The 121,265-nt window shown below is 33.5% G+C and overlaps 3 protein-coding genes across 3 annotated transcripts; 2 read left to right on the top strand and 1 right to left on the bottom strand.

Annotated features, from left to right (window-relative positions):
- Positions 1–10,143: 10,143 nt before the first annotated feature.
- On the bottom strand, positions 10,144–43,987 carry LOC100366590 (transmembrane protein 114-like). The gene is made up of 4 exons (XM_085502537.1): positions 43,755–43,987; positions 17,889–17,963; positions 16,553–16,690; positions 10,144–10,557 (listed from the first exon to the last, which is right to left on the bottom strand). The coding sequence occupies exons 1-4, from the start codon at positions 43,957–43,959 to the stop codon at positions 10,259–10,261; spliced, it is 717 nt and encodes a 238-aa protein (XP_085358663.1). The 5' UTR covers positions 43,960–43,987; the 3' UTR covers positions 10,144–10,258.
- Positions 43,988–48,000: 4,013 nt separating this feature from the next.
- Positions 48,001–63,491, top strand: LOC144346239 (uncharacterized). The gene is made up of 18 exons (XM_085502852.1): positions 48,001–48,106; positions 51,134–51,308; positions 51,688–51,883; positions 52,907–53,088; positions 53,590–53,882; positions 54,318–54,494; positions 55,094–55,191; positions 55,591–55,810; positions 56,018–56,278; positions 57,421–57,599; positions 58,448–59,268; positions 59,847–60,010; positions 61,062–61,349; positions 61,663–61,749; positions 62,012–62,201; positions 62,651–62,802; positions 62,986–63,227; positions 63,350–63,491. Exons 2-18 carry the CDS (start codon positions 51,160–51,162, stop codon positions 63,461–63,463), a joined length of 3,813 nt encoding a protein of 1,270 aa, XP_085358978.1. The 5' UTR covers positions 48,001–48,106; positions 51,134–51,159; the 3' UTR covers positions 63,464–63,491.
- A 15,834-nt stretch (positions 63,492–79,325) lies between these two features.
- Positions 79,326–103,319, top strand: LOC102802762 (uncharacterized). The gene is made up of 17 exons (XM_085502851.1): positions 79,326–79,516; positions 79,699–79,879; positions 79,974–80,149; positions 81,713–81,978; positions 82,450–82,623; positions 82,714–82,811; positions 96,805–97,024; positions 98,421–98,681; positions 98,788–98,966; positions 99,222–100,027; positions 100,345–100,508; positions 100,615–100,881; positions 101,481–101,574; positions 101,935–102,123; positions 102,225–102,376; positions 102,811–103,040; positions 103,206–103,319. Exons 1-17 carry the CDS (start codon positions 79,326–79,328, stop codon positions 103,317–103,319), a joined length of 3,762 nt encoding a protein of 1,253 aa, XP_085358977.1.
- Positions 103,320–121,265: the final 17,946 nt, after the last annotated feature.

Here is a 121,265-nt window from a genome sequence, read left to right as displayed (position 1 = left end):
CTATCCGAACATTTCAAATGGAATTGTTTGTAGTGACAACACATGTCTCGGTAAGATACGACTACAGTAAATACAATGCATAATATCAAATGCAGAATTTTGACAGAAACATTAAATGTTCCTTATAAACAACTAAGTGAATATGTACAAATTAATAAAAAATAACGTAATTAAATTGTTCGTATATTATTATCAACCTAACTGCAGTATCTAATACAAGATTGTACCAAAATTATGCCCACAATTAAATATTATAATAATTATGTCATCGCGTAAAGTCCAGATAATTAACAGTTAATTAACAAATAATGGTTTTAGTAATCATAATAGAAATCACGTGATTTTAGAATTAATTGACTCACAATAAGCGCCTGGCTATAATTCTTTACGTCTTGCAATAAAGATGTATACAGCTCGTACTTAAGATAGCGCCCTCATTGTCAGTTTTAGCCAATATAAGTGAAATAGCTTTGAGCATAATAACATATTTATTTACCAATGTGGTTGGATGATTCTATCTCCGATTTCATCCGTATTATCTGTATATGGTAATTACAGCAATTCATGACGTAACGTACGGACACATTTGGTTCTTTGAGAAGACAAACCAACACATAAGGCATATTTTCAGACTAATAATTCTAAAGATACAAATCAAGATGAAAAGATGTGATCACTAAACGCATACATTTTCTCCCGATTTTACTGGTACCCCAGTTGCCCCTAAGTCTGTTTTTTTTATTTTTCGTCAACGCAGCGGCAGATGGATACAGCTGGGGTAACAATTCTAAGAATTTTATTTGTATTTGCTTTTATTTCCTAAATGTGTATTCAAATTGACATGCTGGTAACCACTGGTAACCACTGGTAACCAGCACAAATGCCAAGCATTTCATCTTTTCACCACCAGACTTTCTCGACCAAATTTTTCTTTTTTCTCATATTCTTCAATATTTCTGGAAATAAACCCTAATTTGGAGCCAATAGACAACATTTGAGTCAATTTTCCACTCAAAAAATTTGTCTATTTTGTCCCAATTTTATAACTATTTTGTGAATTTGTGATGAAAAAAGAGAACTTGTGTTGAAAAGGTTTAATGAATTACACATACTTGATATTTTGGCCAAAGCAAAAAGTCAGTCACATGCAACAATATCACTAAGACTACAAGTTTGTAGATGTTACGTGAAGGTATTTCCTTAGATATGTCAATGAATAAACACCATGTGATATGAATGGAAATCAAATTCTGTGGTCAATGCTGCTATTATTTCGGTTTACTGGAGCAATAAACCTCCGACGAAGTCGCTTATACAACGAGATTTTGCACAATCCACGAGATATACTAGTAACTACGGGCGTCAACGACTGTGTTGTATATACCTGACATCCGTGACGGTTTATTGCCATTTTATTATATCAACATCATTTTGTTTGCAATTCTGAGACTTAACTTTAATGCACCCTCAAACCACAAAGAAACGTGACAAGGCACGGTAAAAGCACAGGCGCTCGGTATGTTTCTGTGATAATAAAAGAAATATACAATAACCATTACAGGGCCGGGCGATCTCTCTAAGACCCTTAGCTTAGTTAGAGCAGATCTGTGCGATTGGGTTTTCACATCTTCCACATACTTTTCAAAATCAAAATTTAGGTATGAATATTTAGGGACATTTTCTAATTCTTGTCAATGCAAAATTTATTAAATATCATGATTTTGGATTTTGCTGTATTGATTTCTAATTTCCATTTTGTTGCAGTAGGTTGTTAGAGAGGGGAGGGGGTCATTATTGAACTGCTCAATTTCATTTTTAATATCATTTTTAATAATAAATTTATTCATAATACTGTAGGCCTCCGGCCTCAAGGTATACTCATTGTAATTACATAACATGTTACAGAGGACAATGTAATTTTACAGTGACTGAAAAAGAACAAGAAAATATGAAAAGAACATGAACTGTCAGACCAAAATAATTGTAGTACGTTTATTTGTGGCGGGAAAAATAAATTTAGAAATATTACGCAAGATTACTGCATTTTGTAATTGTAATAGCGATATACATTTTTCGGGTGAGGGAAGTGTATAATAATAACTTGGGATGTATTTAGATCTCAACTCTTGGTAAAACGGACAGATAATGCAAAAATGGTACTCGTCCTCTACACAATTGGTATTACATAAAATACAAACTCTTTCTGTGCGTGTATTATGGAATTTTCTATCAGTTATTTCAATACGTAGACAATGGGCAGAAATTCTTAGGCGACACAATGCTTCCCTGTAACAGTCTTTTTGGACTGTTTTAAAATAATTCTCTTGACCAAATATATATTTAAATTCTCTATAAAAGCACAGCTTCGGAAATAGCTTGAGTCCACTTTTGAATATCATTGTCCAAGCATCGCTGTTTGAAAATCTTAACAAAGTATTCAGAGTTCCCCACCCCTTGGTTGTACCATGCCTCACCCAGACCATAAGAAAGAAGCAACATTTTTAAATTCAGGGCCCAACACTTTTTACCCCTTTCTGCTTCATGGTACTGAAACATGTAACATAAATATACCAGTCTGTGTCGGGGTAATGATAAAATGCGAAGCCAGTACTTAATAATCCTAATAAGTCTAAACGTTTTAATAGTAAACCTACCTAACTCCCCCCTTATAGCCAAATTTGGTGCATTATGATAGACTTTCAATATAAATCGACAGAATTTGTTTTGTATAATTTCAACTTGATTGCCATTGTGAAAGCCCCAGACTTCGCTAGCGTACATTAAAATTGGTAGGATTTTACCATCAAAGATTTTAAATGCAATATTTACATCAATACCGTCAAATTGCGTAATACTTTTCTTAATCGCAAACAACGATCCTGACCCTTTTTTTGGCCAAACTAGAAATGTTGAACAGAAGAGGGCTTAGTTCATCGCCCTGTCTGATACCTCTTTTTATTGGAAATTCATATTTCTTTTATTATCACAGAAACACACCGAGCGCCTGTGCCGGGTCCCACAGGCGCTCGGAACGTTTCTTGGATAATAAAAAATGGCCTAAAGTGGGATCGGCATAGTAAGTTAGCCAGTCGCCGGTAAAAGTTCTACATATGCAGCTGCGGTAAAAAGAAAAAAAAATGCACTGGAACTAGCATACAACGATTATAGATAATTGTATTTCGGGATTGTAAATAAAAAAACAAACAGACGCCGTTTATCACGTGCTCCCTAGAATCCAATACTTTACCCTGTGATGTGTGTGTGACCCTTAGAAACCCCATACCCCAGTGTATACAATTTCAGCTAAAAAACACACCATATACCAAATTAGGATTTAGTATACCCGTTATAAACTTCAGAACTGTGCCCGAACTGTGCTTGAATACTTTGTCAGCCGACCCAGTACCACATATCCACGACACTCGCATATTTGCAAGAAACCGTCACCTTCCTAAACCAACAAACATAAATAGATGATACATGTACATTGAACCAATTGGAAATCCATACCCACAAGTATCTAGACCAAAATTCAAAAACACCCCTACCCTCCATAAAAGGGCGGCACGTCCTGCATATTGTAATCGAAGAAACAAAACGAAACGGGGTAACATACAATATTCCCCTTTCAGTGGTGTGTATAACGACATAAAACATTTGCCGAAAATAACAATATTTAATCAGTAAATGGTTCGTTTTGCTAATTACAGATAATCAAACATCTATAATCAGCAAAACAAGTATCATACACGTACAATAGTCACAACTGTTGGACGAAACTTGACCAGTATATTCACCTTTTCGTGGTTTTCGTGGCTATTATATATTTTAGATTTTAGTTGCATGCAAAACGAGAACGTTGTTTTTTAAGAACTTCACCATGCCAGAAAAGAATACTCAACGGCGAAACAAGCCGACGACATTTAATTAAATTAAAGGTCGGTGGTCGTCGAATTTCATGTAAAAAATGTATTTTACACGCGTTGTATACGTCGCTATGAGTCCCATGTCGAACAGCACACAGCGCGACGACCACTGCCCTTTAATTATTGCATTCGATATGGAATTGATACTAATAATGTATTCAACATGATGGCACATGCTGGTACTAAAACATAACAAAATACACAAGGAACACAAAAAAATAATTTCTTAATCAATTTTAAAATATGTAACGTATTTACGTCACAGAATTTTCCAGTCGTCAGTATTGCATTTGACATTGCATCCCCGCTTTGTGTTCAACTGATGATGTTTTATCTTTAAAAAAATATATACGATGTATTAAAAGTGGATATCTTGCTCTAATTTTTCTGTCCATTTCATTTTGAGAGTAAGAGAGTCTTATCCCTTAGATAAACATATCTACCGTACAATGTTTTTGACTTTCACTCAGTGAGTGTATATTGTATACATACCCGCTCATATTCTGCAGTTGATTCCCCTTTAACTCACCCACAATCTCAATGTTTTATACAACATGTATGTTAGTCAGGAAGATATATCTCACAAATTTGTAAATTGAAGATGCAACTCTTAAGAGGTTCAGTTTTAGTGGAGAAAGAAGAGAGAGACTGACTAAGAGCGACGAATGATCGATAAGAGAAAGAATTGGTTCGAACTCTGGTCGTCTTCCAAGGTGACAGTTCACATTATCGAGTTAGCTGACATGTGTACGAGTTCACAAGCTATTCCACTGTTACATTGCCATGTATGCAAATACGTTATAAATAAACGTCCACAAAATATCTGAACACAGGAGGTAGCCATAAGGGTGTGATGAATTATCATTGTCTCGTATACTGTTAAATTTTCTTGCAAGAATTTTCCAAAATTGACATGGAAATTTTAAAAACACTAATAATAAGAACAAATACAAATTGGGGGAACCTGAACTTGATTCAATGAAAACAATAGATCATAATTCAAAACAAACAAACACAAATTAGTCAAATAGGTCACAACAATAACTTATTAATTCCAAAACAGGTATTTTAAACTAAAGTACTGAATTTCCAGCAGGCAAGTTTCTGCAACCAGTCTGTCAGGAAAGAAGGTCATTCAATAGATAAAGAAACGAGTGAAGAAACACAACCACACATTCGATTCAATTAAGGACGATTTATTTATAATTCACTGATATTTTAATTTTTATAATACAAGTCAGCAAAAAAATGGTTTTGTTATGTACATTAATGGATTTCTACATTTTTGCTATCAATCACATGGTTTGTTAACCATCAATAGCCAAAAATCTAAAAATCCATAGAGAAGTCAGGATATAGTAAATATACTGTGTTAACCAGACAGCACCTGGACACAGCATTCCATTGGTTAAATATCTACTTTACGCTATAAGGAATAACATACTTAAACTATGACAAATAATGTTGATGTACCAGTGATGTGCATTTAACCCACTGCGTAGTTATAATAACATACAATACACATTTATGTAAATTAGATCAGAATATTTCTGTAAATCTTATGGCCAACAGTATCCCCATATTTGATTGGCTACAAGTTTATTGTTAATCACACACCTGATTGGATCTCAAATCCAACAGTATTCACACTTGTGCATTATAGGAATGCCCATATATGGTAATGTTTGGAACTACAAGTACATAATAGGAATGCCCATACATGGTATTACAGAACTACACGTGCATAATAAGAATGCCCATATATGGTAATATTATGGAACTACATGTGCATTATATGAATGCCCATATATGGTAATGTTTGGACTACAAGTACACAATAGGAATGCCCATATATGGTAATATTATGGAACTACATGTGCATTATAGGAATGCCCATGTATGGTAATGTTTGGGACTACAAGTACATAATAGGAATGCCCATAAATGATAATATAGAACTACATGTGCATAATAAGAATGTCCATATATGGTAATATTATGAAACTACATGTGCATAATAGGAATGCCCATATTAGGGGATATTTGGATCTATATGTGCATAATAGGAATGCCCATATTAGGGGATATTTGGATCTACATGTGCATAATAGGAATGCCCATATTAGGGGATATTTGGAACTACATGTGCATAATAGGAATGCCCATATTAGGGGATATTTGGAACTACATGTGCATAATAGGAATGCCCATATTAGGGGATATTTGGAACTACATGTGCATAATAGGAATGCCCATATAAGGGGATATTTTGAACTACATGTGTATAATAGGAATGCCCATATTAGGGGATATTTGGAACTACATGTGCATAATAGGAATGCCCATATTAGGGGATATTTGGAACTACATGTGCATAATAGGAATGCCCATATTAGGGGATATTTTGAACTACATGTGCATAATAGGAATGCCCATATAAGGGGATACTTGGAACTACACGTGCATAATAGGAATGCCCATATTAGGGGATATTTGGAACTACATGTGCATAATAGGAATGCCCATATAAGGGGATATTTGGAACTACATGTGTATATTTCTAGTGGTAAACAGCAAATATTTGTACATACTTGGTAATAGAAATCGTGATTGCTGAGATTCTTATTTGAGTGACTAGTGACAGCAATACTTTTCAGCTGACTAAAAAAAGATATTCACTGAAGATGTGATAGCATTCTTTTCAATTCTATTCAGTCGAAAATATGCTGCAATGAGGATACTGCCAAGTAAGTGCATAGATACCAAACACAAAGATATGCATGAATCTGCATACAAATATTAATATAAGCATGAATTTGCATACAAATATTGATATATGCACATATTTGCATACAACCTTAATATATGCCCATATTTGCATACAAATAATAATATATGCCCATATTTGCATTTGGATACTAATATATGCCCATATTTGCATACAGATATTAATATATGCCCATATTTGCATATGGACACTAATATATGCACAAGTTTACATACAGATACTAATATATGCCCATATTTGCATATGGATACTAATATATGCACATACTTGTATACAGATACTAATATATGCCCATATTTGCATATAGATACTAATATATGCATAAGTTTGCATACAAACACTAATATATGCACATACTTGTGTACAAACACTAATATATGCCCATATTTGCATATGAATACTAATATATGCATATACTTGTGTACAAATACTAATATATGCCCATATTTGCATATGGCCACTAATATATGCACATACTTGTATACAGATACTAATATATGCCCATATTTGCATATGGATACTAATATATGCATAAGTTTGCATGCAAACACTAATATATACATATACTTGTGTACAAATACTAATATATGCCCACATTTGCATATGAATACTAATATATGCACATACTTGTATACAGATACTAATATATGCCCATATTTGCATACGAATACTAATATATATTCATAAGTTTGCATAAAAACACTAATATATGCACATACTTGTGTACAAATACTAATATATGCCCATATTTGCATATGAATATTAATATATGCATATACTTGTGTACAAATACTAATATATGCCCATATTTGCATATAGACACTAATATATGCATACTTGTATACAGATACTAATATATGCCCATATTTGCATATGGATACTAATATATGCATAAGTTTGCATACAAACACTAATATATACATATACTTGTGTACAAATACTAATATATGCCCATATTTGCATATGAATACTAATATATGCACATACTTGTATACAGATACTAATATATGCCCATATTTGCATATGGATACTAATATATGCATAAGTTTGCATACAAACACTAATATATACATATACTTGTGCACAAATACTAATATATGCCTATATTTGCATATGAATACTAATATATGCACATACTTGTATACAGATACTAATATATGCCCATATTTGCATATGGATACTAATATATGCATAAGATTGCATACAAACACTATTATATGCATATACTTGCGCACAAATACTAATATATGAACAAGTATACATACAGACACTGTATTATGCACATGTTCTTCACAATATTCACATATATTTTACATTGTCAATGAATATTTCAAAACATCTGAGTCAAAGAACATAATAATTTTGCTACTACTAATTATTTTCTCCCACCACTTCAAGTCTGGTATCGTCCTATCATTTTTAAATATGTTCTATTTATCACATATAAATAAAGCTGAAAAACCAACAGTTGAAATCTCACTTACATACCAAGTAAATTTCAATAAAAAAATTCTCGAAATGATATGATTAGATGACTTACGTATTCTGAAAAATTAAATACATAACATTTTAAAATTTGGCATTTTCTTTTAAACAGTTTTACACCTATTCACTTAACTATATTGAAAACATCATAACTGATGTGTTAAGTGTAATATAAAAATCAGTTCTGCCAGTTAAAGTGTGATATGCAGCAGTATAATTAAAAGCAAATACAATTCTAAATACTTGTTATATTCTACATTATAACGTTGATGTCATACATCAACTTCTGCATACATTATGAGCAACATCTATATCCATAGAAAACGTATTTACACGAAAAATATTACTGTAACAAGAGTGAAAACAAAATGTTGGTAAATTTGAATCAAGTATGATAATAGAAAACATGAAAAATTCTTCATATGAAAGCACCTTACATCAAATAAAAAAACCAAATATGCATAATTCAGTAAAATGTCACACGAGCCTGAGAACCAATATGTCGATGTGTCCGGCACACAACAATAAACTCATTATCGGTTTTAGTTTAGAATTTCACTCAGTTTAGAATTTAGGAGCTTATTTAAATCAGTTTAACTAATAGCAGGAATGAATGGAATAATGGATGGAAAAACATTTGGTTATCGGTCGGTCGGACAGGCATTAAATGTTAGCGGGCGCATCTTTGGAAATCAGGTGAATACTGATCAAATATCACATGACTAATAGTTACATATCACCTGACAAATGTTTGGAAATCAGGTGACTACTGATCAAATATCACATGACCAATAGTTACATATCACTTGACAAACATTTGGAAATCAGGTGACTTATGATCCATGTAAAACGTTACATTAAAATATCCATTGCAGAAAAACAAATATATTTGATACATATATATTTCATAAAATAAATATTAATAAGAAAAATATAAATACATTTTTATAAATAAAAGTATGATATGCAGAGCAAACACGCATAACTGTATTACAATCAATCATTGCATAGACAAGACTGTTACATAATATTGCAATGGGAAATGCAAACATAATTGTACAAAAGTGACAAAAATGAGATCAGATCAGAATATAAGACCATCAAAATAAGAAAAATATCAAAATCATAATATAAACATATCAAAAATATAAGTTACAATTTTAGCTGAAAACCAGAAGTAAAACAATATTACTAAATTTGTAGTGGTGTAGTACCCCCTCACAGTTTGAAAACAGAATTAAATTAATATTACAGATTTTTTAGCAGTGTACTGCCCTCTCATGTCATTGCTTTGGAAACCTGCATCCATCTTTTTGCAAAACAATGATTTTATATTATTACCGGTATAATTGTTTGTTTGTCAAGACGTAGATAGAACTAATCTAAATAGATTGCATGATTGGATACAAGTCCATGTTATCAGCTCTGTTATTGAAGTGAATAAAACTCATAAAAGTGATAAATATCAATGATAAATAACAAACGGTAATGAACTTGATATGACCATTTTTCAATTTGTCTTTTTTAGACATACAGCAGAAAAAAAAACTATTTGCAGATACACAGCATATATATATAGACAAATTATTTACATTGCTTTTAGGGGGTAAAATTAACCCTTTGAGTTCCAATTTCTTTTTTCACTTAAATTTGAATAAATTTGTTCACATTACTGTAATTTTCACTGATTTCAATCTTAATTTTTGAACAAAGAAACAAAATGTGACATTATTTCTAGATTTTGATCAAAAAATGTGGAAAAATGCAGACTAAATAACACTATTTTGGATTGTAAGAATTTGTATGGTAAAACATCTCAACTCTTCAAGACTGAGAGTGTGTTTATCACCCAAAACATGTGAAAGAGATAGTAAGTATTCACTCATTAATATTAACGCATAATTTCACGAGTCCATCATCATTATTCAATGAGTGCATTGTCCAAACTTTTCACCATTTATAGTGAGTGCGCCCTCATTGTCCAAAGCAATATATGCAAAATTCACTACCATATATTTGCAATCACATTTGTTTTAAAACAGAAAATCTTTGACAGTCTTTATAACTTAGGAATGCTAATAATACTTTTCCTGTATGACACTGAAACTTTCTTTTCTCTAGCTATGTCATCCGGTGGATGGTAAATCTCTTGTTTTCTCCAATATCTGGCAATCAGCAAATAAACGGTACCACTGAACGAGCAGCAAACAAATCCAAGAAAACAACAGTAAAATGACCAAGAGAAATTGACCGTCTTCTCAAAACCATCAGGGAACTTGACAAGAGAAGTTGGTCTTTCATTTACAAAATATAGTTTACTTACAAGGTACAAACTCACTGTTAGAGTATCACAGATAGCTGAAAGAGAAAATAAAATAAAATATTACTATATAAAGCAGTTAAAGTATGCAGCCAGCCCTGCAAACAGATATGAAGTGATATATGAACAAGAAATATAAATTTAGATTAGCCACATACATGTGTGACATGATAGATGCAGTCAAACTAGTGTAAAGTGACTTCATTGATTTATAGACAGGTAGTCTTTATATGGAGGTTGGATCACCATGGGTCACCAGCTTGTATATTTGACATAGAATTTGTTCAGAATATACTGAGATGTTACTGAGGCAAAAACACATTTATTGCAGTTGATCAAAATAAAAAAAAAAATGACTTGGGGAAAGTGAAAATTGTTTTATAAACAGAATGACAATTATTATTTTGGTCTCTGAGAAAAAATATTGCTGAATGAGTGGTCACTATAGACAGGTGATCTTTATACACAGGTTGCTCATACATTATGCCTTGTTACTACCTAAAAGTGGTCACTATAGGCAGGTGATGGTCTTTATATACAGGTTGCTCGTACAATATGCTTTGGGACTGCCTAAAAGTGGTCACTATAGGCAGGTGGTCTTTATACACAGGTTGCTCATACATTATGCCTTGTTACCTATTCGTGGTCAATATAGGCAGGTGATGGTCTTCATACACAGGTTGCTCGTACAATATGCTTTGGGACTGCCCAAAATTGGTCACTATAAGCAAGTGGTCTTTATACACAAGTTACTCATACTTTATGCCTTGTTACTACCTAAAAGTGGTCACTATAGGCAGGTGGTCTTTATACACAGGTTGCTCATACATTATGCCTTGTTACTACCTAAAAGTGGTCACTATAGGTAGGTGGTCTTTATTATACACAGGTTGCTCATACATTATGCCTTGTTGCTACCTAAAAGTGGTCACTATAGGCAGGTGGTCTTTATACACAGGTTGCTCATACATTATGCCTTGTTACTACCTAAAAGTGGTCACTATAGGCAGGTGTTCTTTATACACAGGTTGCTCATACATTATGCCTTGTTACTACCTAAAAGTGGTCACTATAGGCAGGTGGTCTTTATACACAGGTTGCTCATACATTATGCCTTGTTACTACCTAAAAGTGGTCACTATAGGCAGGTGGTCTTTATACACAGGTTGCTCATACATTATGCCTTGTTACTATCTAAAAGTGGTCACTATAGGCAGGTGGTCCTTATACACAGGTTGCTCATACATTATGCCTTGTTACTATCTAAAAGTGGTCACTATAGGCAGGTGGTCTTTATACACAGGTTGCTCATACATTATGCCTTGTTACTACCTAAAAGTGGTCACTATAGGCAGGTGGTCTTTATACATAGGTTGCTCATACATTATGCCTTGTTACTATCTAAAAGTGGTCACTATAGGCAGGTGGTCCTTATACACAGGTTGCTCATACATTATGCCTTGTTACTATCTAAAAGTGGTCACTATAGGCAGGTGGTCTTTATACACAGGTTGCTCATACATTATGCCTTGTTACTACCTAAAAGTGGTCACTATAGGCAGGTGGTCTTATACACAGGTTGCTCATACATTATGCCTTGTTACTACCTAAAAGTGGTCACTATAAGCAGGTGGTCTTTATACACAAGTTGCTCATACATTATGCCTCGTTACTACCTACAAGTGGTCACTATAAGCAGGTGTTCACAGACACAGGTTTGACTGTATACGTAGCGTAATATAATGTGATATAATGTAATGTACCAACATGGACAAATAGTACAGCTATGACAGCTATGTACTAATTCTGGCATATTTGAATGTAATTTATCAACCTCAATTGATCAATATTACTTTATTTATACTTCCAGAAATACTGGGTTATCTGAGGTTCAAGTGCAATTCAACTCATTTGCATAAACAACATTTGCATACAAGATGAATTTGATAAATATTTAATCCCACGATATTTCCTTTTTGTCTGATGAAATCAGGCATGCATGACTACAGCCAGAGTTGCATCAATCCTTGCCTATGGCTTGGATTAATATAAAACTCTTAATCCCTTGTGTCTGCTGATGTTAAACTAAGAGAAAATATCATGGGATTATATATAAATATTAAACTAGTTTTATCTACAGATAATACAAAGTGCAATTCTACAGATTCTTCATAGTTGATGCAATGGCGTTTTCATTACAGAATATAAATACATTTTGTACTGTCTTTATTAAAATAGAGCAAAATATTTAAATTAAAATAATTTAAAACAAAAATAGACTGGTGAATCTTTTTTCTTTTTTTGCTCACCCTACAATTTTTTTTATAATATATAATATGTAAACTAATTTTTTCTCATTAACTTTAAATGTTGTATTAATCATATGAATAAATGAGGTCGGTGACCATTTATTAATTTTTTGCACAAGTCTTGATGTTATTGTGAAATTATTGATCCACTCTGTATATTCACTGACTATCTTTCTACTGTACATTGTGGTGTGATTATTCCATCAATATTATTTCATTTACCCGTATATGTGCTAACAAAGACCCTCTTACTCCTTATTATGCAAATATAAAGAAATCAATATTATAAGGTCAAATCTGATTCATTGATTGCAGACACTATTGACATTACAGTAATGCAATCTTTTGATGACAATTATGAAATGTAGGCAATGATTTGTTTAAATTTGAATCATTGATTGGTTACACTAAATGGAATAGCATATAATTAATTCATGCAGCATCTAATGACAATTATGAAATGAGCCATTGATTTGTTTAAATTTGAATCATTGATTGGTGACATAATGCTCATGCAAGCATGTAGTGAAAATCATGAAATGCAGTCATTGATTTTATATCGGACTCATTGATTGGTGACACTAAATGAAACATAATAGTAATTCATGCAGCATTTAGTAACAATTATAAAATGCAGTCATTGATTTGTTTAAATCGGGCTCATTGATTGGTGACACTAAATGACATAGCATAATATTAGCTCATGCAGCATGTACTGACAATCATAAAATGCAGTCATTGATTGCCAAAAAGACAAAGAAAATTGGGCACAAGGACTTTCATTGCCTACTGACTTTAAACAATTATTAAGTCTTGATAGACGTAAACATCCTAATAATAATGCTCACTACTATAAAATTGCACAGCTTATCCTAACTCACAAAATTAATCTCTTGCAAAAACAGAAAGGTTTACAGCAAATTATGACATTCAATTATGAATCATTAGGAAGTCTGGCTTATGATATGTGATCATTTCTTGTTTGTATTTTTTATATCTTTCATCATTAATACATTTTAAAATGTTTCTAAATTTTATTTTGACTAGATATTTAATTTGTCGGTATTTTTTTTTTAATAACACGTTATTTTCTTGTATCTATATTTGATCTTAAATTTCTATGAAAGACGACAGACAGGTAAATTAGCATTCAGCGCTTGCTCCTGATAACAGGTCTAGACAATTACTTTTCTGTCTGCATGAGAACAAAAATACAATTTCACAGCCTTGTATTTCTATTTCAGCTTTATTGAGATAAAGAAAATTCCTATATGTTACATTAAATATATTTTGCATATATTGCCGTAATATTATTTAATGTCAAAACTGATTTACAACATTAGACAAAAGTAATTTTAGACAAAAGTAAGCGGCAAAGGCAAACTGAATGTACAATTAGATGCCTATACAAAGAACCCCATTAAAATGTCAACAACAAATCCCTCTTCAGACAGGCTATATATTATTGTTACAATGTACCATATCATCTTGCAAATCAATATGACCAACAGGAAGCAATAATAACGCTCAATACTACACAATTCTTCTACTTTTTATATGAATAATACAAAGTCGTGTTACTTTGCATATTTGAATTCAGTTTTATCATCATTGTGAAAACTATAAAGTATTTTATTTTTAGTTGGGATTAATTTTCACTGAGATTTTCATGGTCAGTTTTGTATTAAGTTTATTTTCACTTGATATTTGATGACTTAAATGTAAAATATTGAAAAATAAAAACTATTTTCTCTGATTCATTTTTTGTCAGTGAAATTAGCAAAAATAAATTTCAAGTGAAAACAGTATGCAGAATTACTCATGTAAGAAAATATGAATTGAATTTTAGTATACTTAAATTTAGACCAAGTAATTGACGTCATTTTATGAATTCTGTATTTTTATCACCAGGCTTTGTACGGAAGATATAGCATTTATTGCCTGAGATGATATATGAAGCATAATAATAAGGGGCACAAATTTGAAAAAAAAAAAAATCTTGAGGCTTAGCTGATTTACCATTTTTAAGATATAGGCGTTTCATGTCTTTGCTCAATTTGTGAGGACACTCACCGTTGATGACAGATTGGTGTTTTAGAAAACACAAGCCATGCATGGCACAGTCCCTGTTAGTTATCAAATTTAAGATATATATGCGAGAAAGGCTTAATTTTTGATGATTTTTTAGCACAAAAATGGCTGCCATTTGGCCATTCTGAATCAGATAGTCAAACCAATATATCTATGTCATGATGTATAATGAATATCTAAAATTTGATCATGATCAGTCAAAGCATGGCAGAGATATGGCACTAGAACTGCATTCATTAAAACAAAATGGCCGCCAGTCGGCCATTTTAAATTGGATCTGAAAAATAAAATGATGAGCATCAAGGTCTCACAATGTCCAACGTATGTATCAAGTTTAAACAAATTGCATCCATAACTGGTTGATTTTGATGATTTTTAAGCACAAAAATGGCCGCTATTCGGCCATCGTGGAACAAATTGATGTGCATATGTATAATATTAAGTATGATGTATGTGTGAAGTTTGATTGTGATTGGTCAAGACATGTCTAAGATACAGGTCTGGACACATGCACGGACGCACAAAGGTCAAAAAATAAGTCCCTGTTTTCTGACTAAGCAACTCTATGATGATGGTTGTGACTAAATTTGGAAAATGATATCACTTGGATAAGAGTTGTTACTTTGTGCACCTTATGCTGTTCTTAACTTTGACCCCTGAAATATTCAGATTTATGATCCTTTTATATTGTATGTATGTATCGTACAACTACCGGTAGTTGTCATTGTCTTTTGAAATACTGTAAAACCATTTATTTTCACTATTTTGAAAATATTCATAAGTTCACAAATTTGTCAAAGAAACAACAAGTTTTATTATTATTTTACATGTTTTAATTTAGCGGATTTTACTTTTCAGCAAAAATAGTGAAATTAAAACCCAGTGAATAATTAATACATTTACAGTATATAAAAGTCTTTTATTTCCCAAATGTCAATTTTTCTCAGCAGTCATAATTCTCAGGCATATTTGTTTAAAATTTAATATTTTATATTATATCAGAGTCATCGCTCCATGTCATGTTGAATTTGAGAAAACACAGTGAGATTGTGGCATTGTAATAGAGGAAATATGGTAGTTGAATATTGATGTGAATATTGTGCAGACAGGGTGACTAGATATACCAAGATATGTAGTAAATTGCACAAGAAGAGTAATCATAATCTATTAGTCAAACAGCTGTTACTAGCAGCTTCAGACAGAAAAGGAGTTCATCCAAACTCAGACAATTGAATCAATAAACTAACAACAGGGAATATTCTATTGGTCAGACATACATGAAATATTTATTAAATTTTGTAAATCTGAGAAGACAGACCTTGGTTCAGAATAAAAAAAAATAATCTTCATCTTTACTGCGTAGTAACAGATGTACCTCAGTACACAAAGTTTGAATCTTACACAGACATGATATCAAGATCCTACCTTATCAGATAATGCAAATGATATGGGTAGACAGAGATAACATTTATCAGATCAGAATGTCAAGATATTTTTAGTGATAGAATTACTCTTTTGTATTTCATGTACTGTATGTGTACTTAGTATGGGATATTTGGGATGACCCACCAACCTACCTATCCATGGATTTAATTGCTATATGGGGAAATAAAGACTGACATTTTCAACTCACCGGCAAATAGAAACATGAGTCCGCAATCGGTAAAAAGTGATGATTTGATCTGCCATGCAGCTTGTACTCCTGATAAAGCACCAAATACTTGTAATATCAAACACAGACATGCACATGTTGCTGCTGCCAGCGCTGTATCTGTGATAAAAATACAACAAACTATGGTGATGACCACTGTTACAAATTTTACATATATTGTGAATATGACACACAGTGCTCTTTAGATAAGGAGAACACCATATGCACTGATCTTATATGGATTTAACCTTTTCACCACCAGTTCCCTCTTTTCATAACAAAATAGTACCGTTTATAGTCTGCACTAAATCAGAAACTGGGACAAAAATAGTCAAATTGTTGAGTAAAATCTGAAAATTTATTCAAATTTTGTCTATTGGCTCTAAAATTAGGGTTCATTTCAAGAAATATTGAAAAATATATAAAACAAGCAGCCTGTGGGCTGAGATAGCTCCGCTGTTAGCAATGCACATTACAATTAAAGAACTGAAGATATCATTAGAAAATGAGTAATATGTACAGTATCAAAGCAATCGGACTTGCTGTTTTCAACAAGAATTCGAAAATATCACTTTTTACCAAAAATGATAAAAATCTGAGAGAGGTCCACATGTAGTACCTATATATGTAATATCAAAGCAATTGGACTAGCAGTTTTTAGCATGAAGTCGAAAATATCACTTTTTTACCAAAATTAGAGATTATTTATACTTATTTTGTGGAAAAACATAGAGATTTTACTAAATTACAAATTCCATAGTCATAGTAAGATTACTATAACTAGCGTATATGCAGGAACTACACTCAACAGAGGGAAAATTTCTATAAGGGTCAGTGTATGATTTTCTGTCGTGTCACTCTGTGTACCAGGGTATGATCGAGCATGACTAGTTACGAGCGTAAGCACTGACGTCAAGTAAGCAAGGGAAATAGAACAAAAATCGAGAACGTGATGAACCAATCAGAATACTAGAACCATTACTTGGGCAGGAACCAGCCAATAGATCATGTGATCTACATGACTAGATACTACTTTCCCGGAAGTCGAAGATATAGCAATTCGCATACTGTTTTGGGGTGTAATGTAAACTTACATGCATGATATTGTACTGCAGGGTGTACCAATCAACGTCACAAGATAAAATTCCCTTCCATCGACTATCAGCTAACTGTCATGTTTTTAATCTCTGACATGAAAAATGTCTGCACCCCAGTCTTGCTACTTCCGGGAAAGTACTGTAGTCTTATAGAGGACAGTTAATCGCATGACCTACTTGACTATAGAGGGCAGTCTTTGGATCATGTGACCTATACTTACAATATACCACTTGGTCATAACCAGTCTCACCAGCTACAGTAAAATTATTATTACGACAGATAAAGTGGATCGAATCTGCAAAAAAACAACAAAAGAAAACATATATAAGCATTGTAAGTAAAATGACTGTCAAGAAGAACAACCCTGATGAAATGTTCTACTGTAGAATACTTTATTTTCGCTTGGAATTTATTTTCACTATTTTCGCTGGAGGGATGATTCCGTGAAAATAAAATCCAGCGAATATACTTTTTTTCCTATATTTCGCATTAAACTCATCAAAAATCAGTGAAAATGAATTCCATACAAAACGCCCAAAACGGCTTTTCAGCGAAAATTAATTCCAGCGAAAATAAAGTATTCCACAGTATTACTGATAACATAACACATTGTGTGGCAAAATCCCATCATAAAAATATCAAAACAAGCATTTTCTTTGATTCCTTTATTTTGTGAACCAAGGTTAACCAGGATAAGATGGTTATCAAAGTTGTTAATTTCAGATAAATATATAATCCATATATTCTGTTTAGATCTGTAATAAGATTTGATTTCAAGAATGTTTGCAAATGCTTTCATACTAAAATGTTATCAGAAACAAAATCTGACTGTGAAAGTGTTAATCGCAGAAATGGTTAAAAGGTAAGCAATATCTTATCATATAATACTGTGTGTACATAAACAGTGTGAAATTAAGGTTGAATCACTCCTGGCAAATTAAGACAGCTTGCAATTGCTACATGTACCGTAGTAAAATCTATTTACACATCATAGTCCTGGGTAATCTCTTATTACATTTAATAGCATGAAATACGAATAACCCTCAAAACTGCATTACATGATTTTTCTGACAAAATCAAAATTTTTATGTATTTTTTTTATAATTACTCTGTAAATGAATATAATTCCTTACTGGCTTCAAGACTTAATTAAAATTTATGGAAAAAAATTAGCCATGTAAACATTGCGGTATATTACGTTTTAAGGATATTGGGAGGGATATCATGGTGATCAATAAATCAACTGGCTCTGTTGCCTTTGCTTTCAAATTCTTAGCATATATTGCAGTCAACAGAATAAGCGGATTTTCAACTCAGTGTGTAAGTACGATTTTTTCATTAGGACACATAAGTACATTATAACAAAGAAGCTCACAGCGTTCTACAGTGTCAGAGAGCAGACCGTGATTCCATTATCATCAGATATATTATAAGAAATTAGGTGATGTTTCTTTTTTCTTTGATGTTAAAGTACATTGATAGAGACAGACATGTGTATGCAATTCTATGCAATAATCTATTTTAAAACCATGTAATAAAGCTGCAATGTATTACACATATCATGATAATTGGTCATGTATTATTAAATCCTTTTACCGATAGTTTCCAATTATTATCACCAGACTTTCTCACCCAAATGTTTTTTTCTTATATTCTTCAATAATTCTGGAAATGAACACTAATTTTGGAGCCAACAGATAAAATTTGAGTAAATTTTTAGTTTTTACTCCAAAAATTTGGCTAATTTTGTCCCAATCTTCTGAAGAAAAGTGCAGAATATAAATGGGATTATTTTGTGAATTTTTAAAGAAAATAAGGAACTGGTGGTGAAAAGGTTAACTCTGGAAATCATACTTCTTCTTCAATTTGTTTTCCATAAATCCATTCATGTATGTTATTTTCTTTTTTTCTTTTAAATTCCATGAACATTGACTTTTCTTTTCATAAAATTCAGACAAATATCTTAAGAAAAAAAGAACTGTAACCACAAATATTATTTTTAGGACCCAAAGATATCACCTTCTGCCAGCAAAGATGGGACTTGTTGAAAATTACAGGAATGTGTGTGCAGCAACATTTCAGAGTAAAGTGAATCTCAGTGTCAAATGGGAAAGGTTAGACATAATTTAATTGCTATAGAAGAGCGGAATCTAACTCAAGATGACATTCCAAAATTTGTAAACAATGTTTCTCTATAAGTGTTCATTTTGTTACTGCTCACAAAATAACTTGTTTTGATGGCTGCACACTGTCGACAGACTGACATGCACATCTGGGGAATTCACACAAAAAAATGGTGATGAAATAAAGACAACCATCAATCATGGCAACACTAAAAAATTAATTGTAAACAATCGCTGATTATGAATGAGGTATTTTTGACATTAAATACAATATTTTTACTCAAGCACAAGTGATCCCAAATTTCGCAAAAATTAAATACATAAGAGGTCATTTTGTTATTTGATACTTTCAAATTCCAGACAGTTCACACTTTCCCTACCTGCAATTATTAAATATACATATGACCATTTCTATTTATGGACAACACACATAGTCAAATATGCAAATTAGATAAATATTAACCAGACTAGGGGGTTCTAGTGTTATGAATATTACAGGGCTGCTTAGCATACAACTTGCTTAGAATACTAATGATAGTTAATGATAATCATGAATATTTTATTTAACCCGACTATTAAAGATAACAATAATGATGCGATCACAATATGAAAGGATGACATGTAAACATGATTTGATACTAAGACCAAAATTCCGAGAATAAGCCCATTAGTTTTAGGATGGGTGTGAAATGTCATTTGTATACCTTGTGATATTATACAATGCATATGTTTGAATGACAAATTATATATAAACGACATACTGTACAAATATTCACTATTGCTGTAAGTATAGTCACATTGTATAACTTACTACGTTGTCGGATTTGCACTGTTTCACTGAGAGCGATCATACATGGTCGTGTACGAACCAGTGAGTGGCCGTGTTAGAAAAAACTGTATTTCAGCTCAGTTAAACCGAGTCATTTGATGGGGCATGCCAATGTGCTGGAGTCATCAATTGGGGTTTCTGTAACAATTACTCACTGCCAGTGTGACATACAACTCACTGCCAGAGTGACATATGACTCACTGCCAGAGTGACATATGACTCACTGCCAGAGTGACATATGACTCAATGCCAGAGTGACATATGACTCAATGCCAGAGTGACATATGACTCAATGCCAAGGTGACATATGACTCACTGCCAGGGTGACATATGACTCAATGCCAGGGTGACATATGACTCAATGCCAGGGTGACATATGACTCACTGTCAGGGTGACATATGACTCACTGTCAGGGTGACATATAACTCACTGCCAGGGTGACATATGACTCAATGCCAAGGTGACATATGACTCACTGTCAGGGTGACATATGACTCACTGTCAGGGTGACATATGACTCACTGTCAGGGTGACATATAACTCACTGCCAGAGTGACATATGACTCAATGCCAGAGTGACATATGACTCAATGCCAGGGTGACATATAATTCACTGCCAGGGTGACATATAATTCACTGCCAGGGTGACATACAACTCACTGCCAGAGTGACATATGACTCAATGCCAGGGTGACATAAGACTCACTGCCAGAGTGACATATGACTCACTGCCAGAGTGACATATGACTCACTGCCAGAGTGACATATGACTCACTGCCAGGGTGACATATGACTCACTGCCAGGGTGACATATGACTCACTGCCAGGGTGACATATGACTCAATGCCAGGGTGACATATGACTCAATGCCAGGGTGACATATGACTCAATGCCAGGGTGACATATGACTCAATGCCAGGGTGACATATGACTCAATGCCAGGGTGACATATGAATCACTGCCAGAGTGACATATGAATCACTGCCAGAGTGACATATGAATCACTGCCAGAGTGACATATGACTCACTGCCAGAGTGACATATGACTCACTGCCAGAGTGACATATGACTCACTGCCAGGGTGACATATGACTCAATGCCAGGGTGACATATGACTCAATGCCAGGGTGACATATGACTCAATGCCAGGGTGACATATGACTCAATGCCAGGGTGACATATGACTCAATGCCAGGGTGACATATGAATCACTGCCAGAGTGACATATGAATCACTGCCAGAGTGACATATGAATCACTGCCAGAGTGACATATGACTCACTGCCAGAGTGACGTACAACTCACTGCCAGAGTGACATACAACTCACTGCCAGAGTGACATATGACTCACTGCCAGAGTGACATACAACTCACTGCCAGAGTGACATATGACTCATTGCCAGGGTGACATACGACTCACTGCCAGAGTGACATATGACTCATTGCCAGGGTGACATATGACTCACTGCCAGAGTGACATATGACTCACTGCCAGAGTGACATATGACTCACTGCCAGGGTGACATATAACTCAATGCCAGGGTGACATATAACTCACTGCCAGAGTGACATATAACTCATTGCCAGGGTGACATATGACTCAATGCCAAGGTGACATATGACTCACTGCCAGAGTGACATATGACTCACTGCCAGGGTGACATATAATTCACTGCCAGGGTGACATACAACTCACTGCCAGAGTGACATATGACTCACTGCCAGAGTGACATATGACTCACTGCCAGAGTGACATACAACTCACTGCCAGAGTGACATACAACTCACTGCCAGAGTGACATATGACTCACTGCCAGAGTGACATACAACTCACTGCCAGAGTGACATATGACTCATTGCCAGGGTGACATACGACTCACTGCCAGAGTGACATATGACTCATTGCCAGTGTGACATATGACTCACTGCCAGAGTGACATATGACTCACTGCCAGGGTGACATATAACTCAATGCCAGGGTGACATATAACTCACTGCCAGAGTGACATATAACTCATTGCCAGGGTGACATATGACTCAATGCCAAGGTGACATATGACTCACTGCCAGAGTGACATATGACTCACTGCCAGGGTGACATATAATTCACTGCCAGGGTGACATACAACTCACTGCCAGAGTGACATATGACTCATTGCCAGGGTGACATATGACTCACTGCCAGGGTGACATATGACTCACTGCCAGGGTGACATATGACTCACTGCCAGGGTGACATATAACTCACTGCCAGAGTGACATATGACTCACTGCCAGAGTGACATATGACTCACTGCCAGGGTGACATATGACTCACTGTCAGGGTGACATATGACTCACTGTCAGGGTGACATATAACTCACTGTCAGGGTGACATATAACTCACTGTCAGGGTGACATATAACTCACTGCCAGGGTGACATATAACTCGCTGCCAGGGTGACATATAACTCGCTGTCAGGGTGACATATAACTCGCTGTCAGAGTGACATATGACTCACTGCCAGGGTGACATATAACTCACTGTCAGGGTGACATATAACTCACTGCCAGGGTGACATATAACTCACTGCCAGGGTGACATATAACTCACTGCCAGAGTGACATATAACTCACTGCCAGGGTGACATATGACTCACTGCCAGGGTGACATATAACTCACTGCCAGGGTGACATATAACTCACTGCCAGGGTGACATATAACTCACTGCCAGGGTGACATATAACTCACTGCCAGGGTGACATATAACTCACTGTCAGGGTGACATATAACTCACTGTCAGGGTGACATATAACTCACTGCCAGGGGGACATATAACTCACTGTCAGGGTGACATATAACTCACTGTCAGGGTGACATATAACTCACTGCTAGAGTGACATATGACTCACTGCCAGAGTGACATATGACTCACTGCCAGAGTGACATATGACTCACTGCCAGAGTGACATATGACTCACTGCCAGAGTGACATACAACTCACTGCCAGAGTGACATATGACTCACTGCCAGAGTGACATATGACTCAATGCCAGAGTGACATATGACTTACTGCCAGGGTGACATATAACTCATTGCCAGGGTGACATATGACTCATTGCCCCGGTGACATGACTCAATGCCAGTGTGACATATGAATCACTGCCAGAGTGACATATGACTCAATGCCAGTGTGTCAGGAAACGTATGACTCAGTGCCATAACTCACCCAACATAATTATAGACAAATGATCAACAGAGGAAGAAATACAGTTTTAGCCTCAGTTGACAATGAGCTCTTCGGGTCTCTGTTGATGTGAACATTTGTACTATTATACCGAATAAATCTTAAAACGGAAATTGTGGCACTTAATGGCAATCTTCCAGGTCATCCTCGTAGAGCTGAAGGCATATGAACACAAATATACAAGTTGAAAGAGTTCAAGAACAGTGATTGAATTCTACTGCTATTTTACTTTGAAATTCATGGTTGTATTGATAAACCTAATTTCAACAGCTTCAGCCTGACGAAAAATTGATTTTTACAAACACACCCGGCACCATCCTGTGCGCAGCTATACACTACATTGCATTCCGGTTAGCAATATAACAATGAAACGAGCTTCACACGGAGCTGCACACTGCTTGAGTATAGGTTATGCCAACACCATTCTCTTTTAACAAATATACTGTACATAATATGTGATATACAGTCAAAACCTGCAAAATACATAACAAAATCCTAGTTTTCACTCCAATAAGATAGTCATATAGTGAACGCAGATCCTGGCAACCTAATCCGTTCATGAATATTGTTGTGTATCATGTTCACTTGACAAGTTATTGGCGTAAATGTAATAAATATAGGAGAAAGGTAGCCAGATGGAGGTAGACATACGAATATGTCTACCTGTAATGCACAAATCTGATTGGCTGTCATGGTTATGGTTATAATAATAGATAATATTGTACACAATATATAAAAGTAACACAAACAAATGTCAAAGAAATCAAGTCTTAAATATTGATCTAACCAGGCGACTAGGCAGCACAAGGTACATTTTGTAAATGCATTGATGGATAGTGTATTCCCAGGGTGCAGTCATGTACATCTACAAAATTCCCTCATCTAATTGTCCTCCAAATATTCCACTTGCTAGGTTTAAAGGAATATTAAATTTATTTCCAACGTATGTTTCTGTTCAATGGATAATAAATATTGTACCTTTGAAGAGATGCTTACGCTTAATATCCTCACAAAACAAAATGTTCCTGAAAATTGCTATTTGCAATTTGACAGCAACTGTAATTATGGCGCAGGATTAGTCAGGCATTCAGTCATTACAGCTGCCTTCAGATGGGTATTAATAAATATTCTCATGAATAATACAGTAGTTTGGTTAATTTACTTCTAGTAATGAGATCCATTGTCATCAAGACTAAAAATAACTCCCAGCTTTCCCATATTTAACGACCCCTATGAATTGTTAATAATTTTAAACATCAAACTAGGGAAACCTAGATGATTTTAAACATCAAACTAGGGAAGCCTAGTTGACAATTTTATCTTAACCATTCTGATATTTATAATACATGTGATATATCAAGTATTTATCACATGCATAACATGCGCATATCCGCAGTGTGATATAATGCAGGACTGATCAAAAATGCATATCACATAGTTTGACGTCATATACTGCAGAACTTTTTTTTTTATTGTACATGCACTGACTGAAGATTGTGGTGACAATTCTGGGTTTATATATGGCCTGATAACACAAGATTGTGGTGACAATTCTGGGTGTATATATGGCCTGATAACACAAGATTGTGGTGACAATTCTGGGTGTATATATATGGCCTGATAACACAAGATTGTGGTGACAATTCTGGGTTTATATATGGCCTGATAACACAAGATTGTGGTGACAATTCTGGGTTTATATATGGCCTGATAACACAAGATTGTGGTGACAATTCTGGGTTTATATATGGCCTGATAACACAAGATTGTGGTGACAATTCTGGGTGTATATATGGCCTGATAACACAAGATTGTGGTGACAATTCTGGGTGTATATATGGCCTGATAACACAAGATTGTGGTGACAATTCTGGGTTTATATATGGCCTGATAACACAAGATTGTGGTGACAATTCTGGGTCTATATATGGCCTGATAACACAAGATTGTGGTGACAATTCTGGGTGTATATATGGCCTGATAACACAAGATTGTGGTGACAATCCTGGGTTTATATATGGCCTGATAACACAAGATTGTGGTGACAATTCTGGGTGTATATATGGCCTGATACCACAAGATTGTGGTAACAATTCTGGGTTTATATATGGCCTGATACCACAAGATTGTGGTGACAATTCTGGGTGTATATATGGCCTGATAACACAAGATTGTGGTGACAATTCTGGGTGTATATATGGCCTGATAACACAAGATTGTGGTGACAATTCTGGGTTTATATATGGCCTGATAACACAAGATTGTGGTGACAATTCTGGGTGTATATATGGCCTGATAACACAAGATTGTGGTGACAATTCTGGGTGTATATATGGCCTGATAACACAAGATTGTGGTGACAATTCGGGGTTTATATATGGCCTGATAACACAAGATTGTGGTGACAATTCTGGGTGTATATATGGCCTGATACCACAAGATTGTGGTAACAATTCTGGGTTTATATATGGCCTGATACCACAAGATTGTGGTGACAATTCTGGGTGTATATATGGCCCGATAACACAAGATTGTGGTGACAATTCTGGGTGTATATATGGCCTGATAACACAAGATTGTGGTGACAATTCTGGGTTTATATATGGCCTGATAACACAAGATTGTGGTGACAATTCTGGGTGTATATATGGCCTGATAACACAAGATTGTGGTGACAATTCTGGGTGTATATATGGCCTGATAACACAAGATTGTGGTGACAATTCTGGGTGTATATATGGCCTGATACCACAAGATTGTGGTAACAATTCTGGGTTTATATATGGCCTGATAACACAAGATTGTGGTGACAATTCTGGGTTTATATATGGCCTGATAACACAAGATTGTGGTGACAATTCTGGGTTTATATATGGCCTGATAACACAAGATTGTGGTGACAATTCTGGGTTTATATATGGCCTGATAACACAAGATTGTGGTGACAATTCTGGGTTTATATATGGCCTGATAACACAAGATTGTGGTGACAATTCTGGGTGTATATATGGCCTGATAACACAAGATTGTGGTGACAATTCTGGGTTTATATATGGCCTGATAACACAAGATTGTGGTGACAATTCTGGGTTTATATATGGCCTGATACCACAAGATTGTGGTAACAATTCTGGGTTTATATATGGCCTGATAACACAAGATTGTGGTAACAATTCTGGGTGTATATATGGCCTGATAACACAAGATTGTGGTGACAATTCTGGGTGTATATATGGCCTGATACCACAAGATTGTGGTAACAATTCTGGGTTTATATATGGCCTGATAACACAAGATTGTGGTGACAATCCTGGGTTTATATAAGGCCTGATAACACAAGATTGTGGTGACAATTCTGGGTGTATATATGGCCTGATAACACAAGATTGTGGTGACAATTCTGGGTGTATATATGGCCTGATAACACAAGATTGTGGTGACAATTCTGGGTGTATATATGGCCTGATACCACAAGATTGTGGTAACAATTCTGGGTTTATATATGGCCTGATAACACAAGATTGTGGTGACAATCCTGGGTTTATATAAGGCCTGATAACACAAGATTGTGGTGACAATTCTGGGTTTATATATGGCCTGATAACACAAGATTGTGGTGACAATCCTGGGTTTATATAAGGCCTGATAACACAAGATTGTGGTGACAATCCTGGGTTTATATATGGCCTGATAACACAAGATTGTGGTGACAATTCTGGGTTTATATATGGCCTGATAACACAAGATTGTGGTAACAATTCTGGGTGTATATATGGCCTGATAACACAAGATTGTGGTGACAATTCTGGGTTTATATAAGGCCTGATAACACAAGATTGTGGTGACAATTCTGGGTTTATATATGGCCTGATAACACAAGATTGTGGTTACATTTCTGGGTTTATATATGGCCTGATAACACAAGATTGTTGTGACAATTCAGGGTTTATATATGATGTATAATGAATATTAAAAATTTGAACATAATCAGTCAAAACAAGTCAGACACATGGGTCTGGAAAGCCATTCATTAAAACAAAATGGCCGCCAGATAGCCAGATTTTGAATCTGATCTCAAAAATAAATGATGTTCATCAGAAACCTGTAATGTCTAATATATGTACGAAGTTTGAACAAAATCCATCTGTAAGCAGCCGAGAAACGCCATTTGGCCATCTTGAATCAGATCGTGAAACAAATTGACATGCATATGTATAATATCATGTATGATGTATGTGTGAAGTTTGATTGTGATTGATCCAGGCATTTTTTAAGATACAGGTACGGACACGCACGGACACACGGAGGTCAAAACATTAGTCCCCGTTTTCGGACTGCGTCCGAACGGGGACTAAAAATTCAAGTTCAAAATCAAATCATTTGATTTTTGTCGCAGACATTCGGTCCATGCTTTCCTCGCAATACGCGAGATCTCGCAGTAAACGGGAAAATCACCTAATCGTGGGACTTCAAAATGGAATCATGGAAACTTCTTCATCGCATATCACATTAGCTGCATACACTGTAAAACCACTTTTATTTTGCAACAGACAATTTGAGGGGAATTTTGCAAGTCAATGAAAATTGTTCTTGTGTCCTAGGAGTGTCAGCGACTTCCAAGAAATATTGTTTCTTTAATGCAATAAATTATAAAATCTAAAAATGATACCCTACTGGTTAGTTTAGGCAACTGTGCGATAACACCCTGAGGTAATCCCAACATTGTTATAAGGGTGCTGTTTCAATAAAACAAATACAGTATTTAATTTGACTATGTGTAAACCTATGCCTGGTAAAGGGGTCAAAAATTGGATTTGGGGCATGATAGAAGACCAAAAAAAAAATAGTAAAAGAAATGTTGCTTGTCATGTTGACATACTGACAGGTAGCTGGGTAATACACCACCTGGCAAAGGTCAAACTTTATAATAACTATCGTTTTAACTGTTGAAAAATAGTTAACGATTAATGTACATGCACAGGGTAGTTTTATGAGGCACAACTAACAGGATTCAGGTTAATGAGGTGAATCAGGTAGACATGAATTAAACACAGTGGACACCAATCAAATGTATTACAGTATGTTTGCGAAGGTCAGGAAAAGGTGATTTTCGGCTCATCGTCAGATCTTGCGTAATGTGTGAAATGTGTGTGTGCTTGCCAAAATCGAATGATTGATTTTGAACTTGACTTAATCTTTTAGAGGTGACATGATGTAGAGATATCCTTACTTCATCCAAATTGACCATCATCAAATGAGTACAACACATTAGGTATAAATAATAAATTCCACACTATGCTTTGATGCCACTAAAATGCATTTATTTGTCACGTTGTCATGTCATGTTGATTTCACGCATAAAAAGAGAACAAAAAATGGTCTATTTAAATGTCATTCTGGATTCCTGAGAGCAAAATAAAAGCATTTTGTGATAACATGAGAAAATGATCACATGATTTAAATTTTTATTATAGGAATAACTACAGATAAATGTACAAACTATATAGTACAGTATTATAAATGTAAAATATGAAAATATCATCGTTTTCGTTTATCAAAGGCACAATAAATTACATCCATTTTTCAATAATTTACACAGACATTAAACAAAATTTTACAACTTGTCTCCTAGATATTATATTATAACCATGGAAACACATTAATTTATCTATATTTTGCCTGACCATTTGAATTGCACTCATAACAGTGCTTTTTTGTTATTTGGTGTATTACAGTGTCCTATAAGAATTTGAAGATATATATATTGGTGAGAATGAATACTAACAGAATTAGATGTATAGTTTAATTTGTCTTCTGGGCATTCTACTTCATGTTCTAGCTAACTGTTTACTGCAAACACTATAAATAATTTATTTACAACTGTTTAATAATAACACAGTTTACTGTCTCCTTGAAAAGCAAATTCCCAATAACAAATACCAAACAGTAAATTGATAAATTCTCTCTTCTGGAATTTATTGACATCTGACTGACTAAATTTAACAAAATTGCCCTGAATCAATTGGTCAAAACAACCTCAAAGATCTGTCATAATCCGTCCATGTTAAAATACCAAGCATGCTTACAACCTGTACAAAGTATTACTTATTTCAATTATTTCAATTTCACAATAGTTCTATAAATATGCTATTCTAGTTTTTAACGATTGAATCATTTGTTGAAGGTGATATTGAGGCAGCTCAAATGAAAGATGTTTTGATGATTTCTACTTTAATTCTAATTTTGAAAAATGAGAATATATTGTTACTAACTATTTGTAATTCTGATCCATCAGAATATTGTACACTGATGTTGACATAGAGTAAAACAATTCATGTAAATTTAATCTAACACATTCTCATACAAATCAATAGCTATTTCATATTTAATCCAAAAAACACATGAAAATATGAAAGGAACAAATAAAAATCTACAGTCGTCACTACAAAAGAATTAATAACTTTTTCAAAAGATGATTCACACCGGAATGAATTTACGATCACTCAATTCACTGTTTGATGCCAAATCAACTTTTATCACTAGATTTTGCAAATTAAACCTGCTTTATTACTATTTTTTTAAAACTGTTGACCTGTATTGCCAATGAGAAATGTGACCAAAATTATAGAAAAACACAAAAATGTAGCTCAACAATTTGGAGGGAAAAAAATAGTGTTTAAACATGAGCCAATGATCGATACAAAAGAAACAAGTCATTAAGGTAATGACAATTATATAAAATCCATATTTTCTTTTATTGACGTTGTATGCTATAGATTAATAAACAGTACGTTTGTTGCATTCAAATGTTATCTCTTAATTTAATATTCCAGTGGCATGTAAATCCATGATAATCTTTTTTTTAGGGTTTATGAGACAATCAAAGTAATCTATTTTAGCTACATACACTGCACTTGTGTGAGAGTTTTAACAAAATGTACTTGAGTTGCACAAACATCAGTCTCAGCTATATCAGGGATTGACTTAAACCAGAGAATGTCCTGTCCTATCACCTAAACAGGTGATAATATGATACAACATTATGTTTTGAGCTTATCTTGTGTACTGCTTAATAGCTGCAATTCAGTTTATTTATACTCAACTTAGGGGGTCTTTCATTCTGAGATAGACATACACTGTAGGTTTATTTTGATGTTCAAGTATCACTCCAGGCGCTTTGATCTTATATTGTTCTGTCTGATCAAACCAATAAAGTATTTTTAAGCTGTTTAAATCAGGGATTTAAGGTAGCTTAAAAAAATTAACTGAACATCTACTGCATATATAGTTAACAAATAAATAAATAAATAATTGTAAATAAATTAGACCAAACATTTTGACATATATTGCAAAATTGAACACATATGCCTAAGTATAGGTTTTCCAATTCACCTTCTTGAAAATAAGTAAAAACCAATTTTCAATTTGGCTGTCAACAAGATTATCAGTTGCTAGGCAACAGGCTATGCTTCATCAGCGCACGTCTTAAAGTGAAGCAATTTAGCGCAGAGTTTTTGGCATTCAAATAATCCTCAGCGCAGATGATTACATCCATTGCGATCAAGAGCACACAATGTACAATCTCGTTATTGCATAGTCGTATTCAAAATACAAATGTGTATGTAGATGGGAGTATTTCACTTCAACTAAACAGTTTATATAGTACAACAAAGAAGAGAGGTACTGTCAACCATAAAATCTTCATCACCATTGATGGGTTTGATAAATGGTGGATATTTATAACACTGGATTTCAAGAAATTTTAGTCACTACGTCTTCACAACAATAGAACACTGGTGAGATAATCCCTAAATTTTGTGACAATTTTTCCATCAACAAATTCAACCAGTTTACAATATATGGTGCATAATGTGAAACATTTGAACATTTTTGATAAGTTCATATCAGGATAGATATATTTTCTAATAGTTTAATTCCTATATTAATTATTATAGTACAAGCAAATTTTAAGATCACTTGTAAACTAGCATTAATATTGAATGCATTTCAAAAAGTAGACGAGAGAATTATTCATAGAAATGATAGACAGTTATTCTAATTAAACACAGGTATCATGTACACCTAAATAAAAAAGTTGAATACATGAAAAGCTGTGAAAGTCACACTATAGAAATTGGATCACATTTTATTTTAAATATGTGCTCTATTTATGACTGAATAATGGGAATTATATTGCATCAAGAAGAGGGACGCTTCCAAGGCTACAATAAATAGAATATACTTTACAATAGACAAACAATGCGGTAATTCAATATGTATACAGTGTATACTGATGAGAAAATATAATCTCTCCAGAAAATTGCTACAGTTTATATTGTTACGAATTTATGCATTTATTGTTATGTTAAATTTTTAATTATTTTATAAGTTCTATTATTCTTCCAATCAACAGGAAATGGCAAATTTCCTTTAAAGATGATAATCAATTCCATTTTATTCTATGTTGTTCTATTCTATAATAGGCATATATGTCATTATTGATGGTGCAATTATATTGTGTATGGTGTCTTCTTGCATTACTTGCATCTCTTCTGTGATTTTTTTGGCTGGGCATATTTCGTTCAAACTTGGCAGGCAGGTCACACCTTCACTCTAGTTAGGTGGTTAAATCTGAAAAAAATTCCTGGACCACTGTTGCTATGGCAACAGACAAAAAAAAAACTGATTTTTGATCTACTACAAATCTTGGAGAAAAAACCTTGTACATATCTCATTCTACAAAGCTTGAGTGTGGGCCGAAAGTTACTATTTGTTTTTTTATATGATCCTTGTTTATTGTTTCAAAATTTGAAATCAAAGTTGGGGTAACTATTGGTTAAACTTGACATGCAGATCACATCTGAGAAAAATTAAGAAAATAAATTCTGTCCTACTGTTGCCATGACAACAATTGGAAACATTTTGATCGTAGCCTTGCCTTGTAAAAATTTTTGACTTAAAATTCTGGACTTATCTCATTCTAATTTGCTTGAGTGTGTGCCTAAAGTCTGTCCTACCATTACCATGGGAACAGCTAAAAAAAAATTATTTCTTTTTTTAAGGGAATGGATTGTTATTCAGACTACCGACTTATATTATTTAACAATCATTATATTTCTCATTATTTTGTAATCTCACTTCAGCAAAACAATATGCATTTCAAAACTGTAGGACACCAAATGAGCTGACCACCGGAAGTGTGAAAGTCAAGTGATCACCACTATTAAAATCAAACAGACTCCTGATTTGATTCCTGTATTTGAGACACTCAATATTTTGACTATGTGTAGCAAAAATAAAATGTTGACGAGCCTATAATATGCGCTATTTATTATAGAATGTCTAGATTACAGACTTTACAGAGCCTTGAGCAACAAGTAAATCCTCTATGTATACAATATGCAACAAAAAATGTACTTTCTAATAGTACGTCAAAGAGCATATCATAAAATAGCAGTGTATATAATGCAATAGCTTTCCAAATATTTATGTGATAAAGGCACATATAAGATGAAGATTTCAATTGTTGTTTGAATTGCCAGATGACAAAATTGCAAAACAAATGTAGAATTGGTCAGTGTTCATCTTGTTTTAGAGTGTCCTTGCTGTGGATCGGAATATACACTACTGCAATTGTCCATATTTAAGCTTTCAAGCAATATATAATTTGTTATACATGCAGTAGCAAGAATATGACGAATTAATTACAAATTTATGAATAGATAATTTTGTATATATAATTAATTCTATATATGAAAACATGAAAATCTAATTATTTTCACTAGCATTTATTTTTATTATTTTTCTGTTTTATGCATATTCACTGGGTTTTATGTCCCCAGCTTTGCCAGTGAAACAATAAATTCTGTAATAAATTCTGTTGTTATCACATGGATTTAATTCAGCAAATTTTACTAATTAGCAAATAAAACCCCCATGAATAATAAATGCATTGACAGCATGTGAAAGCAAACAAAATACATTATGCAAAGTAGATTTAAATATGCAAATTAGCCACCATGCTTAGGCATTTACAAATAATGTAAAATATTTTATTTTCACTATTTTCTCTGAAGGAATAATTCAGTGAAAATAAAATTCAGCGAATATACCTTTTTCCCTTTATTTTACATTCAACTCGTTAAAAATCAGTGGAAATTAAATTCCATACAAAACACTTAAAAAGTCTTTTCAGCGAAAATTAATTCCAGCTAAAATAAAGTATTTTATAGTACCTGGGAAGAACACTGTACGTGTAGTATTTTTTGCTGAGAACATGTCTACAGACACACGCAACACATAAATAGAAAAATTTGGACTCCTATGATATTAATTAATTAATTAAATGTGTTAACCCTGACATTCATTTGGCAAAAGGTCACTTAACACCATGGATTGAATATTAGCATTTACGTGGTCAAGTATTTAAATACATTCAAATGATAGAAAACCACATGTATAGGGATATGCGAAACCTGTCAATCAGAACATAACAAATATAAAACACATTTATTGGCTTCAGCTTTCTTACTTAAATGAAAAAAAAGATTTTAAAAAAGAGCAAATATTGACATTTCACTTTAAAGCTACAGATGAAAACAATAATTTAGAGGTGATTATAATTCTTTTCCCAAAATGTTCTTATTATGAGTCTTTTTAATGTCTTTCCATAAATTTACAAACATATGAATATAAATTATTTATAGATCTTCAGCATTTAATAAATTTATGAATTGATAATTTTGCATATATAATTCTATATATGAAAGCACAAAACTGTAAAATCTGCAAAATTATTTGTTTTCGTCATCTAGTTTTAAGCTATTTTTTTTTTCACAATAATGTTGCCTTTTTTACATAAATTGTTTTTTGCTCTATACATTTTCTTGTAAATTTGTTTTTTCAAAATCTGTTTCTGTGTAGATTTTTTAATTGCAATGAAATTCTAATGGTTAACTCTTTATTATTTTGGGATGAAAGGGTTAATAAGCACACCATGTAGGACTACACGACTACAATTACACGGTCTTTATCGCTAGTTAATACATTACTTGTACATACCTTAGAGTAGATGTATGTTTACAATATTGTACTAAGGGCTTTTTCGTCACATCGATATATGCAGCAGATTGGGCCGTATTTGCTTTTACTTTCACTAGATAGAGTAAATATAACTACAAACATCTGATCACATAACTTCCAATCATGGTCTTTTCTCGTTAGGCTAGTAACCAATCAGAATGGTACAAAAAGCTTCCTTGTACAGATTACGTCAGGAACAGGCCAAATGCAATTTACTCAGTAGCGAATAATAGCCATTTGGTCAGATCTAGTTAGAGGCGATGTCACTGACAACCAAAATTACAAGAAAAGGGAGCTTCTACCTACATCAAATTTAATTTGTTTTCATTTCACATCTATGAATAATTCATACCAAGCCAGATAATTCACCTTCAATCATCAGTCACTATCTCATATTTTAGGGACGACGTCAAAAGATCGATGTCGGATAAAAAACTTATTTCCTTTAGTTTGGGGGTGGGGCGTTTTGATCTCAAAAAGTTTCCATCCTACAAAAACGATTTTATTTTTTAATGAAGTCAAAAAAATCTTGGAGTATTTGTAGTTCTATCCAATCATGGACAGAAATAACCGAAAAGGGAAAAAAAACACAGATAAATGATTTTGGTTCGAGTGTAAATCTGTGCGTCAAATGAGGTGCATTTGTAAACTCTTTTTACACCCACCCGACAACTGACTGCTATGCAATACTACTGTCCGATTATCAATTTGTATTTAATGGTGAATGTAGTCTGATGCCATGACCAATATTTATCAATTAAGTTTCAGTGGGGGGTAGGGGGGTTTGGAAAAAAACTAAAGGAATTAAGTTTTTTATCCGACATCGATCTTTTGACGTCGTCCCTTAATTATGTTAAAGTCATAGGCAATTATTATTCTAGGAAAAATTCATGAATCTCTGTTAGTTTTCCCCCAAAAAATATAGAAGGTATTGAATTATATGCCAATTAAGTGGATTGCAATGTAATCACATTATATGCAAATTAATCATCATTCTATGCAAATTAGCCACAATATATGCAAATTAGCCATCATTATATGCAGATTGATCATCATTATATGCTAATTAGCTATAATATATGCAAATTAGCCAACATTATATGCTAATTAGCCATCATTATATGCTAATTAGCCATCATTATATGCAAATTAGCCAACAGTATATGCAAATTAGCCATCATTATATGCAAATTAGTCACCATTATATGCAAATTAGCCATCATGTGAGAATAATGATCTAGATTTGCAGAAAAGTTAAAACTACAAATTCTTGTCATTTTGCTGAACGAAAGATGCCATTAAAATTGAAAACTTGTTTCCATAGAAACGATGACTTTGTGATTTCCCCATGGCATTATGAGCCCTACTCTGGTGACCATTTTGATTTGAAAATGTTAGCAGACTTGTATCCGTAGTAACAGATATCACGATGGAAGAAGCATTTTAAAAAACTAATTTGTCAACAATCGTAAATGAGATTCCAATCTGAAACATGATTGATGATAAAGCCTGACAAATCCGATTGCATCGATGAAGACAAATAAAATAAAATAGACATACTCTGAGCTATAAATTAGTCTGTAATTTAAATATACAAAAATAAAAATCTTAATTGGTGGTAGTTTTCTCCCCTGGGAATAGCTCTTGCATCTCAGCAAATTTGAAACCAAAAAAAAAGATGTTAATTGATCTGCTTGCATTATTAATTCATCAAAGCATTGTAGCCATGATGCTTACAACAAGTCTCAGAAACTCGCAAACTCGCTAGCAAATTGGCTAACTGCTTGGGTTTTGACTAAACAGTTGGCTTTCGAATCTCACTGGCGTCGACTCGTGTTCGTGTCCACCCTGGGCGAGTCTAAGTTGCATTAGGGGACATAGAATGCTTTTACGTAGCCTGGTAGGAGCATGTCTAGAATCCCCTGAATGATTTACTTTGTTACAAGGTGTGATAATGTAAAAGTAGTTTCCCTGGTAAGCCTGAAAATGGCCATAGTCAGCTGGCGTAAAGCGATAATATGATAAATGCAATTAATCCGCTGATATTTACTATATGCGGGTAGCCATCTTGAACACTGCTTGAAACTAAATAAAGAGACACGTTGATGAACAGTTTCCTACAAATCAGGAATAAAATGACAAACTTTCACATCTAAATGATCTGTCAGGGTAACATTAGCCAACCGCTTGACGACCGTCCCCTGCTGTTATATAGATTCGCCCAAAGTGGACGTGACCACAAGACGAAAGCCAACTGTTTAGTCAAAACCCAAGCAGTTAGCTAATTTGCTAGCAAGTTTGCAAATTGACTGCTCCAATACTTCAGAGACTTGCTGTAAAAGGTTCTAGGGAGAATGCAGTAAATACCGTGACTGCTGTTATGTCCATTATTAGCAAATAGATATTATTTACCAGTATTCATTTCTTCAAATTTAGAAATTTTTGTTTGTGATGTAATTTTGAAATAGGTTGACATTTGAGATAAGATTCAACAGCATCATATTTATCATCAAATAATTAAATTACTAAATCAATATGATGCATGTAGTTCTCCCTTAACAAGGCAACAGGTGCATGTATTTTGGAGAGTTCACTTATGGTAACAAATAATATTTTTTTTAAATAGTTGTTTTCTAATTAATTTCTGATTACATCTAAGCATAATTAATTAACTGAAATAGGGCAATTGATGCTCTTCCTATAATGCTATGCATACATTACATCGCATAACATACATGTAACTTTCATTTTGTTCTCATGGTAACAAATTCATAGATTCCTAGGAGAAAACTATGTTATGGTCATAAATAAATTTCCAAACATTGACCTCACATGTTTTGTATTTGAGCCATTATATTAATGACATGAAAATACTGGTTATTTTGTTTATGTACATGTATTAAAAATATAAAATGACAAAAAAAATTATTACAATTATTCTGACCACTAAATGGTCATTATAACCATCAGTTGAAAATACTGGCCAAAGTTTTTGGCAATTAAAAAACCAAACAAGGTCAATATCCTTTCTTTAAAAAAATAATGACAATTATACTAGCCAGAAGTGACTTATTGCAAGGGTGTGACCAATGAAAAAAAAGGGTAAAAGTAGACTCTAAGTGTATTGTACAAATTTCTAGAAACGTGATACAATATTTGAAAGTATTCCGGAAATTGTTTAATGTGTTTGATGAAAGAATAAACTAAAAATAACTCGCATAACAAAGATTCGTTTGGTATAGCAACTGTACTGGTACCTATGCGTTAAAATAGCATATGTATTATGTATGAATAATATAACAATGATACAAATGATATACAAATGAACATACACCCACTAAGACTATTACTCTGGGTATAGAATGGGGTAGTGTCAATTGTGTATATTTTTGCTTTAACCAGTATTTGAATATTTAATATGTATAAAAATATCATGCATAAAACAAGCATGATTAGGTTATGATCTGCTGAGAAAAATTGTATGTGTTTTTTTTATTTAAACTGGGACACATAAATGTATATTTCAGAATAGTAGCAGCGAACATCGCCATTCTTTATACTCGAATGCAAACATTTTTTTTTTTGCCAACCAAACACTGTGCACATGAAGGCACATATGCCCAAAACATAAATTGTGTGCCCTCCTATATACCTAACCTAGAACTAGCAAAGATCGTAATGTGACCCTCTTCATCTCTCATTCATTTATTTCACAATATCTCAGGTTTAATATTCTCACAAAATCCATTTACCAGTACATTAGAAAAAGTCGAGTACCCCGGTAATTCCATATGAACATGAACATAGACTCTTAGTAGTGTTCAATTTAGTCAAAGAATTTCTGTGTCTGCATTATTTTTAAATTGAGATTTCAACAGAAAAAAAACGTGTTAATTAAACATGACAATTTCAATACATGTAGGAATAGTCGAAATATTTTTATATTATGTATTATATAATAGTTTTTAATTATAATAACTAAGTAAATATAATTATAACACCCATTGAATTAGCCAGGCTAGATATGATGGAATGTACTCTGAATTACAGAACTGTATGACACACATGTAGATTACCGTTTCCTGTCTGACGTTTTGACATTTTGACAAAACAATTCAGCAATTCTAGGCTTATAAACATGTACTCCCTGTTGCCACGGCATTATATTCATAAAACATACATGCAGTGAACTTGAATTAGATGCTTCATTAAACCTGGCAATGTAAATATTTAACCCATAACCGCAACAGTCTCTATAAATAAGCGTATAAATGAGGACTTAAATGTAACATTTGTGCCATGTTTTGTTACAATCCGGCAATAATCTGTCTGTAATACACTATAATTGCGCTGAATATAAAGTCCATTAAGTATTCCATGGTTGATCCAATAATACATACCTTACAATATTACAGCACAATAGCATTTACACATTATAAGTACAGTGGATTAACTCGTCGCTATGGTTACATAGTTGAATTGTTGATGATTTTATCGTCACATGTGTTCAAGATAACAAGCTATTAACCTAGTGCGAACACAACTGTGAATTTTCGTAAATGATAATAAGCATTATAATAAAACACACGATGTGAAGTCAATTGAGAGAGTGTCAATATTAAAATCCATTACATTAAAACCAATCTTTTTTTTCTTCTTTCCCACTAATACGTGCTTATAATGGAAATTTTACGCCAAGGTTCCGAGCAGTGGCACGACAAAATGATTGTGATAAAACAGCATATGAGTGTATGAATGGGAATATACTGATGTGGATTCAATACAAAATATAATAATATGCAAAGGTGGTTTTATTAAAAGTGACAATGACATCAAAATGACGCAGTTATACAAATATTACATCATGACATTAAATTCACAGATGCATCAAAAGCAAATGTCTTGATGGCCAACCAGAAAATTTGAAGATATTTCCTGTTATTCCTATATGCTAACACAATTTTAGCAAATAGGGTCATAAAACTGAGTGCACTTCAACCTAGCCTGGCAAGATCACGAGAGTTGCGCCCTCCACCATGCTCCAAACCCAACACATCCCTGACAGAACACAATATAGTTTTTCACATCTCCCGATAATTTGTTGTCGGTACCAATCAAATTGCAGGAACGTCAGAGAGTGACAGCCATCAAAGAGTAACCACTCACGGCTAAGTTTATTTCAGCCCAATGTTTATAATTTTGTTGAAAACAGTCTGATTTTTGTCGACAATGCAGACATGGCTTTGTGTTACAATGACCACCAAAATGAATATTCATTGAAACTCATTGTAAGTAGGAGTGAACTGTGCGAATTTGCAGTCTTTGAATCTTGCCAATCGGCTGGCGAGGGCGCCACTCACACCCACATGTCAGGCTACCATGAACCCTGAAGTTCAAGCCTTTTTGTATCACTTTTACATCACTGACAATTCATAGATACGTAGAATTGTTCGGCATCGCAAAAAGTGTATCTCTAAACGAAGCACACACAAACTGCATAGACGAACATCTGTCTTTAACACAAGTTCCAGTGCTACTAATCGAGTAAATATGTTAGATTGCATGCATCATTATGCACCACTTGATGAAGGCCATTCTACTATATCAACTATATCATGACACAAGTTATCACCATGTATTTTATACTAGAATTTCCATCGAAACAAAATTATTTGATGTTTGGGCCACTGAGTGTTAAATGCTATAAAACAAGTGAATTTCGCCGCTACATCTGTTTGCGGTATATTAATCAGGGATTCAATTGTCTCAAAATTAGAACAGGACAAAATGGCAACTAGCGTCATGCAACATTTTGATTATTTGATTATTTATTTATTTTATTTAACAGTAATTTTAACAGAAAATACTTAAGTCCTTTGATCGAATTTAGAACATATTACAAAAATATCAGCAAATTACTGATGTCCAGTGAGCATCTAATTCACAGCTAATATATGAGTCTATTTGTGAGGAAGAAAGTTGTCTCACAGAATTAAAGATTCCTAAATTTAAGAATGTTTGTGAAATTGAAGCAGTTTCTTTTACATTTTATGGTTTGTTGCCAACCCTAGCTGACCACATCAACTATAACTGGATTCTACTGTGACTATATAACTAGTGATTATAATTGACATATTACTGCACTCAAGACGTACAAAAAGGTAGATGTGATAAGATTACTGAGTAAACATGTTAGTCGTTCAGTCGCTACACCTTGTTGTGTTCCAAAATACATAGCTCGATCAAATTGTGAGTGTATACAGCACAACGATTATTATGCATTAAAGTCAATACTCTTGGGCAAGATCAGTACTAGTATATCATTTGTATCTGTCAGTACAAACTTTGAACTAGAAACTCTACGACTTATTTGTGAACAACATTGAAGTGATTCTGATTAAATAAATAAGGCCTATAAATACGTAATTTGTCAAGATCCCATATTAATTTAATAAGTATATGACTATGACTTCTTCAGATTTTATTTTACCCCAAAAATTAAACAGAGATCTCTAGATTGGAATGTGGTAGCTCAAATCAACTTAATATGTAGAAAGGAACAATTTTAAACTTACAAAACTGTTGCTAGTGACGATATATTCCAATGATACATAAATTAAATGTTGACAGATGATTTATGATTTGTGGGGCCGGAACACTAGCAGGTGTTACTAGATATGCACAATGTTTTATGTAACAAGCTCAGGTGGTTTGTACAGTACTGACTGTTGTTAAACTGCAATAAAGAGGTGTATATATATATATAGATATATAAACGACAAAAAACAGCATGTTATTTTGTGCAGTGTGGGCGTGGCAGGCAGTCAACTAAAGTAATTAGTAAAATGGAAGATTTGATCTCTATTTCATTGTTGAAAACACATCAAATCAAATTTATAGCTGCGTTTTGAGTAAATTATAATCATGGTGTATCAATGTATTTAGCTGCATTACCTTGGACGTTCCTTTATGCACGGTCACGTGCAAGGATTTTCTCTATTGTTAACGCATTCACTGCATCACTGATGAGGAAACGTGAGGCCTGTTTGATATTAGGACTGGATGTGCACCGAATAATAAGCAGACTGTAAGCTACATACTGTAGAGTTGAAATTTATAGATGTCTTACAAATTATATACTTATATACCATATCTGATCTACTGTAAACACATTAATTATTCACTGGGTTTTAATTTCGCTATTTTTGCTGAAAAGTAAAATCTACTAAATTAAATCTACGTGAATATGTAAAATAACAAGAAAACTTATTGTTTCCTTGACAAATTTATGAAATTAAATGGCTGACTCTTGCCGTACATTTGACCAAAGGTGCACATAATGAAAGTATTGCAAGCACATTTTCTGACTAAATATTCACTGGTAACAGCAACATGTTGCTTGACTGAGTTTTGAAAATCAGATGCTGTCTCATTATTGGTCAGGATGGTGTTTGAAAATCAGATGCTGTCACGCTATTGGTCAGGATGGTATTTGAAAATCGGATGCTGTCGCGCTATTGGTATTGCTACACTATTGGTCAGAATACAGTTTAAATGATACGTATGAAACTGAGAATAAAAAGCTCACACAAACTGTATATATTATATACACAGGATCATTAACATACAAGTTATTTTGATCATAGACATACCTATGTTGGTGATGTTGCTCATCGTCGCAAACCACGCCCTCTTTCGGCAACCGATGGTTTGAGTGGGGCAGAAAAAATACTCTGGTGGGCGAGAATGATGTTACTACACGTAGTACTAATAAAACAAATATTATTGTACACTGTAACATTAAAATATGACTCATTTTGACAATTATTTTTTCAAAGCCTTACAAATATTATCACATCAAAGTAGGATCTAAATTATATCTACAATAGTAGCAAATGTTTATTATTATATGCATAAACTGTCAAGTGCTCAATAAATTAACGATTAGTAATAATCAAATAAAAATATTTAATTCAATTTAATTAAATGATTTAAATTGCAAAATAATAATAATGAAAGATACCTGAATGAAGAAAGTGAAATTTATGCTAATAAATATGGTCTAGAATTGACAATTGTCATGAAACACCTGCACGTTAATGTTATGAAAATATATTACAATCTATTAAAGTCATGTGGGACCCATATCAAACATACAGTGACCACACCTCCACACATTCTATTACTTCTATATCAGAAATATTGAAATAGATATTATTTTCAATGATTTTTGACAAGAGAAAAAAACTGCATTAGGATTTGTCAACAAGAGATGAGAAGCCTTACCTCATTTAAAAATAATTAGTCACCTCTGGTTAATTAAATATCCATTACTCGAAAATGGCCGTCAACTTGATTAATTATGAATGCTTGGATATTATACCGCAGGACATATTCGTACAAGTATATTTCACCTACTACTTCGTAAGTGCGTATTTGGTTAATTGCAAATAAAAGTCACATTCGGACTGTGTGCATATATTCAACCACCTTGCACGTAGGCGATTATTTTATGTGTGAATAATTGCTACGATCGTACAATTTACGGTCTGACAGGACTATCGACAAATAATAACAGGGCAATTTTTTTATCATAGAAAATATTGAAATTTGCTTGTTTTTAGGATCATTTTATATCATGGTAGTGGCTTAATATTGTACGCGTCCTTAAACTTGAATACAGATCAATGCCAATGTTTGTCCAATATTACTTTTAGCGGTTTTGAATATATCATTTCAGTACATTCAAGACATCAGTGCTATTATGGGTGTGTCGGATGACTGTTAATGACACCTCGGTGAAATCATGCGTGCATAGTACCTACCATCAAAAGTTAAATTTGTTTGGCTAATGCATTCCCTCCATAGCCCTGCATTTTGAAGAACCTCTGCTATGTCGCCAACTTCCGTAGTGTTGAACTCATCGCGATTTTTCGACAAACTGTAAGTTGACGAAACCCAGAAATCGGTTCCCATTGCTATGCTGTGTAATATTAAAGAAAGAACTCCAGTAATGAAGGCAGCGGCCATCGTGCTGCTCTTGCCGAGACACGCCGCCATCTTGAGAATTTCACTTTCTGTTGACAGGACTCCCTAAGCTCACCCGCATCAAATACTATTATAATGCAAATATATATGGTCTGTTTCACAGTTTTAAACACAAACGGTTCCGTCTTTCAGCGAAGTAGCGAAATTTAATTTTAAATCAACATTTTATTCAGTATGACCTTCATAAAAAACAAACAAATTATGTATAGACATCTTCGTCGACGACTATGTAGTATACATGTATTAAGATTTTTTAAAAACCTTGACTTATTTTCTTTGCTGCTCATTTAAATAATGGATAGTGGTAAAATATCTAGAGGAAAAAAATAATGAAATTTAAATAAAAAAATAGTACTAATCGATATATTTTGACTTCAGCTCTCAACTGACTGTAGATGCAGAACAGATCGTGAGATAATTTCTGTTTGACACACAACTCCATACGGATGTCTGTCGGGGTTGAGGGCGACATGTATTTTTAATACTTCGTGGTCGGTAAAATAATTATTTTCGGTTTGTATGACAACATGTTAAATGCCTTTAAAGTTTGAGCTCAAAACTTGACGCACCGCAAAACATCAGGAAAATAGTATCACTGGCAACTTGGTGACACATCACTGTAATCGTCTGCATTTGATTACCCACCATAATGGCTTTTATATCATATTATGGGGCGTTTATTGATTCATTTTCGTCAGCTGTCAATAATTGCAACGAACGCGACATGTCATTCACTCTCGCTGAAAACAATAAAATATCCGAAACATCGGGCGGCTGTGCTGTACATAAAACCCGGAATGGCGTAACCGGAATTTAGAAATATTTAATGCCGGGAAAATATTATTAATTATAACAACATCTCTGGAACTTCTAATCAGTACACTACAGAATTGTTTGCGGAATGACTAAATTAAAACGACGACGACAACAACAACAACAACAACAGCAACTACACCACGTCCACATGAATCATAACAATAAATAGGTGTTTAGAAATGACGAGGAGCCGGGATAAATTCCAGCATACGTAATCGTTAAGAAGCAGTCTCGATAACCACATAGTGTTATTGATCATGAATATAATTATTTTATTTTGGCATTAACCATATTAGTATTATTTCGATGAAATACTGAATAACACTGACGCGCATGCGCCAAAGTTTACCTATACGAACAGGTAATACAAACTCGTGCTTTCAGTACTGCATCAAACTGAACAAATGCAGCTATGTTTGCGCCCAAAACTTTTATTTTTTAATTTACGGCGACTAACACAGAATTGTTTTTTTAGCAAGATGCAGTACAATAAAATTATAATCATTAACAAAAATATTTTACCGAGAATTTAAATGGTTCATCTAGCTCATAATAAATCATAATCGAATGTATTTACAGACATACATCATTCAACGGCATTATTAAAAATTAAATGACTTTTTTTATCCATATTGCATCTTTAACCCCCGGTACCACCTGCTGAACTACGTTCGGCAGATATTGCCGTATTTCAGCGAATGAGTTTATTATCGGAGATGTTGATTATTAAATCCTAACTGGACTGTCGGTCAACTGTTAATTAAAATTCGAATTACTAAATGTGACGTTAATCAAGTAAAACATTTTTTGTTGCCCATGACTCAAATTTTGGTTAACTATTGAACATCGAGTTATTAATTCTGATGTGGTTATGTAAAAGTTGGCATTGTTCCTAAAATATAGGCGTGGTCATTTCCGTAATTCGGCATTCGTAACACGATGTTCATAAATCCAACATTTCAGCATAGCATATTACGTCACGGTGAGTTAAGTATTGCGCCCTCGGACGAAAAAGTGGATGGTATTCCGGGGGGGGGGTACTTGCAAATATTACTGACAGGGGCGTGTAGCTACCCCTACCCCTTATCAGACAGAAATAAGCTCAAATTGCCTACTCCGTTTCAGACAAACTGTGGATATATTTCCAGACAGTGAGCAAAAAAGCAAGTGGACTCCCGGGATGGACTTTGACGGTCGAAACGAAGTTACAGTAAGAAAAAATGAGCCCCTTTTCAGACAGAAATAATGAATTTGGGACCCCTTTTGGCGGCACAAATACATATAGCACTTCAATGTGAGTACCCCGGGATGGTATTGCAACTATTAATCCCTGGGATTTAATTACACTATTTCCGTTGTTAAGTGAAACCCACGTGGACATGTACGATTTCAGTTCAGTACTGTACTAGTAAAAATACACGAATTTATAAACCATTGTGCACAATCAAACATCAAAAATATGAAATTAAACACCGCCCAGTGGATATTAATAAAACAAATACAACAAAATGACATATAAAATGCATTAGATGGCGCTGTCGGCGTTTGACGACTAAATTTTATTAAAGAAATACACTAACGACTAAATTTTATCAAGGCAACACATTAAGAGTAAATCCGTGTTTAACAGAAAATAAATAAACGACAGGCCCAGAATACATAGGCTATAACATTACATTTTGGAGACCATATGCGTGCGGGCCGTGATTTGGTAGGAGAACCTTGAGGAAAACGAAAGTGTGAAAAACTTGAACGCGGATGGCATCTCGCAGTTAGCTGAAAACAATTGATGTATGCGCAGAAAATGGCACACATGAACGAGAGGAACGGATGTGAGAGCGCCGCCAGTATTTGGAGTGTGTAACGTGTCATTGTAACACCTAAGTAATTATAGGAGTTAACACAGTTGATATGATTTCCTATATCTTGGAAATCATATCAACTGTGTTAACTCCTATAATTACTTAGGTGTTACAATGCAGTCCAATGGGAAATTTACTGAAGCCAGACAAAACATGGCAGATAAAGCCAACAGAGCCTTATATGCAATGTTAAGACACATTCCACCTGAATGCAACTGTAAAACATTTAATTATCTGTTCAGAACATGTATTCTTCCAGTACTCATTTATGGTTCAGAAATTTGGGGAATTGAAGTTTTGGATGAAAACAAATGGGACAAAACTACAAGTGAAAAACTACATTTGAAATTCTGAAGAAATATTCTAGGCCTAAATAAATTTGGTGCAAATTTAGCTTGTAGGGCAGAGTTGGGCTGTTTCCCATTACTAATAGACACCAAGAAAAACCTTATCAAGTATTGGTTACGCATACAAGGGCTTCCAGATAAATGTCTTACAAAACAAGCATAATATGAACAAATGAAATTCAATTTATCATGGTGTTCATCGGTTCAGAATTTAGTTATGGACTCAAGAATCCAAACTAGTAAAACAGATTTGAATATGAAGAACATTGATAAGACTTTAAAAGAAAACTATATTACATTTTGGAAACAGAATGTCAATCAAGAAAACACAAAACTAAGAACATATGCAAAATTCAAAAACACTTATAATTTTGAGTCATACTTAAATTGTCTTGTATTTACGGGTAGTATTGTACTTCTATGCAAGTAGCCCCCCCTGGGACAAAGAGACCCGTTGAATGTCCCAATCTGGTCACCTGACGTCTATGCAATATCATTTATTAAGGCTCAAGGTCAAAGTGACCTTAAAATCCCTGGAAAATGGGAGATTACACAGAAACACTTCAATGAATTACAAGAAACAATGACTCGCCTCGACCAGGTGTACGAACGATGATTGGTTCGCATGAAACCACGCTTATGTCACGAATTATCGGAATTGAAATATATAAATCAAACTGTCTGTGGGACAGCATCGCCAAAACAGAAGTGACAGGCACCGTTGCTGGTTAATCGTCTTGACTATGTTTTTACCTAACCACGATATCTTCTATCTATACATATCAATGTACGATTTCACTGCGTTGTTATAAAGGTGAGGAACACATTTACTTTGTGCTCTGACAAGTTCAAATACCTACTAGTCAAATAATTACGATTGTAATTTTCTATGCATATCTTAATGTTGTACTACACGGTAGTATGTTTAGAAAAGCTACATATAGCGGCTACATTTAATAGTCTATTTCTTACACTAGATACCAGCCGATACCCCCCCCCCCCGCTCATAGAGACTGCGTATTACAGTTGATTATAGTTCCTGGGCTCCCTGTGATTTGATTTCAAGAACTTCAAGAAGGCGGCATAAGAGACGTGTTTGCAAAGGTAAGTTCTCCAGTTTCTACAAAATTGAATGTATTTTGGGGTACGATTGGTGTACATTCCGTGACGTACGTACGGACGTGAATATTATGATGATTGCCAGCTTTATATTCTTGTGAAAAGCCAAAAAAGCAGATTAATTCATGGGGACATAGTTTCAAGTAAATCGTTATCCGGCCTTTTGCTTGTGTCGCGATTTCCGAAATATCCACAACTCGGGGGGGGGGGGATGTCCCTGTGTCGATCAACTTATTCATTATATAATAGTAGGTTGCCTATGATTATATTCGTATTTTTATGTTGTGAGCATTAAACTGTTAGTTGTAATGAAGATTTTGCCGATCTCGTGCGATTCAACATGGCCGATGTGCAGTGACAACACGTGTATATGGACGGTCGGTCGAGTAGTCTGCAACGGACCATGAAATCGCCCGGCGTTTTTTCGGCCTTTTTTTTTATAGTTTTTTTAAAAATATTTTAGATATTTCATTCACTCCTGGCGCCTAAAAGAGTTTAATTTATATTTTACCGTTGTCATTGACACCTATTGTGAATACCCCGAATGGGTAAGCTTCGTTTCGACAATGAGCTGTTATTTCTGCGAACAATGTTAAATTATTTTTTGAATGCTCAGTTTATATTTTGAGAACAACTAATTTTTTGATTAAAAAAAAATCATGCCGTTTTCCCCGTCAAAATCAAAGCATAAGGATCTTGCCAGAACATCGGTAAATCTACTACCGCGTTGCGTTCACCACGAGGTCACTGAACCGTCATTAACATATTTAAATGAACCACGTGTAAATGAGAACATGGCGGATATCGTATCTCTTCGAGCATTTACATTCGACCGAAATCATTCGTTTACGATGAAACTAAGTTGAATATTACTTACAATTTATAAAAATTCAATGAATTAAATTTTTGTACCATATTATAATCATTACTGAATAATAATCAACAATTGCAACACTTCGAAAACAAGTAAGTTATTCACTTGCGAAACACAGAATGACCAGATTGTGCTACCGTGATCATTCGCTACCGGTACTAACCACTGAGCAATGTATTCGTGTTTGTATTTATTCGAAACTTCTTTTAGAACATACTTTACTTTTCGTTATCAACAAGATTATAAAAAAATAATGCATGTTACAGTATGTGAATTTTTTGGGGGGATTCAATTCCAACATTTCGCGATGCCTATGAACCAAAATCCTTTCACTCTTCTCTGAGTGTGACACCTAAACCAGAGGTTTTATGGTGTATAAACTGGCACTAAATGAAAAGGCTGTTGAACCTTATTCAAATTTATAAGTACATGTTATTATGTATTTCATTATGAAAACTGACTAAATTAAATGTGATCTTATTTTTAATTATGGTTATGATTTATATCGGTAATGACGTTTTCATCTAATATTAATTGTGCAATTGTTAAAATGCCTACCTACACATTTATTGTTTTTGTTTCTGTTGCCCTGAAATAGACATTTGTAAAAAAAAAAAAAAAAAAAAATTAAAAAAATCATGCTTGATTAAAATTCGAAAAAAAAGATGTAGTCATGTAGCCCCTTCCTGTTACCTGTTTTCAACTTCTTCCAAAGTAAAACTGCCGAAGCCTTGTAATTGCCATACAATCATCAACTGTGGGAAAACTAGTATGTTATTGAAAATCAAGGGTCAAGTGATTGAGCAATAACAAATGTGATTTTATGTATTAGGTCATTGAATGTATCCAAAAACATGGTACCAATGATCTGAAATTTCAGGAGAGCTCGCTGAAGGTTTATCAATCCTGCGTATTGTCTTGTTCTTTTTCAATCCTGCATTTCAGTTACTAGAATTCATACTTAACAAATAGTTTGTTTTTCTTCTAATAATTCGACCACTTTCAAAAACAAATATTTTTCCATGGTCGAAATGCAAGAAGAATACAAAACTACTGTGATTTCATAGCGATGCCTGTAGGGCCATTGTCAATTAGTTCGCCTGATCAACACAGCGTTATTCATAGGACTGATATTGAATCAGGGAGAGTAAAATCTTGTGATACTAATATCTAGAACCAACTCAGATTGGTACATTTGTCTTATGAACCCACATGTGTATATCTTGGACTATACTCATTTTAAACTTTTTTTTTACAGTGGTGCTGTGAACTGAATTTTATCTGGGTTCCTACAACATGGAGTGTCAGGGACTTTATTGAAATGGTGTACACAAATTTCATAAAATCCTGAATATATCTAGAAGTCAAAATTAAATGGTTTACAGTATTTTATACCCATTAATAATAATTGAAATGCAATAATATCACTGCACTAAAAAGACTTCAAACAATTATTGTTACTTCTCCATTGAAGGCTATGAGCAGACCAACCTTTACTTGCTCTGAAAACATAGCTTTTACAATTGTTTAAATTAACAGATGTTGTTCTATGTACAATGAATACATTTTGAATAATAAACCTTACTGTGTTAATAACAAATTGTATTTGACAACATGAGAATGATTCTGATGCCCAGTGATGATGTTGAAACAAACCCAGGTCCTGGTAATATACTAAGACCTGATTAACAATTTGAAAGAAGTCATGTACATCAAGGTTCACTCAGATTTATGAATGCAGTTTCTTGAGCAAGTATACATGTATGACAAATAGTTTTGTTGCACTTGTGTACTCTGAGATTCTGAACATGGGTCAGTGGAAGTTTTTAGTTGTCAGTACAAAACTAGATCATCGGAAATCACTTTATGATGAGTTGTAACCACAAAGAGTACATATTTATTGACCTGTTTGCAGATGCTCCTTGTACAACTTTATAATCAAATAACGGGGACTGTGACATTTCATGTCTTGTTGAACTTACAAATTACTAGTACTATATATTGAATTTATTACTTATTACATGTAAAATTGTCAGAATAAATACAGCGCTGATTGTTGGTAAATTATTATTATTATTACTATTACTTAAATAATATTAAACACACACTTGAACACCCAGTACTTGTTTATTTGACAGAATATTTGAGGTTCAGAACGGAGAATATGTTACCAATAGAGCAATGTAAGGATAAGATATTGCAGCATATACGAAACCATCAAGTTACATGTATCCAGGGTGAGACTGGATGCGGTAAATCTACGAAAATACCACAGTTTATCATTGAAGAAGCGCAAACACCAGTGGGAGCCAGGTAAAACAGTCATAATTTGTTATTAAATTTTTCATATTTTTTCTCGAAAAGATTAGTTCCATTCCTATAAACAGTTAACTGATACAAATACGATTGTGTAAGACATAAAAGTTACCCTTCACATGGTCCTGTGGTCTTAGATGAAATATATACTCTATAAATATATAACAAATTCATTGTCGTTATTTTACATAATATTAAACACAATATAACATTGCTTCATATAGAACGTTAATAATACAAAAACAATAAACACCTAATTACCTATAAATGGTTACAGACGATAAGTTTGTCAGGACCGCCAGTTCTTATGCGTAATCACAATAATGATATTTATTCAAATGATAATTATACGCCTATCCTACTGCATATTTTGCAGAAATGCGAGAAGAAACAATAATGTTAAGGTGATAGTGACCCAACCACGACGAATGGCTGCAATGTCATTGGCTAAGAGAGTAGCTTATGAGATGAACGAGAACGTGGGTGATACAGTGGGTTATCAGATAGGAAGAGAGTCTTGCACATCAGAACATACACAAATTATATTCGCCACGATTGGATTCCTATTACAGGTACGTAAATATATTACAAATAAACAAAGTTCTCTCCAGCAATGTCAATGCCAGTATGCTGATTAATGCATGTGCGACTGGAGCAGTAAAACATATGTTTACAAACGCATGACCCTATTCACTATATGTACACCGTAATATATTTAGCTGCATTCAGATCTTTTGTCAAGTACTTGGGGTAATTGTAATATATGTTGCTAAAAATGTGGTCCACATTATGGAATATTAATAATGCTCGAAGTTAGAACATCGTTGGCAGAATGTGTGATCTTCTGCTGGTCATTTATTATATTCATGTTGATATGACTGCATGTATGTAATTTTTGATTTATAGTTTATCATAATAATAATAATGTTGACATGGATTTATGTTATCGCATTAACTGTTTCCCCCCACTGTCAGATACACTGGTATGTTTGTTCAAGAAATGTAAGAATAGTTCTGCTTTCATGAATGTCATTAAAAAAACGTATCGGAACTCTCCAAGCTTCGGCGCAACGGTAATAGGGGTAAATGACTTTAGAGAAATCGATTCACCTAGTAATATATGTTTAGAACATGTTAACAGATAATATCACATTTTAAAAGTCTTTAGTGCGTAAAATGTGTAGAAATGGTTAATTAACAAATTTAGCCAATTTGTGACCCAAATTTCAAAAGCTTCCTACTCAATATACACATGTCTCAATAAAAATGATTTGCATGTGTAATCCCTTGAATTTCACTTTTATGCCAAGTGTGAATGACATTGGTGGGTGAAATGAGCAGAAACATTATTGTCATTATTTTTAGAAAATAAAAACGGATTTTTCCATAATATATTTTCTATATATAATATGTCACTAAATCTTTAGCATTATCTGTGTAACTAAACAAGTGGTCACAATAACCGGCTGTCTCCTGAACTATAAATACGCTACTACAATATTCATTGCGCAAAGTACACATATTGCTTGACATGTCAACGGCTTCAAACCAAATTTTTCTGAATCTAACTTTAAGGTATAACTTGTTTTTCACAGAAACTTATGCATACTCCATTATTACTTGATCGTGAAAAGTATACTCATATAATCTTAGATGAAACACATGAAAGAAAGATTGAGGGCGATATATTGAGTTTAATTCTCAAACTCCTAATGGGTAATCATGATATAAAGATTGTTATAATGTCAGCTACACTTCAAAGTGATCTTTTTGCGAGGTGAGTTAACTGCTTTCTAAATTCATAACAAAACTTTCCAAGTGTTGGCTCACTTCCTGATGTTATTGAACTTTGGAATACATTAGAAAATTTAGTTGGCAAATTTTACGTTGATTGCACCCATTAAAAGTATGAACCTTTGATGAAGCACTTATTATTCATAGTGGCACATATGCTAGTATTTTTAATAACATTTGAGAACAATTAGAAAATATTGAAGTTTATTTTAAATGGTCATTAACGAACACACTATTTGAAAAAGTTGCTGTAATCGACCCATTTTGTATTTATATTGTTGCCACGTATAACTGTGTGTAAAATAAGTTTGATGACATTGGTCAAAAGGGAAATAGAAGGTAGATAAAACAAAAGCCTTTCTTACATTATGAGTGTCTGTCTCGTTATTTCTAACCAGTATTGTGCAGTCGTATATATGACACCTTTTCAGCCTAAATAGTCGCTATGCCCCTCACACATATAATGCATTCATTTGGTTTACAGCTATTTTATTGGAGAAGCCGGTGAAGCTGTTAGGCCTATACAGACCCAAGGAAGGCAATATAAGATTGAGGAAATTTATATTGATAATATACTATCTGAATACGGCGATGATGTTGAACTTGATTTTGACGACGTCTGTGCTTTAGCAAATGCTTGGATTACATTCAATCTTTGCTGGGCTGAAGTAGATCGTGTAAAAAGATGCAATTTAACCGAAGAATCTGACTCGAAGTCCATGCCTTATATCACACCAGATAATTTGGCTCGTCAGTTTCAACTTCTTTTCACGAAATGTAAGCGTGAAACATGAGATTGCGTAATGTATGTATGGATGTGTTCATTGAGGGCGTGTGCAAAATGATATGATGCGAGACGTATGACACTGACGTAATGTAATAAAATTGAAATTCAGTTGACAATTGTAGTTGATTTCACTCCAGATTTAAGCGAATGGAATTTCTTATCAGTTATTTCACAGGCACATTTTCACCAAATGTCAACCTATTTGTGCCAGATTGAATAGTTTTATTTCAACCATCACGAGAAAGTTCATATAAACGAAAAGTGTCAATAAGATGCACATAGTTATTACTTCCGATATTAGTGAGGCTTATTTAGTGTCCCAACAGTTACAAATGAAATTCAACAGTCAAATTTTACAGCCGTCAGAACCACGACGATTGACTGAATGATAACTCTACAGTAACACTTTTTTTTATTTTTATCAGGGTTTACTGGCAAGGGTGGAAGGGACGTAATGGAAAGTTACATGCATGATATCATGATACATAGTGGGTCAAATGAATTTGTCAAAGCAGAGCTACAAGAAGGATTTTATGAGCTTTGTGTAGCTTTAGTTAAAGGTTTTGCAGTCCCTGGAGAAACTATTCTTATTTTCCTTCCAGGTAACGCACGAACAAGAAATTATAGTATAATATTTAATATTACTTATAAGAAAGCATGTTATATACTTACTTATAATATTTTATTGTATAATTTGCTTTATGTTACAGCAGACATGTATCCTTGTCATGTGCCTTAGCATGGACGAGTTTATGTCAGTAAATCTACAAATGTATCTGGTTATTGTAATATCCTTGTCATGTGCCTTAGCATTGACGAGTTTATGTCAGTAAATCCACAAATGTATCTGGTTATTGTAGTATCCTTGTCATGTGCCTTAGCATTGACGAGTTTATGTCAGTAAATCCACAAATGTATCTGGTTATTGTAGTATCCTTGTCATGTGCCTTAGCATGGACGAGTTTATGTCAGTAAATCCACAAATGTATCTGGTTATTGTAGTATGCCTTAATATATACTTATGAGACGTTTTTGGTAGCAGTAGACGCATGATAAACTAACGTCATATTGTCTGAGCAAAGAGGGGTCATTTGCAAGAATTGCATACACTATCACCGAGAGACTTTAAGGGCATTTTTTGACGTTGAGTCAACTTTGTGTGAATGATTCGTGTCCTTATTTGTTGATTAATTCTTTTCAGGTATTACTGAAATATACCTGATGTGGGACGTCCTGTCATTTTTGGAAAGTACCAGATCGTCTCGTATCTGTATCAAATTGTTTATTTTACATTCGCAAGTGAGTATAAATGGACATGTACTAGCGCTGATTGTCCTGAGAGGCCTCATTCTATTTTGATCAATTCAACCTAAAGGCGTGTAGATTTGTTTCAATTATAGTAATATATTATAATAATAACATAAATTGTTACTTTCTATATCAGTATTCGCATTCAGAGAACAATCCAGAACAATCTTATATAGCCGTGGAAATCGATGTTTTAGAAATTCAAAAAAAAAAACATAAAAAAAGCAAATGTATCAGAAACGATTAAAATAACATAAAATAAAGACAGAGACGAGAAGCGCAATGAACTCACAGTTCCCCAAAAATACAACATTTCACATCATGCATGGAACATTGACTTCAATTCCAGTTATGACGTCATTGTTAATATTGCTGTATATTTTCTCTAAGATTCCACGAGATGAACAAGAAGAGTGTTTCAACGAACCTGATCCATCAGCTGCTCACGTCATCTTGGCAACAAACATGGCTGAAAGTTCACTGACCTTACCCAAAGTAAGCGTTGTGATCGACTTTGGATTGCATCGAGACATACATTACGATGATAAATCTTGTAGAACGCAGTTAGTTACCAAATGGTGTTCCAAGGCTAGTGCTAAACACAGAGCAGGTATGATACAGAGTGACATGATAAATTCAGATGGTGATAGCACCTTGGAAGTATAACCTGGTATTATTAAAAAAACAAACAACGATGATTATAATTAGTTTATACTATATAATTAGTTTATAGTTTATATTATGTGACGTGATTATATATTATATTTGAATACACTTATCTAATATTTTATTTTTAAAATGTGTTTGATATCAATAGGGCGTACTGGTAGAGTGGTTGAAGGAAAAGTCATCAGACTGATGACACGTGGTTTTTTTGACACGTGCTTAGATGAATTTGATCCACCAGAGATGGAAACGCGCCCTCTTGATAAAATTGTTTTACACGTCAAGCAAGTCACCAATATATTGTTTCGTAAGCATGCAACCAGTGATCTATTAGGACGAACCATAGAACCACCAACTATCAGAAGATTCAAATCTGCTGTTAAAAACCTTGCACATATGGGTGCACTACGGGGTGAGTTGATAACTTGATGCAGTCTGAATGGAATAGTATGTATGATTCTTTTTGTTTTCGTCCATATTTTAACTCAGTTCCCGAGCGTTCAACAACATTCCATTCGATAACCAGTCAATGATTACAAATGCATGTCACCGTATGTGTGTGCTTTTTTACGGATCTGGACAGTTGACAGTGTATTCTTTCGATCAGCCTATCATGGGCCACACGCACACGATTTGAAAAATATACTGATACGTGTTTGGCTTGATGTTCCAGTTTATACTGTAACACTGCTATGTGTAGAATATTTTAATCCAGTCTGAAATTTATGAAACATTAAAAGAATAAATAAATGTATATACACACTTTACAAGGGAAATAATTATGTCAAGATGGCAGCCAAAATTAATATGCTAATCCGATCCAAGTCAGTTGCATCATGGGATGTTCCTGGAGATCTACTATTTACGATATTTTGAGACTATTCTGTGACTTACAAAGGACTATGAATATGTGCGCTACTGATCCCAGTTTTCAGTTTGATGTTCATATGTAGTTATTTCGGTCGAACAAGAAGAATGAATGCTCACATTGAATGTTCATATTTTCAGCATCCGATAGACTATTGTGTTAGTGCTCAGGCTAATAATAAAATCTGAGATTAGTAGTGGTCTTCATCAACTTCATTTGTTAACACAAAGATCAATAATGTGTTCATTCTACTCTTTTGCGTGTTAACATATAAACAATTTGAATATTGCAATTGCATAATCTCTGGGATGTTTAAATTGTTTGTAACTGTAACTGAAAACGTTTGGAGCAAATGACCGAGCAAAGTTTGCAATTCGTTTCTTTATCGATTGTATTTAAATAAGCATCTTTTGTAAATGTAAGCATTTCAAAGGACGTTTATATCAGTTGTATTTGGAGATTAATGCGTTGGGGTGGGGGTGGGGGGATGGGTGGGGCTAAGCCTTAGTTTATTGCATTTAAGGTCTTCTTAGTGGGTGAAGGCAGAGGTTTGGAATTTAAGGAACCAATGAGTACGTATAACAAACTCTGGGATTTAGTGGCTGGGATTTTTTAACTATACTACTATACTACATTTTTTTATTTTTAGCACACACTTGATATTTATGTTTTCACTATTCACTCAGGTAATTCACAGTACAGTGATATGACAGTATTCGGACATATTGCAGTCAAGTTACCACTGGACATGCCTCTGTGTCGTCTTGTGTATTACGGAGTCATTTTCAATTGCACCTGCGATGCAGTTGTCATGGCAGCATCTTTATCAATACAAGTGTGTCCATTTAAACTTCCAACTATTTTGGTACGTTCTGTTCCGTTTATTCATTGACTTATGTGAAATGTGCTGTAAACCCACGATAGCCCACTTACACTTATGTTTACATATTTGACTTATGTGAAATGTTCTGTAAACCCACGATAGCCCACTTACACATCTGTTTATACATTTGACTTATGTGAAATGTTCTGTAAACCCACGATAGCCCACTTAAACATCTGTTCATATATTTGACTTATGTGAAATGTGCTGTAAACCCACGACAGCCCACCTACGCGTCTGTTCATATATTTGACTTATGTGAAATGTTCTGTAAACCCACGATAGCCCACTTACACATCTGTTTATATATTTGACTTATGTGAAACGTTCTGTAAACCAACGATAGCCCACTTACACACATGTTTATACATTTGACTTATGTGAAATGTTCTGTAAACCCACGACAGCCCACTTACACATCTGTTCATATATTTGACTTATGTGAAATGTGCTGTAAACCCACGATAGCCAACTTACACTTCCATTGTAAATCTTTCCGCTAGAAATTATTAGAATTCCATAAGTTGCGTAATGAAAAGATATCAATGTAATTATTCTAGCAGTATGTTGCATTGTATCGTTTTAGGTTGTATCTCATACTTTTCTTGTGTGTTTCTTTTGTATCAATTGGGATCCTTTTCTTGAGTGGTTGTTAACTAAAAGTTTAGACCAACTATGAATGTCGTATACAAATTACTCAGATGACTAGTATTCAAGTGATCCACACCAAGTCTCAATTTTATTGTATTGTACTTAATGAGCGTGACCTATCATTATCAATAATATTATAAACTGTTCGTTCTAGCCGATGATCTGTTTTAATTTTTTAGATAATTAAAGATCCAATAAAGCTGATGGCAGCTCTTCAGCGTAGTTCGGAGTCACGTGCTATGTTCGATAGAGGTGAGTACAGCGAACCCATCATGTATACAAACATGTTCCACGCCTGGCTTAGAAAAAGAGTGAAAGCAAAGGACAGACGATCTACTCGAGCACAGATGAGTAGTTTCTGTAAAGAAAACTCGCTGATACCTAAGAGACTAATTGAAATGGAGAGTGCAGTCTCAGAAATAGCATCCAGAATTCATCCATATTTACCAAGCGACAGCAAGGCACGAGACGATGTTGCAAAGATGCTGCAAATACTGAATGCTGAAGCTGCTGACGAGGATGATGAACAAGGTGCTGATGGTGGTGCGAGTGATGGCGACGACGTTGATTCCATCGACGATGACGAGGACTCTGACGGTGATAATCCTGATATTGACGATGACCGAAAGCATGGTGCTTATGGTGATGGAAACGATGATAAAGATGACGATGATGATGATGATGGTGGTGGTGCTTGGGCGACTGTCAAAGAAACAAGACACAAATATCCCGATGTTTTGGAAATATCCAAGACCAAAACCATACACAAAAAGATCAGCAAGGGACCTCAAGGCGATGTATTTCCTGATCAAAATAGATTCAGATGGCCCAATAGCAGACTTCACAGACGAGCCAATGTGACGAAAGCTCCAGCAGTATTAACACCACGCCACGTCGATGCCATTTTCTGCTCTGACACTGTTTTACTGAAAGCACTACAGGTGGCTGCATTCAGTCCAAACTACTTTATTGGAACACGTTCTAATAAACAATCTGAAAAGTAAGTCTTGCACAATTTTTAAAATTATGTCAGTTTTAACTTGATATTACTTAATAAAGTCATATTGTAGAAATGTAGTGTAAATGTTCATAGTCAGGTAGAAATTGGTTGATTCGTTGTTTTAAATGGAGATGTATATTTCTCACAAATTGGCAATTGGCAAATCACGACAAGTAAACGTAGTTTTTGTGATTATTAATTACCTTCATATTGAAACATTGATATTATGTTGTTTACTCAATGTTGAAGTCATTGGTTAGGTTTAAGCCAGTTACTAATCAAGATGCACACTGGTCTTTGATGTTAGAATTGTTTAAAACACATATAAGTCTCACTATTTATCTAGGATTTGGTGAGTTTTAGGTGAATTGTGGTTTAAGTTTCCCTCTTAAGTGAGACGCTATTCAATGTTCAGTCGTGTATTACTCTTATGACAAAAGTTAATAAATCCTAAAGTATAGTTTTAATGCTTATGGCGATACAGCCCATCTCACCTTCCCAACCGTGTATCACTCTTTCGATTTACGTGATGAAAAGGGTATTTTCTACTAAACCTAAACATAAACTTTATTTTTTAGAACTAAAAACAACATACACAAAGTCGGGTTTGATTTGACAAAGACAATTGTTCTCCATGATTGTGGTGAAATCAATGACGTCATGACGACTGGCAGGCAAGATATTTGTGATAAGTATATTCATAAGATGTACAAACCAGAGAGATATCAATGTGGCTCAGGAGGTAAATAATCACATGAACGATAAGCTACTCCGGGAAACAACGTGCAAGTCACATATTTATCTGTTGATGCAATAATTTTAGATTTTGTTCAGATGATAAAATTGCATGTGCCAATATATTATCCTTGCAGTGACCAATACAATGCACACATCCCTTGATCTGAAAAAAACAGTGATTTGAATCCAAGATGTTGTTATTTAAAAAAAATGTACCATTTTTAAATAGTGAGACGAACGTTATGCTCTTCACTCGAGTCATGTGAAAACAACCTAGTTTTGAAACAAGCCTGCTCCCAGTAAATAGGTATTGTTGAGCACAAAGAAACCAGTAAATGGGTAATGGAACTATGAAAAAGTACTTTCTTAGTAAATACTGAACACAAACCGTCCGCTATCGAAGGTTAGCAGACTGTTAGTGACGAGCCAATAAGTGGTATTACACTAGAAAAGTCTATTGATCAATAATTAATTAAACTACGACAACGAACTTCATTCCAGTCTGTGTAATCATACCTCTGCATATTAGGTAGCTAATTTGCATATTAAATATCTGTTATCAGCCTGTGTAATAAAAATATCAAAAACTTCAGAACGGACTTGCTATATAGCGGATCTGACTGATGATCCTAACCTCCAATGTAACCTTCCCGGACTGTTGGAAATTTTCATTTCATAGATATATATTTAACAACAATGACTGCATAGATACTGTATTTACATGGCAGCTTAGCAAGAGTTAAACTTTAATATCAACTTGATGCAAAGGCCTAAAATATTAAATTTCTAAGTCAATACTGTTAGAATAAAAGACTATAGAAATGTTTTTCTGTAGTTTAGATGGAAAAATTGTCCGTAATTTATTGTCATCTTTGTTTCAATATATGTTTGGAAATTGACTCATAAAAGTGCTTTCTACCTTGTTATCCATTACGGAATAATTATTTCATTTATTCGGTATATTTTTCATGATATTATTCAAAATATTCTGAATTAAAATTTATTATTGAACAAAAGTTAATAATAATACGTACATTGTTTGTTTATTTGGACAGCGTCAAAGAAGCTGATGTTTCTAGAATTCGCAACAAAGGAGAAGCCAACTAATTCAACACTACACAGTATCCCATCACAAGGGAATCTGATAAACCAATTTGCAACAGAGAAAATGAAACTAAATAGTCGTGACAAGAAGATCAAAAAAACGAAGGAAAAAGAGAAAAAGCTTGATTCGAGCAACCTGGAAGAAGACATTAAGAATGTTGTTACTAATATATACAAACCCCCCAGTCAACCATTTCAGCTTTGTTGGCAATTATTGAGCCAAAGGAAGCTATCGAAGTGTAAGAATTAATATTTATTTGATCTAAGTTAAGTTTAACATTAATTTCTTTTGTGTCATTTTACATCACGTATTCAAAACCTGGTAACTTTTTCACTAAATATCAGTTTGACTGTTACGCTGGATTATGCAATTTTAGTTCCACATTTCTTTCGTAATCACTATGATCCTTTAAATCAACAGTGGTAATATCTCACAAAAGCTTTTTCAATTGTATTTCCACTGCACGCCATTCTCAAAACAAGTCTTTGTACTATAGTTAGTAAATTTTGTGTGCGTTGAATTACATGGCACTATATTTATGTACACTTTAGGTAAACTCGGCGATATCCGCAACCCTATTGGCTTTGCATGTGAATTACGAGAGATACGTCACTTTGCAGTAGCAGCAAACATAAAAGGTAAGTCAATAGATCAATAACATGTTTTACTATCACGTGACCGTGTGCGAAGGAGCCTACAAGGTAATAACATACTCGGAGAAAATGTCACATGACTAGACGCTCACAAGTCGTAACGCTGTTTATTGTTGGTGCAAATACAATCATTTTGTATTCATTGTTACATTCAGTCTTAGTAGTAAACCTAATTAACAACTGTAATTAAACAATCTCGACTCCAAAGTTATTAAACACTAACGACTATGACTATGACTACTCTTAGGGGGTGGCAGATTTGTTCTTGCTGATGGGGCTACAGTGTTTCCGCCAGACTGTGATGGAATATTAGCTGTGATTCTGATGATGGTATTTCTACCGAGTCGGTTTGATATTCAAATCAGATTTGCTAAGAGAATAACTGATGTTAAACTTCTAAATACAAAAATTAAAGTAAAGAAAAACAGCCAAATCACGTAAGTATTTTATGAGTAAATGTAGACTAGTTTGTATGAGTTTCGTCAGCGTTTCAACGTATCAGTTAGCTTTTCAGCTCCTTTTATTCACTTTTATTTCTGATCTAGCTATTAATCAATGTACTTTTGCAGTTGTAAAGGTAGCAGCATTATTTTTTTTTGTAATTATACTTGTATCTGCGCAACTCCATTAAACGCATAGAAGGGAAATCCCCCGCCCTCTACAAGTGCATTTGAGTATGTGGCGGGTGCAGATTGCATGTTTTGTTGTACCGTCGTTATTCAGGTTTTTATTTTTGTTTGGCTGGACGGCCTGTGCACCGCCCATGAGAACGGGATTACACTCCGATTACAAGTGTGTGCGTAGTTTTATATTGTGCCGGTGTGGTGAAGTGTAAACTTCTTTTTTTCTCAGGGATAACGTCTGTTGTTTTTATTTTGTATTACAGGTTTAATATGTTATACATCGTAAACACAATTCGCATGTTGGTATCTGACATACTTGTGATGAAATCCAACAGATTACGTGAAATTCCTAGTAGTGATATAGGATTATGGATACAGTATTTAGTGAATGTTGTACAATCTGTCAAAGAAACAGGTATTTTATCGGAATTTTAAGCTTTTTGTTTTTAGTGTGATTATGCAAATTGATTCTTTCTTATCATTAGACTCATTCATCTATTATTGTGCAAAATCAATCTGTTAAAACTTTTTATACCATTTTCATTACTCAAAATCTTCATTTATTTTGCTACAAATAATTGTTTTAATTTTGTTAAAGATGCCCAATCGTCGAGAATACAACAGTTTGATCGGAGACGCTGGTCTCGGCGCTGGTGGTCTATTTATAAAGATATCGACGAAAGTGAAAACCCGTCGTCTGGCGATGAAACTGGAAATGAAGATGAAGACGACGACAACGATGACGATGATGATGATGATGATGATGATGATGATGATGATGATGATATAAAAAAGCGCTATAACTATAAAGGGCGTTTTCACTGTCCCTTCTTCCTTGAGGTAAAGACATTTTTTTACAACATAACTCCTGAAAAGTTAAGTCTATTTTGTCAGGGACAATGTTGTTTATTAAGAATATTGTTGTTATCACATACATTCATATTGCTTCTATTTTCTTATAGCCGTTCAACTTGCTACCCAGTCTGAGCAAGATTTGGAGGATTGACCCTGACAAACTGAGAAAAACAACGGTGAAAGCCTTCCAAGCATTTGTAGCAAAACAGAAAAAGCAATAACACAAAACAAATGCATGAATATGTAAAATATATTATTAATTTGATTCACGCCAAATACACGACGAATAAACGGCAATATTAAGGGGTTGACCAATATCAAATCTGTGGTAAATATGAAAGACAAACACATCTACATAGAGAAAATTGAAAAATAAAAAATATATATATTTCTTGGAAAAAGACCTAAATTTTTCATAGTTATCATCCTGAGAAAAAAACTACTCAAAACTAAATGAATGAAATAAATTGTGCAATGTTTCTACTATTTATTATTTCGATTGACCAAGACTTATGTGTATTTTTAAAACTATCCAGAGTTTGTATTTTATATCACGTGTAATATGTAAATAGTAAAACGCATAAAAGATTCATTTAAACTTTTCACCACCGTCCAATTTTTGCTAGAGTGTTGTATTCTTGTATTCTTCAATATTGCTTGAAATGGACCCTAATTTTGGAACCAACAGACGGAATTTGAGTCAATATTCAATTTACTCAAAACAGTCTTCTGAAGGAAAGTGCTGACTATAAGTGGGTCTATTTCGTGAATTCGTGATAAAAAGAGGGAACTGGTGGTGGAAAGGTTAATTTTATTATGTCCCTTATTATTCGACTAGTATTCAGTTTGGGCAAATTATTGTCATATTGGAAAATTGTTAGATTGTTAGCTTATTTCAACACTGTTAGAAGTCAAATATATATATGAGGTTGCAGTCCAGTGAAATTGCTGGATATGAATACTCCTTCATGATCAGAAAAATCACTGAGTCGTTATCGTTTTCTGTATTCTGATGGGGTGGAATAATTAATTCGGTCTACGAATTTAACAACTAATAATATACTCTGGTTTGGTATAGATGTCGTCAATTAATGAAAACTGTGGGAATTTGTACAGCACATTCCGAAGTAAAAGGTGTAGTTCATTAAGAATTATGTATCATTTATAAAATTTTACTCGCTGACCTTATCGGAAATATTATACTTTATAGTTTAATTTTAAAGTTTTTAACTACAACAGCGATTGCTCTGTAATATGTATTGTATTTCATTTTAATTACTGTCTTATCAATGTTAACTAGCTACCTAACAATCGATTCGACATTGATAGAATTATGATGATTGAGGTAATTAAAACATAAGCAATTACAAAATATATTAAGTAAGTAATTACATACATTAAAGTGGTTACATATTATACATCTGTGTCTCAGAAATGCATGCTGCACAACAGTTAATAAATTACGCAAAATAAACACAGTCAAAAACATTTCAGAAGTTCACAGCATTTTAGGGGATAGGGAACTTTAACATAGTATTCAGGAATATATTTGTCTCTTAAGTTTTTGAAAGCGGGACAGGTTAAAAAGAAGTGACATTTGTCTTCTGATACAAAAAACACACGTTCCCTCTATAGATATTAAACTGTCTTTCTGTCAGTTTTGATTTTCAGTGAATGCGTAGATACACGAACCTGTGCAGTGTAACCCTGAAAGCTGTATTACTGGCGCAGTTTAGGCAAAGTTAGGAATTTAGGGTTGTTTAATATTTTACATCGACCAAGTTTTGGGTAATTGTCTATTTCAACTTTGAAGAACTGAAAGTCAATATCCATACATTGTAATTGAAATTAATAGCAATGTGCAACGTAACGATAAGAATTCATGTTTGCGATGCGGATCCAATATTTAACAATTGTAATATCGCCTTGGGATTTTATTGCGTACTAACCAAGTTCCCCACTAACTGCTAGGTTAAATACATCACTAAATAGTCTAAAGTACATATTTGCATAACTTGTGAAGTACATGTTAATTGCCTTCGAATATGCACATAAGCGTTTCTATGTCTTTATAACTGCGAACATGGATTTACATACCTGGTCGACTAAATGTTTTGTTGCGCTTTGTACCACACTTCTGTACTCACAACAATACATTCCAAGATAAATATACTGGGATAATATAGGTAAGGCATCACATTGATAAAACCACTTTTCCGTTTCACTGAGTCTATTACCTTTCTTGTAAACGTCCACTTAGGCCTTGCCAGAGTTAACTCTTAATTTCCATTCTGAACAGTATTTAATGCTACTAAACAGATTCAAGTCGTCGGCATACAAAATGTATGTATACGCCTGAATATTGTACAAATCTCATTGATAAAAAGTAAAATAATAGAGAGAGAATAGAACGTTGCTGGACGTCACATAAATGTATAATATTTTGGTGTGCGGACACAACTTAGAATGTGTATAGCTTGATTGCAAAGCATTGCAGACATTACCAGTCAGACCGGGCTTAGTAAACTTATAAAATAAAAGATGACGGTTTTACACGATCTAGTGCTTTTTAAAACCACCAATATATGCACAATACAGACTGATGGTTTCAATAATGAAAGTTGTCGATAGTCGAGTAATTAATGCAAAAACATGCATTAATTAATATCGACCCACTCAAATATTTTGAAATACAATATTGATGCAAACATATTTTCAATAAGTAAGGATATTCTTCAATACATAATACACCGATATAAACTTACTCTTGCTACCATTTGTATGTATTGACACAAAGGGTTTCAGCTTTATTTTGGAAGGACGATGCCCCCCCCGTGCCGCCGCCACTGATTACTTGTAGTAATTAGTGTTAGGAAGATTTTCAATGTATGCTAGAATTGTTCCGGCTGTAATTCGGTAATTGTGTGAGCCATGGGGAGTTGGAATTACTTGAATAAAATTTAAATTTAAAAAATAAATAAAAATATGTTTTTCGTTTCACATCCCACATATCAAGGAGCCCTGGCATCTATGTAACCAATGCTCGTTACGAACAGTTCATTTGGCGTATTATATGATTTACAGCTTTAGGCGTTATGCGAATTGCATGTCGTGAAAGGTTAGAAAATGGTTGCAAGTAGAAATAAATAAACATAGACCCAATACGCCATAACAGCCGATGACGAGTTAGGGAAACTATCAGTATAAGTAAAAAATCAAACCTAAATAAGTCTCAAATTTAACAAATCGGAGCACGGAACAAGAAACAAAGACTTCCGGACAATTTCGGCTTTTATTCACTGGGTGTTGAAATGCTGATTGTGAATGGTTGTTAGAACTGCAGTTCCGTGACGATAACTAGTTTTGAGTAGACCCAGCAAAGTGGTCTTCAACTTGTCTATAAACAAAATCTTTGGAAGCGGAGTCGAATAAATCTTTAACATCCCTGGTTTAAATCAAGACAAAGATGTTCCCTGCCGCCAACAAATTATAACAAACCATAAAACACATTGACCAAGATGGGACAGGTCATCATCAGTGTCCTAGTCCAATTAATCTGAATGCGTCATTTGAACATGTGACTGAACACCGCCATCTTAAACAGTGTTATAATCATGGCTATTGAGCGTTGCTGAGAATAACGCATTTCAATCATATACCACATGCAAACGTTTGTTGTACGCATGACACATATAGGATGTATGGCATAGCGTGTTGTATATTCGGAAAACGACGTGGAACAACCTGAGAATCTAGTCAAACTACCAACAGTGGTGAAAGTTAATATATGTAGCTAGGAAACATATCTGCACATTCACAGTATTTAATATTTATTTAATATCTAAGTGCACCATTACACATTGTGCGTTAACGCGTACGGGTCGTTTATAATGTGTTATAACATTTACCCTGGCACCCTCATTTGTTCACCCTGACCTGATATACTCTCGAAGGCGTCGCTAACCCAGATACTAAAGCATGACAGTATTTAACCATACTTTAGTTCTCGGTGCATCTTTGCATATTACGCCTTAACTGGCTGTTCTTCATGTTGAACGTGTTGATGCCTGATAAAACCAGTAGAACCCTCTCTTTTTTAACAAACCAAGTTTGTAGTTATACTATTTACATTGGAATTACATTTACAAAGTTGTATTGTTTTTTGTCATTGGCAGCAGCAGATTTATGAAGTCTTGTTGTTGTCACCAGGTCATAGTTCAGAACAGTATAACATAATGTGTTTATTCATGGCATCAAATGCAATAAAACAAATCGTTATAGGAATATGTGTTTCCCAATTAAGTCTATACTTAGGTAGGATTGTTCTTTCTCTAGTTTTTCTGTTGTGTTTAATGTTACGTAGCCTCTGAATAATTGAAGCGTAATTCAATGGCTAAAATTACTGTTGGCAAAACAAACCCGTTTTCTTTATCTTAATAAATATTTATAAATGCCAGTGGCAGTTGAATCCAATCCTTCAATCAACGAGCACATTGCGCAACAACAGGTTCTCAGGTCACAACAAGGTCACTCAATAAGTGAACGCACTGTATATTAACTCATTGTTTCATTGTAATGCAACACTGACAACTGTCGCCTTGTCTAATACCACGGTTACTAGTAGTAACTGTGCTTAAGTACGCATGGCATGGATATAATATATCCAGGGTCAAATGGTGTACATCTATAATTATAGTACTTTATCTCTGATGTCATCCCAGGTATTGACTAATGAGATTGGAATGTTACGTGGAAACAGTGACACGCCTCGATCTGAGTCAGGTGACTTTATATCTGAACAAATATTGGTTCGAATTTGCAAAAACAAATATCGACGCTTAAATAAGTCACATATTATCGGAATTAAAATAAAATAAGTCAGTCTGTGGGACATCATCGCCAAAGCTATATATGTTATACTAAGACCATGTACGATATCACCTCTCAATATACATAGCAAACCAATGTACGACGCCACTGTGTTGTTATAAAGGTAGGAACATTTCTATTGACTCGTTCAAATACCTACTTGGCAGGGCGTCATACTGTTATACATTGCCGCTGACTTCAAGCAATTATCATCAACATATGGTCGTTGTAATTCTCCCCACAAACTTCAACGATGTACGAAACTGAGGTTCTGAACTGCAGCGTCGACACAAATTATTTATTGGTAAAAATTATAAATATTATTGGTTAAAGTTGCATTCAAAAATGGTTTATAATTTTGTAAAACATGATTAATGCTAAGTTTATACAACTTAGCCATTTGTGATCAAATACATAAAACTAAAATATTTCAAAATGGCGCGTAGTCAGCAAAAGTCAAACGGACTTTATCCGTTCTCGTTCCAGACTGATTTATACGCTATTATGGATTATTGGTAATAGTGCAGTTTTATAAGTATTCCAGCTAGATTTATTGGCTTATTGGTTTTTCCAGCAATGTCGTGGGCCGCCATTTTGAATTTTAAAATGGCCGCCATTAAGTGTTTTTTTCTTCTGATTTTAAATGGAAAATAAATGAATAAAATTATTTTTTTATTTTTTGAAACATTTTGAGGTACTGCCTCATCAGAGAATGACAATATGAAATATTCACACTGTTAAAAAGCTTGTTTAGAATTTAACAATCACTGTTTACTATATAAACCCACCAACTATCTGTAAATTTCAGATAGATAATCTGTAAATAACATAAGTTGACATTTACAGAACTTTTCGACAGACAATTGTTGGTTTCATATGACTATTCCAAATCAAGTCAATGTCTATAAACATTTAGGATCTCACTGCTTATCTTATCTAGTCTAGTTATCTTCTTCTTCACTTGTCACATTGTAATCTATTGTGTTACCACAGTTGCTGCATTTACAAAGCGGTGTACATGGCAAGTTGTTCTTCTGACAGGAACAGTTGGCACTGGCACACTGGCCACGATGTTCAACAACTGCCTGGGGTGCAGGTAACTCAATACATTTCTGAGGGGGAAATTGTTGCCAGTCATTTGTGCTATGTACGGTCTTAGCTGTTGGTATTGTTTACCAATTATGGATATGAGATTGGCTCTCTGAATTTATGGTTTCAGTGATCCAAGTGTTGGCGGCAACTTTTCTCCTTCAAGGTTTTTGGTTTTGAACAGTTCCCATCTTAGTTCCTTAACTGTTTTCGATTTACTGTTTTTCGCATACACTGTGGTCATTCCATTCAAGTCCAAGCTATTCTCACCAAATTGCTAGAAAACATCAACTACATCACAACTAGATTCAAGGCTCAGATAATGCTTTATCCACCTACTCTTAGATATACCGGCAAATTTGCCTTCCTAATCAGCACCAGTAAACGCATGGAGGCCCAGTAGTTCTTTTCCGGAGATGAAATGAAGCTCGCCTGAAATGTTGTTAGTCGAAAACAAGTCCATTAAGAAAATAAACACATCTGTATCTGGTAAATACACATCTACATCCCGAATGTCTCCATCACTCTTTGATGCATCAAGCACATGGATCGGGATCAATGTGTCTGCCTCATAATGTGAGTGCTCACAAATAAAATATTGGGATCAAAAACACCTGGTTTGTTGAGGTTCCATACACAACAACTAAAGTCTTGCTGCTATCTGCATATTCATGTAGTAGAGCTTTCCCCAAGTACTCTGATTGCTCGCCAGGATTAACAATGCCAGTGCCTGCAAGCCCTGTCATACATCTAATATGTTTTGACAACATGATTATAGGAGTGAAATTTCCACTGTTATTCAGGGTTTGGCTTCAACTGATGTTGGATTTCTGAAGTTTGTGTTGATATCCACAGGAGCAAATTCATCATGGATACAGACAGATTCATTAACAAGAATACACATACTTTCATCAGTTTTGATTACTAGCATTGTACCATGAAAAGTGTTCTGGTCATCTGCAGGGTTCTCTAGAAAGTCAATGTTATCTGCATCAAAGTAAACACACTTTCCTTTCATTACACATGTGCGAGCAACTGACAGTGTAGGAGTGTCAAGCGCTCTCGAAAAGTGTGCCAAATTATACAGTTTTATGCAACAGAGACGCACAACAAGAGGTAATCAAGGCCATTAATGAACTGGGTACCTGTAAACCTTAAACAAATTCCAATAGAACAATGATGAGACGAACAAGAAGTGGTGGAAAAAATCGTGGCGGTAAATCTACACCGACAAAAGGATACATTGCTAATTATATGCAAATTAATGCATTGACAGAAAACCAAGAATGCGATATACCTGATGAAGACACGCAATCTGGCAATGTTGACCAATCTGATCATGCGCAGGAAGCTGACACGTATTCAATCAATGAACACGGCGAGGACGACGTCTTAGAAATGTATGATTTCCAACGCTTCGTAAAAAAACGCTCTAATGTGTTTAGAGAAAAGCATAGACAAGATTTGTAAGGAACATTCAGTTATCCTTGAAAAATTGCAAGTTAAACAGGGTGAAACAATCCGACAGCTAGAGAACGCAAACCGTGACATGCATGAACAAGTGAGTCAATTGCATCATAACTGTTTACAACTACGTGATACAAACAGAAGACTAGATGAAGAAAACCTCAAAATACAGAGATATTCGAGAAGTTTTAACTTACGGTTCGGAGGTGTCCAAGAAATAGAAGGCGAAGACTGCCTACGCGTGGCAAAGCAGATTTTACAGAGCAAGTTCGGAATGGAAAACGCAGAGATAAAATACGCACACCGTACTGGTCTTAAAAATAGTGGGAAACCGCGGCATATCCTAGCCAAATTGTTATATCGTCCGCAACGCCATAACATTATTGTGAACTCAAAGAAGGCATTACAAGGTACGGGAATTTTCGTGACTGAAGATCTCTGCCCAGCAGATTATAGAAGTAAACGCGCCGTACGTGAAATAATGAATAAAGCCTATAGCGAAGGACGAAAACCAAGATTTCGGGGGGGCCCCTTAAGCCCATTTAACACTGTATTTTGTCTGCAATCGTTTACGGTTGCTTTGCTAAATCTTTTTTTTTTTTTTTTTTTTGCTATTGATCTTTTTGTTTTTTCTGTGTGTGTATTATATCAAAGGTCAAAATAGTGTCTTTAAATGTTAGAGGTATTAGGGAAAAGTATAAACGGAAAGAAATATTTCAATTTTTACGTAAACAAAAAGCACATATTGTTTTACTACAGGAAAGTCAATGTGTCGAAAAGGTTTGGAAATTTGATTGGGGAGGCGAGTTGTTTTTATGTCATGGTTCAAACCACAGGGCTGGCACCACCGTTCTTATAAACAAATCTAGTGATCTGAATATTGGCAGAAATGTCGAAGATTTACAAGGTAGATACATCCTTTTAGAGTTGTCCAAGGGGGATTACACGTTCGTTATTGCAAATATTTATGCTCCCAATGCAACTACAGACCAGAAAAAGTTTTTTACTAAGCTTAGTCACGAAATTAAAGTTAACTTTCCTCACTCTAACTGCATTATTGCAGGAGATTTTAATGTCCCCCTCGACCCGATTATAGATAAATACGGTAGCGGAATCGATAATAAAGGGCCTGCTAGAAGAACAATTTACAGCTTGATGAATGATTTGAAATTACTTGATTTGTATAGAAAATTTAACCCATCAAATTATCGGTTTACTTGGAGGTGTGGAAATTCTGGTTCACGATTAGATTACTTTTTGGTTCCCGAACCGTTACAAAACTCGGTCAAAAGTTGTAATATTATGCCAAGCATTCGTACTGACCATAGCATGATCCTTACGACCTTTGAAATTCCTGATTGTGGAAGAGGTCCCGGATTTTGGAAGTTTAATAATAGCCTTTTAAACGATGAAATTTATGTCGTGCAAATTGATGCTCTGATCATTGAAGTACAGAGAGAGTGTAACTGTTTGTGTTACAATGCTCAACAAACATTCGAATATTTAAAATTCAAAATCAGGGAGAAAACCATTATTTATAGTAAAAACAAGCAAAGGAATCTGCGTAACAAAGAGAACAACTTAAATAGAAAATTACAACAATTGGAAGAGCTTATTGATGAAACCCTTGATCAAAGCATTTTGCTGCAATATGAGCAAGTGAAAAATGAACTGGAAAAGTTGATTGCGCAACAAATACAGGGGTCTATTATTCGGTCACGGGTAAATTGGTATCAATGTGGAGAAAAGAGCAATAAATATTTCCTAAACCTAGAAAAAAATAATTATAAAAAGAAGTCCATTGACAAACTTAAGGATGGGGACACTCATATTACAGACTCCAAAGAAATATTGAACACCTTGCAAGATTTTTACGAGAATTTATATTCCAAACGAAAGTTGGAAATTAATGAGAATAGTTATTGCTTCCTTGAAACTGCTCATATTCCAAGCCTCAATCATGAGCAATCAAATATCTGCGAAGGAGAAATTACTAAACACGAGTTATTTGAAGCTCTTAAGAGTAGTCCTAAGAATAAAACCCCTGGCTGTGATGGAATTCCGCCCGAATTCTATTTGCGATTTTGGAAAAATATCAGTGATTGTCTTCTGGCGTGCATAAATTATGCATACAACAATGTCTCTCTCCGCAACACAAAGACAAGCTGTGATTACGTTTGCCAAAGCCCGAAAAAGACCCACTTCATATAATAACTGGAGACCAATCTCACTACTAAATACAGATTATAAGCTCGCAAGTCGCTGTATAGCAGCAAGACTAAAGAAAGTATTACCTATTATTATCCATGAAGATCAGTCCGCCTTTATAAAAGGCAGACGTATTACAGATAATATTCGTCTAATTTGTGACATTATTGAATGGTGCGAAGAAACTGGTAACCAAGGTGCACTATTATTTCTAGACTATACTAAAGCATTCGATTCATTAGACGCATTTAATTTCAGCCTTCATTAATAAAATGGGTACAAACATTCTATACAAACATTCAAAGTTGCGTTTTGAACAAAGGTGCCAGTACTGGATGGTTTGAGGTTCACAGAGGGGTCAGACAAGGATGTCCTTTGTCCACTGCTCTATTTGTAGTTTCGATAGAACTACTTTTAATTCATATTAGAAATAATGAACGTATTAGGAGTATTACATTACCCTCTGGATACCAGCGAAAAATATCTGCTTATGCAGACGATACGACATTCATACTTAAAGACAGCTCATCCATTCAGATTTCCCTAAACATCTTATCTGATTTTAGTAATCAGTCCGGGTTGACTTTAAATTTAGAGAAGAGAGAACTAATTCTAGTAGGCGATCAGAACGGGGTGCTTCCACAGGGCTTATCGCCGTCTTTGGGTCCCGTTAGGGTACTTGGGGTGTATGTAGGTCACGATAAATACGAAAATGAAAAACTTAATTTTTGGACAAAAATTAAAAAAATGAAAGATAAACTTCAGATATGGAAATCAAGAGATTTAACCCTTCAAGGCAAAGCATTACTGGGCAAATGCTTCGGAGCCTCACAGATAATTTACATTATACCCGTACTAGTTAATGGTATTAAAGAAGCAGGCGCATATCTATTTAATTTTCTGTGGAAAGGAAAAAAACATCATATTAAGAACAATACCATGCTTGGCCACTTTTCTCAAGGTGGCGTTAACTGTCTAGATCTTGAGCTAATGAATAAAGCATTAAAATTAACGTGGATAAACAGAATATTAAAATCATAGTCATCCTGGTCTAATTTTCCAAACCATTATTTTAATAAATTGGGAGGGCGGCCTTGCTTATGAATTGTAATTATTCGATTGACTCGCTCTCAGTCAAGATACCTATTTTTTATCGTGAAATTCTTAGTCACTGGGCAGAGTTCCAAAAATCACAAAATATTGCCGAACCTAAGCCAGGGATGCATATAATATGGAACAATAAGTACGTACTTATTGATGGAAAATATTTTACCGCAATTGGTGTGACCACGGTGTGAAGTACGTAAGTGATTTGACTGATAAAAATGGGGAGGTTTTGTCACTCAATCAGTTCCAGACTAAATTTAATATAAAGTCAGATTTTATTAAATATTATGGTTTAACGTCCGCAATCCCCACAGAATGGAAATCAGCATTAAAACAGCGTACGTCGCCAAAGGAGACGAGACCTATTTGCGAAAACTATAAGCGATATAGCAAATGCAAATGTAATGACTACTACAATGTTTTAAGAAATTCAAAATTTGAGAAGGCCACTGCATTAAGCACCTTTGCTAGTAAACAATATACAGATGATGTTGACTGGCAGGAAGCCTGGAAACAAATAAAACAGATAACAATCAACGAAAAAATGCGTGGATTTCAGTATAAAATTTTGCATCGAATTCTTGCGACAAATGTTTTTCTATACCAAAATAAGAAAATTGACGATGACAAATGCAAAAACTGTGACCTAAAAGAAGATTTAGAACACTTGCTGTGGGAATGTGAAGAAAGCCAGAAATTCTGGCAAAAATTTAAAATATTTTGGATAAATATATGTGCCGAAAATATCAATATTTGTAAAAAAGGAGGTACTCTTTAATTCTGGTGGTAAAAGTAACTTTCAAGCCCTGTGGAAGCACTTAATTTTACTTGGGAAATACGAATTATATATTGCGAGGTTCAATAATTCTAAACCAAACTTAAACTTATTCATTGAAAGAGTAAAACAAACCTTTAACCTAGAAAAAGCGATCGCAGAACAATATAACAAACACGAAATATTTGTTAACAAATGGGAAATTATAATGAAATACCTAGAAAAATAAAAATACTGTAAAAATATATATATATAACATGAGCGACTTTGACCTTGTTTTTTGTGTTTTTGTATTTGTATTATGATCAACTATTTTTGTTCATTTTTTTTGTAATTGTATTTAAAAAAAAAAAGTTAATCAGTATTCTGTTAGTTAACTAATTAACGATTAATTACAATCTGTGCATTGTATTTATTACATCACACTTCAATATACGATTAATTAAAATCTGTAAATTGTATTTATTACATCACACTTTAATATACGATTAATTAAAATCTGTGCATTGTATTTATTACATCACACTTCAATACACGATTAATTAAAATCTGTGCATTGTATTTATTACATCACACTTCAATATACGATTAATTAAAATCTGTGCATTGTATTTATTACATCACACTTTAATATACGATTAATTAAAATCTGTGCATTGTATTTATTACATCACACTTCAATATACGATTAATTAAAATCTGTGCATTGTATTTATTACATCACACTTTAATATACGATTAATTAAAATCTGTGCATTGTATTTATTACATCACACTTTAATATACGATTAATTAAAATCTGTACATTGTATTTATTACATGACACTTCAATATACGATTAATTAAAAAAAAAGAATGACAGAACCCACCAGTTGTCTTCATTCGTTCAGCAACAGTACTCCACAAGCGATACGCTTTTCTATGTTGACAACCTTGTCATAACTAGACCCAATCTGTAGCTGGGAAAAAAATATTCACAAGATCTTTACTTCTAGTTTTTGAATCGTGGGTGCTAATCCAATCGAAAGTGGTGTTTCCGTTCGGATTCTGAATCCAGTGTCTGATACAGGTTGATAAGAGGTCTGTCTGTTTTGAAGTTATGCAGTATCTGTTGCGACACAAGATTTACTTTTTGGAAGCTTAATTAGGTTAATCCTTTCACATCTTTGTTTTTAATTTCAATGATAAAGGAAGTCAGCAGTGGTGGAGATTCAAATTTCTTCAGCGATTCAGATCCTGTGAACTTCCAGTGGTCACATGTTGTGAGTTCTTTTCACAATATGGCTGCTGCATTTGCAAGCCAATTGACATTGTCTCCATCATTCTGGTGCTCTCGAAGGTCACTAACTGACATTCCAAGTAGTTTCTCACTCACTACTTGCTCACTTTCATATTCCCAATGTGATTTAACAAATTTGGCATCATCAATGTTTTCACATATGATACTTTTCAGATGTTTTTTTTTATGATGGCTAGAACCAGGATCCACATAGTTTTCGGTCAGTAAGGAAACATATTCTTCATTGATATCATTCATTGTTATAACAGATCCTGAAATCAAAGAGCACTTGATGGCATTTAAGATGTCAACATCAGCAATATATTGCCCAAGTTTCGACCTTGACTGCATATCGCAATTTGACATGGCTTGCTGTATTTTTCGTTCATGGTCTCTAAGACAATTTCTGTGATACATCAAATCAAATGCAGTACAGTCAGAAGGCTGGTTTACATGGGCTAGAGCTATTCTAATTTTTTCGTCTGCTGTGTTTGATTTAATGAACATTAACCTACTTCCCATTGCCTCACTTTCAGCTCGATGGAGTTCACCACTTCTTGGTTTGGAGTATGGGGACACACATATCTTTTTGTTTGAGGTGCTGTACTGCATGATGGTGAAACAAAATGGAATAGATTGATACTTATGTTGATTTCGGTGCAAACATTAGAATTTATATTGTCATGTAACATGTCTTTTGAATGTTTGGCATTTATTCCCAGTGCTCGCCAACGGATTTAAACAACTAGTTGAACATATGTTGTACTATAATACATCTGTCGACACAAATTAAACATGTTGTAATTTTGTGGGATTATAAATGGGTTATCTGCATCATAGGATATTTGGAATTCGCAATTACGCAATATTTCACAGCAAGAATATTCAAATAATTGTCACAATTTCGCTTGGTTCTGGGCGCCCAACACAACGTGGTAGTTATTTTTGGCATCCAACACCATGTGGTAGTTATAGACATCAAACATCACGTGGTAGTTATTGGCATCCAGCATCACGTGGCAGTTATTGGCTTTCAACATCACGTGGCAGTTATTGGCTTTCAACATCACGTGGCAGTTATTGGCATCCAATACCATGTGGTAATTGTTGGCATCCAACACCACGTGGTAGTTATTGGCATCCACCACTATGTGGTAATTGTTGGCATCCAACACCACGTGATAGTTATTGGCACCCAACACCACGTGATAGTTATTGGAATCCAACACCACGTGATAGTTATTGGCATCCAACACCACGTGATAGTTATTGGAATCCAACACCACGTGATAGTTATTGGCATCCAACACCACGTGGTAGTTATTGGCATCCAACACCACGTGGTAGTTATTGGCATCCAACACCACGTGGTAGTTATTGGCATCCAACACCACGTGATAGTTATTGGCATCCAACACCACGTGATAGTTATTGGAATCCAACACCACGTGATAGTTATTGGCATCCAACACCACGTGGTAGTTATTGGCATCCAACACCACGTGGTAGTTATCGGCATCCAACACCACGTGGTAGTTATCGGCATCAAACACCACATGGTAGTTATTAGCATCCAACACCACGTGGTAGTTATTGGCATCCAACACCACGTGGTAGTTATTGGCATCCAACACCACGTGGTAGTTATGGGCATCCAACACCACGTGGTAGCTATCGGCATCCAACACCACGTGGTAGTTATCGGCATCAAACACCACGTGGTAGTTATTGGCATCCAACACCACGTGGTAGTTATTGGCATCCAACACCACGTGGTAGTTATGGGCATCCAACACCACGTGGTAGTTATCGGCATCCAACGCCACGTGGTAATTGTTGGCATCCAACACCACATGATAGTTATTGGCATCCAACACCACGTGATAGTTATTGGCATCCAACACCACGTGGTAGTTATTGTCATCCAACACCACGTGATAGTTATTGGCATCCAACACCACGTGATAGTTATTGGCATCCAACACCACGTGATAGTTATTGGCATCCAACACCACGTGGTAGTTATTGTCATCCAACACCACGTGATAGTTATTGGCATCCAACACCACGTGATAGTTATTGACATCCAACACCACGTGGTAGTTATTGGCATCCAACACCACGTGATAGTTATTGGCATCCAACACCACGTGATAGTTATTGGAATCCAACACCACGTGGTAGTTATGGGCATCCAACACCACGTGGTAGTTATTGGCATCCAACACCACGTGGTAGTTATTGGCATCCAACACCACGTGGTAGTTATGGTCATCCAACATCACGTGGTAGTTATTGGCATCCAACACCACGTGGAAGTTATTGACCTCCAACACCACGTGGTAGTTATTGGCATCCAACACCACGTGGTAGTTATTGGCATCCAACACCACGTGGTAGTTATTGGCATCCAACACCACGTGGAAGTTATTGACATCCAACACCACGTGGTAGTTATTGGCATCCAACACCACGTGGTAGTTATTGGCATCCAACACCACGTGGAAGTTATTGACCTCCAACACCACGTGATAGTTATTGGCATCCAACACCACGTGGTAGTTATTGGCATCCAACACCACGTGGAAGTTATTGACATCCAACACCACGTGGTAGTTATTGGCATCCAACACCACGTGGTAGTTATTGGCATCCAACACCACGTGGAAGTTATTGACCTCCAACACCACGTGATAGTTATTGGCATCCAACACCACGTGGTAGTTATTGGCATCCAACACCACGTGGAAGTTATTGACATCCAACACCACGTGGTAGTTATTGGCATCCAACACCACGTGGTAGTTATTGGCATCCAACACCACGTGGTAGTTATTGACCTCCAACACCACGTGGTAGTTATTGGCATCCAACACCACGTGGAAGTTATTGACATCCAACACCACGTGGTAGTTATTGGCATCCAACACCACGTGATAGTTATTGGCATCCAACACCACGTGGTAGTTATTGGCATCCAACACCACGTGGAAGTTATTGACATCCAACACCACGTGGTAGTTATTGGCATCCAACACCACGTGGTAGTTATTGGCATCCAACACCACGTGGTAGTTATTGACCTCCAACACCACGTGGTAGTTATTGACCTCCAACACCACGTGATAGTTATTGACCTCCAACACCACGTGATAGTTATTGACCTCCAACACCACATTGAATGTTCACGTTTCACCAGCTTTCGCTACTCGTCGGAATTTTAGGAATAACCTCATATTATTTGTTGTTTTAAAACAGAGTATAAGATAATTAGTAGTTTTATGAGACGATGATCTCGGTTCAAGAATATCGGGGATCTAATGCGGGGAGAACTTTACCAATACAGCAACGTAAAAGCGAGATATTGCAACATATACGGAACCACCAAGTAACATGTATCCAGGGTGAGACTGGATGCGGTAAATCTACAAAAGTACCACAGTTCATCATTGAAGAAGCTAATCAAATAGTGGGAACCAGGTAAAATAATCACTATTTTAAATCACATGTTATTTACTTTTTTTATCAGAAAGATTGCTTGAGGACTGATGATGCCCAGCTTCAATATTCATATAAAAAAGGAGTGAATGGTAATTAATTAATCTGTTATTTCACAGTCTGTCACATTTTTTTTATATAATTTTAAAACATAATCAACACAGAAACAATGTGAAGGTCATAGTGACCCAACCACGACGAATGGCTGCAATATCATTGGCTGAGAGAGTAGCTTATGAGATGAACGAGAACGTGGGTGATACAGTGGGTTATCAGATTGGTGGAGAGTCCCGCGTTTCACCGTGTACACAAATTATATATGCCACGACTGGATTTGTATTACAGGTACGTATCTGTATTACCAGTTTTTCCCCAAGAGTGGCAATAACACTTTCAGTCTGATTATTAATGTGTATCTTCTTATACCACTTTTCCTCAGAAACTAATGCATATTCCATCAGTACTTGAAAAGTATACTCATATAATCTTAGATGAAACACATGAAAGGAAGATTGAGGGCGATATATTGAGTTTAATTCTTAAACTACTAATGGGTAATCATCGTATAAAGATTGTTATAATGTCAGCTACACTTCAAAGTAATCTCTTCGCGAGGTGAGTTAAAGTCATTTTTATTGAATATAAAGAGAAAACATGTTAATATCACGACTCACAGCATAGTGTTGTTGACGTATTGTGTTTAGATGGCATGTACGTTAAAATAAGAAATTAGCGAGATGCTAAACTAAGAAACCAACGTAAAATTAAAAACGTTTGATGCATTTTTTCGTTGTCTGTTTTTGTTTAAAATTCTAACCTGTTTTTGTCTTTCTATTTTTATCACGTACATTGTGTAAACGTGTAAATATAAAAAGAAATTTGAGTAACCCGACATTTGTGTGAGAGAAAACAAGTGCCTCATAGAACCCTTTGCTATATTATGAGTGCTTGTCTAGTCATTGCTGACCAATTAATTTGTCGTTAACTTGGTGCTATATAAAATGCCCATTGCTCAAATAATTGCTGTAAACCTCTTACGATACATACATACGACACTCAATACATTAATTTTGTATTACAGCTTACATACATATTACAGGATTAAAAGATTACAGTATTACAACCACGTGACAAGTGAATCTACATGTAAAATCTTTAGTCGTATGATTTGTTATTATAAATTTTGGGTGGTTGGTTTTATTTGATCTGTTCGATGTGATTTCCAAGACTGTGTCAGGATGAATCGTCATGTCTGGGATCGACATTCCGGCAGACAGTGCAAATTTGAGCAGTTTCTAGTAATACCAAATATGGAGATTTTGAAGTAATTTGACCTTTTATTTTAATACAGATGAGGTTGTACAGAGTAACATGTGTGTTACACGAATTCTTAAACATGTATTGGTCATATATTTGAACAAAAAGCCGACATAATGTGTATTTGTGGGCATTATCGCTTACTGGTTAATCAAGGTTCACATCAATCTGATTAAAATAAGATCCTAGTTTGGGCTTTTATTTATTTATTTATTTTTTTTATTTTTTTTGTTAACTTAAAAAAACTTAAAAAAAACTACCAGCAAATATTTTTTTTTTAAAAATAGTAAAATATATGAAAAAAATATGAATGATATTATATTAACCAAAAAAAATAAATAAATAAATAAATAAAAGCCCAAACTAGGATCTTATTTTAATCAGATTGGGCTCACATCTGAATCAAATTATACTTAGATGTAATCACCGGCAGTCACGATGTTAAATTAGTAACAAATACAGGGCGAGAAGTTTAAATTTCAAATGTGGTGTCCAGTGTAAATCAAAACAATAGTAGAAGCAAATTCCTATTATTTCATGGATTCCAGAATAAGAGTGATTGTATGTGATGATCATATATAATATGTCCGCACGGTTACTAAAGCTGCTGAGTACTCTGAATGTTGCATGGTTGGATGGCAAGGACTCTCGCAATTTGTTTTTATTTCTAGTACTGTTAGTCACGTTCCATTGCGCTGAAACGTAATAATTATTGCAGTTGGAAGTCGTTTGACACAGCTTAAAATAATTGGATTGTCATACACTTTATAGCCTATTTTGTTGGAGAATCAGTTAAACGGTTGAGTATATATTGTTGACACGAAGACAATATCAGATATCAACATATTTATTGTATTACAGCTATTTCATTGGAGGAGCAGGGACTGCACCTATACTGGTTTCAGGAAGACAACATCAGATTGATTTTATTTACATTGATGACTTAGTATCTAAATATGGTGACGGCCTTGAACCTCGTGATATCAGAGCATTGGCGAGTGCTTGGATACAATTTAATCTTGTGTGGGCCGAAGAAGAACGTAAGAAAAAAGAGTCTGACCTTCATTCAACGAATTCAATCTCTACAGGTGACTTGGCTAAAACGTTTCGACGTCTTTTTACGAAATGTAAGTGTCGTTTAAACACAACGATTTCTTTGATTTCACTGTACTTTTTTACTTTTGTTGGGATGTGATCTTTTTCAGTGAAAACTGCTTCAAGTTGAATAGCCTCAATAGGAACACCGATTTATCTCCCTCGAATGAGAAACCTTTCTTTGTAACCTCCACCACAAATACAGTATAATAATTTCTTAGTATTTCTTTTAAATTTAAATTGTCTGCAAATATAGCAACTTATTCATTTTAATCTCTTGGGTTTGTCAAAAAGTTACAAAAGATTGGAATAAATTTTAGACAAAATATTCTCTTCAAGAAACATATTAGAGTGAGAGCGCGCCGAGGTATGCTCATTCGTTTTAACATGGCTAGTCCTAATATAGCCCAACAATGAAAGGCACTCAACAATATCAACTGTGTCACAGTAACATCACTACAATGATCATCAGTTGTACTTCATGATTTCTTCATTTATACCAGATTTCACTGGCAAAGGTGGAAGAGAAGTATTGTCAAGTTACATGACTGATATAAGCCGTGGTGTGTCAAGAACATCGGTCAGAGCACAGCTACAAGATGGGTTTTATGAGCTTTGTGCCACTTTAGTTAAAATGTTTGCAAACAGAGGGGAAACTATTCTAATCTTTTTACCAGGTAAATATTATTTTACTTTCACAAGTTCTCTATAAAAACTACTGTTTGTACCTTAGATTGTTTTTTAATATATGTTATTTACTTATTCAGGTATCACTGAAATTTACCTCATGTGGGATGCCCTGTCGTATTTAGAGCGCAGCAGCGCATCTAAGCATTTAATCAGATTGTTTGTTTTACATTCGCAAGTAAGTAAACTATGACATCGAACAAACCTCATTTAATCAATTTCATATTGTTTAGAACAAACTGCCATTACTGGTTGATGTGTAATTTTGCATAATAAATTATGTACAAAACATTCAATTCCGGAAACATATTAGACCAATCTGGATAACTGGTTATACATGTACATATACATCTTATAGTTTTACAAATACATCTCATAGTGTTACAAATACATCTCATATTTATACAAATACATCTCATAGTTATACAAATACATCTCATAGTTATACAAATACATGTCATAGTTATACAAATACATCTCATAGTTATACAAATACATGTCATAGTTATACAAATACATGTCATAGTTATACAAATACATCTCATAGTTATACAAATACATCTCATAGTTATACAAATACATCTCATAGTTATACAAATACATCTCATAGTTATACAAATACATCTCATAGTTATACAAATACATCTCATAGTTATACAAATACATCTCATAGTTATACAAATACATCTCATAGTTATATAAATACATCTCATAGTTATACAAATATATCTCATAGTTATACAAATACATCTCATAGTTATACAAATACATCTCATAGTTATACAAATACATCTCATAGTTATACAAATACATCTCATAGTTATACAAATACATCTCATAGTTATACAAATACATGTCATAGTTATACAAATACATGTCATAGTTATACAAATACATCTCATAGTTATACAAATACATGTCATAGTTATACAAATACATGTCATAGTTATACATATACATCTCATAGTTATACAAATACATTTCATAGTTATACAAATACATCTCATAGTTATACAAATACATCTCATAGTTATACAAATATATCTCATAGTTATACAAATACATCTCATAGTTATACAAATACATCTCATAGTTATACAAATATATCTCATAGTTATACAAATACATCTCATAGTTATAGAAATACATCTCATAGTTATAGAAATACATCTCATAGTTATAGAAATACATCTCATAGTTATAAAAATACATCTCCTAGTTACACAAATACATCTCATAGTTATACAAATACATCTCATAGTTATACAAATACATCTCATAGTTATACAAATACATCTCATAGTTACACAAATACATCTCATAGTTATACAAATACATCTCATAGTTACACAAATACATCTCATAGTTATACAAATACATGTCATAGTTATACAAATACATGTCATAGTTATACAAATACATGTCATAGTTATACAAATACATCTCATAGTTATACAAACACATCTCATAGTTACACAAATACATCTCATAGTTATACAAATATATCTCATAGTTATACAAATACATCTCATAGTTATACAAATACATCTCATAGTTATACAAATACATCTCATAGTTATACAAATACATCTCATAGTTATACAAATACATCTCATAGTTACACAAATACATCTCATAGTTATACAAATACATCTCATAGTTATACAAATACATCTCATAGTTATACAAATACATCTCATAGTTACACAAATACATCTCATAGTTATACAAATACATCTCATAGTTATACAAATACATCTCAGAGTTATACAAATACATCTCAGAGTTATACAAATATATCTCATAGTTATACAAACACATGTCATAGTTACACAAATACATTTCATAGTTATACAAATACATGTCATAGTTATACAAATACATTTCAGTTATACAAATATATCTCATAGTTATACAAATACATGTCATAGTTATACAAATATATCTCATAGTTATACAAATACATGTCATAGTTATACAAATACATCTCAGAGTTATACAAATATATCTCATAGTTATACAAATACATGTCATAGTTACACAAATACATTTCATAGTTATAGAAATATATCTCATAGTTATACAAATACATGTCATAGTTATACAAATACATCTCATAGTTATACAAATATATCTCATAGTAATACAAATACATCTCATAGTTACACAAATACATCTCATAGTTATACAAATATATCTCATAGTTATACAAATACATGTCATAGTTATACAAATACATATCATAGTTATACAAATATATCTCATAGTTATACAAATACATCTCATAGTTACACAAATACATCTCATAGTTATACAAATATATCTCATAGTTATACAAATACATGTCATAGTTATACAAATACATGTCATAGTTATACAAATACATATCATAGTTATACAAATATATATCATAGTTATACAAATACAACTGATAGTTATACAAATATATCTCATACTTATACAAATATATCTCATAGTTATACAAATACATCTCATAGTTATACAAATATATCTCATAGTTACACAAATACATGTCATAGTTATACAAATAGATGTCATAGTTATACAAATAGATGTCATAGTTATACAAATACATCTCATAGTTATACAAATACATGTCATAGTTATACAAATACATCTCATAGTTACACAAATACATCTCATAGTTATACAAATACATGTCATAGTTATACAAATATATCTCATAGTTATACAAATATATCTCATAGTTATACAAATATATTTCATAGTTATACAAATATATCTCATAGTTATACAAATACATCTCATAGTTATAGAAATATATCTCATAGTTACACAAATACATCTCATAGTTATACAAATATATCTCATAGTTATAGAAATACATCTCATAGTTATAGAAATACATCTCATAGTTATAGAAATACATCTCATAGTTATAAAAATGCATCTCCTAGTTACACAAATACATCTCATAGTTATACAAATACATCTCATAGTTATACAAATACATGTCATAGTTATACAAATACATCTCATAGTTATACAAATACATCTCATAGTTACACAAATACATCTCATAGTTATACAAATACATCTCATAGTTACACAAATACATCTCATAGTTATACAAATACATGTCATAGTTATACAAATACATGTCATAGTTATACAAATACATGTCATAGTTATACAAATACATCTCATAGTTATACAAACACATCTCATAATTACACAAATACATCTCATAGTTATACAAATATATCTCATAGTTATACAAATACATCTCATAGTTATACATATACATCTCATAGTTATACAAATACATTTCATAGTTATACAAATACATCTCATAGTTATACAAATACATCTCATAGTTATACAAATATATCTCATAGTTATACAAATACATCTCATAGTTATACAAATACATCTCATAGTTATACAAATACATGTCATAGTTGTACAAATATATCTCATAGTTATACAAATACATCTCATAGTTATAGAAATACATCTCATAGTTATAGAAATACATCTCATAGTTATAGAAATACATCTCATAGTTATAAAAATACATCTCCTAGTTACACAAATACATCTCATAGTTATACAAATACATCTCATAGTTATACAAATACATGTCATAGTTATACAAATACATCTCATAGTTATACAAATACATCTCATAGTTACACAAATACATCTCATAGTTATACAAATACATCTCATAGTTACACAAATACATCTCATAGTTATACAAATACATGTCATAGTTATACAAATACATGTCATAGTTATACAAATACATCTCATAGTTATACAAATACATCTCATAGTTATACAAACACATCTCATAGTTACACAAATACATCTCATAGTTATACAAATATATCTCATAGTTATACAAATACATCTCATAGTTATACAAATACATCTCATAGTTATACAAATACATCTCATAGTTATACAAATACATCTCATAGTTACACAAATACATCTCATAGTTATACAAATACATCTCATAGTTATACAAATACATCTCATAGTTATACAAATACATCTCATAGTTATACAAATACATCTCATAGTTATACAAATACATCTCATAGTTATACAAATACATCTCATAGTTATACAAATACATCTCATAGTTATACAAATACATCTCATAGTTACACAAATACATCTCATAGTTATACAAATACATCTCATAGTTATACAAATACATGTCATAGTTATACAAATACATCTCAGAGTTATACAAATATATCTCATAGTTATACAAATACATGTCATAGTTACACAAATACATTTCATAGTTATACAAATACATGTCATAGTTATACAAATACATCTCATAGTTATACAAATATATCTCATAGTTATACAAATACATCTCATAGTTACACAAATACATCTCATAGTTATACAAATATATCTCATAGTTATACAAATACATGTCATAGTTATACAAATACATGTCATAGTTATACAAATACATGTCATAGTTATACAAATACATTTCAGTTATACAAATATATCTCATAGTTATACAAATACATGTCATAGTTAAACAAATATATCTCATAGTTATACAAATACATGTCATAGTTATACAAATACATCTCAGAGTTATACAAATATATCTCATAGTTATACAAATACATGTCATAGTTACACAAATACATTTCATAGTTATAGAAATATATCTCATAGTTATACAAATACATGTCATAGTTATACAAATACATCTCATAGTTATACAAATATATCTCATAGTAATACAAATACATCTCATAGTTACACAAATACATCTCATAGTTATACAAATATATCTCATAGTTATACAAATACATGTCATAGTTATACAAATACATATCATAGTTATACAAATATATCTCATAGTTATACAAATACATCTCATAGTTACACAAATACATCTCATAGTTATACAAATATATCTCATTGTTATACAAATACATGTCATAGTTATACAAATACATGTCATAGTTATACAAATACATATCATAGTTATACAAATATATATCATAGTTATACAAATACAACTGATAGTTATACAAATATATCTCATACTTATACAAATATATCTCTTAGTTATACAAATACATCTCATAGTTATACAAATATATCTCATAGTTACACAAATACATGTCATAGTTATACAAATAGATGTCATAGTTATACAAATAGATGTCATAGTTATACAAATACATCTCATAGTTATACAAATACATGTCATAGTTATACAAATACATCTCATAGTTACACAAATACATCTCATAGTTATACAAATACATGTCATAGTTATACAAATATATCTCATAGTTATACAAATATATCTCATAGTTATACAAATATATCTCATAGTTATACAAATACATCTCATAGTTATAGAAATATATCTCATAGTTACACAAATACATCTCATAGTTATACAAATATATCTCATAGTTATACAAATACATGTCATAGTTATACAAATATATCTCATAGTTATACAAATACATGTCATAGTTATACAAATATATATCATAGTTATACAAATATATCTCATAGTTATACAAATACATCTCATAGTTACACAAATACATCTCATAGTTATACAAATATATCTCATAGTTATACAAATACATGTCATAGTTATACAAATACATGTCATAGTTATACAAATACATATCATAGTTATACAAATATATATCATAGTTATACAAATACAACTGATAGTTATACAAATATATCTCATACTTATACAAATATATCTCATAGTTATACAAATACATCTCATAGTTATACAAATATATCTCATAGTTACACAAATACATGTCATAGTTATACAAATAGATGTCATAGTTATACAAATAGATGTCATAGTTATACAAATACATCTCATAGTTATACAAATACATCTCATAGTTATACAAATACATCTCATAGTTACACAAATACATCTCATAGTTATACAAATACATCTCATAGTTATAGAAATATATCTCATAGTTATACAAATACATCTCATAGTTATACAAATACATATCATAGTTATACAAATACATCTCATAGTTATACAAATACATCTCATAGTTATACAAATACATATCATAGTTATACAAATATATATCAGTTATACAAATACAACTCAGTTATACAAATATATCTCATACTTATACAAATACATCTCATAGTTATACAAATATATCTCATAGTTACACAAATACATGTCATAGTTATACAAATACATCTCATAGTTACACAATTACATCTCATAGTTATATAAATACATCTCATAGTTATACAAATACATCTCATAGTTACACAAATACATGTCATAGTTATACAAATACATGTCATAGTTATACAAATACATCTCATAGTTATACAAATACATCTCATAGTTATACAAATATATCTCATAGTTATACAAATATATCTCATAGTTATACAAATATATCTCATAGTTACACAAATACATCTCATAGTTATACAAATACATCTCATAGTTGTACAAATATATCTCATAGTTATACAAATACATGTCATAGTTATACAAATACATGTCATAGTTATACAAATATATCTCATAGTTGTACAAATATATCTCATAGTTATACAAATACATCTCATAGTTATACAAATATATCTCATAGTTATACAAATATATCTCATAGTTATACAAATATATCTCATAGTTACACAAATACATCTCATAGTTATACAAATACATCTCATAGTTATACAAATACATGTCATAGTTACACAAATACATCTCATAGTTATACAAATACATCTCATAGTTATACAAATACATCTCATAGTTATACAAATACATCTCATAGTTACACAAATACATCTCATAGTTATACAAATACATCTCATAGTTACACAAATACATCTCATAGTTATACAAATACATGTCATAGTTATACAAATACATGTCATAGTTATACAAATACATGTCATAGTTATACAAATACATCTCATAGTTATACAAACACATCTCATAGTTACACAAATACATCTCATAGTTATACAAATATATCTCATAGTTATACAAATACATCTCATAGTTATACAAATACATCTCATAGTTATACAAATACATCTCATAGTTATACAAATACATCTCATAGTTATACAAATACATCTCATAGTTACACAAATACATCTCATAGTTATACAAATACATCTCATAGTTATACAAATACATCTCATAGTTATACAAATACATCTCATAGTTACACAAATACATCTCATAGTTATACAAATACATCTCATAGTTATACAAATACATCTCAGAGTTATACAAATACATCTCAGAGTTATACAAATATATCTCATAGTTATACAAACACATGTCATAGTTACACAAATACATTTCATAGTTATACAAATACATGTCATAGTTATACAAATACATTTCAGTTATACAAATATATCTCATAGTTATACAAATACATGTCATAGTTATACAAATATATCTCATAGTTATACAAATACATGTCATAGTTATACAAATACATCTCAGAGTTATACAAATATATCTCATAGTTATACAAATACATGTCATAGTTACACAAATACATTTCATAGTTATAGAAATATATCTCATAGTTATACAAATACATGTCATAGTTATACAAATACATCTCATAGTTATACAAATATATCTCATAGTAATACAAATACATCTCATAGTTACACAAATACATCTCATAGTTATACAAATATATCTCATAGTTATACAAATACATGTCATAGTTATACAAATACATATCATAGTTATACAAATATATCTCATAGTTATACAAATACATCTCATAGTTACACAAATACATCTCATAGTTATACAAATATATCTCATAGTTATACAAATACATGTCATAGTTATACAAATACATGTCATAGTTATACAAATACATATCATAGTTATACAAATATATATCATAGTTATACAAATACAACTGATAGTTATACAAATATATCTCATACTTATACAAATATATCTCATAGTTATACAAATACATCTCATAGTTATACAAATATATCTCATAGTTACACAAATACATGTCATAGTTATACAAATAGATGTCATAGTTATACAAATAGATGTCATAGTTATACAAATACATCTCATAGTTATACAAATACATGTCATAGTTATACAAATACATCTCATAGTTACACAAATACATCTCATAGTTATACAAATACATGTCATAGTTATACAAATATATCTCATAGTTATACAAATATATCTCATAGTTATACAAATATATTTCATAGTTATACAAATATATCTCATAGTTATACAAATACATCTCATAGTTATAGAAATATATCTCATAGTTACACAAATACATCTCATAGTTATACAAATATATCTCATAGTTATAGAAATACATCTCATAGTTATAGAAATACATCTCATAGTTATAGAAATACATCTCATAGTTATAAAAATGCATCTCCTAGTTACACAAATACATCTCATAGTTATACAAATACATCTCATAGTTATACAAATACATGTCATAGTTATACAAATACATCTCATAGTTATACAAATACATCTCATAGTTACACAAATACATCTCATAGTTATACAAATACATCTCATAGTTACACAAATACATCTCATAGTTATACAAATACATGTCATAGTTATACAAATACATGTCATAGTTATACAAATACATGTCATAGTTATACAAATACATCTCATAGTTATACAAACACATCTCATAATTACACAAATACATCTCATAGTTATACAAATATATCTCATAGTTATACAAATACATCTCATAGTTATACATATACATCTCATAGTTATACAAATACATTTCATAGTTATACAAATACATCTCATAGTTATACAAATACATCTCATAGTTATACAAATATATCTCATAGTTATACAAATACATCTCATAGTTATACAAATACATCTCATAGTTATACAAATACATGTCATAGTTGTACAAATATATCTCATAGTTATACAAATACATCTCATAGTTATAGAAATACATCTCATAGTTATAGAAATACATCTCATAGTTATAGAAATACATCTCATAGTTATAAAAATACATCTCCTAGTTACACAAATACATCTCATAGTTATACAAATACATCTCATAGTTATACAAATACATGTCATAGTTATACAAATACATCTCATAGTTATACAAATACATCTCATAGTTACACAAATACATCTCATAGTTATACAAATACATCTCATAGTTACACAAATACATCTCATAGTTATACAAATACATGTCATAGTTATACAAATACATGTCATAGTTATACAAATACATCTCATAGTTATACAAATACATCTCATAGTTATACAAACACATCTCATAGTTACACAAATACATCTCATAGTTATACAAATATATCTCATAGTTATACAAATACATCTCATAGTTATACAAATACATCTCATAGTTATACAAATACATCTCATAGTTATACAAATACATCTCATAGTTACACAAATACATCTCATAGTTATACAAATACATCTCATAGTTATACAAATACATCTCATAGTTATACAAATACATCTCATAGTTATACAAATACATCTCATAGTTATACAAATACATCTCATAGTTATACAAATACATCTCATAGTTATACAAATACATCTCATAGTTATACAAATACATCTCATAGTTACACAAATACATCTCATAGTTATACAAATACATCTCATAGTTATACAAATACATGTCATAGTTATACAAATACATCTCAGAGTTATACAAATATATCTCATAGTTATACAAATACATGTCATAGTTACACAAATACATTTCATAGTTATACAAATACATGTCATAGTTATACAAATACATCTCATAGTTATACAAATATATCTCATAGTTATACAAATACATCTCATAGTTACACAAATACATCTCATAGTTATACAAATATATCTCATAGTTATACAAATACATGTCATAGTTATACAAATACATGTCATAGTTATACAAATACATGTCATAGTTATACAAATACATTTCAGTTATACAAATATATCTCATAGTTATACAAATACATGTCATAGTTAAACAAATATATCTCATAGTTATACAAATACATGTCATAGTTATACAAATACATCTCAGAGTTATACAAATATATCTCATAGTTATACAAATACATGTCATAGTTACACAAATACATTTCATAGTTATAGAAATATATCTCATAGTTATACAAATACATGTCATAGTTATACAAATACATCTCATAGTTATACAAATATATCTCATAGTAATACAAATACATCTCATAGTTACACAAATACATCTCATAGTTATACAAATATATCTCATAGTTATACAAATACATGTCATAGTTATACAAATACATATCATAGTTATACAAATATATCTCATAGTTATACAAATACATCTCATAGTTACACAAATACATCTCATAGTTATACAAATATATCTCATTGTTATACAAATACATGTCATAGTTATACAAATACATGTCATAGTTATACAAATACATATCATAGTTATACAAATATATATCATAGTTATACAAATACAACTGATAGTTATACAAATATATCTCATACTTATACAAATATATCTCTTAGTTATACAAATACATCTCATAGTTATACAAATATATCTCATAGTTACACAAATACATGTCATAGTTATACAAATAGATGTCATAGTTATACAAATAGATGTCATAGTTATACAAATACATCTCATAGTTATACAAATACATGTCATAGTTATACAAATACATCTCATAGTTACACAAATACATCTCATAGTTATACAAATACATGTCATAGTTATACAAATATATCTCATAGTTATACAAATATATCTCATAGTTATACAAATATATCTCATAGTTATACAAATACATCTCATAGTTATAGAAATATATCTCATAGTTACACAAATACATCTCATAGTTATACAAATATATCTCATAGTTATACAAATACATGTCATAGTTATACAAATATATCTCATAGTTATACAAATACATGTCATAGTTATACAAATATATATCATAGTTATACAAATATATCTCATAGTTATACAAATACATCTCATAGTTACACAAATACATCTCATAGTTATACAAATATATCTCATAGTTATACAAATACATGTCATAGTTATACAAATACATGTCATAGTTATACAAATACATATCATAGTTATACAAATATATATCATAGTTATACAAATACAACTGATAGTTATACAAATATATCTCATACTTATACAAATATATCTCATAGTTATACAAATACATCTCATAGTTATACAAATATATCTCATAGTTACACAAATACATGTCATAGTTATACAAATAGATGTCATAGTTATACAAATAGATGTCATAGTTATACAAATACATCTCATAGTTATACAAATACATCTCATAGTTATACAAATACATCTCATAGTTACACAAATACATCTCATAGTTATACAAATACATCTCATAGTTATAGAAATATATCTCATAGTTATACAAATACATCTCATAGTTATACAAATACATATCATAGTTATACAAATACATCTCATAGTTATACAAATACATCTCATAGTTATACAAATACATATCATAGTTATACAAATATATATCAGTTATACAAATACAACTCAGTTATACAAATATATCTCATACTTATACAAATACATCTCATAGTTATACAAATATATCTCATAGTTACACAAATACATGTCATAGTTATACAAATACATCTCATAGTTACACAATTACATCTCATAGTTATATAAATACATCTCATAGTTATACAAATACATCTCATAGTTACACAAATACATGTCATAGTTATACAAATACATGTCATAGTTATACAAATACATCTCATAGTTATACAAATACATCTCATAGTTATACAAATATATCTCATAGTTATACAAATATATCTCATAGTTATACAAATATATCTCATAGTTACACAAATACATCTCATAGTTATACAAATACATCTCATAGTTGTACAAATATATCTCATAGTTATACAAATACATGTCATAGTTATACAAATACATGTCATAGTTATACAAATATATCTCATAGTTGTACAAATATATCTCATAGTTATACAAATACATCTCATAGTTATACAAATATATCTCATAGTTATACAAATATATCTCATAGTTATACAAATATATCTCATAGTTACACAAATACATCTCATAGTTATACAAATACATCTCATAGTTATACAAATACATGTCATAGTTACACAAATACATCTCATAGTTATACAAATACATCTCATAGTTATACAAATACATCTCATAGTTATAGAAATACATCTCATAGTTATACAAATATATCTCATAGTTATACAAATATATCTCATAGTTATACAAATAGATCTCATAGTTATACAAATACATCTCATAGTTATACAAATACATCTCATAGTTATACAAATATATCTCATAGTTATACAAATACATCTCATAGTTATACAAATACATCTCATAGTTATACAAATACATCTCATAGTTATACAAATACATCTCATAGTCATACAAATACATCTCATAGTTATACAAATACATCTCATAGTTACACAAATACATCTCATAGTTATACAAATACATCTCATAGTTATACAAATACATGTCATAGTTATACAAATACATCTCATAGTTATACAAATACATGTCATAGTTATACAAATACATCTCATAGTCATACAAATACATCCCATAGTTATACAAATACATCTCATAGTTATACAACGACATCTCATAGTTATACAGATACATCTCATATTTATACAAATACATCTCATAGTTATACAAATACATCTCATAGTTATACAAATACATCTCATAGTTATACAAATACATCTCGTAGTTATACAAATACATCCCATAGTTATACAAATACATCTCATAGTTATACAAATACATCTCATAGTTATACAAATACATCTCATAGTTATACAAATGCATGTCATAGTTATACAAATACATGTCATAGTTATACAAATACATATCATAGTCATACAAATACATCTCATAGTTATACAAATACATCCCATAGTTATACAAATACATCTCATAGTTATACAAATACATCTCATAGTCATACAAATACATCCCATAGTTATACAAATACATTTCATAGTTATACAAATACATCTCATAGTTATACAACGACATCTCATAGTTATACAAATACATCTCATAGTCATACAAATACATCTCATAGTTATACAAATACATCTCATAGTTACACAAATACATCTCATAGTTATACAAATACATCTCATAGTTATACAAATACATGTCATAGTTATACAAATACATCTCATAGTTATACAAATACATGTCATAGTTATACAAATACATCTCATAGTCATACAAATACATTCCATAGTTATACAAATACATCTCATAGTTATACAACGACATCTCATAGTTATACAGATACATCTCATATTTATACAAATACATCTCATAGTTATACAAATACATCTCATAGTTATACAAATACATCTCATAGTTATACAAATACATCTCGTAGTTATACAAATACATCCCATAGTTATACAAATACATCTCATAGTTATACAAATACATCTCATAGTTATACAAATACATCTCATAGTTATACAAATGCATGTCATAGTTATACAAATACATGTCATAGTTATACAAATACATATCATAGTCATACAAATACATCTCATAGTTATACAAATACATCCCATAGTTATACAAATACATCTCATAGTTATACAAATACATCTCATAGTCATACAAATACATCCCATAGTTATACAAATACATTTCATAGTTATACAAATACATCTCATAGTTATACAACGACATCTCATAGTTATACAAATACATCTCATAGTTATACAAATACATCTCATAGTTATACAAATACATCTCATAGTTATACAAATACATCATAATGTTCGATCAATATAAACACAGATCACGTTTTTATGAAATGTATTACTAAAATTAGGAAATAAAACGTTATTCCTGTGAAGAGGCTTAAATACTAGTACTTATTATTGAGATATAATGTAAACCAATATGATATATTATAATAACAATTTACACGTAGTTAATGTTGATGTATATTCTAAGATTCCACGAGATGAGCAGGAAGAGTGTTTCATTGAACCTACGTCATCACATACTCATGTCATCTTGGCAACGAACATAGCTGAAAGTTCACTGACCTTACCCAAATTACGTGTTGTGATCGACTTTGGATTATTCCGCGATGTGAGATACGATGATAGGTCATGTACGACGCAATTAGTTACCAAATGGTATGCCAAGGCTAGTGCTGCACATAGAGCAGGTATGGTAGACTATATATAGACTTGATATTACTGTACACTCGCGATGACAGTGTGGTTGTCAGCCCGTGCCATGGGGCATTTGTATACTGAAGGTACGGCATATGTAGTGCGATAACAAAATATCCCCCTTTCCACTCATTTAATAATAAAATACCCATCCATATCTCAAAGAAAACGTTATTTTTGAACTACCTTATTTTAGTCCAGGAATTTAAAGATACGTGGTCTTCTTGTTTTGTTTGACACCTCCGTGCATGTTGGATTCAGATAGTATAACTCCCAAAACAAGATTTTCCACTGTCAGAATAATTTGGTTTTTCACAAACATGTGAACTTGGAATCATGTACCCTTCTCTCCTCGCAATTCAGAAAGCACATGCGTATTTCTCACCCATCCTAATCCCCTCCCCTCCAAAAAAAAAACGCTTAATACATCAAACAAAATACACTAAACCAATATTAGAAATCTAAAGTATTTTAAGGACAATTCGATGGTAACCATGGAAACTACATAAAATAACTAAATAAACAAACACAATTATATTATTATATTATATTTCAATAGTTATAATATCGACATGACACAAACAACAAAAACTATCGCCAAGCACAACCATGTTATTTAAGACAGAACCGCCAACGGTTATACGGTTGTATTATCATGAATTTGTTTTTCCCGTATCTGTTAACCGACTTAATTAGCTGATTACGAGCGAATTGCTGTGTTATGTCTGTCATCGTTTAGGCCTATTTGAAGTTTTGGACGGAACTTGGCTCAGTGATTTGGAACTAATTACGAGGTAACCATCGCTATTCTGACTACGATTTCTGACAGTTGGTATTCGTAGTTATTAATGTAGTGAACGATTAATCAAAATATATGACGTATTCAGTGTTTAGTGTGATTGGCCTTATGATTGAAGGTTACGCCCTAGAGTCTTTTTACTGTTTTGTAATTGGTTAGAGTTTTGAAAATGAATAAAGAGAGTTTGAGTTGGTCTTGGCGAGTACACCAGGACAAGTGCAGTCCTGGAGAGCCTTGGGGCGAGTGAGACGCAGTCCTGGACAGTCTTGGACAGAGTCTTGAGTCAGCCTTGCGATAGTCTTGGGGATTTTTCCCCAGGGCGCCGTGTCTTATAGAGTGCTCGAAAGACCGACTAAGACGAGAGTTGAAACGTATTTCGCTGTGTGTGCGTCTTATTTGACTGTAAAGTATAAGTATAAGTATAAGTACCTCAAGGGGACGCGATAGAGAGACGAGACGAGATTTCCCCCTGACAAGTGTGGAGATCCCCATAGAGGAGAATTTACCCCTGATAGTATATCTGAAGTATGCGACGTGTATGTTAGGGGTTTCGCCATTAGTCATGTGTTCACGTATATTTATATTGGCAGGGCGTACTGGCAGGGTGTTCGAAGGAAAAGTTATCAGACTGATGACACGTGGTTTTTTTGACACGTGCTTAGATGAATTTGATCAACCAGAGATGAAAACGCGCCCTCTTGATAAAATTGTTTTACACGCCAAGCAAGTCACCAATATATTGTTTCGTGAGTCTGCTCCCAGTGATCTATTAGGACAAGCTATACAACCACCAACTATCGAGAGATTCAAATATGCCGTTAAAAACCTTGCCAATATTGGCGCACTCCGGGGTGAGTTGATGAAGTATAAAACGAGCTTATATATAGTAGAATGATAATAGTGCACACGCTCTTCTAGAAAATAAATTCTCATATTTTATCTATATTATATGTACAGGTAATTCACAGTACAGTGATATGACAGTATTCGGACATATTGCTGTCAAGTTACCACTGGACATGCCTCTGTGTCGTCTTGTGTATTACGGGGTAATTTTCAACTGCCCTTGCGATGCAGTTGTCATGGCAGCATCTTTATCATTACAAGTGTGTCCATTTACACTTCCAACTATCTTGGTATGTCATAGTCACACTTTTCATCTATTGCATTGTGTTGTTGTGAAGGCATTACTGCTTCTTCTTGATTCATACACTTTGAGTCCGTATATTTTAAATTGTACTGTTTTAGTTTCTGTTCAATACGTGTGTCATTTGCTTGTGGGATTCGTGATCAAAAGAAGCCCATCATTTGAGGAGATGGATCTCTCATTTGAGTTGATGTCAACTGTTAACCTTGAATTTTAACTAGCAGACGACTCGGTATATTTTTAGGTAATAAAAGATCCAATAATGCTGATGGAATCTCTTCAACGTAGTTCGGAGTCACGTGCTATGTTCGATGAAGGTGAGTACAGTGAACCCATCATGTATACAAACATGTTCCACGCCTGGCTTAGAAAAAGAGTGAAAGCTACAGACAGACAATCTATTCAGTTAAAGATGAGTAGTTTCTGTAAAGAAAACTCGCTGATACCTAAGAGACTAATTGAAATGGAGAGTGCAGTATCTCTAATAGCATCCAGAATCCATCCATTTTTACCAAGCGACAGCAAGGCACGTGATGATGTTGCAAAGCTGCTGCAAATACTGAATGCTGAAGCTGATGATGAGGATAATGTTTTGGACGATGAAGACTGTGCTTACGGTGTTGCAAGCGGCGTCGATGACGATGATGACGTAAATAGTGTTGATGATGGTGATCATTGTGACAATGATACTGGTGCATGTGGTGGAGGAACCGATGATCTAGGTGGAAGTGGTGGTGGTGGATCTTCGACGACTGTCCACGGAAAAAGGTACACATTTGGCTCCGTTTTGAAAATATCCGACACCGAAACCATACACAAGAAGATCAGCAAAGGACCCCAAGGCGATGTATTTCCTGATCAAAATAGATTCAGATGGCCTAATAGCAGAGTTCAAAGACGAGCCAATGTGGCCAGAGCTCCTATAGCATCAACACCACGCCATGTTGATGCCCTTTTCTGTTCTGACAATATCTTACTCAAGGTACTGCAGGTGGCTGCATTCAGTCCAAACTACCTTATTGGAACACGTTCTAATAAAACAAACCAAAGGTAAGTCATTTCCTGGTTGTGTTATACGTGTGTATATGTGTGTGTATGTAGACAAATTCAGCTTGAATTGCATACATATTTCTCAAAAATGTTGAGGTAAAAATGGTAATATGTCATTAGATTATTTGTCGGTTTATTATTTAATCTACGATGGAACCTTTTCTTAGGATCTGGTGGTTTCAAAAACGTACTTCCATAAACTAATTACAACAGGGCACCCTATCCATATCATGGTATATTGTTTATTCAATCAAATACAAGCAGTTGAAATGTTTTTGGTAGATTGTATGCTAAAACTAAGAGTATGTACATTTCAGAACTAAAAACAACATAGACAAAGTCGGGTTTGATTTAACGAAGACAATTGTTCTCCATGATTGTGGTGAAATAAATGACCTCATGAAGACTGGCAGCAAGAGTATTTGTGATATGTATATTCATAAGATGTACAAACCGAAAAGATATCTATGCGGTTCAGGGGGTAAGTCACGTGGTTTTTACAAGGGGTATCACATATGCGTGTGTTGGCTCCATTGGGTTATACTTGTTTTTTTTTTATTTTAATTAATTTACTAATTTTTACACAGCTTCAAATAAACTCATGTTCCTGGAATATGAAAATGGGAATTCACGGGATGCAACACTACACAATATCCCACCACAGGGACATTTGATAAACCAGTATGCAGCTGAGAAAATGAGACTAGATAGTCATAACAAGAAAGAGAAGAAATCTCGTGCAAGCACTATAAAGGAAGAAAACATAAAGGATATTGTTACTAATTTACGAACCCCACCAAGTCAACCCTTTCAGCTTGTTTGGAAAACGTTGAGTCAAGTGAGACAAATACAATGTGAGAATGAACGTTATATGTACTATTGATTTCATTTAAAGGCCAGTGGTCGTCGCGCAGCGCGTGCTCGAATTTCATATAAATAAACAATGTATTTTACATGCGTTGTATACGTCGCTATGAGTCGACGACGACTACCGCCCTTCAAGTTGATTTGTTTTGATACATGAACAACGTTCCTAAAACGATACATTTCAAATCTGTAAACAAAACTGCTATAATGATGATGTTTTCAGAACCAACTCTTTATTGAAGATAGATACTTCATACAGTTTCTTGTCTTGGCATCAAGCATTATATGGGCTCTATAGGCAAACCTATAGAGAAACAATACAACATTAAACTTTATCTAGATTGCATTTTGTATTGTATATTCTTACTAGATTATATTGTTATATTGTATATTGTTACTAGATTATATTGTTATATTGTATATTGTTACTAGATTATACTGTTATATTGTATATTGTTACTAGATTATATTGTTATATTGTATATTGTTACTGGATTGCATTGTTATATTGTATATTGTTACTGAATTACATTGTTGGTAAATATAACTCTGTGCCTAGCTAAATATATACTTTATGTGTATTAAGGTAAACTGGGCGATATCCGCAACCCTATTGGCTTCGCATGTGAATTACGAGACATACGTCACTTAGCAGTGGCAGCAAATATTAAAGGTAATACGTATTTGAAATAGTTCGACCCCCCTACAGCAACAAAGTATTTATCTTTACTAATCTACCTCTTTTAATATATTAATTTAATATATTGTAATCTGTCTGCTTACAAACCCTCATCAAATTGAAGTACGCTTTCAGTTTCTTTGTTGGAATAAGGGCCAATTTGAATTTTGTATAGTTTATTAAACCATCAAACCCTTCCAAATCCAACCAAATGGTCCTTATCCCCGAGCAACCCTTCGTATAATTCCAAAACACGATTAATTGTTAGTACACTCTAAAAACGTAATCTAGTTTGGTGATCAAGTCTAGTAGTTACAAATTACAAAACACTGATGGTGACTATGCATTTACACCTAGGAAGCGGCGGTTTCAGTCACATTGATGGGGCTACAGTGTTACCACCAGACTGTGATGGTGTACTAGCTGTGATTCTGCTGATGGTATTTTTACCAAGTCGTTTTGATATTAAAATCAGATTTGATAAATGCCAGATAACTGCCATTAAATTTCTAAATGTAAACAGAAAACTAGAGAAAAACCGGCCAGTCACGTAAGTATATATTATCTCAAAATATTAATTTTTCGTAAATAAAACTGACACATATAATAAATTATACACGATATCTTATGTATGTTATTATTGTATTACAGGTTTGAGATGTTTTACATCGTAAACACAATCCGCCTGATGGTATCTGACATACTTTTGATGAAATCCAACAGATTACGTGAAATTCCTAGTAGTGATATAGGATTATGGATACAGTATTTAGTGAATGTTATACAATCTGTCAAAGAAACAGGTATTATTACATTTTACAGTTATTATAGGAAATTGTATATGCAAACAAATGTACTTATATAAAAACACGAGATTCGAACTCGGGATCTAGGCAATCGCCTCGCTATCGCAAGCAGATAGCCACGTCAAACTTAAAACGCAGTTTGAAATGACGTATAGTGAAGACAACCCACATCGACTTTTTTAATGCTCAAGTCGAATGAAAATAAGTACGATTTTTTTTATTATAGGAATCAGTTATAGTGCAAAAACTGTCTTTCTTATGTAATTTTTTTTTCATTTTAATATGCAAATATTTCCTTTGTTATTATAGCAACACCCCTTTGTCATTGTGAACAACAATTCTTCGTTATTAGTCGTCTATTATTACACAAGAATTAAATTAATGCAAATAATTTGTTTCAATTGGATTTTGTTAAAATGCTCAATTAACAGGAAGAGGACGGTTTGATCGAAAGCGATGGTGCCGGTGCTGGTGGTCTGTTTATCAAGATCTCAACGAAAGTGAAAACTCTTCACTTGACGATGAAAATCGAAACGAAGGAGACGATGATGATGATGATGATGATGAGGAGGAGGAGGATAAGATGGAGGAGGAGGTAGAGGAGGATGTAAAAGAGGGCACGAACTATGCCGCACACGTTCACAATTCGATATTTCTTGAGGTGAAGAGAGTTTTGTATATTTATAACTTTTATTTATCAAATGAAATTTGTTTCATTTCCCAATTTGTAAGTTTTTAGTTTTCCCTGATTTTTTTATATACTTAACGGCAATTTTGTAAGAGTCAGCGATTTCTAAGAATTTAATGTGTTTCTATCTTTTAATAGCCGTTCAACTTGCTACCAGGTCTGGCAAAACTTTGGGGGATTGACTCTGACAATCTAAGGAAAACAACGGTGGAATCTTTTCACGCGTTTAAAGCGGAACAGAAGAAGAAATAGCATAAGATCATATCAATTAATCATGCAAATAAAATAACGTATATTATTATAAATCTGTCACCGTAACGCCATAACTTACAGCGTGTCGTAATATCGTGGTATTTTACGGGGTATTTTCATCCTACTATATTAGGAAATGCGAATTCCAAATATAGAATAATTCTAATAATAAAAACAAACATGGCTGCCACCAGGGTTTGACCGACTCCGCACAAGGAAGTTTGCTGATTCTTACAAAAGCTGAGAAGGACCTTCCTACTTCCAAGTTCCAACTTCCGAGTTCCGACTTATAACTTCCGAGTTCCGTCTACTAATTTCCGAGTTCCGACTTCTAACTTCCGAGTTATTATTGTTGCAAACCACAGGAGCAAAAAGTACCGTCATCTGTAGTGATGAAACTTCATAGTAGTTTCTATCATTTGTGCACAGAATTGTTTTGCATACAGGTTATGGGGTGAGATCAGCGCAATAATTATTTTTATATTATCTTTGCATTATGATTGGCAATGTCTAACCATATTTATATTGTCTTTGCATTTGAATATATTCTACCTTGGAAAAAATGACCTGATAATATTCTACCCATAGTCCCTTCATTGTGATCTACCTTAGTTAAGACAAGTCCACTGATTATCATCTATCTGGGGACAAGTCGCCTGATTATATGCCCTGATTATATTCTACTTTGTGACACGTTCCCTGGTAATTCCTTTATTCTTGTGAGTCAAATATGTGAAAAGTGAAAACTGCTACCCAAACAGATTAATCATCAGTCTCACCTATACTTGGCGGACACTGACATTCACTTTTTTTTTTTCGGACATGAGGTATGGAAAGAGTGCAAGAAACGTTGGTTCCACTAAATGACATTAATTATTATTTTTTCAGATTCGATAGGTATATTATTAATCATGAAATTGACTTTCACTTTATTTTAAGGGTACAAATATAATTTTATGTTTCATGTTTTCCCCGAAATATCAGATTATATGCTTTAACTTATATATTTATGTATATATATATATATATCAAGACTCCTATATTTACACATTTTAAATTTCCGACTTCTGACTTCCAAATTCTTACTTCCAAATTCTTACTTCCAATTTTCGACTTCACATTTCCACTTCTCACTTCTGAATTCGAACTTGAGAGTTCTCTCTTCAGACTTCAGATTTACCACTCCGTGCTTCTCATTGCAGGCCTCTAGGAATATATCAATGCATTATAAAAATAAAAATAATTTTGGCGCTGATCTCACCCCATAACCTGTATGCAAAACAATTCCGTGCACAAATGATAGACTACTGTCATGATTTATATTTCAGCCTAACGGTGGTTGCCATGGCATCTACTGATAGGGGTTAAATGACGAGGTCAGTCAGCTTGACAGTGGTTGCCATGACATCTACTGATAAAGGTTAATGACAAGGCCAGATGGCGAGCTAGTCGAAATCAGCCAAAGACATCTTATGAGTCTGCAGTTTTTAAAAGATTACAGTACGGTAGCTGTAATCCTACACCAATGTTGTTTGCAATTTTAAACTCATGTGGTATCTTTGTGGAATGTTATTGCAAGACTATTACCCCATAAATATTAGTTGGTGTTGACAATATAATAGTGGTTTTCTTAATAGCTTGACGATTAATCAATTGATTATGATGTGTAAAACTTTCATGTGATTGGTTGTTTGTTTGAAGGCAAGGCCTTGGAGTCTCTTATACTGATTGTAATTGGTTAAGGAGTGACAAGAAATAAAGAGTGATTTAATGCTGTCTCGGGTGAAAACCAGGGAGTTGGCAGAGAATCGTTTGGAACATGAATGGAGCTTGTGTGTGTTTCTTGTGAGTCTAGCGTGGAAAACGACCGAATCCCGGTTACCTAAGTGAAAGGTTTTTTTAACATCAAAAATACCTATCACACGTGGTGGAGAACCCGGGCAGGTGTTTAATACACATTGACATCCTGTGAAGAAAAGTGAAATGGCGAAGATGTGTCTTTCTTGCGAACCGAACTAACAGCTCCATGGCAGAGACGACTCAGAAATCGTGCTTGACGACTAACGGCTTTACCAGTATGGCACCGATGAACGACGCTGAAGAGATGAAGACTTCTGAACCCCTTATGAAGGACCAGTATCGAATAGGACTGTATAATTAAGAATTGAGCGACATTAAAGACAAGATGAAGAAAAAGAACGACCCGGACTAACGCGACGACAAGAGAGATGACGCTATATAGACTTTGATTAGAACTTAGAGAACTTGCTTAGAGAACTGTTCGCTGGACACTGTAACTGACACTGTGTAACTCAAGATGTTGAACTCTTTTTCACAATCCCAACACTATTGCTTAGTAATGTAATGTATTGCTTGCTTTTTCTATCTTTTTTCTTACCGTTTTTTTTGGTGGCGTTAAATTGTATGTGTGTAAGCGCCCAGATCTTTGATTTAAAATGATATTTAGTGACGTTCGAGGTCCGTCTTTTATAACGATTTAAGCGCGCCTCAGTGGACAAGAATTTGCAACACAGTGTTTTGAGTTTTGTGAAGTTTTATGGTGTTTTAATGAGTTTATGAGTAAGGATTATGATGGGGAAAGTAATGCCCCACGTGTTTTTAAGAGTTTTGAGATTTGTCGATGTACAGAGATATCAACGTTTTAAGAGTTGTTTTTGTTTATGTGTTGTTTCCGGAATACTTCTGACACTTTTGAGTGGATAGCACCTTTGTAACGTTTTTTAATGTCTTTTTCGGATGAGAGTTTGGTGCGCCTATATACGTATTGTTTGATAACGCAAGCTTTTGTTCATGATTGACAGGTTTATGTAACTCAGTAGTTTCTATCGTTTTGCCTTCCCCGTCTTTTTTGCCAGAGGAGTAATGTGTTATGATAGCTTTGTCTTTGCATTCCGTTCCACGCCGTATGACTTTTGTTTAGATTAACGACTTGTGAGTTCAGTTGAAGTTTATAAGTGTATATGACAGGAGTTTGATTAATAGCTTTTTATTCATTGTTTATTAGTTACTGCTTTGCAATGCTTTAACCGAGAGACGCATCCCTGGTAATCACGTGATCATGCTGTCGACTGCAGCGATTGGCTGATCGCTTGGTTACGCCGCCACGCCTTAGTTTTTTTGACCTTTTGATATAGAGTTTGTAACCTTAGTAACGAGAGACAGTGCAGCGAAGGGTTACCTCAGCAAACTTTTTGAGAAAAGTAAGTCGATTGGTAGCCTTTCCCTTGTTTTTGATTTACAACCGTTGATATTTGTGACATTATAACCATTGTATTTAGACTTTATAATCATTGTACTTAATTAGTGTGTTTTACTCTTTTTGATTTATTCCTTTTCTTAGTATTGTATTTAACCCTATGACGATGAGTGGCTGACGGTATCTTTGATTTGTGAACGTGTTATTCCAGGAGGCACAATCTCAGTTTGGGTGAAGGGATGTGTCATGAATTTGTTTTCGCGTATCTGTTAATCGACTTAATTAGTTGATTATTAGCGAATTGCTGTGTTATGTCTGTCATCTTTCAGACCTATTTGAAGTTTTGGACGGAACTAATTACCAGATAACCGCCGCTATTCAGACTACTCATTCTGACAGTTGGTATCCATAGTTATTAATGTAGTGAACGATTAATCAAAAGATATGACGTATTCAGTACTTAGTGTGATTGGCTTTATGATTGAAGGTTACTCCCTAGAGTCTTTTTACTGCTTTTACTGTTTTGAAAATGAATAAAGAGAGTTTGAGTTGGTCTTGACGAGTACACCACGAGAGACGCAGTCTAGAGCAGTCCTGGAGAGCCTTGGGGCGAGTGTTGATGCAGTCTAAAAGAGTCTTGGGTCAGCCTTGCGATAGTCTTGGGGATTTTTCCCCAGGGCGCCGTGTCTTATAGAGTGCTCGATTGACCGACTAAGACGAGAGTTGAAACGTATTTCGTTGTGTGCGTCTTATTTGACGGTAAAGTATAAGTGACTTTCCCGATCCCATACCTCAAGGGGACGAGATATAGAGACGAGACGAGATTCCCCCCTGACACGTGTGGAGAACCCAGAGATAAGAGAATTTCCCCCTGATACTACTATGTACTGTTTTGCTCCTGCGGTTTGCAACAATAATAACTCGGAAGTTAGAAGTCGGAATTCGGAAGTTAGAAGTCGGAACTCGGAAGTTAGAAGTCGGAACTCGGAAGTTGGAACTGTGAAGTAGGAAGGCCCCTCTCGGCTTTCGTAGATTCTGTTCTACACATTTTGAATTTCGGCATTCCTATGATGTATTTCCTTAGAAGGAAAAAAATGTATAATAATAAGGTTATTAAGAGGATAGCTCAAAGTATGCACTCAGACAGTACGCCGTTGCATCGATACTCCCGCTGTCTTTGTGCATACGTTGAGGTATCCTCGTAATAACCTTATATTATAATAAGAGGTTATTCCCACATCATGGGAATGCCGAAATCCAAAACGTTTAGAGCAGATTTATTTGTTTGAGGACCATTAAAACTTTGCACTTGGGCTGCCATGTTTGTTTTTATTATTAGAGGATGCTTACCCGCGTGATCGTTCCATATTTGGAGTTCGAGTTTTCTAATATGGTAGGATGCAAATATGCATGGGATACCACAAAATTATGGCACGCTGTAACATATGGCGTTACGATAACAGTGTGAGTATAATATAGTGTTTATTTACTTACATTTTCAACTTTACTCATGCCAACTGTGATACATGACAATTATAAAGTGCTGCTAAGAGTGATATAAAATCTGTGATATATTAGAAATAAATAAATATAGTTAAAAAAGACATTAACATGGGAAAATATATATATCTGAAAAATTAACAAATGAAAAACAATAAAACTGTCCATACATTTTTATTCTATATCACTACTTGTAATATGGGATTTCACTAAATTATCCGGCATATTTTAATAATATTACGAATCAAATAGCCAGTTACCAGTTATTATTATGCAACTGGATGGAATAATTAATTCGGCTAACGCAACTAATAATACCAAACGCTGACTAGGTATCCCACGCAATGAAACAAGGATCACTACAAACAAGACACGTAATGTAGTTTTTAAATAACCTTGCTGATTGCCTCTATTTATGACTTATTAAGTGTATTTCTGTATACTCACCAGTCTATTAAAGGCTCATATAAAGGCGTATTGCAATTTAACGCTCAAAACACAGTTTGATTATTTCATATAAAGTTACCAATATGCATAGTTGTATTAAAAATGAAGGTTTTGGAAATATATAATATTTGAACTTGGACAGTATTCATTAAAACAGAATGGCCGTCCATAGTTACGTTCGGTGGCAAAATTACCTGTTGGTCTAAAATCAAAATATTTGAATTCTTGCCAATGCAAGATTCCAGTCTCAGTTTGTCTGGTCTGTCTTGATCACTTTAGCCAGGTGTGCAGTTAAATAATTATATTTTCCCATTTCTAGTGGCAATTGAGTCGTACACGTCTTACATATATCCAATAACTCACAGACTGCCTGAAATATATTCAAAATTTCTGCCTTCGTCACTATGTATCTCAAGTTGTACGATATATGGGAAAATGAATTGACGTACCAGGATATCTGCTACTGTAATCACTTCTTGGTTCATCATTGAATATACCTCAACCCATTTTGTTGAATAATCTCCAGTTACCAGCGCTGAATTTCTTCCTGGAAATGCTTCTGGAAATATTATAGTCCTATTACACCAAGTGCAATTCCATGTTGTACTCAAAATCTGAATACACCTTACTATATGGCCTGCTGGTGATTTAAATCTGAAGAACCTTTTCCAGTGTGCTATGATCGCTTCTCATTTGCGATCATCAATTGTACAGATAATATACTAGCAATTTCTTACAAGTAATGTTGTAGTTTTGCACTGGCTTACTCAGCACATCCACAATATATTCTTCACTATCCACACATGGCGCATAATCCAAAACGCATAATATTCCACTAGTACAGCCCTCTCCTGGTTTCAGATGCTAAATTAAACGAACTGTCTACGGAATTTGCAGTTGGGGTGGGCATCTTTGGTGGTGACTTTCCATAGTCCACACAAAATCTTGTTGATCCACTTTGACCTTTCTTGACCATGGAAATGGCTCATGGTGAATTAAAATGGCCTGACCATGCTTTTTTGCTTCACCTTGGGTCTTAGTTACTGCTTGAATGGTACACTGTTGCTAATGTGGATTGAATGTTAATCCAATCCGGTGTGACTCATATCTCCAGATTAAAAGACTCATGTAGTTATAAACTACCATATTCACTTCAGTCAATGTAAACAGTGTACTGCATCTCCATGGATCTTTAATAATTCTGGTTCTGGTTTCTTGGCGGTAATTTGGACTGCCTGGATCATCACCAGATAGTGCCTTCATTGTACCAGTTATGGTGCCTTGTAACCATATCGCCTCTGGCTTGGTATTAGTGCATCATGTTAGCCTCGCTACTGCAAGCATTTCAGGTATGTAAACGCTTCTGCAATTTGAGCCAGATTTGCCACACCCAGTGGGAATTTACCCAGAATGCCATTCTTCCATGCCATGACATATAGGTGTATAGTCGCTAGGTTGTACTCATTTACAGTTGGTGAATGGTCGTGAATGGTCGTCTTTGTCTTAGGTATATTGTGTTTCATCCGAGTTTCTTTAATTCGACGGAGCTCCCTTTGAGATGATAGCACTGTGATAGTTTGCATCACCCCTAAACTTTCTATTTTTTTATCATCTCAGGATATTCGTTTTTTGAACTGTTTTCATACCATTCTGACTATTGTTGTGCATTCCTGTCCATCATTTTTTGAACTGCTCTTCCTTTATAACGTCCCTGAGTTAGTCACATCACGTTTCCAAAATAATACCCTTATAGAGGTGGAAAATCAATGCCTGCAACATCTAAAACAAGTCTCCAAAATTGGTCGTCTTCTCCCTTGATGATTTAGTAATTAAACACATTTCATATTCAACATGACATTTCTTTGACTACAGTCCACTGTTTCCACGTATTCGATTGTTTACCATATTCATGCACAAGATTCAGCCATCCCATGTATGGCATACGAACATATTACAATCGGCCTTGAACTGCATATGCACCTTGGTCTCTAGCATAGTATGCACTATCTGGTTCAATGTACATCCACTCCACGGCATCCATGCACGCTCTTTCTTTGACGTGCACTCAGTTCTGTGGCATGTGTGTTGGCTTGTCTATCCATAGCGTTGGTTCAATATTTTAAACATATCCAAGTATTACATTTCTTGTTCTGACTGAGCGTGATTCAAAACTTTCTGGGATAGCCTTGTCAAACACACCGCCAAAAAGATTCGATTTTCACTATCAGTTCGTCCACTAACTATCACACATTGCGCGAAATGATCTAGTCCGTACAATACATTTTCTGGCACAATATTAAGCTCCCTGTTTGGCATCCACAAATGAGAAAAACGTCCTCACACTTTGGCTTAACAATTAATTTGTGCTTGCATAACCCAGCAGCTGATGTGTTCAGCAGTGTAATTAAACATTTGAATTGTTTCCATTTATGTACTCTCACGTGGCATACTCCAGGCTAAAACCATGCATTCTCATGATCTAAAAATGTTTGGTTCATCTTCCAGTTCCAATGTTGTAAGGGACTTTTTAGCTGTAGGGTTCTACATGACAGTGACTTAGATTACATATACTAGCATATCCACCAACTATCAATTAATTTTCTCACATTTTTTAGACGTTTTTTTCAACAATTTTACGGTTATCTCATATGCCTTTCTCTTGGCTTTTCTTCATTGTTTCTACTTTTTTACTGCAAGGTTCGATATGACAACAACTTAGATCAAATTTACAAGCAAATCTACCAACTTTCCCATCGCTTTGCTCTATTCTACACGCTGCTTAGAGCCATCATTATGTGCCGACTGTAAATACTATTTGTTCATTGAGAACACTAGCAAATTTTAAAACTCTCTGAAATTCAAAATTCAAAATAATTATCGCGACTTCCTATTATAAATGTTTGACGTCACAGTGAGAAATAATACACAAAAATTCTTAATGCATTTTTCGTGTGTGTGACGTAACAACAGAAATATTTTCTCCAGCTGTTTTGCTCAGTTTGTATTCCATGCAATTACTAGCCACGCCCGATTGATCTTAATTTTGTGATCGGTCGATCATCTGACCAATCAGCTATAAGTAAGATTTAAATTGTATCCGAATTGGCGGGTATTTAAGGTTTGGCAATGTTTCAAAATTGATATCGTGTGCACTGCGGGACTATAGTGTCGTTAGGTGTGAACCTGATAACAATGGTCACTATTTATATTTAGAAATAACAGTTGGCGATCATTCAATCTCTCTCATTAACATATATGCCCCGATATCAGACAAATCTGTCGAGCAACTATGTTTTCTTACGACCGTTTATTCCACCGGGTTAAACACCAGTGCGTCTGAGTTTATAATTGGCTGAGACTTTAATACTTGTTTGGTTCCAACACTAGACACTAGGTGGCGCAACCATTAGGCAATCAAAGTATGCTAATGGAACCAATGAATTAAATGACGAATTTGATTTGTTTGACGTTCGGCGTGTTCTCAACCCAGACGTGAGGCGTTACACCTGGAGACGCAGCAACCCACTTATTCAAAGCAGGTTAGATTTCTGGCTACTGTCCCGCAATTTGAATTACAGTGTTATTAAGTGCGACATAAAGCATTCAATTAAGTCTGATCACAGCCTTATTTCGTTAAGTTTAAAGTTTGGTTCTAGTGAAAGGGGTAGGGGTTTTTGGAAGTTTACTGCGAGTTTACGAGACGACAACTAATATACACAATTGAATAACCAAACAATTGATAATCTTTATGTAACATATAATAATTTTACTGACAAACGATTAAAATGGGAAATGTATAAATGCGAAATACGTAGGGAAATGATTACGTATTCATTTCATAAAAGGAAAACTTTAAGCAATAAGTATCGTGATTTATCTAAACGATTAGTAACTTTGGAAAAAGAAATTAACGAACATAAGAACATAATAATGAGAGTAAACTTAACGAATATGTGGCAGTGAAATCAGAATTTGAGAATAATATACTTACTTCAGGTGCAATTATACGCTCACGGGCACAGTGGATAGAGGAGGGAAAAAAGTGTACAACATATCTTCTAAGTCTTGAGAAACACAATACCAAAATAAAATCCATGTCTTCTTTTAGTAATGACGACGGTACATGTGCCTCAAACATAAAAATGATTCTAAAAGAATAGCATAATTTCTACTCCAAATTATATAGTGAACAAAGTTTGCATAAAAATGATCCAGAATTTGTACGGCAAGCAGAAGATATTTTTGTTAACCAGCCAAATATTCCGCAATTGAACGAAGATCAAAGGCAGACATGTGATGGTGATTTAATTTTAATTGAATGCACGCACGCACTTTTCTCTTCAAAAACAATAAATCCCTGGGTTCAGATGGTTTCACTTCAGAATGTTAACGTTATTTCTGGTCAAAAAGTAGGAACATGGTATTAGATTGTTTATTGCATAAATTGGAAGTAGGTGAACTTTTTATTGAACAAAAAACGGGGATAATTATACCAATACCGAAAAAGGACAAAGATTTGCGTCACCTAAAGAATTGGAGGTTTGTCACGCTGCTAAATACGGATTATAAAATCTTAACAAAAGCCCTGTCCAATAGACTTCATGATATTTTACCACGAATAATTCACCCAGACCAAACTGGCTATATCAAAGGTCGCTATATCGGTCACAATATTCGATTGATCGTTGATGTATGAAAGCTATTTGGGTAATGTCAAGGTGCTCTCGTATTCATTGATTTCTTAAAGGCCTTCGACTCTATTCGCTGATGCTTCCTGTTACGTGCTTTGCGTGCATTCAATTTTGGATCCATATCCCCCTTTTTTAAACTAGAGACGGGTATTAGACAAGGATGTCCCATGTCTGCTTTGCTTTTTATTATTTCAGTGAAGCCTCCAGCAATTTATATTAGAGACAATAGTTCAATTGCGGGTTTAAAACTTTTTGATACAGCTGTGAAGATTTCACAGCTAGTAGATAACACGACACTTTATCTACGCGCTCCGATTTCAATTCAAAACTTACTGAATGTGCTAACACGTTTTTACTTTGCAGCTGGTCAGACAACTAGGACAAAACGCAGGCAGTTTGGTTAGGACAGTATCGCTTCCTGGAAAAAAAGCCATTTCGCTTAAAATGGACCCAGTCACCAGTCTTGTCATTGAGAGTCTGGTTTGCCCATGATAACAAAGATTTAAAATAAACTATACTACACGGTTAGAGAAACTGAAATGTATCTTAAGGTAGCGAGAAGAGTTTGATGACGTTTTTGATTAAAGCATTCTCTGTCTATTGTCTCATTCAGAACCGTAATTTAGCGTATATATTTCAAAAGCCTAAGTATAGAGAGACAATTTAATTATTATTATTATTAATATTATTATTATTATAATAATTATAATTATTATTAAGTTCGCACAAAATGGAGAGTCAATGTTTACTAATTACCACGTGACTAAAAAAATGACAAACCTTGTAAAAATGACTTTTGAAGTGCCAGCTATAATTGCAGTTAAAAAATGGTCAGCAATCTTTGAGGAAATTCAAAATGATCAGTAGGTATTTTATTATTTTAATATGTCATTTATTATTACCGATGAAACTAAACAGGCTTTTGAATATAAAATACTCCATAGAATCTTTCCATGTAAGACTAGGTTATAGAAATGGGGTATAATAGATACTGATTTATGTAATGATTGTGACAAGGTCGACATATTATGTCACTTCCTATTCCAGTGTAATATAATAAATTGTTTTTAGAATGATTTAACACGCTGGTATGAGGTAGCTATATCGGATTATAAACCATTATCTTGTAAAGATCTTAACGGATTAGTACCACTTAATAGAGATAATTTCATTTTGAATTACTGTATTTAACTTGGAAAATCGTACATATACAAGTAAAAATATTTCAGAAACCGTTCTCTTCATATTTGTTTTAATGGCTTCTTACGAGAATTGAAAAATAATTAAAAAGTAGTTAAAAAAAGGCAAGCACAAACTGCTGGCAAATACCAAGAATTTACTTCATTGTGAGCTGTAATTCTTAATTTATTATTATAAGCCCGTACTTTCATTGGACATTTAAATATACCAATACTTTTATATTATTTGTTAATAAATAAAAAAAAATAGTGATTACTAACCTAACCACTGGGTTAGGTTGGTCATTTGAATTTTATTCGAATGCGGTTAAAAAAATTGACATCGTTTGCACCGTGTTTTTTGACCTATGATCTTTACATGCCTCGGAAGAGATTATTTACAAGATATGTCGAATTTAAAATACTTCTAGACACCATCAAGAATCGTAGATTTAGTGATTACAATATTTCAATGAAACATTCAACTGAATCTTACAATATTTCAATGAAACATTCAACTGAATCTTAGCTTCATATTAAGATATGTGTTTTGAATATGACTCTAAGGCCAAGCCTTTTGTATATGGAACTTGGTGTTTGGATGTTCTGTGATGATGCGCAGACCTGATTACTTTTTGTTTGAAATATGTGTATATTGGTTACCTAATTTGCATATTACTTAGCCAAGTTTAAGTATTTTCACCAATATTTAAACCAATCATCAGATCCAATGAAACTTAGTACATAGATGCTTAGGGATAAGTCATATACATGTTCAGTTTAGGGTTAAATTGTGTGCTTAATAATTACCTAATTTGCATAAATTAACCACAAATAACTTGAGTACCACTCATCAAATTTCAGTGTGAAGTTTTAGGGTCCTTTATTTTTAGAATGGCGATGTTTAAAACATATATTGCATTATCATGTCTATTGCATCTAGTTGATGCCAGAAGGACTCAAACAATGTAATAAGAGATATATTAGAATAGTGTACGGCTGTATGGATTGGGGGCGACATGCCTGGCACGTGACCTTATAAATGGACATGCATATACATTTTTAGGAGCGGAGCTACGTCATACAACGTTCCACATTGCTGAAACGCTCACCACTCTACCATGCATTTCTATGGGCCCTGCACAAGCTGCTGTGGAACGCCGGTCGAAGAGCTGGTGAAAATAACTAAAAAACAGCACAAACTTAACTTTGAAGTAATCCCGAGCAACCAAAGTTATATATATTGCACCTGTAGGGGTGATCTTGTTTCACTGCTTAGGAGGGTCTCAACGACTATCCCAAAACACATTTCTTTTTAGAGTTATCAGCCCTTGTTTTCACTGTGATGGTTGCTAGGTTGTGAAAATACCTGGATGTCCGCCCTGGGGATATATATCTACAAAGGCGAAGGGAACTGATTGGATGGTACGTACAAGAGGGTGCATGCAGCACGCTACCTGATTAAATGAACATGTGTATATAAAAGTGGAGGCCAATGATGGGATAGTATCTACGAGCAGCTAGATGAGGCTCATGATCTGATTGAGCTGCAACTTTGTATCGGCGTCCATGTGACTGCATGCAGATATAAAGACATTGAGATACCATTATTCCGTACAAGATTAAGTCATGAGTTGATTATACTATCTGAAACACCGTTCGTAGGGACTTCGTTGTAACACACTGTATTATTGTGAGAGAGTATGTTGTACTTGAATGTCCAATTATAACGAAAATGGGAGACGACGACATTATACAAACTATAAGAAGCAACCTAATGTGTCCGTAAATCATATTGAAATCTTCATTTGATGTACCGGCAATTGCAAAGAAATTACGATTTTGAAACAAAGATATCCACCAAAACTGGAAAGTTTGGACGAACAAATTTGGATGTCTTATTTCTATACTCGTATTCAGAAGGTGGTGAGTGTTGCGCAACGCATGTGCGACATTTGTTTTGATAAATATATATAAAGTCGAAAAAAGTCACGTTTTATTATTTATTATTTCGTGAGTGTCTGTAAATCATGTATGTATTAAAAATCACCTACCCTCTCATTTAAAATAATTTACATTTCGCTCGTTTTGTACTGAAATTTTCTCTGCTCATTTTGTATGGAAAATACAAAATAATCGCCCATAATTGTGTCAAAATTACTATCCATATATTACTATACATATTTTTGCAAAGGAAATACGCGCTCATTTGTATCTATGTCCCAATAATTGTACGAAACGCACCCTTCTTCTCTCATGTCATTTTTTCATGGTCTCTATCATCAAATATTTTACACCGATAGTAATCATAGTTATGCATTTTTGAACCAAGCTTCCCGTTTTATAACGAACTCTTTCGTTCCTTTGTACTCTTTCGTCTTAGTAGCATCCTACTAAATCGAGCTACTGAACTGCAGTACGTTTACACAATCTACACACTACACTTACTACACATGCACGATTTCCTGAAATCAACTTCATAGAACGTGCTCATAATTTCCACGTAGTAAACATTTAGCAACAAGGTCCATGTTTTCCACGCTCTATATGTGAACGCATTGTCAAAATACACAGGTCTCATGGTATATTTCAACCCTGGAAAACTGGACTATTTTACATACCAATCACACTAAGTCGATTGCCAAAAATAAACATGTATTTATTATGTCTAGATTTAAATCAATTAGTTAAAAAAGTTAAAAAAAATAGCAAATGTAGAGTTGATATGGCCGATTTCGAACATTGGTCATCTTACGGCTCATAAGTTCGAAGGTCAAGTATATACGTATATATAGTAATTTTCCATTGTGTCTATTCATGCGATATCAGTACAGACATAATAACAGTGACTACGATAAAATCTCGGAAAATTAGGTGTTTACATGGAAACAGTATAATGGATTACAAGAAACATAAGCCAGTTCACGGTTTAGCCGGCTTCGTAACGAGGCCGGGGTCACCTGGGGTCAAGGGGGATAAAAATCGCTGACGTTGGTGGCGTTGCATAGTGTTTGCCTTGAGGGCTCATACCACTAATTGAATTTCCATAGACGACAATGTTAACATATTACGAGATTGCTATATGAAAATGACGAAGAAAGTTGAAAATATGGCTCAAAAATGGGAAATCAACATGCCAGTAATCAACCATATGAAAAAACTAACATGTTGGCCAGCTCAAACTCTTGCAAATCTCAGGTAAACAAGACACACCTACTGTATTTGGATTGCACCAAGAGAAATCACTGGAAAAACACCAAGATTAGAACATCCATTAACACACAGAATAAACCCACAGGTACACAGCCACTAAGTAGTAAACAAAAGACCACATGTTGGTCTCACCTCTGACCCAGGTGATTACGCCCTCAAACAGGGAGCACCTGAGAAAAATAATATTTAAAAAATTTCATTGGTTCTTGCTGGGCATTTAAATTGAGCAGCCATTGGTTAATTAGTGGCATGAGACCTTCACAGTCGCGTGGATACATGCATTTAAACGGGATTCTACTAGAATCTAAAGGTTAATCTGAGTTTATTCTGCATGTGAGTATATATCAGTTGTTTGCGATGATTATAATAACAATTTTCCGAGTCTGACAATAATATTTATTTGATTATGAGCACATTAAGAGTACATATGCAGAGTACCCAATTTATGACTTTGCTGTTGCCACAGAAATGTAGGTTGTATTTCATATTATGTAATATATTATGTCCATATGTGCCTAAATTTCACACAGTTTGTGTAAAAACATGTATAGAATATAGTACAGTATTATGGTCGTATTTCTAGTAGATACATTGACAAAATGTTCCATATAGTTAATTTTAATCCTAGTATTTGATCCTAGTATTGGATCGATGAGTATTTGTTCGCTTTGAACCACATTTAACCGCATAATCTCGACGCTTAACTAGGTCATAAAGTGCCGCATTTTAAATAATACACACCAGCCTGTCTGTGGGACATCTACACCAAGTCATTCGTTGCTGAGTAATAAGACTTGTCTATGTTTTCCAGATAACATGCAAGCTCTCATCAATATACATAGCAAATCTTTCTACGACGTAAGGTAGGAGAACATTCATTTTGAGAAATGTTAACTTTACTGAAATGCCTTCTTGACAGGGCGGCAAATGGCTAGGGTATTGTCATCCACTTCATGGAGAAGCCGTCAAATAATTGTTGATGTTGTAATTTATCACAAGCACTTGGAATGTGTACTAAACGGAACAGCTGAACTGCATATGTGACACATACGTTAATGATTTCCTAGAATTTCCCAAGTATTAGCTACATTTTCACGTACTTATAATTTCCCATTACTGAATGTTGGAAACAGGTCCATGGACATTCTGGTGTATGTGAACGGACTGTAATAGCAATATTGTAAATCCCAGCCCAGTACTCCATCTAAATATGTCAGTCCGTCATTTGGTATAGGTTGGTTTTCGCTAAATTTGGCTTGGTTACTATGGTATCATAATAAATACAGCATTGAGCATGTTCAAATGAAGGGAACTACATTCATGCTCATCCTCACAAATGGCGGATGTGGAATATTTTCCATTAGATGCCCATCATTTCAAGGGTCAGGTTAAATACAAATACTTGTTTTCATTGGCAGTTCACGCGATGTAAGCACATACAAAATAGCAGTGATTACGATACAATATTGGATAATAAGGTGTTTCCATGGCGACGGTATAATTGATTATAAGAAACAATAATTTGTCTTGACTAATGTCAGGTGAAATTCCATATAGAAAGGAGTATTGATGCCTATTTAACCGCATTTGCATAAACAAATCTCGACGCTCAGTTGTGTAATATTTCGATGCTTAATGTTATCATAAAGTAACGGATTTAACATAATATACGCCAGCCTGTCTATGAGATATCTACGCCAATACATTCTTTCACATTAGTTCTACTTGTTTATCTAGGGTCAAGTAGTGTACAACTACAAATATAGTACTTTATCTCTGACGTCAACCCAGGTATTGACGATGAAATACCGCGAATTTGGAATATTACAGAGAAACAGTTTAATGAATTACAAGAAACAGTGACTCGCCTCGATCTGCGTCAGGTGACTTTATGTCTGAACGAATATTGGTTCGAATTGTACTACATTTGTATAAACAAATATCTGTAGGATATCATCCCAAAAGCAGATCAGAGGCGACTGTTCCATTTCTCAGTATTCGTTTTATATATGTTTTACTATAATCATGCACGATATCAACGCTCAATGCACATAGAAAATTGGGAAATTTTAACTTTACTGGAATGCTTACTTGTCAGGGTGGCATACACCCAGGGTATTGCAATTAACGCCATAGAGAGCCAATCAAATAAAAATGGCCGCTGTAAATCATCACACACATGGACGTTGTATCAAAACGGAACTGTTGAAATGCAGTACGTTTAGAAGAACGATGCATGAGAGATACATGTACGTTTTACTAGTTTAGTAGTATACAGAAACATTTAAAAATTGGAAAAAACCCAAACGTAAAGCCGATTCAATCTCATATAATACCAATATAGAACCGATTAATGAGTATGTCCGCCATTTATAATGGGTTGGTTTTCGCTGACGAACAGTATTATTATTATTACGAACTTTGGACTTCGTTCGTTCTCGTTTCAGTGCCGCTGTGTCAAAGGTTTTGTAATGTCAACGAATTAGTCATATATAATTCAAATATATCACCAGAGACCCATTTTATCTCGTACATGTAGGTTGTTTATTGAATGACGACAATTCGCAGCAAACAATTTATAATGCTATGTTAAACTGAAATGTTATATATAGATTACTGCCATGTCAAATGTCAACCTCAACTATCCCAGGTTCGAGGTTGACACGTTGCTCGGTATGGTAATAATCGAATAATCACAATTCAGTTTACATTTGTGTTGCAGTTAATTGTGAACACTGGTCAGTGTGGTTTCTAGGTGAGGTAATAGACAACATCAAAAGTTCAATGTAGGATAACAAACTTAATTCCTTTAGTTTTTCCCCAACCCCCACTGAAACTTAATTGATAAATATTGATCATGCCGCCAGACTACATTCACCATTAAATACAAATTAATAATCGGGACAGTAGTATGGCATAGCAGTTGGTGATGAAAAAAGTGAGTGGACCGGCGAGTCACGTCCATGCGGCTAATCTTTTGTGCATGCCAACTTTATTTCATGTTAATACAGCCATTAATACAGCCTGGTCATACAAACAATATTCACCTGTATTTAAAGAGATTTGGGGTGTGTCCAAAATTTTGGGGTGTGTCCAAAATGATGCGTATACAGCTAAATACAAGACACAGATTTCTATTTCTTCTATCACTGTGTATTGTATTGTAATGTCCTGCTTAAATACAGGCTATATGTGGATGTATTTATGGGTATAATGAGTCGACTTCCCAAAATAAACAAGTATTTGTCTAGTTTTAAATCAAGTAGTAAGCAGAATCTTTTCAAACGTTAAAATACTTAAATGTAAAGTTAACCGTTAACAACCCTGTAATGGCCATAAGTTAAGTAATTCCTAAAAATATGTCAGTCCGCCATTTGGTACAGTAGTTTGGTTATTCATGACATTACACTGACAAATAATCTAAGAATTAGTTATTATTAATTATTATTAGTTATTATTAGTTATTTAAATACAACACAAATACACGCATTTTGTTTGCTTAAATAGAAGGAAGTGCATTCATGCCCATCAACAAATATGGCCGATGTCGAACTTTGGTCACATGACGGCTCATTAGTTCAAAGGTCATGTGATATATATATATATATATATATATATATATATATATATATATATATATATATATATATATATATATATATATATATACAGTACTTGTCCACTGTGGCAATTCATGCGA

This window comes from Saccoglossus kowalevskii, chromosome 8 (genome assembly GCF_978046115.1).
Source record: "Saccoglossus kowalevskii chromosome 8, keSacKowa6.1, whole genome shotgun sequence".
Taxonomy (NCBI): domain Eukaryota; kingdom Metazoa; phylum Hemichordata; class Enteropneusta; family Harrimaniidae; genus Saccoglossus; species Saccoglossus kowalevskii.
This window is presented reverse-complemented; position numbering and strand designations above follow the sequence as displayed.

Excerpts from the sequence above, each read along its gene's own strand:
- LOC102802762 (XM_085502851.1), top strand. The coding sequence starts at position 79,326 with ATGATCTCGGTTCAAGAATATCGGGGATCTAATGCGGGGAGAACTTTA. Across the intron at positions 80,150-81,712 it reads CAAAGTAATCTCTTCGCGAG|CTATTTCATTGGAGGAGCAG; the intron begins GTGAGTTAAAGT and ends ATTGTATTACAG. Across the intron at positions 100,882-101,480 it reads TCAAGTGAGACAAATACAAT|GTAAACTGGGCGATATCCGC; the intron begins GTGAGAATGAAC and ends ATGTGTATTAAG.
- LOC144346239 (XM_085502852.1), top strand. The coding sequence starts at position 51,160 with ATGTTACCAATAGAGCAATGTAAGGATAAGATATTGCAGCATATACGA. Across the intron at positions 62,803-62,985 it reads ACAATCTGTCAAAGAAACAG|ATGCCCAATCGTCGAGAATA; the intron begins GTATTTTATCGG and ends ATTTTGTTAAAG. Across the intron at positions 63,228-63,349 it reads ACTGTCCCTTCTTCCTTGAG|CCGTTCAACTTGCTACCCAG; the intron begins GTAAAGACATTT and ends ATTTTCTTATAG.
- LOC100366590 (XM_085502537.1), bottom strand. The coding sequence starts at position 43,959 with ATGGCCGCTGCCTTCATTACTGGAGTTCTTTCTTTAATATTACACAGC. Across the intron at positions 16,691-17,888 it reads TTATGACCAAGTGGTATATT|ATACAGCGCTGGCAGCAGCA; the intron begins GTAAGTATAGGT and ends TTTTTATCACAG. Across the intron at positions 10,558-16,552 it reads ACTCATGTTTCTATTTGCCG|CTATCTGTGATACTCTAACA; the intron begins GTGAGTTGAAAA and ends TTTCTCTTTCAG.